The following is a 144,179-nucleotide window of genomic DNA, read 5'->3' on the forward strand; positions in this document are numbered from 1 at the left end:
CCTCAACTCACTTACCCAAAGATAGACAGGGTGGCAGTGGTGTCACATGCTCGTCTCGGTGTCCGTCCCCGCTACCGCGATTACGTCCGCCTCGACTCGCATGACCCTAAGATAGACAGGGTGGCAGTGGTGTCACGTGCTCGTCTCGGCCTTCGTCGTCGCTACAGCGACGACATCCGCCTCGACTCGCGTAACCCTAAGATAGACAGGTTGGCAGTGGTGTCACGTGCTCGTCTCGGCGTCCGTCGTCGCTACCGCGACGACGTCCACCTCTTCTCGTGTTACCCTAAGATAGACAGGGTAGCAGTAGTGTGACGTGCTCGTCTCGAAGTCCGTCATCGCTACCATGACGACGTCCGCCTGGACTCGCGTAACCATAAGATAGACAGGGTGGCAATGGTGTCACGTGCTTGTCTCGGTGTTCGTCGTCGCTACCGCGACGACGTCCACCTCAACTCGTGTTCCCCTAAGATAGATAGGGTGGCAGTGGTGTCACGTGCTCGTCTCGACGCCCGTCGTCGCTACCGCGATGATGTCCGCCTCGACTCGCGTAACCGTAAGATAGACAGGGTGGCAGTGTTGTCACGTGCTCGTCTCGATGTCCATCGTCGTTGCGCGATGACGTCCACCTCGACTCGTGTAACCCTAAGATATATAGGGTGGCAGTGGTGTCACATGCTTGTCTCGGCATCCGTCGTCGCTACCGGACGACGACCGCCTCGACTCGCGTAACCCTAAGATAGACAGGATGACAGTGGTGTCACTTTCTCGTCTCGGCGTCCGTCGTCACTACCTTGACGATGTCCGCCTAACCCTAAGATAGACAGGGTGGAAGTGGTGTCACGTGCTCGTCTCAGCATCTGTCATCGCTACCGCGACGACGTCCGCCTAGACTCGCGTTACCCTAAGATAGACAGGGTGGAAGTGGTGTCACGTGCTCGTCTCGGCGTCCATCGTCGCTACCGCGACGACGTCCGCCTAGACTCGCGTTACCCTAAGATAGACAGGGTGGCAGTGGTTTCACGTGCTCGTCTCGGCGTCCGTCATCGCTACCGCGATCATGTCCGCCTCGACTCGCGTAACCCTAAGATAGACATGGTAGCTATGGTGTCACGTGCTCGTCTCGGTGTCCGTCGCCGCTCCGTGATACGTCTCCAACGTATCTATAATTTTTGATTGCTCCATGCTGTATTATCTACTGTTTTGGACTATATTGGGCTTTATTTTCCACTTTTATATTATTTTTGGGACTAACCTATTAACCGGAGGCCCAGCCCAGAATTGATGTTTTTGCCTATTTTAGTGTTTCGGAGAAACAGAATATCAAACGGAGTCCAAACGGAATAAAATCTTCGGCTAACGTGATTTTCTCACCGAATGTGATCAAGGAGACTTGGACCCTACTCCAGGGAGTCAAAGAGGAGGTCACAATGGTGGGGGCGCCCCCCCCCCCCTAGGGTGCGCCCCCTGCCTCGTGGGCCCCTCGGTGCTCCACCGACGTACTCCTTCCTCCTATATACCTACGTACCCCCGAACGATCAGAACAGGAACCAAAAACCTAATTCCAACACCGCAACTTTCTGTATCCATGAGATCCCATCTTGGGGCCTGTTCTGGAGCTCCGCCGGAAGAGGGCCGTCATCACGGAGGGCTTCTACATCATCCTAGCCTCTCCGATGAAGTGTGAGTAGTTTACCTCAGACCTTCAGGTCCATAGTTAGTAGCTAGATGGCTTCTTCTCTCTTTTTGGATCTCAATACAAAGTTCTCCCCCTCTCTTGTGGAGATCTATTCGATGTAATCTTCTTTTTGCGGTGTGTTTATTGAGATCGATGAATTGTGGGTTTATGATCAAGTCTATCTATGAATAATATTTGAATCTTCTATGAATTCTTTTATGTATGATTGGTTATCTTTGTAAGTCTCTTCGAATTATCCGTTTGGTTTGGCCAACTAGATTGGTAGTTCTTGCCATGGGAGAAGTGCTTAGCTTTGGGTTCGATCTTGCGGTGTCCTTTCCCAGTGACAGAAGGGGCAGCAAGGCAAGTATTGCATCGTTGCCATCGAGGATAACAAGATGGGGTTTATTTCATATTGCATGAATTTATCTCTCTACATCATGTCATCTTGCTTATGGTGTTACTCTATTTTTAAATTAATACTCTAGATGCATGTCGGATAGCGGTCGATGAGTGGAGTAATAGTAGTAGATGCAAAATCGTTTCGGTCTACTTGTCACGGACGTGATGCCTATATACATGATCATGGCTAGATATTCTCATACCTATGCTCAATTATGTCAATTGCTCAACAGTAATTTGTTCACCCACCGTAGAATACTTATACTCTTGAGAGAAGCCACTAGTGAAACCTATGGCCCCAGGTCTATTCTCATCATATCAATCTCCATTACTTTAATCTTGCTTTGCTTTTTACTTTGCTTTTACATTTTACTTTGCATCTTTATACCAAAAATACCAAAAATATTATATCTATGAGATCTCACTCTCGTAAGTGACCGTGAAGGGATTGACAACCCCTAATCATGTTGGTTGCGATTAGCTATCGTTTTGTGTAGGTACGAGGGACTTGAGCGTGGCCTCCTACTGGATTGATACCTTGGTTCTCAAAAACTGAGGGAAATACTTACGCTACTCTGCTGCATCATCCCTTCCTCTTCGGGGAAAACCAATGCAAGCTCAAGACGTAGCAAGAAGGATTTCTGGCGCCGTTGCCGGGGACTCTGCGCAAAAGGTCAACATACCAAGTACCCATCGCAATCCCTATCTCTCGCATTACATTATTTGCCATTTGCCTCTCGTTTTCCTCTCCCCCACTTCACCCTTGCCGTTTTATTCGCCCTCTCTCTCCCTATCCTCCCTCTCTATTTGCCTCTTTTGCCCGTTTTCCTCTTGTTTGCTCGTGTGCTAGTTTGCTTGCTTATCGTTATGTCTTAAATTGGGGAAGTTATCGCCAATATGGGCGATAACAATATCATGGAAAATTCTGATGCTCCTGCTGAAGAACCCCCTACCTACCATACAAAAAGATTTCGAATCAATAGTGGTAATATTATTGGAAAAGGAGTTATTCAAGATTTCTTTACTTGTGCCGGTGCTTTGCCCTCTATGAGCGGTTCTATTCTCCATAGAACTAGTAGTCTTGCGGACGCTATTGCCATGCTTATCGTTGAACTTGAAGGCAATTTATGCATATGCACCCATCTATACAAAGTGTTTTCCTAGAATTTTCTAATATCGAGCATTCCTCTGTTAAGCGTGCCGCTACTATATTTTTGGCTCATGAATTCAGATTTATAATAAAAGAAGCCAAAGAAATCATGCGCACTATAGGGTGGACGCTGGTCGTCCTCCCATAGAATCTATCCTCTTCGATCAAGAAGAAATTATGCGCTTTCAATCTCCTGACTATGTTGCTTTTAATGAAAACCACAAAAAAGGTGCCAATCAATATTTTAATTGATAGGATCTCTGAACTTAGTGATGATTTGGCTATTCGAAATAATGAGCTAGGATACTCTCTTGAGTCTAGGCTCACAAAATTCTGTCAAAAGAATGCTTATAATGATGAATTGGTTGTACATTACGAAGGGCCGAAAGAGGAACCTATACCTCCTAAAATTGATCTTGGGTTCTTCTGTCCTATTAAATATAGCCCTTTCGATTACTTTTTCTTGCCTCAAATAAAACTTGCTGCTGAACGTAGGGAATATGAAATGAGATTCACCGATCTATCTTATTACTATGGCAATACATAGATCTATCCTCGCTTTTATGCCTAGCTAGGGGCGTTAAACGATAGCGCTTGTTGGGAGGCAGCCCAATTTTATTTTTATTCATTGCTTTTTGCTCCTTCTTAGTAATAAATAAATTATTTAGCCTCTGTTTTGGTTGTGTTTTTTTTAATTAGTGTTTGTGCCAATTAGAATCGTTGGGAAGACTTGGGGAAAGTCTTCTTGAACTTGCTGTAAAAAACAGAAACTTTAGCGCTCACGAGAACTGCTGTCATTTTTATTTGAAGAGTGATATTTAGTTAATTCTTTTTGAAGATGATTAATAGATAAATTACTCACGTCAATCAATTTATTTTAGAATTTTTGGGGTTCCAGATCTTGCGCTAGCTACAGATTACTACAGACTGTTCTGTATTTGACAGATTCTGTTTTTCGTGTGTTGTTTGCTTATTTTGATGAACCTATGTTTAGTAAAATAGTTTATAATCCATAGAGAAGTTGGAATAAATTAGGTTTAACACCAATATAAATAAATAATGAGTTCATTACAGTACCTTGAAGTGGTCTTTCGTTTTCTTTCGCTAACGGAGCTCACGAGTTTTCTATTTTGAGTTTTGTGTTGTGAAGTTTTCAAGTTTTGGGTGAATTCTTGTGATGGATTATGGAATAAGGAGCGGCAAGAGCCTAAGCTTGGGGATGCCCATGGCACCCCCAAGATAATCCAAGGACACCAAAAAGTCAAAACTTGGGGATGCCCCGGAAGGCATCTCCTCTTTCGCACACTTCCATCGGTAATTTACTTGGAGCTATATTTTTATTCACCAACATGATGTGTGTTTTGCTTGGAGCGTCTTGTATTATTTGCGTCTTTGTGTCTTAGTATGACACAATCATCTTTGCTGTACACACCTTTTGAGAGAGCCATACATGAATTAAAATTAATGCTCTGTGTGCTTCACTTATATCTTTTGAGCTAAGTAGTTTTGCTCTATGTGCTTCATTTATATCTTTTGAGCTAAGTAGTTTTGCTCTGTGTGCTTCACTTATATCTTTTGAGCGTTATAATTTTGCTCTATGTGCTTCACTTAGATCTTTTAGAGCACGGTGGTGGATTTGTTTTAAAAAAACTATTGATCTCTCATGCTTCACTTAAATTATTTTGAGAGTCTCTTAATAGCATGGTAATTTGCTTAATAATAATATGCTTGCTATTCAAGATTTGTGAAACTTTCTTTTGAGTGTGTTGAATACTAAGAAAATATTGAAGCATGATAATTGTTTTGAGATATGGAGGTGATAATATTAAAGTCATGCTAGTTGAGTAGTTGTGAATTTAAAGAATACTTGTGTTAAAGTTTGTGATTCCCGTAGCATGCACGTATGGTGAACTGTTACGTAATGAAGTCGGAGCATGATTTATTTACTGATTGTCTTCCTTATGAGTGGCGGTCGGAGATGAGCGATGATCTTTTCCTACCAATCTATCCCCCTAGGAGCATGTGCGTAATACTTTGCTTTGATAACTTCTAGATTTTTGCAACAAGTATATGAGCTCTTTATGACTAATGTTGAGTCCATGGATCATACGCACTCTCACCCTTCCACCTTTGCTAGCCTCTCTAATACCGCGACCCTTTGTCGGTATCATACCCCTACCATATACCTTCCTCAAAACAGCCACCATACCTACCTATTATGGCATTTCCATAGCCATTCCGAGATATATTACCATGCAACTTTGCACCATCTAGTTCATCATGACACATTCATCATTGTCATATTACTTAGCATGATCATGTAGTTGACATAGTATTTGTGGCAAAGCCACCGTTCATAATTTTTTCATACTTGTCACTCTTGATTCATTTCATATCCCGGTACACCGCTAGAGGCATCCATATAGAGTCATACTTTGCTTTAGAATCGAGTTGTAATCATTGAATTGTAAATAAATAAAAGTGTGATGATCATCATTTAATAGAGCATTGTCCCAATAAAAAAAGAGAAGAAAGGCCAAAGAAAAAAGAAGGCCCAAAAAAAGAGAAAATAAATAAAAGGGGGCAATGCTACTATCTTTTTTTCCACACTTGTGCTTCAAAGTAGCACCATGATATAGCGAGTCTCATATATTGTGCTTCAAAGTAGCACCATGTTCTTCATATAGAGAGTCTCATATGTTGTCACTTTCATATACTAGTGGGAATTTTACATTATAGAACTTGGCTTGTATATTCCAATGATGGGCTTCCTCAAATTGCCCTAGGTCTTCATGAGCAAGCAAGTTGGATGCACACCCACTTAGTTTCTTTTTGAGCTTTCATACATTTATAGCTCTAGTGCATCCGTTGCATGGCAATCCCTACTCACTCGCATTGATATCTATTGATGGGCATCTCCATAGCCCGTTGATACGCCTAGTTGATGTGAGACTATCTTCTCCTTTTTGTCTTCTCCACAACCACCATTCTATTCCACCTATAGTGCTATATCCATGGCTCACGCTTATGTATTGCGTGAAGAGTGAAAAAGTTTTGAAAAAGTAAGAGTATGAAACAATTGCTTGGCTTGTCATCGGGGTTGTGCATGATTTAAATACTTTGTGTGGTGAAGATGGAGCATAGCCAGACTATATGATTTTGTAGGGATAACTTTCTTTGGCCATGTTATTTTGAGAAGACATAATTGCTTTATAAGTATGCTTGAAGTATTATTATTTTTATGTCAATATAAACTTTTGTCTTGAATCTTTCTAATCTGAATATTCATATCACAATTAAGAAGATTTGCATTGAAATTATGCCAAGTAGCACTCCGCATCAAAAATTCTCTTTTTATCATTTACCTACTCGAGGACGAACAGGAATTAAGCTTGGGATGCCTGATACGTCTCGAACGTATATATATTTTTTGATTGCTCCATGCTATATTATCTATTATTTTGGACTATATTGGGTTTATTTTCCACTTTTATATTGTTTTTGAGACTAACCTATTAGCCGGAGGCCCAGCCCAGAATTGCTATTTTTTGCCTATTTCAGTGTTTCGGAGAAACAGAATATCAAACGGAGTCCAAACGGAATAAAATCTTCAGGAACGTGATTTTCTCACCGAACATGATCCAGGAGACTTGGACCCTACTCCAGGGAGTCAAAGAGGAGGTCACGAGGGTGGCGGGCGCCCCCCAGGGTGCGCCCCCTGCCTCGTGGGCCCCTCGGTGCTCCACCGATGTACTCCTTCCTCCTATATATACCTACGTACCCCCAAACGATCAGAACAGGAGCCAAAAACCTAATTCCACCGCCGCAACTTTCTATATCCACGAGATCCCATCTTAGGGCCTGTTCCAGAGCTCCGCCGGAAGAGGGCCGTCATCACGGAGGGTTCTACATCATCCTAGCCTCTCTGATGAAGTGTGAGTAGTTTACCTCAGACCTTCGGGTCCATAGTTAGTAGCCAGATGGCTTCTTCTCTCTTTTTGGATCTCAATACAAAGTTCTCCCCCTCTCTTGTGGAGATCTAGTCGATGTAATATTCCTTTTGCGGTGTGTTTGTTGAGACCGATGAATTGTGGGTTTATGATCAAGTCTATCTATGAATAATATTTGAATCTTCTCTGAATTCTTTTATGTATGATTGGTTATCTTTGCAAGTCTCTTCGGATTATCCGTTTGGTTTGGCCAACTAGATTGGTAGTTCTTGCCATGGGAGAAGTGCTTAGCTTTGGGTTCGATCTTGCGGTGTCCTTTCCCAGTAACAGAAGGGGCAACAAGGCACGTATTGCATCATTGCCATCGAGGATAACAAGATGGAGTTTATTTCATATTGCATGAATTTATCTCTCTACATCATGTCATCTTGCTTAAGGTGTTACTCTGTTTTTAACTTAATACTCTAGATGCATGCTGGATAGCGGTCGATGAGTGGAGTAATAGTAGTAGATGCAGAATCGTTTCGGTCTACTTGTCACGGACGTGATGCCTATATACATGATCATGCCTAGATATTCTCATAACTATGCTCAATTATGTCAATTGCTCAACGGTAATTTGTTCACCCACCGTAGAATACTTACGCTCTTGAGAGAAGCCACTAGTGAAACCTATGGCCCCCTGGTCTATTCTCATCATATCAATCTCCATTACTTTAATCTTGCTTTGCTTTTTTACTTTGCTTTTACTTTTTACTTTGCATCTTTAAACCAAAAATACCAAAAATATTATATCTATCAGATCTCACTCTCATAAGTGACCGTGAAGGGATTGACAACCCCTAATTGCGTTGGTTGCGAATAGCTATCGTTTTGTGCAGGTACGAGGGACTTGAGCGTGGCCTCCTACTGGATTGATACCTTGGTTCTCAAAAACTGAGGGAAATACTTACGCAACCTCAAGACGTAGCACTCCGCGATGACGTCCACCTCGACTCGTGTAACCCTAAGATAGACAAGATGGCAGTGGTGTCACGTGCTCGTCCCAGCGTCCGTCGTCGCTACCACGACGACGTCCGCCTCGACTCGTGTTACCCTAAGATAGACAGGGTGGCAGTGGTGTCACGTGCTTGTCTCGGCGTCCTTCGTCGCTACCGCGACGACGTCCACCTCGACTCACTTACCCTAAGATAGACAGGGTGGCAGTGGTGTCATGTGCTTGTCTCGGCGTCCGTCGTCGCTACCACGACGACGACCGCCTCGACTCGCGTATCCCTAAGATAGACAGGACGGCAGTGGTGTCACTTGCTTGTCTCGGCATCCGTCGTCACTACCTCGACGATGTCCGCCTAACCCTAAGATAGACAGGGTGGAAGTGGTGTCACGTGCTCGTCTCGTCGTCTGTCGTCGCTACCGCGACGACGTCCGCCTACACTCGCGTTATCCTAAGATAGACAGGGTGGCAGTAGTGTCATGTGCTCGTCTCGGCGTCCGTCGTCGCTACCGCGATGATGTCCGCCCCGACTCGCGTAACCCAAAGATAGACAGGGTGGCAGTGGTGTCACGTGCTCGTCTCGGCATCCGTCGTCGCTCCACGACGACGTCCGCCTCGACTCGCGTAACCCTATGATAGACAAGATGGCAGTGGTGTCACGTGCTCGTCTCGGCGTCCGTCGTCGCTACCGCGACGACGTCCGCCTTGACTCACGTTACCCTAAGATAGACAGGGTGGCAGTGGTGTCATGTGCTCGTCCGGGCGTCCGTCGTCGCTACCGCGATGACGTCTGCCTTGACTCGCGTTACCCTAAGATAGACAGGGTGGCAATGGTGTCACGTGCTCGTCTCGGCGTCCGTCGTCGCTACCGTGATGATGTCCGCCTCGACTCGCGTTACCCTAAGATAGACAGGGTGGCAATGGTGTCACGTGCTCGTTTCGGCGTCCGTCGTCGTTACCGCAACGACGTCCACCTCGACTCATCTGACCCTAAGATAGACATGATGGCAGTGGTGTCACATGCTTGTCTCGGCGTCTGTCGTCGCTACCGCGACGATGTCCTCCTCGACTCACTTACCCTTAGATAGACAGGGTGGCAGTGGTGTCACGTACTTGTCTCGGCGTCCGTCGTTGCTACCGCGACGACCACCGCCTCGACTCGCGTAACCCTAAGATAGACAGAATGGCAGTGGTGTCACTTGCTCGTCTCGGCGTCCGTCATCACTACCGCGACGATGTCCTCCTAACCCTAAGATAGACAGGGTGGAAGTGATGTCACGTGCTCGTCTCGTCTTCTGTCATCGCTACCGCGACGACTTCCGCCTAGACTGGCGTTATCCTAAGATAGACAGGGTGGCAGTAGTGTCACGTGCTCGTCTCGGCGTCCATCGTCGCTACTGCGACGATGTCCGCCTCGACTCGCGTAACCCTAAGATAGACAAGGTGGCAGTGGTGTCACGTGCTCGTCTCGGCGTCCGTCGTCGCTCCATGACGACGTCCCCCTCGACTCACGTAACCCTATGATAGACAAGATGGCAGTGGTGTCACGTGCTCGTCTCGGCGTCTGTCGTCGCTACCGTGACGACGTCCGCCTCGACTCACGGTACCCTAAGATAGACAGGGTGGCAGTGGTGTCACGTGCTCGTATCGGCGTCCGTCGTCGCTACCACGATGACGTCCGCCTCGACTCGCGTTACGCTAAGATAGACAGGGTGGCAATGGTGTCACATGCTCGTCTCGGCGTCCGTCGTCGCTACCACGACGGCGTCCGCCTCGACTCACGTGACCCTAAGATAGACATGATGGCAGTGGTGTCACATGCTTGTCTCGGCGTCTGTCGTCGCTACCATGACGACGTCCGCCTCGACTCACTTACCCTAAGATAGACAGGGTGGCAGTGGAGTCACGTGCTTGTCTCAGCGTCCGTCGTCGCTACCGCGACGACGTCCACCTAGACTCGCGTTACCCTAAGATAGACAAGGTGGAGTAGTGTCACGTACTCGTCTCGGTGTCCGTCGTCGCTACCGCGACGATGTCCGGCTCGACTCGCATTACCCTAAGATAGACAGGGTGGCAATGGTGTCACGTGCTCGTCTCGGCGTCCAACGTCGCTCCACGATGACGTCCGCCTCGTCTCGCGTATCCCTATGATAGACCAGATGGCAGTGGAGTCACGTGCTCATCTCGGCGTCCGTCGTCGCTACCGCAACGACGTCCGCCTTGACTCACGTTACCCTAAGATAGACAGGGTGGCAGTGGTGTCACGTGCTCGTCTCGGCGTTCATCGTCACTACCGCGACGACGTCCGCCTAACCTAAGATAGACAGGGTGGAAGTGGTTTCACGTGCTCGTCTCGGCGTCCGTCGTCGCTACCGCGACAACGTACACCTAGACTCACGTTACCCTAAGATAGACAGGGTGGCACTAGTGTCACGTGCTCGTCTCGGTGTCCGTCATCGCTACCGTGACGATGTCCGCCTCAACTCGCGTAACCCTAAGATAGACAGGGTGGCAGGGGTGTCACGTGCTCGTCTCGGCGTCCGTCGTCGCTCCACGACGATGTCTGCCTCGACTCGCGTAACTATACGATAGACAGGATGGCAGTGGTGTCACGTGCTCGTCTCGGTGTCCGTCGTCGCTACCACGACGATGTCCGCCTCGACTCACGTTATCCTAAGATAGACAGGGTGGCAGTGGTGTCACGTGCTCATCTCGGTGTCCGTCGTTGCTACCGCGACGATGTCCGCCTCGACTCACGTTACCCTAAGATAGACAGGGTGGCGGTGGTGTCACGTGCTCGTCTCGGCGTCTGTCTCGCATTACCCTAAGATAGACAGGGTGGCAGTGGTGTCACGTGCTCATCTCGACGTCCGTCGTCGTTACCGCGACGACGTCCGCCTCGACTCACGTTACCCTAAGATAGAGAGGGTGGCAATGGTGTCATGTGCTCGTCTCGGCGCCCGTCGCCGCTACCGCGATGATGTCCGCCTCGGCTCACGTAACCGTAAGATAGACGGGGTGGCAGTGTTGTCACGTGCTCGTATCGGTGTCCGTCGTTGTCGGCGTTCTGGAAACGGGGGTCCCCAGACTTGCCTGCCTGCGGCCCGCGGCGTGGCTGAACCAGCATGCCGTACAGCCCATCTTCACCAACAAAGCATCCAAGACCGTCGCGAGGGGCCAAGCCTCGCGAGGCGGACGACGCAAGACCTCCTCTGGAGTGGCCTAGCTAGGCAGGCTCACGAGGAGCGGAGATATCAAGGCGAGGCGAACCTCATGAGGCTCTCGTGACGTGAGCCATGACGATCGACACCAGGCGGGCGCCAGTTCGTGCAGCGTCCTTGTTTCCCCTTTGGTGCAAAGGAGGCAAGTGCAGCCGCGGAGTACCGAGGCATCAGGCAAAGGTTGTCATTTCGGTGCAACAAGACCAAGACTATGGACTGCAAGACGAAGGTCATCGTGGAGCCCAAGACGGCGTCACCACCAGAGCTTTGTGCAGGCGAAGACCGCTTTTGTCAGGATAGCTTGTACTAGTTGTCCCTCTTCAAATTAGCCCGCCATTATTGGCCCCCTTCCCGCTTGATATTTGGGAAGAGGACCAGGGTCTCTAGAAATAGGACTAGCCACCACCATAGTAGTGAGACGAGAGGGAGGATGGGATCTTATCTTAAGAGACACACCACAAGTTTATACGCACAAGAACACCTCAACCTCAGGAGGCTGTTCTTCCCTTGTATTGTTCATCATCAGCCCAAGAGGCAATCCACCACCACCACACTGGAGTAGGGTATTACACCACAACAGTGGCCCGAACCAGTATAAACCCCGTGTTTTTCTGTGTAGTGAGTTCGTCGAGTTCGTCCGCAAAATCTAGCGAGCTAGATCGTGGATCGGTAGGAGGGAAAGACTTCACGCGCACCCCAATGTTCGAACCTTAAGGGTTTGCCGGAGCCCCACATCCGACATTTGGTGCGCCAGGTAGGGGTGCGCCGTAGCTTCCTTTCAGTCGCTCCGTCGCTCCGTCGTCTCCATGGCGGACGCTCGCCGTGCTCGAGCTGAGCGTCAGGCTGCCCTCGCCGCCCGCGTCGCTCAAACGGCTCCTGTCGGCGGGCCACCTCGTCGTTCTCCGTCCCCCGCCGCCAACGCTGCCACCGGCCTGGTGGGGAACGAGCAGCACCCGTCCTCGCAGCATCCTTCGGTGCGGCAGGACGGCCACACCGCTACTCCGTCACTCACCCCCGCTGGTTCTTCGTCCCATGCGCACCGCGCTCCCATGGAGGCACGGGCCGCGCTCATCGCGGCGAATGAGCTCCTGCGTTACCGCCCCGTCGACGACCTCTACGAGGAGTGGCTCGACCGCGTCGTCGAGCTCGTCTATGCCGCACGGGGCTCTCCGGTGCCGTCCCACTCTGTCTCCCCCTCAACCAGCCGCGGGCGACGCGGCTCATGGCATGCCTCCACCGCCTAGACCCCAAGACGGTGCCTTGGCACCAAGGCGCGCGCCTCCATGGCGTGATCCACCGCGCCCGGCGCCCGCGCATGAAGAAAGGAGCTGCCAAGAAATTCTGCGGCCGCGAGAAGCTGCACCGGCACTCCCCGCGCCACCTCGTCAAGATCGCGTGCCGCCTGCAGAGGCGCAGTGCGGACCTCGCCAAGACCAAGCTCCGCCTCCGAAGCGGGCCCCGGCGACCACGGCGGGCTGCCGTGCCTTCACCCCCGAACTGCTTAGCGTCGCCTGGCTAGGCAAGTTCAAGCCAGATCTACCTCCTTGATACGACGGCACCACCGACCCTGAAAAGTTCCTCCAGCTCTATGAGTTGAGCATCGAAGCAGCCAACGGCGACGAAAAAGTCATGGCGAACTAGTTTCCCATGGCTCTCAAGGATGGGGCTCGCTCCTGGCTCCTGAACCTGCAGCACGGCTCGATCTCCTCCTGGGACGAGATGCGCGACCGCTTCGTCGCCAACTTCCAGGGCACTCGCGACCACCCACCGGCCGTGGGTGATCTACGCCGCATCAAGCAACAGCCAGGAGAAACCCTTCAGAAGTACATCCAGCGCTTCAACAACACCCGCCTCAAGATCCCCAAGGTCACGGACGAAGCCATCATCTCCGCGTTCTCAGACGGCGTCCGTGACGTCAAGATGAAGGAAGAGTTGGCTATCCACGAGGAGCTTAGCACATCTCAGGAGCTGTTCAACCTGGCGACCAAGTGCGCAAGAGCTGAGGAGGGGCGCCCCTCTCCCCTTGAGCTGCCAGCTGCAGGAGTGGAGGAGAAGAAGGCCAAGGCCAATGACATGAAGCGCAAAGAGGCAGTGGTGCTCGCAGCGGAGCCCGACACCAAGCGAGGCAGAGATCAGCCCGAGTCATCCAAGAACGGCCGTCCGTTCTACGCCTTCCACAACCTGAACACCCACAACACCAGTGACTGTCAAGAGCTCAGGGCCATACGGGAAGGACACTTCGGTCGACGCCCCGAGCGCAACGACAGGGGATGCGGCCGTGAAGGAGGACGCGGAGGCGGACGCTGGGACGACCGTGGCCCGCGCCAGGAGTGGCGCGACCGGCCTCGTGAAGACCGCCGGCAGGACCAACCTCGCGAGGGCGCCTGGAGGGACCCGCCTCGTGAGGATCGCCCCCAGGGCAACGCCGGTCTTCCCCCGTTGCCGCCGCCAAGAAGGAACGACAACCACCACCAGGACGGGGGAGCTGGGGGCTTCCAGGTGCCGCATGCGATCGCTTGCATCTTGGGCAGTGCTCAGGCCACAGCCTCTCAGTGCATCTTCAAACAGTTCGCTCACGAGGTGAACGCGGCGCTCCCCAAGCTCGAGGCCACGCGCCCGCTCAGGTGGTCCCAATGCGCCATCACCTTCAACTCGGTCGACCAGCTCAAGTGCACAGCCACCGCTGGCACACTCCCTATGGTATGCTCCCCAGTCATCAGCAATGTGCAATTCACCAAGACTCTCATCGACGGCGGCGCAGGGCTCAACGTCATGTCCGTTGACACGTTCGACAACCTCCAAGTGCCCTATGACCAGCTCCAGCCGACCAAGCCTTTCTTAGGAGTGACTGACGATTCCACCACACCGATAGGGCAAGTCCGCCTGCCTGTCACCTTCGGGGAGCGTAAGAACTACCGCACCGAGCTCATCGACTTCGACGTCACGCACATCCGCCTGCCATACAATGCCATCCTCGGGTATCCAGCCCTGGCCAAGTTCATGGCAGTCACTCACCATGGCTACAACATCCTCAAGAGCGGGGGAATTATCACGGTCCCATGTGAAGAAAGGGATGTGGTGTGCTCCCTTGAGCGCGCCTTCCAAGCCACAGCAATCGACAACCCTAACAGCAAAAGTGAAGGTCCTCCGGAGACCACCCCCAAGAAGAAGCAGCCGCGCCACACAGGACCCCAAAAAGATGGCGTCGCGTCAGGAACCTTGTCAGGATCAGCGCCTGCTCCAGGGGGGCCTCCCTCCACCGCATTGGAAAGCGCGCCCGGCGCCCTCCTCGGGCAGGGCTCGGGGGCTCTCTTCTGGAGAGCCTCAGACCTTGCCAACCTCACGAGGGAGGCGCTTGGGCACCACTTGGAAGCATGCGTCACGGCACACTTTTCTCAGGAGAGCACAGGGCAAGGAGTGCCCACCACCCAGGAGTTCATCACTAATGCCACCCAAGAGCTACAAGATGCAAGAGCCATGCGCGGCGACAGCCGCTCACAGAGTGTGGCTCACCATCCAGGCGAGGGTGCTGAGCTGTGCGCCTGCGTCGACATCCCAGGGCTCAATAGGGCCACATCTCAGGAACGCTTCTGGCCATCACGTGCGGGCCGCTGTGAGGGTCCACCACACAGCTACGTTCGCATGCCCTTCGGCTTGCCGAGCGTGGCGTCGGCCCAACGTGCGGCAAGTCCTGGCGGCTCAGGAGGCCAGGTTCCACGCCGTTCTGGAGGAGACGGCGACGGTCTTCAGGGAACCTCCTGAGCTCCCAGAGCCTCCCGAGGCTCAGGGTCCCGGTGGCTCATGAGGAGTCATTCCTTCAACGCGTGGCTTCAACTGCACCAACTCTACTTCGTCTACAGGACCAGGTGACATCTTTCAAGTTCATTTAAGCTGGGAGCGCCCCTCGGGCTGCACCATTCCCATGCCACGTGGGTCCGTCCCTGTGGCATGTATCCCTTCTGCTTATGTCTCTAGCTTACCTTGTTGGGGGCGCCCCTCGGGCTGCATCATCCCCACGCCGCTCGGGCCAGACCTAGTGGCATGTATCTTCCTGCATTTATCCCAGTCGATCTGCTCTTCATGCTTAACCTGCCAAATGCTATCACCTGCTCGATCATCGCCTCCGTCGGGGCCTCTACACAGGCACGGCGCTGGTGCATGGGTCCGTCCCTGCCACGACCGACAAATCTGAGTGGTCGAGCTCTGGCTCGCGGCACGCGCCATGCACGTCACCTCACCAGGCCCTCAGTGCCTTCACTTCATCCGGACCAACCAGCAGTAGGCAGACGGCAGTAACGGCAACCATGTTTCTTCTTATGCCCGTCCACAGGAACCCCGCGGGAAGGATAGCAGGCGGCACCGCGAGTCTCCTTTCCTCTTGTGTGATTTGCTTGCGCGCTAAAAGGGGGGCTCCTGAGCATCGCGACTCAGGAGCTTTTACTGGCTCTCCAGCCCTCACCCCCTGGCCTTGACCACGGCATCACGACCTGGCATACCAGTGGTGGCTGAGCTCGCTCGAGGGACGGGACCTGAGGACGTAGAGCATTAAGAAGAGCTTGGGAGAAGGAAAACTCGTACGGACCGGCCTAGCTATGTCGCGTAAGTTGGTGCTTAGCCCTAGCGCAGCACCAGGAATCACCGCGAAGTCAGCAAGATAAGTCTCGCCCTCGGATCGGCTAAATATTTGGGCCTAGTAGCCGCTCACACCATGCCGCAACCCCGTCACGACCAAGTCACCTTCCTTTCTTTCCTTACCATGGCCACTTGCGCTCTAAGGGGACCTCCTGAGCATCGCGCCTCAAGGGCTCTTACCAGACCTCGGGCCGCGCACCTCCTGGCCTTGACCACGCCAACACGACCTGGCATACCAGCGACGACTGTAGCCGCCTTGGGACCGGGACCCGTCAGCGTAGAGCAACAAGCTATCGCGAGGAAAGAAAAGGGGGATCGAGCCTTAACAGGACACACGTTCATCAAATCTTCATAACAAGGAAAATAAGTACAAAGGCATTGCAGATCCTTACATGCCCCCACGGGGTAATTCATGATTCTTCGCAGGAAACAAAAGCTCATGCTACGGGGGATCCTATCTACATCCTCCCGTGGCGAACGCCATCATCAACAATGGGCCACGGGAGGCCGGTGCCAACCCCATCCAGATCAGCGGCGGCCGGACGCCGCAACCCTGCTCCGAGCGCGGCGAGAACTCGGGGGCACGTAGTTGTCATCGCTCGTCTCCGGAGTCTCGTAGAGCTCAGGAGAACTGCTAGATTCCCAAGGTCTGCTGCTGCTGGAGTGGTCGCGAGCGGAGCGCGCATCAGCCTCGTGCTCCTCTCTGGAGCAGCACTCCAGGCGGCGGCCCTCGGCGTCGAAGACCTTGAAGGAGAGCGTGGAGGCGCCGTCATGCTCGAAGTGGATCACGAGGGCGCCCCTCGCACGACAAACCCGTGCGACCTCACCCCAGCTGCGAGTCATAAAGATCTTGCCGGTGGGGACCGCTTCGATCTTCGCTCCGATTGCCGGAGCGCCGCAATTGGCATGCTGCAGCTAGAGCTCGAGAGGCCCCCTCGGCGGCATCACGTCGGAGAAGAACCATGGGAAGCGGATCCAGGAGCTCGGAGGCATTGGCGCCCACAGCACCAACTCGCGCGAGGAGTCCGCGGCGTGGACGGCACGCGTCGCCGTAGTGCGGCGACCCCGGATGCGCCGTGGGTGGCGCTGCTCATCACTTCGTCCTCCCGACCCCACAGCTTGGGCGTACAGGGGTAGCGGGTACCCCGGTGGAGACCGCTCGCACAAAGGCCTTGCCACCACCTGCATCGCCGCTTCATCGCGGCGGTGGATCGACCTCTTCTTCGGCGGGAGTGGCTCCGGGACATCCCGGGGGGCTGTCCCCTTCTCTTCGGCGGAGAACCTTCTGATGGGCGCCATTGGAGCAAGTAGTAGAGCAAGGAGGAAGAAGCAAGAAAGCGAGGAAGAGATGGGCAGCGGGGGCTCCGCACCTTCCCCATTTATAACAAGAGAAGGCCAGTAGGCGTCTCCCACGATCGCAGGTAATGATGGTTTCCCTTGAATGTCGCAGGGACTTGACAGGTCAAGCAGTTGCCGAGTCAACGTGGGGAAGCGGAGACGCCCACGACCAATCAACCACCACACGCCAACCGAGGTCATAGGCTTTTGGGGCCCGTGGTGCTTCGAGCTTGACCCTTGGCTTCGCAGTGAAGCCAAGCCCGCGCGCACCTTGGGCCCGGGGGCTACTGTTGGCGTTCTGGGAACGGGGGTCCCCAGACTTACCTGCCTGCGGCCCGCGGCGTGGCTGAACCAGCAGGTCATACGACCCATCTTCACCAACAAAGCACCCAAGACCCTCGTGAGGAGCCAAGCCTCGTGAGGCGGACGACGCAAGACCTCCTCTGGAGTGGCCTAGCTAGGCAGGTTCATGAGGAGCGGAGATATCAAGGCGAGGCGAACCTCACGAGGCTCTCGTGACGTGAGCCATGACGATCGACACCTGGCGGGCACCAGGCGAGCGCCAGCGCGCGCAGTGTCCTTGTTTCCCCTTTGGTGCAAAGGAGGCAAGCGCAGCCGCGGAGTACCGAGGCATCAGGCAAAGGATGTCATTTCGGTGCAACAAGACCAAGACCATGGACTGCAAGACGGAGGTCATCGTGGAGCCCAAGACGGCGTCACCATCAAAGCTTTGTGCAGGCGAAGACCGCTTTTGTCAGGATAGCTTGTACTAGCTGTCCCCCTTCAAATTAGCCCGCCATTGTTGGCCCCCTTCCCGCTTGATATTTGGGAAGAGGACCAGGGCCTCTATAAATAAGACTAGCCACCACCATAGTAGAGGGAACGAGACGAGAGGGAGGATGGGATCTTAGCTTAAGAGACACACCACAAGTTCATACACACAAGAACACCTCAACCTCAAGAGGCTGTTCTTCCCTTGTATTGTTCATCATCAGCCTAAGAGGCAATCCACCACCACCACACTGGAGTAGGGTATTACACAACAACGGTGGCCCGAACCAGTATAAACCCCATGTCTTTCTGTGTAGTGAGTTCGTCGAGTTCGTCCGCAAGATCTAGCGTGCTAGAGCATAGATAGATAGGAGGGAAAGACTTTGCGCGCACCCCAGTGTTCGAACCTTAAGGGTTTGCCGGAGCCCCACATCCGACAGTCGTCGCTCCGCGATGACATCCGCCTCGACTCACGTTACCCTAAGATAGACAGGGTGGCAGTGGTGTCACGTGCTTGTCTCGGCGTCCTTCGTCGCTACCGCGACGACGACCGCCTCGACTCGCGTAACCCTAAGATAGACAGGATGGCAGTGGTGTCACTTGCTCGTCTCGGCGTCCGCCTAACCCTAAGATAGACAGGGTGGAAGTGGTGTCACGTGCTAGTCTCGGCGTCCGTCGTCGCTATCGCGACGATGTCCGCCTCAACTCGCATAACCATAAGATAGACAGGGTGGCAATGGTGTCACATGCTTGTCTCGGCGTCCGTCGTCGCTACCGCGACGACGTCCGCCTCGACTCGCGTTACCCTAAGATAGACATGGTGGATGTGGTGTCACGTGCTCGTCTCGGCGTCCATCGTCGCAACCGCGACGACGTCCGCCTCGACTCGCGTAACCCTAAGATAGATAGGGTGGCCGTGGTGTCACGTGCTCGTCTCGGCATCCGTCGTCGCTACGGCGACGACATCCGCCTCGACTCGCGTAACCATAAGATAGACAGGGTGGCACTGGTGTCATGTGCTTGTCTCGTCGTCCGTCGTCGCTACCGCGACGACGTCCGCCTCGACTCGCGTTACCCTAAGATAGACAGGGTGGCAGTGGTGTCACGTGCTCGTCTCGGCGCCCGTCGTCGCTACCGCGATGATGTCCGCCTCGACTCTCATAACCGTAAGATAGACAGGGTGGCAGTGTTATCATGTGCTCGTCTCGGTGTCCGTCGTCGCTCTGCGACGATGTCCGCCTCGACTCGCGTTACCCGAAGATAGACAGGGTGGCATATGTGTCATGTGCTCGTCTCGGCGTCCACTGTCGCTACCGCGACGACGACCGCCTCGACTCGCGTAACCCTAAGATAGACAGGATGGCAGTGGTGTCACTTGCTCGTCTCGGCGTCCGTCGTCACTACCGCGACAACGTCCTCCTAACCCAAAGATAGACAAGGTGGAACTAGAGTCACGTGCTCGTCTCGGCGTCCGTCGTCGCTTCCGCGACGACTTCCGCCTCAACTCGTGTTACCCTAAGATAGACAGGGTGGCATTGGTGTCACTTGCTTGTCTCGGCGTCCGTCGTCGCTACCGCGACGACGTCTGCCTCGACTCATGTTACCCTAAGATAGACAGGGTGTCAGTGGTGTCACGTGCTCATCTCGGTGGCCGTCGTCGCTACCGCAACGATGTCCGCCTCGACTTGCGTTACCCTAAGATAGACAGGGTGGAAGTGGTGTCACGTGCTCGTCTCGGCGTCCGTCATCGCTACCTCGACGACGTCCACCTAGACTCGCGTTACCCTAAGATAGACAGGGTGGCAGTGGTGTCACGTGCTCGTCTCGGCGTCAGTTGTCGCTACCGCGACGAAGTCCGCCTCGACTCGCGTAACCCTAAGATAGATAGGGTGGCAGTGGTGTCACATGCTCGTTTCGGCGTCCGGCGTTGCTACCGCGACGATGTCCGCCTCGACTCGTGTTACCTAAAATAGACAGGTTGGCAGTGGTGTCACATGCTCGTCTCGGCGTCCGTCGTCGCTACCGCGACGACGTCTGCCTCGACTCGCCTAACCCTAAGATAGACAGGATGGCAGTGGTGTCACGTGCTTGACTCGGCGTCTGTCGTCGCTACCGCGACGATGTCTGCCTCGACTCGCATTACCCTAAGATAGACAGGGTGGCAGTGGTGTCACGTGCTCGTCCCGGCATCCGCCATCGCTACCGCGACGACATGATGGCAGTGGTTTCACGTGCTCGTCTCGGCGTCCTCGACTAGCGTGACCCTAAGATAGACAGGGTGGCAGTGATGTCATGTGCTCGTCTCGGCGTCCGTCGTTGCTACCGCGACGACGTTCGCCTCGACTCGCGTGACCCTAAGATAGACATGGTATCAGTGGTGTCACGTGCTCGTCTCGGCGTCCGTCGTCGCTACCGCGACGACGTGCGCCTCGACTCACGTGACGCTAAGATAGACATGATGGCAGTGGTGTCACGTGCTTGTATCGGCGTCCGTCGTCGCTACCGCGACAACGTCTGCCTCGACTCGCGTTGCCCTAAGATAGACAGGGTGGCAGTGGTGTCACGTTCTCGTCTCGGCCTCCGTCGTCGCTACCGCGACGACGTCCACCTCGACTCGCGTAACTCTAAAATAGACAGGGTGGCATATGTGTCATGTGCTCGTCTCGGCGTCCGCCGTCGCTACCGCGACGATGTCCGCCTCGACTCGCGTTACCCTAAGATAGACAGGGTGGCAGTGGTGTCACGTGCTTGTCTCGGCGTCCGTCGTCGCTATCGCGACGATGTCCGCCTCAACTCGCGTAACCATAAGATAGACAGGGTGGCAATGGTGTCACGTGCTTGTCTCGGCGTCCGTCGTCGCTACCGCGACGACGTCCGCCTCGACTCGCGTTACCCTAAGATAGACATGGTGGATGTGGTGTCACGTGCTCGTCTCGGCGTCAATCGTCGCTACCGCGACGACTGCGACGACGTCCGCCTCGACTCGCGTAACCCTAAGATAGATAGGGTGGCCGTGGTGTCACGTGCTCGTCTCGGCGTCCGTCGTCGCTACGGCGACGACATCCGCCTCGACTCGCGTGACCCTAAGATAGATAGGATGGCAATGATGTCACGTGCTTGTCTCGGCGTCCGTCGTTGCTACTGCGACGACGTCCGCCTCGACTCGCGTTATCCTAAGATAGACAAGGTGGCAGTGGTGTCACGTGATCGTCTCGGCGTCCGTCGTCGTTACCGCGACAACGTCCGCCTCAGCTCGCGTTATCCTAAGATAGACAGGGTGACAGTGGTGTTACGTGCTCCTCTCGGCGTCCGTCATCGCTACCGGGACGACGTCTGCCTCGACTTGCGTTACCGTAAGGAAGCCTCTTTGAAATTCTTGATTACAAGCTGAGCTTCGTCAGCAATCAGGCCAATTTGGTTGTTTGGGCAGAGGACTTCGAACATTTTCTTCCTAAAGTTTGAGACAACCGTGTACCAAAAGCCATATGAGCTTAAAGGTGAAAAAAGCCCTGTTCATTGATCCAAAAATAAAAACGCTATTACCACAATAATGTTATGGTGACTTTTGACTGAAAATAGAAAAGAAATGGGATTTGCATGGAGACTATAGAATTATATGGCTCGTATGTTGGACTACAAGAATACGATGTCAATTCGGTCAAGCTGGAACCCTATCATTCTGTCCGTCAGGTGAACAGATAACGCCATTGGAGTTTCAAATGCCTTTTGGAATAGTCTCTGAAAAAATTTGAACCGATCAAAGATTCATAAAAAAAGGCAGAGAAGGGTGGGGGCACGCAAAACAAATTACAGAGCGTTGGATGAAAAAAAAGGTATTCTCTGCACATATTTATGTTTGTACTTACAGCAATGTCGCATTCGACATAGTATGCTGACCAGTAACTTTGCAGGAGAAGATTCAGCCTCTCCTTTTCGGTTTGCTCGACCATTACTGCTTTTCCCAACATATTAATCACGTATCGATTGACCCGCCATACACTTGCATGCTCAGGCCAAGAACCCCTATGTTCAACCCATGTCGAACCCATTTGTAGTATTCTTGGGCTGCCACAAAATGAAAAGGTAGAAAATGCAGACTAAAAAGGAAGCTTGAAGGAAACAAAATAGAGGAATGAAAAAGCACAACAAAATTGCTTGTTATACATAGTGTACATCCCCATTGAGGAGTAAAAAAAAGGAGGTTGTTACTGAGATACCTCTTTTCTGATATGTCAACCTGAATATCATCCCTGCTGTTCTGTTGTTTTGTAGTCTAAGAATCAGTTTCTCCTCCTACACAAAAGCACAAAAAAATTCGGAGTAGCGAGAAAATGAGTTGTTCGTTTTTGCTAAAAGGGGGTAAAACTGATGTAAACTAATGGCAGCTGGTAATTTCTTTGAACAATGTTCAAAAGGAGTACCAGGAAAAAATAGTGGCGGCTGCTAAAAGGGGGTAAACTGGTGTAAAATAACTCAGCTCCCGAAGACCTATCCAGAGCTGAGTTCTGTCTTGTGGGTCTGTTTCAACTCTGACCTGCAAAATGGAAAGGAGTAGCAAGCACCAGATTAGAAACCTACAATTTATAACTAAAACAAAATCATAATTATGACAAAAATTGAAGATGACCACATGTACTAAAATGGGACCGCACATACAAGCATGCATATTTCATATTAAAAGAAGTATGGTGGGCAACAGAGATCATTCAGCACCCAATGTCTCATCAAGGATTATCTAAGAATTCTCCTAGCTTAATGCTCAATGTATATACAGATTGTGCTCTATCTTTGTTGCTTGAACAATATTCAGAGCTCAATTTCTTTGAACAAATGTTCAGAATTCATACAATAATTTGCTACAGAAACAAAACGATTTTCAGAGAATTAGCTCATTCTCTGAACAATGGCAGCTGATTTCCTTGCATAGTGTTCATAGAATAACTTGCTACAAAAAACAAAACAATGTTCACAGAATTAGTAATCTCTCTGTAGAAGAAATATAAGAGAGTTTAGATCACTACTTTAGTGATCTAGACGCTTCCATATTCCCTTACGGAGGGAGTACATTCTTCAACAAATGGTAGCTGCTGATTTCTTTGTATAGTGGTCAGAATTTCGTCCAAAAAAGATTCCACTACAGAATAAAAATGAACTGCTAGTCTTAGTTCATTGACTGAAAAAATGTCATTGTTTCAGAGATGCATAAAGGGATTTCCTTTTTCCCATCTCCATAGCTGGTTCCGATACTTGTATGGATTTTCGCAGAGATGCGCTCCCGAACACTGCTACTTGGTGCTCCGCCATCAACGAAAGACGAGACTGAGGCGGATGAGTAGCTGTCAAAAATCCTATTTTTCTGAAACAGTAAACAATCTTCTTTTCTGAGCACAGAGCCAGCAAGGTGGCCTGCTTTTCTTCAGTTTGAGATCCATATTCCTCCTATTTTCTTGTCCAGCATCCTCACTGGATTAGTCTTCCCAAGAAAATTAAATCATCTTCTTCCTCCTCATGTTGAAAACAGAGCAAGCTGTGTGTGACGGGAACTACCTATCCATCCTAGCTTCATGAGAGCAGATCTGCCAAAAATTGACATCCATGTGCTGCTCCCTGTCAAATCTAGGTGTTCGTGAGCTCGGAGACGGTGGCCGTCGTCAGCTATGGACTCGTCGGAAAGGAAGAGGAGAGGGGGGGAGCGGGCGGTACCGGGACATCCTCGGAGGCGACGCGGACGGCGTTGGGATGCTTGTTGATGCGGGTGGGGTCGCACGGCCGGAGTTCGAGCCCAGGCAGGAGGACGTACGGCCACCGGACAGCCGCCGCCTCGCCGAATTGGCCGCAGCCGCCCCTGGACTTCGGTTAGACATAATCTTGATATGCATAAGTTTGTTAGCCGGTCCATGCACGATTGTTGGTTCCTAAAATATAAAAAGTGGCCGCGCACCAAATAGACGATCCGGGCGGCCGGCTCGCGACCGCACGATCGCTTGCGATCGGCCTCGGGGGAGCGCCAGGTGTCGCCTGGTCGGTTCGTCCAACCGCGCGGTCGTGGGCGGTTTGTCCTTATCCGAACGAGCGTGGACCCACATGTAAGCGGGCGTGGCGTAGATCGTGGGCGGCCGTTTTCGAAACGCGAGCCGTTCTCGCTCTTTCTCCCCCTTTCTCTCCTGTTCCTCCCCCATTCTCCACTCCTCTCCTCCGCCCTCGCTCTCACTCTGCGGCGAAATCGCGTCGCGGCTCTCCAAATCTCCAGTGGACCGCGCGGGGATTCGTTGCTGGCCCTCGTCGGCGTTGCAGGTACCCAGTGCATCTCTCCTTTCTCTGTCTCGTCGCCGGGGGTCTAGGTTGTCTCGAGGTCGTCGGCGGCGGAAATGGCGGGCTGGGATTCCTAGGGTTTCTGCGGTTTCTGTGGTCAACTTACTCGCACGGTCGTTTTGGTGTAGACGCTTTTCGGGTGGGATGGGTGTGCTTCTGTTTACTAGTCACAGTGTCATTGGATCTGTAATGGTGGGGATTCATGAGGGAATGCGTCTGTTGTTGGTGCAGGTGGTTGTTGGATTTGCGCTCGAGGCAGACGTCCGCGACTGCCCTCTGCTATCCTCCCTCTCTCTCTCCCTCTCTTGTCGCCGGTGGCGAGGTGGTGTCTAGGTCGACGGGTGGCGGATGTGGCGGGCTGCATAGGGGGGGAGCCCTTGCTGTGTTTCCGCTGTGTTTTGCTTCGTTTTTGTGCGGTAGTGGTGGTGGTGGTTTTTGTCCCACGATTCGTCCTTGATTCGATGTTCATGGCCGCTGCAGGAAGTTTATGAACTGGTTGGCTATGCAATTGCGGTTTTGTGAACTTGCTGTCTCTTAGTTGTGTTCGAGTTTTGCAGAAGTTGCCGTGTAGTTGGTAGACACTTGTGTTCCAGTTGCACAAAATTCTATCCAGTTGGCTTCATTCATATAGTAGTTGGCTATCCCTATGTTCTGCAGTTGCACCAATTTTTTGCTAGTTGGGTGTCTACATATTGTTCAGTTGCACAAGTTGCCTGCTCAGTTGGCTACATCACTTTTACTAGTTGGTTGTCCATATGTTCTACACCTGCACTAGTTTGTCCCGCTTAGTTGGTTTGCTGTTTTGCACTAGGTCGACCGTCTATATGTTGTTCATTTGCACAATTAGATGGATGCATCCATATACTAATTGGCTGTATATATATACTGTTTTTGTGTTGCACAAGTTGCTCTGCTTTCGTGGTCAAGTTGGTTGTCCATGTGTTTTACAATGGACACTAGTTGCCCTGCTTAGTTTGCTTGCTATTTTGTGCTAGGCTGTCTGTCTACGCGTCGTTCAGTTGCACAAGTTGCCTGATTAGTTGGGTGCATCCATGTACTAGTTGGTTCTGTACTTCATTTTGCGCATCTTCTAACTCATTTTGCGCATGAGTTGGCTGTTTTCCCCTCTGCTGTATGCAATTAGGGACTCTTGTTTGTGCAATTTTAGCACCAATGCTTGCCAGTTTTCCAATATAATCTACCCAATCCACCAGCGTTGTGGTGGCTGTGGTGGTTTATGTGTTATTCTCGTGCTTTGTGCAACTAGGACCCCTTGATTTGTGCAAATTAGTACCAATGCTTGCCATTTTTCCATTTTTTAATTTTTCTCAATGTGCAAGTCTTTTTGTTGTGGATATGGCTGTTTTCATGTGTCTCCCCTCATGTTCAACTAGGGACGCTTTTTTTAGAATAAGTTATCTCACTGAGCTTGTTGCCTTTACTTAACTTTTTTCTGCCTAGGTATTACTTGTCACAGTTGGCAAGTAATAACTAGGTAGAAAAAAGTTAGTTAGCTTTTTTGATGTCCAGTTTGCACAAGGTTTACTGCCCAGTTGGCTGCATCATTGTAGTAGTTGGTTGTCCACATCTTCTAACTATGTTTTTTTTTGTATTTCCTGCCGCAGGGCAAAAATGGTTATAATAGGAGGAGATGCGGATGGCAATGAAGGAGATGTATTTTTTTCACTTTTTTTCTTTTGTTTTTGAGTTGTTTTCAACTTATGCATGTATGCTAATGTCTTTTTTTTCATGTTTTCTTTTGGTTGCTTAATCAGCGTTCTGGAAGTCAGCCGCTTCGCCAGAACTCGAAGCGTCCTGCTAATCGCCAGCCACGATGTGCGCAGAGTGTTGAGCAGGGAGAGGATGTTGAGGTAAGTGGCATGCTGATGACACAAGTCCATTTTTTTGGTTTTGTTTGGGTCATATAACATTTTTTCTATTTTTTCCCATGCTCATGTTTTTTATTTTTTTTCTTAGGATGCTGATCAGTTCCGTGTTGTAAAGCGGACTAGACGTCCAACACTTGGCAAGGGAGCTGCGTCATCTTCTAGGGTAAGTAAAATCTCAAATATAAGTGTTTTTCTCGCCTTTTTTAGATAGTGATTAAATTATGCAGCAGTTCGGACCACTATTTTTGTTTTTAGTCTGTCAATAACAACCTTTTGTAGTTGACATCTCTAGTCATATTGATTTAAATACAGTTGACATTAGTTGGCATTAGTTGGCATCTTGCAGTCCACTAGTTGGCATCTTTTCATAGTTCACATCAGTGGTCATTTTTTTGTGCAGGCAGCAGTTGCTGGAGAAGCTGTCGCATCTTCTGCAGCAGATGCTGAGGTATGTGGGTTTTTTGTGTGTGTTTGTGAGCTATTTGAATAGTTCTTTCCAAACCTTTTTTTGTTTTGTTTTTTGAGTTCTTTTCAACTTATGCATGTATGCTAATGTCTATTTTTCATGTTTTCTTTTGGTTGCTTAATCAGCGTTCTGGAAGTCAGCCGCTTCGCCGGAACTCGAAGCGTCCTGCTAATCGCCAGCCACGACCTGCGCAGAGTGTTGAGCAGGGAGAGGATGTTGAGGTAAGTGGCATGCTGATGACACAAGTCCATTTTTTTGTAGTTGACATCTCTAGTCATATTGATTTAAATAGAGTTGACATTAGTTGGCATTAGTTGGCATCTTGTAGTTCACTAGTTGGCATCTTTTCATAGTTGACATCAGTGGTCATTTTTTTGTGCAGGCAGCAGTTGCTGGAGAAGCTGTCGCATCTCCCGCAGCAGATGCTGAGGTATGTGGGTTTTTTGTGTGTGTTTATGAGCTATTTAATAGTTCTTTGCAAACCTTTTTTTAGTTACTGTTTTTCTTGTGTTGCAGTATCATTTCTTATTGTTGCACATCCACTAGAACTTTTTGTAGCTGCCAGGTCTCGTTCTTTTTTTTTTATTTACTGTTTTTATTGTTGCATATTCAGTTGCGCACTGGCAGTCTTGCAGTTGTCCTCATGAGCTTTATTAGTTGCACAAATACATCATATTAGTTGGCATGATCCATTTTATGAATATATAGCTCATTCTAATACTGATCCAAATGATGATTGCTAGTTTTTTTTCATTCTTGTTTTTTCTCTTGTGTTTAATGTTTGTGTAATGCTTTCATTTTCTAATCAACAGGGCAGTGGTGAAGGAGTTGAGGTGGCTCCAGGGGAAGATGTGGAGCGACCATCACAAGCAGGCAGGATAAGGGCATCACCAGCGCGCTTTGCAAATTTCAACGCCTCTCTAACCCCACTACAGAAATCAGAGCTAGTTTCGAGGTCAGTCGGGGGGCTATTGAACTTATCAGACACACTTCCAGCGGACCTCACTAAGTTCCTGGTGCAGTCCTACCAGCCACAAACCTCTGAAATGGTTTTCCCAGGAAGGGGAAGGATCCGTGTCGATGCTGATAGTGTTCAGAGAGTATTTCATCTCCCAAACAAGGGTCCAAAAGTCAGATATTTAGTTGACAAGGATGCCACTAGGAGATTCAGACAGGCTTTCAACATAACTGGAAATTCTCATCCCCAGATCACTACATGGCTCAAGATGATTCATGATATGGCTGGAAGAACGGATGACACATTCTTTATGGCCTGGCTTGCGGTTGCCTTCAGCACTTTTCTAGCACCAACCACGGCCTTGAAGCTCAGCCCAAAGTGTTATGGACTTGTGCTAGATCATCAAATGCTAAAGAATACAAACATCTGCCTCTTTGTAGCAGAACACATTAACGAAGCTTTCCGGAACATGGACCAGGAGAAGCAAACTGTCTGCTGCTGCTTGTATCACTTGATGGTTAGTGAAAACGACCACTTTTTTCCATCTGTTCCTCTTCTTTCTGTGCAGTTATAGTTTGCTGAAATTCTCATAACAATAACTGAACTTGGCCTTTTCTTTTGTTTGGGTCTGGTGCAGATACTATACCTTGATGCGCTCGTACATGACATCCCAGTAAGCAACTGCGCGATACGATCGAATGCATGGTATAGTACTCTAATTGCCAAGGTGATCAAGAAGGATACTATCTCTCCTAGTGTGTTCGGCAAATTACAAGTGAGTTCTTTTTTGTTTTTTTCCAACAGTGTCTTCCTTCTATGTTCTTTTGATGTCTGGTCACTCTTTTTGGAAATTGCACAGAAAACTGTCATCAGCTGGCACAACAATGCATGTAGTTGCATAGATTGTAGCTTTCAGTTTGGCAATCTGCACACATGTTCATTTTAAATTGGCACACCATCTTTTTTAAGTTGCACAGTTTTACTAATCTTGTTGCACAGATGTGTTGCATCAGTTGGTAGAAACTTTTTTTAGGTGCCATGTGTGTTGCACAGTTTTTGTGTCTTTGTTCAGTTGCATATATGTATAGTTGAATTTTTCTACCCCAGTATCTTGTTGTAGTTGCGCAGGTTGTAATGTGTGGTTTCATTCAACACACAAATCTATTTTTGATAACCTTGTTATTTTCTGTTTCTCTTTTTTTTCACATCAGCTTAAAGAGGAGTATAGAGGCATGGAGCAGACACCACTATCTGGTGGAATTTTGCAAGCTGAAGCATTCGTGGCATCCAAGTTACCAATAACATACAATCCGCAGGTTAGTGTTTTGCATACAGAAACTTGTATCACTTACCAATATTTTTCTATTGGCTGGGATGTATGTTCAGATGGACATGTATAACTTTTGTAGTTGCGAGAATACAGAATTTAGTTGGCTGTGATGTATGTTCAGTTGCACATATAAGCTTTTGTAGTTGCACATGTTCTTCTGGACAGTCAAAGTGTTCATTTACAACCATTGTCATCAACTTTTGGCAGAATGCATGTTTTTTAGTTTGTGCCACAGTGCATGTGTAGTTGGCTAGAATCATGTTTTTAGTTGGCCAGAAAGTGTGTATTAGTTGTTTTTGCTTATCACATCATGGTCAGTTACAGACATTTTTACTTTTTATTATTTTTTCTAACTGAATCAGTACTGAATCTTTTTTGTGTTGATGCAAAAAAGGCAAAGATTGCGAAAGTGGTCAATGAGCTGTGCAAGGCTGTAACTGAACAGGTTGGCACCTTCATTGAAGCAGTTGCCAAGATCGATGACGAGGAACCAGATATTGATCCTTACGTATAGCAGCCATCAATGCAAACTAGGGCGTCACGCCGTGCTCCAAAAAGAAAGAGACTGCGGTCAATTATACAAGAAGAAGAAGAGGTTGTTGAGGATGAGTCAGAAGAAGATGAGGAAATGGAAGCAGCGATAGATGCTGATGACGATGAGGACACAGATGCGGATGAATCAGAGGAGGAGGACAAGGATGAGGATGACAATGAAGAAGATGCAGAGGAGGAGGAGGATGAGGAGGAAGAGGAGGAGGAGGAGGAGGAGGAGGGGGAGGAGGGGGAAAAACAAGAAGAGGACAAAGGAGAGGAGGAGGACAAGGAAGAAGATAGTGATGCAGAGGAGGAGGAGGAGGAGGAGGAGGAGGAGGGGGAGGAGGGGGAAAAACAAGAAGAGGACAAAGGAGAGGAGGAGGACAAGGAAGAAGATAGTGATGCAGAGGAGGAGGAAGAAGAAGGTGAGGCCAAAGAGGGGGATGGGGACAAAGGGGCAGCAGTTGATGGCAGTGAGAGGGGAGAAGACAAAGGCGCATCAGCTGATGGCAGTGAGAGGGAAGAAGACGATGATGAAGAAGACGAGGATGGTTATGGTGATGATAAAGGGGGATCCAATGGAGGCAGTGACAGCAGCAATGACGATGATGATGACAACACCCCTGGTTCTGGTGGTACAGGTGGCAACACATCCAGGAGGACTAGCACTTATGCCACCCCTGCGAGCAGCAGCAATTCATTGAGTAGCAGGAGCACACTACAGATGTTGATTGACAAAACTTGCTGGAAAGACAAGAATTTGCCGAAGTCAAAGAAAAATGACGAAGCAGAGTCTCAGGGCAGCATTGATATGTTCAAGCTCTGCAACTTGAACCCATCTTTTCCAACCACCTTTCCCGTGCCAGATTTCAGCGACAAAGATATGTGTGAGAAGATCAACTTTGCCATTGACAAGAGCCTGTTCTTATCAAGTGATGCTGAAAAGAATCAAATTGATATAGAGGAAGCAGGAAAGGGTCTTGACTGGGTTCATTCAAAGGAAAAATACAAGGAATATTTAAAGCAGCTCCCAGACCTAAGCTCCAGCAAGAGCAAGGCAGCATCCACGGCAAACCCTCACGTGGTCCAGAAGCGCAAAGCAGTTTCAATGAAGAAGAATCTGCAGTTGCCTCAAACCAAGGAGAAGATGGTGAGTGCAGATGCTGAAGTAAATATGGTCAAGGAAGCTGTGCTTCAAACTGATATGCCAACTGTAGTGAGCAGAGAGCCAACCAATGTCAGAGAAGTTCAACAGATCAAGGAGAAGACTCCCCTTTCAACAATCCCACCAAAACCACCTAAGCAGAAGATTGTCAAGTTTGCTAGGGGCGCAAAGGGGGAACAGGCCACAAAAGATTTGGGGTTCAGAGACGAGAGAGAGCTGCGAGCCGCAGCCATTGATGCAGGGGTACCAAGTTCTGCTAGGTTGCTGCCAACTCAGACTGGAAAGATGCCAACTACAGATACAAGTGTGCCAACTGATGTGTCAGTTAGTAGCATGGTCACAGTCAAAACCACCACAGCTGGTCAGGAAGGCACCACTGCAACTGCAAGTCCCAAGGTGCCTACTCATAGAGATGCTTCAATGCCAAACACAAAAGGAGGTAATCCAACTATCAAAGTGCCGTCCCCAAGAGCTGACTTTCAGCAACCATTAACACAAGAGGAGGTGTTCGACATTATAAGTAGGTGCAAGCCTCCAAGGCCGTGAACTACAACACTATTGCGAACCAAGTCAGTAAATGATGCACCCGTGTTTGTGCCGCAAGGAGATGCCCTGGTCCTTGAACCCTTACGAAGATCAAACTCTTATCATGGTGACGGGTTCTGTGATGCACCATCTTTTGACCTCGGCATAGATGGTGATGCTCCAGCACCTGCTCTAGCAGCAGAAACAGCGGAAGCCGGTGTGATCTGCATCGATGAGTGTGAGTTGGACCCAGCAGCTGTGAATGAAGGATGTGATGCTGCTGATGCTGGCAAGGCAATAGCTCAAGAACTAGATGTTGGTTCACTAGAGAATTGCCACACCTCGATATGCGCAGAACCAGAACTTGGCACGAGCAGTTCTTCGGGACCACCTCTTGCACGAAGACAGAGGAGGGTAAGAAGGCCCGCAGCATCTCAAAGGTCCCCATTCATCGACTACAACAAGAAGAAGACTTTCAGCACCAATGAGGTAGTGAACAAGCTTTACGCTGCCCTCTTGTATTGGGTCAGGCATCACAAAGGAGCAGATGATGGAGCTACCAGGTAAACTAACTCCCCACAGCCTACATACATATCTTTTTCAGTTGCATAGGACCAGCCACTTAGTTGCACAAAAAGCATAGCATGTTGCACAGAACAGGGCTTTTAGTTGCACACTGTTCTGTTTTCATTTTCATGCACATTTTTTTGCTGTTGTGACCCTTCGAGCTAACTTGTCTTTTTATTGCTTTCAAAAAAAATCAGCCCTGAGATAATCAGGTATGGTGCTTTCTACATTTCTTTAAAGGAGTTAGTTGATTCGATGAAGCCGGTTCAAGGGTTGTCAAAAATTGTTATTGAGACTGGAATCTTACACATCATGGATAACTTACCAGAAGGGTCAAAGAAGGTTGTTATGCCACTGAGGTTTTCTGTAAGTTTTTCCAAAACCTTCTTTTTACCCTCATCTTTGTTCTATAGCACTTTTTTCGTTGACCATTTGAGGGAGGCCTTTCACCTACTAAGGAGTTTTGAGCCATGTTTTGTAATCTCTGCAGATAAAATTACAGCAAGGGATCCACAATGTGAATGAGATAAACAAGAAGTTTGATTACAAGAACCGTCTCGACAAGAAAGACTTGGTGAGTGTTGTGCCCACATGATCAATCTTTTTTTAGCTGGCACCCACAGCATGTCCAGTTGCACATGACACATCTATTAGTTGGCAGATACTTGTTGCAACCTGTTTTTAACTTGACCAAGTCTTTTACTATTTTTCTTAGCTACAGCTTGTATTTGTGTCTGAAATCGTTCACGCTTGCAGGTCATGCTGCCAGTGCTCGAGTGCGCAGATGTAACCGATAACGATGGAGGGAGGCATTATTGGGTCTTCAGTGTCAACTTGAGGGACGGACGCTTCGAAGTTCTTGATTCAAGCAGGATGCTGGACAACATTGAGCTGATGAACACCGCCTCTACCATTGCGGGGGAAGTACGCCAGCTATGGAGGAACCATTACCCAAAGTTCAGCATCGAGCACTTCCAGATTATTGACATTGACGTACCGAAGCAGCTCGGCAAGTAAGACAATAAGCATTTCATTCCTTCTCAATCATATACCATCATTTTGTAGTTTTTAAATTTTTCTACATGTGCAATCTTTAGTATTTTTAAGACACAGTACTAGTCTTCAATCTGTTTTATCATTTTTATGAGTTTCTAATGGATTATCTAGCTAGTTGCAGAGTGGCGCATAAGTAGTTGCACACTGGCACGTAAGCAGTTGCACAGTGGCACATAATGAGTTGCAGTAGAACACAAGCAATTGCACAGTAGGACATAAGCAGTTGCACAGAGTGCATTACCTTTATTTGGTTTTAATTTTATGTGACAATTTTTTTGCCCATTTTTGCACTAATGAGTGTGGGTTGTTCGCACTGCTTAATGCCACCGAGTGGAATGGTAGCCAACTGCCCAACTAAGACCCCAAGGAAGTACTCAACATCAGGAAGAAGCTGGCATATGATTGGGTCACCAGCGTGCACAACACCGCCCCATGGAGGAAGTTGCTGAGATACAACAAGGAGTAGGTCAGTACTATTTTTTCTTTTTTTCTGCTCCGTGGAGGAAGTTGCTGGTTTGTACAATTTTATTAAGTAGATTTTGTAGTTGCACACTACTAGTAATTGCGTTTGCAACTCAATATCATCACTTTTGTTGATACATTAGGAGCACTGGATATACAATTGTTCAACAACTAAATATTTAACCAGTTGCCAACAAAGGCACAAATAGCAACTTTTTTACACAGTGCATGAACTAATTCAAGCAGCATAAATTAGATAAAGAGGAATCATAGATGTTGAATGTGTCCACTTGGTCCCAACATTGCTAAAAAGACATCATTATTTTCCTTTTTTGTTCCAAAGTTACAAATGAGGAAACAGAATCATAGGAGCCTCTGCGGACACACACCAGCAGTGTGCTCTGTAGATTGGCACTGGCTGCATTTGTTTTTCTTCTTTGGGTGTAGCTCTAGCACCGATTTGTAACGTCGACTCTTTGCCCTACCCTTTGTAGTAGACCTTGGAGGATCCCTGGGCACAAAATCATCAGAAGCTTGTGCAAGGGATGCAGCCTCCAACGGGGCAGTAGGACCGTCACGATCACCTGTGTAATAATCATATAAAAAGTTTAGTATTTTTGTTATTGTGCAACCAGCACTGATGTTCTGTGCAACCACACAGTACATTTTGTGCAACTAACTGGTTGTTGTGTGCAAGTTAAGTTGAAAAAAACACCTGCAGTAGCACGGCCTATCATGCTACTTGGATTGTAGTCGCCTATGGGCAGAACATGAAAAACAAGTTAGATTTTTAGCTTGATCCTCAAACTAACACAGCGCACGCAACTAGGCAGCATGTTCTGTTCAACTGGGCACTATGATATGTGCAACTAAAGTCACTCACCCTAGTTTTTGTTTTGGAGTCGGTGAAGGTACTAACCTGGGTGATGAGCCCCCTGAGTCCTGCCTGTAGGTCCATTGGGAGTAGCACAAATGGCACTGCTAGTTGGGCCTGGCAGGGGAGGAGGTCTTTGAGGGTTGGCATTACCTATAGGCAGAACAGGACAAACAAGTCAGTTGTGTTTATCTTTTTGATGCTCGAACTAACATAGCGTGCGCAACTAGGTAGCCTGTTCGGTGCAACTGAGCACCATGATGTGTGCAACTGGAGTTACAGACCTAGTTTGATGGGGAGTTGGTGGCAGGTAATTACCTGGACGACAAGCCCCCTGAGTGCTGCCTGTAGGGCCATTGGGAGGAGCACGCGGGGGAGGAGGTGGTGGAGGATGCCGTGTACAGCTAGGAGGGGGAGGAGGTCCTTGAGGGTTGACATCACCTATATCCAGAACTGGAAAAATAAGTTAGCTGTGTTATCTTGATGCTTGAACTAACACAGCATGCGCAACTAGGCAGTATGTTCTGTCCAAGTGGCTACCATGGTGTGTGCAACTGGGCACAATGATGTGTGCAACTGAAGTTACACACCTAGTTAGATCAGGAGTTGGGGCAGGTAATTACCTGGATGATGAGCCCCCTGATTGCTGCCTGGAGGTGGAGGAGGTCCTCGAGGGTTGCCATCATCTGATGGCCCCGTTGCAGCAGTCGGTTTTTTGTTTTTCTTGGACTTGTTCAGGTGGCCGATCTCAGTACGTGCTGCACGCATATGCTTGTATACAATAGCTTGTGCTGGATCAGAACCACTCGCAAACTTTGCTAGTTTCCGAAAATCGTATATCATGTTCCTCTCCCTTATCTGCTTCTTTGATTGAGGAGGCATTTCATCCGGTTGCTCATAACCAGTCCCTGGCGGACTAGGTACAGCAGTAGGTGTCCACCGTCTTAGCAGGTACCTTTCCGGTATGACATCAACGTCAACATGGGTGAACACCTTGAGGATGTGGCAACAGAGGATGCCGTCCTTGTCCATTTTACAGCACTCACACAAATAGGAACCCTCCTCCACCCTTGCCTGCGCCAAGTAGTTTCGAGAACCATATTTCGCAACAAATTCCTGGTTCGGTCTGAGCTCAAACACATCAGCACCAACTTGGAATGCATTATAACGTCCAATCAGCTCAAACTCTTCTCTGAACTTGCGGTAAAGGTCTCTAGTATAGGTTTTGTAAGCTTGCTTCTCTATTGGGAAGTTGGACCACAACTCAATCTCAAGGTGTTCTGTCCTGTAATCATTGCAGCCTTCCTTGGCAAGGATGTGGTTCTGGATTTTTTCATATTGCTTGACGAAGTTCAGCATTGAGTTGTGTGGGTTCACATATCTTTTGAGGACGGCGTTGAACCCCTCACTACGCTGTGTAGACTGGAGGAAGGGGAAGAACCTGTGTTTGAAGTAGCACGGCACCCAAGTTGACCTGTATTCGTACAACTTGTCAAAGTGCGTGTGTGTCATAGCCTCATACTTCATCATTAACCCAGCCCAATTCTGCTCAAACTCGTCTATAGTGAAGCTAAAGTCAACACACTTGTTGAAATCATCAGAGAGTCCTGGATTTCGGCACAGCAGCCAACCAACTTTTTCCTGAGCCTTTTTCATGATGTGCCATCGACAACAGCGGTGCACGGTGGTTGGAAAGATGCTCTGTATTGACTGCCTCATCGCACCATCCTGATCGGTGATGAAGTTGTCAGGAGGTTTGCCATCCATAGCCTCTAGGAATGCTCCAAAGACCCAATCAAAGCTCGATGCCAACTCCTGCCTCACAAACGCGCAACCCAGCATGAAAGATTGGCCATGTCGGTTTATTCCTATGAAGGGCGCGAACGGCATATTGTACAAGTTGGTCATGTAGGTGGTGTCAAACGATATGCAATCGTGGTACGCCTCTGCATAAGCTTTTCGAGCTGAGCCGTCCACCCAAAATATGTTGACAACTCTGTCCTCTTCATCATATTTCACCTTATAGAAGAAGTCTGGATCGGTTTTTTGTATATCCTTGAAGTGCGCAATTGTCTCAATCAGATCACCCTCCTTTGTGTCATCTCTACGGAAACTTGTACAAAGATTTGTTATTGCCTTTGGTCCGAATGGCACCATCATCTCAGATCCATAGAACTCTGCCATTACATGCATCATTCATCCTGCATAATACAAAAACAAACAGTATATCCTTTTTTAGTTGCACAAATGGCACATCCAGCTGCACAGTAATAGGACACGTGTTGGCACAGAACATAATCGCAGGAAATGGACACCTAGCTGCACCTTTTTAAAAACACTTTGCAGTTTTTGCATACAGGACATTGTGTAGTTGCACAGTAAAGACAATCTAGGTGCACAAGAAGCACCAAAAGTGATATACAAAAAGCATGGGAAGTTGGACACCAGTTTCACAGTTAAGCCATTTCGGTTGCACAGTAGTACCATAACAGTTGCACAGTAGTACCATAACAGTTGCACACTGGACTGCCTAGAGGAAACTTAATTCTTCAAGGGATATAGAAAAACACCACACTTGTAGTCAAGTTGCAGTTATACACGATGCGCAGAAACTCCTTTTCATCAGGTGAGATGCCTTGGTGGGATCTCAAGTATTTGGACAATGATAGTTTGTTCACAAGCGGATGATTGTGGTCACGAACAAAGTGCATCACCTCCCATCGCCGATCTATCAGCTTCACCAACATTTTCGCCTTGCATTCAGTCTGCTTTATTGTCTCACGTTTGCGCTTCTTCTTCTTACTAGTACCAGCCTCCTCTTCAGCAAATATTGGAGGTTCTTCTTCCATCTCCTCATCACTGTTAACAGATTTTGGATCTGGAATAGGGTCCAGGACAGGAGGAGCCTCAGCTCCTCCATCATCAGCTTTAGGCTTCTTGAACTTGTTGCAGCAAAACTGTTGTTTTATCAATTCATTGGTGCGGGCTGTTCGTCTAGAGGTGTTCATCTTGATAGAGAAACCCATCTGTAGTGCGTAGCTGTTGTAGTGATCCTTAGCAATTTGAAGGCTGTCAAACCTCATGCCAACATAGGGTTCCATAGGTTGAGAACCAGCCTCATCCTCTCCTTCTTCTACTTGCACAGCTCTGTCAACAGCGCCAACAGTGGAGCCCGTGTGGCCGCTGCGCCTCGTCGTATTGGTCGCTGCTGCCCGTGCGGACGTGGCGCCTCGCCGTCATCACCGCCGACCTCGTGTGCGCTTGCGCGGCCGCGGCGTCTTGCCGTATTCGCCGCTGCCGCGAGGGAGGAGCCGCCGGCCAATAGGGGAAGCGGCAGGGCGAAAGGGAAAAGGGGATAGATAGCGGTCGGGTGGGATTTTCCAAATAAGGAAACAAGCTAGAAAGGGAAAGGGAATAGGGCGCGCTCCGCACGGTCGAAATCGATCGCTCCCGCGATCGATCGCCAAGGAGTCGTTTCGGTTGCAAGCGCTGATTTGCTCCACCCAAGCGTTGTGGTGAACAGGCACCTCCATGCATCAATTCTTCTCAGCGAGCAGATTTTTTTGTTTTTTGAGGCAAACAACAACAAGCAGATCATGTTGCTACCATCTGGAGCATTTGGACGATGCGTAACGACATGTGCTTTCAGGGCGTACAGTGGACAAGCACGCATGCAATCTTGGAAGGTGCTCTGTGCGGGCGACCAATCTGTGCTGCTGAGAAGATGCATCCAACTCCTAGATCGGCGAAGAGGCGAGTTGCTCAGGATTGCATGGGCGTCGGCCTGAGAGCTTGCAAGAGGAAGACCTGGGATGAGACGCCGAAGATTCATCCAGAGTGAAGAAAAAAAGCAGATGTTCTCTGCACTCCTAGACACTGCTCCTTGTTCTTGATTTGGTCGAGGGCCTAGTCCTTCTGTTTTGTTGAGCTGGCAATGTATTCGTCAGTCTCCCTATCGTGGTAGATGTATGGCCGTTTCTGCGCTCCTTCAGAACGCTGAACTTTTTCCTTTTTATTTCGATGTCTCTGTTCCTTCCATTCAGGCAGGTCCCTAATGCTTGTAACGGTTCTGCTGTGACTCGCGCTTTGCTCCGTTTATAATAAAAATGAAGCGGGGGAAACCCCTTTCGATCAAAAAACAACGAGCAGATCACTAGTAGCTCAACATTCACCATTAGCAGGCCCCACCCCTTAGAAAAAAACAATAACATGCCCCATCACCAGTAGCTCACCATTCACCATTGAAACAGGAAGGGGGCCCGTCACTAGTAGCTCACCATTCACCATTGAAACAGGATGGGACGCGTTTAGGTCTTAGGTCGTTTCCTTTTCTTTCCCACCGATGCGTCACCGAGCCACTCCAGGGCAATTTTCAATCCAGCCCCATGCGGCTAACTTTCAATCTAAGATTAGAAATGCTGGAGAGGGTGAGGCGATCCTTGCATGGAGGATGCACGCTGGCCTGCCGCACAGCAAGCATGAGGGGCAGCGACCAGCGAGTAGGGGAAAATGTTAGGTTACTCTCACCTTCTCTCATTCTTCTTCTCGTTAATTTAGTCCTGGGCTTATATTTCAAAATTAGATTAATATGTGTGAACCGCCGAACTATAAGAGCAGAAACTAGTCAAACTACAAATACAAATGTAAAGAACTAATTGACATTTGAATTGTTTATCCCCTCGTGTAGTAAAAAGATTTAGTCCATTGACATTGGAATTGATATTCACACTTGTTTTATACTTTTTGGCAACTTTTAATGAAAATTTAATTGTTCAGAACCAAACATCTGCATTCTTCCCTTGATGAAGGTTCAGTTCATTAGCCTAGAGTGTTCCGCGTGATATATTTTTTTATGTCTCCACTAGAGGCAAAATTCCCCCCATGTTAGAATTGTGGCTCCGTCCCTGCTTGTCCTAGAAAACCAATTGCCCACGGCGAGCTCCCAAAATTTGATGTCTAACCATTCCCGATGGCAACTTTAGCTGAGGCATGGTAGAGGTCTATGTCATTGCCATCGATCCAAGTCCTATAGGGGGCTATCCATTTGAGCAATGATCGTCTCAGTCGGAGCGCGTGAGCAAACTTGCCCAGCTGAAGCACCCCCAAACTGTCAATGGTGGTAGGGTGGCACACCGCTTCCTAATTGATTATGTCTGCTATCGAACACTTTATCGGAACATGCCCAAATAAACACTCGTCTAATCTTAATGAATTGCATTACTTCGGCCAGATGTGAAGTGGTTTGATATGGTAGATCACAATAGAGTTGAGAACTGCCTTGACTAAAGTCACTCGACCCACCATGTCAAAGTGATTGTCATGCGCCAAGGGAGTAATTTCCATGCAACCTTATCTTCTACATGTTGAGAATGAATTCCTTTGAGCTGCTTTACCAAGAGGAGAAGTCCAAGATATTTCATTGGAAATTGGTTCTTTGAGTCGGGTGGCTTTGAAGAATCACATCGAGGTTATAGCATGACAACAAATAGGTGCGACGGACATCTTGTGGAAGTTGGTACTTGAAGTGGTGACCTTGTTGAAATCTTTTAGGATGTTGGCGAGGGCATCAATGTCCTCCTTGATTGGGGCGTCGATGCCCTGAAGGTTGCCCGTGGGGATGTTCAAAGATTCCTACTTACATTTGGCGCCCTGAGGAATGCCTTTTTTCATAGTTGTGTTGAAGTGCTCATGCATAAAGTTTTCCTTTTCCCCATGCGAGGTCACCCAACTATTAGTATGCTTTAGCGGTTTAGCCTATGAATGAAGTTTTGTGACCGTCTTGCATGAAAAAGGTAATACTAGAGAAAAAACTTGTTTTCCAATTACAAGCTCCAACTGTAAATGGCTTTGAAAGTACTTCATCTCAACATGGTCATCAAACATTGTCAATTATCCAGTGAGGAAAGGAACATCTGCTCTAGGATCAAAAGAAGGGCCATGCCCTAGCGGCACTCATGAGAACTCGGAAAAAGAAATGTACGAGAATTAACAACCTAGGGTGGATGGGTGGGTGGGTGGGGGAGGGGCAGCAGTGCCAACACAAGATCTTTTTTTTGACAAGAGATAGTAGTATTGCCATCAGTATTGTCATGTCTATTTAAAAATCCACATGGAAAAGGTAATACTACTCTATCGTATGGTTGATCTGAATTTTTAGTAGTTCTAGATTTGGTTCCTGGGTCTAGGCGCACCCTATATAGATATTTATTCCCTTTGTCCTGTAATATACGATGTTACTACAATCAGTATAAGAGTATATCGATTGTAAGTAACATATTATATTGTAAGACGGAGGGAGTAGTTTTTTATTTAAAATATAAAAAAGTTCAAAACTTTTCTGTGGAAAACATGGCTTGGATGTTCTACTCACATATGAAGTTTTGTGAATAAATGACTTTGGTGGTCTTCTGGGCAAAAAGACAAATTCACAACTATTGGAAAAACGGGCTCCGGGGACCCAAAGGTTCGAACACTGGGGTGCACTTGTTCTATGCTCTACTCTTCCTTGAGACTACCACGGCAAAGCAACGGCGAGAGCGGGCTGGCCGGCGAGACAACAGCTACCTAGGTTCAGGCCACCTTGCGGTGTAAAACACTAAAACCCTACTCCTGCTTGGTTGTTGGATTGCACTAGTTTGAGGGCTCGAGTACAAGGGTTGGAGATCAGGGATGTCCTCTCTCCTCCGCGGGACCTTGCTCTCCTTTTATTCATGCCTTGGTCCTCTTCCCTCCCCCCCCCAAAAAAAAATATTGGCGGGAAGGGTTGCCACACAACGGCAATTTTGAGAGTGGGCAAGGGCGCTGTCTATCCTGACAAAAGGTGGTCTTTGCCTGCAAAGCCTCCGTCCATGATGCTCCGGTGGGCTCGGTGGTGACTTTCGCCATGCGCGCCCACCGTCTTAACCTTCTTGCACCGATCGGGAAACCTTTGGTGATTGCTTTGGGAATCGACGTGCCTGCATTGCTCCCTTAGCACAAAAGAGGCAATCCTCCTCATCTGCGCCTGCTGGCATGGCCTCTGGTGTCGTCTGTCGCCGCGCGCGTCATCCTTGTGATGTGGCTCAGGACCGCGCGACCGAGCTTGGCGACGCCTGTCTTGAGCACCTCAGGAGGGCGCCTCAGGAAGGCACCTCGCGAGGCGCTTGGTGGAGCCACTTAGTCTGCGGACGACGCCCGCCTCTTAAGGGGGGAAGACCTCGCGGGGCCTAGTCCTGGCGAAAACCCTCGCAGCGACACCTGCTGATGGGCTACCTACTGGGCCTTGGGTATGCACCGCGTCCTAGGCCGAAGGCAGACGGGCTTAGATACCCTCGGTCCCCCGGGCCCGACAGTAGCCCCCGGGCCCGCGGTGTGCATGCCTCAATTCTCCATGGTGGAAAGTAAAACGATGCGGGCCCTAACCTCCCGCGGCCCAGGCGTGACACGTGGCACATGATGGAACGGGGGGATGCGCCCACTTCTCCCACAACGCCTCGGCAATCGTCCGGGCTGACACAAAGCCTACCCACAAGCGGCGCGAGGCCTTCATTGCCTTTCTCGCCTGCGCCTTCCTTGCTTCGCATGATTCCTTCTCCTTCCTCCGGGTCCCTGTCACCTTAGCCCTAGCCGCGTCGCAATGGCCCCTCCTAACGGAAAGAGTGGGGCAGCAAAGGTGACGGTCGGGGAGGCTGCGCCGGAGCCTGCCATGGGCAGGTCCACGGTCATCAATGCTGAGGGGCTTGGTAAGGTCCATCCGATGACCGCCGTCGCCTCCAATGAATGGGGGCCACCCGAATCTAGCCAGCTTCGCGCCCAGTCGCCAAGCTCGACACCACTTCCATCGCTGTCGCCCTCCATTCGCTCTTTGCCGGCCTGCTATCGCCGTTCTCAGATTTCTTCATTGTCGTTCTCTCTTGCTTCCAAGTCCACGCACTGCACCTCGACCCGACCTTTGTCCTCCTTTCAGCCTTCGCCTTCTTGTGAGGCGTTCGTGGGCGTGCCCCCCTCGATGGTGCTACTCTGCCACTTCTTGAGCCTACAGTTGACCGCGGCGAACCAGCGCTCCGGGTGCGTATCGCTCTGCATCACAAAGGATGCAGCTGGCAACGGCATCAACATGGATCTCGCCCACGAAGCGGAGGGCTTCAGGCAGCAGCACGTGTACGTGGACGCGGCCTAGTTTAGCCCCCTGCTGCTGATACCAACATCCCCGGGAGTGTGGAGCTCTGGATGGGAGCACGAAAGGCTCACCGATCCAAGACTAGCGAGGGTGTGGAAGAGGTTGGCCGGCCTGAGGGCGACCGTGGTAATGGTAGTCACGGCAGTGAGGGAGTTCCTCTGCCGACGCATCACCCCCTTCAGTGTCATTCCCGCCTGATGTGGGCCTTCACTGGCCCAGAGGACCCAATGCGGCTGAATACAAGCAGCCTACCTACAGAGGTATTGAGCGGGGTGCTCCACTTGACCGGGGAGAAAGAAGCGGACGACTGCCGGAAGAGCCACTCTTCGAAGACACCATGGTTCTAGGGCTCTCGGCAAGATGCCCGCTTGGCGATGTCATTGGCCTCCTTGTTGACGTCGCGTGGGATGTGCTGCAGCTCCAAGCCAAGGAATCGCTCCTCGAGTTTGCGTACCTCCTGTAGGTAGGCCGCCATGTGCTCGTCCTTAGGCTTGTATTTTTTGTTGAAGAAGTTGACGAGAAGCTGAGTATCACCCTGATAGTGAGGTGCTTAACGCCCTGGGCTGAGGCAGCCTTGAGGCCAGTTATGAGGCCCTCATACTCTGTGATGTTGTTGGCGACCTTTTCACTATGCCCGAAGCAGAGCTGGATAGCGTAATAGAGCTTGTCGTTGGTTGGAGAAGTAAGCACAACCCCACCCCCTGCGCCCTGGCTGGAGAAGGCGTCGTCGAAGTACAAGACCCAGGCACTTGGTGCCACGTCCCCAGGCAGGAGCGATCTGCTTTCGCGAGGCTCTTCCTCGTATGGGTCCGTCCATTCTGCCATGAAGTTAGTGAGGGTCGCACCTTTGATAACCTTGGTGGCACGGAACTCCAGCTGGAAGGCCTGCAACTCGATGTTCCACTCGGCGACTCGGCCCGCCGCGTTGGGGCTGGACAGGATCTACTCCAAGGGGTATGCAAAAATGACCTTGATGGGGCGGCCTTGGAAGTAGTGGCACAACTTCCTAGAGGCGACGAGGAGCGCAGGGAGTAGCTTCTGCTGCATGGGGTAACGCTTGCATGCATCCCTTAGCACTGTGCTGATGAAGTACATGGGGTGCTCGACGAGGTGCGATTTTGTGGTCGCAGCTTACTCCACAGGCGGCTCGCGAGGTCCTGACAGCTCATGAGGCTCGCAAGGCCCAGAGGGCTCGCGGGGCTCGAAGGGCTTCTCCTTGGCGCCGATACGCTTCTCCCGTACCGCCATGAGTGTTGTGTTGGCCATTTGGGGGTGGCCTCTAGATAAAGGAGCAATGGCTCGCGAGGGTGCAACGCGACCATGATGGGCGGGCTCGTGAGGTACTTCTTGAGGTCTTCAAAGGCTGTGCCTACCTCGGGAATCCACTCAGAGGGGTGGGACCTCGTCATGAGCTTGAAGAATGGCAAGGCTCATTCACCGAACTTGGAGATGAAGCTCCCTAGAGAGGCCATACACCCCACCAGCGGCTGCATTTCCTTGAGGGTCCGGGGAGGGCGCATCTTCTCAATGGCTTTGATCTTTTCCAGATTAGCTTTGATTCCCCGGTGGGAGACGAGGAAGCCAAGTAGATTGCCGGAGGGGACTCCGAAGACGCGCTTGTCTAGGTTGAGCTTTAAGTTTACCTTGCACAAGTTGGCCAGTGTTTCCTCCAGGCCCCCCATGAGTGTCCCGGCCTCGCGTGTTTTGAGCACGATGTCGTCGACACATGCCTCGACGTTCCTTCCCAGCTGAGGCCCTAGAGTGATGCGCATGAGCCGCTGGAAGGTGGCGCCAACGCTCCTTAGGCCGAAGGGCATGCAGACATAGAATAATACACCGCAAGGGGAGATGAAGGTTGTCCTTTCCACGTCTTCCGTGTGACGCCCCGAGACCAATGCGCCAGGTGTCTTCCAATTATTCGCCGCCGTTGCCATGTCATTCGCTTGCGTGTTGCATCTTGCCATGTCATCATCCGCATTGCATCTGCATGTTTTCGAAAACTTGCATCCGCCTGGGTCTCCCCGTTCCTTTCTGTCACACCCTAGCTAGTTCAAGCATTAGAGTGTTGCATCATGTTTAAATTCCCAGAAAGCTGAAATGGGGATGACAGAACCCCCAGCACCCCACCTGGAACAACTAGGGTTTACTGAAAAACTTTTTCAATGAACCTGAAATGCCCTTCTAGAAAGCCCACCCTTTTTGTTTTGGGTTAAAACCTTTGACAAAAATGGTGCACATTTTTCTAGGACATCTTAAGGTCATTGGATTAATTCTTATAGTATTTGCATTTGGGCATTTAAATGCTATAAAATATTTTAAATGCTCAAATAATCATAAACTAAAATGTTTGCTGTTGGATATATTCTAAGCAGTAGCCATGATTAATTTTATGATTTTTGGAAATGCCCTGGCATTTTTAATAAAGCCCTGAAGTTACAGAAATAATAGAATAATAAAAAACAGAAAAAGAGAGAGAAAGGAACTTACCTAGCGCAGCCCACCTGGCCCACTGGCCGGACCAACACTTTGCTGGCCCGTGCCAGTCATCGCCTACCTCTGCCAGTAGGCAAAGGAGGGACACGGCGCGTGCGCCTGAGCTCGCCACGCCACCTCCTTGCTCCTCTGCTTCACCTGGCCACCGCCTCGACGCCGCAAACACCTCCTCGATGTCGCCCCGACCTGCCCGACACCTCACACTTCCCCCCTTCTCTCTCCCTCACTCCCTCGACGCCATGGCCGACGCAGCCGCACCCGCGCCGTCGTGAAACCCGCAGCCACCGCCGTCCACTCGTTGCCTCGCCGTGCCAAAAAGTTCTGCCGTCGTCCACTGCTTCGCCTCGACCCATCCCCGAGCGCTCGCTCGCCCCGGAGACGCTACACCGAGCTCGTCCGGATCCGCCATCGCCGGAGATCCCCCTCGCCGCCCCGCTCGCACCAGCTCTTCCCCGAGCTCGCCGTTCGCTCCCCTGCAACCACAGTGAGCCACTGACCCTTCTCCCCCTCTCCGTTCTAGCTCTCGTGCACCGTACGCGCCGCCTTGAGTTCGCCCGCATGCACCGCCGCTTGTGCTCGCCGCCGACGAGTCTCCGGCCATCTAATGGTCCGGCCGTCGTGCCCAGATTCCTCCCCGCACCGCGTAGAGCACGTACGTGCCCCGCATGATCCACCACGACCGTCACAACGACGACCCCGACCTCACCCGAGCCCCGGCGACCACCAAGGTTGACGCCGGTGACGACTCCGGCCACCCCAGGCCCAACCACCTACACCACTCGACCTGGACGAGTGCCCGCGTCACGTAGATGCCCTCCGCCGGCCATTTGGTCGCCGGAGGAAGAAACCCGCACCCCTCCGCCGTCCCTGGCCTTGCCGGTGACGAGCCCCGGGTCAACTCCGGCGAGTTTGACCCGGGTTGACCCCAGTTTGAGTTTCCCCTGACTCACTGACGTGTGGGCCCCAGGCCACTAATTAAACTAGGTTAGTATTAATTTAACACTAACTAAACTTAGTTAGTTAGTTGACACTGACAGACGGGACCCACAGGTCAGGGTTGACCTAGACCGTCTCAGTTGACCGCTGACGTCACACTGACGCCAGGCTGACGCAGTAAATCCTTTTCTGGATTTATTCTTTAATAGGAAATTCCAGAAAATGGCCAAAACTTCTAAAAATCATAGAAAATCAACCATAAATCCAAATGCAAAGATTTATATATGAATTTTGATCAGAAAAATTCAATCTATCCATTGGTAATGGTTTCATGCATGACAAAACAAGATAACCTTGCTGTTTAAGCAAAATAAGATAATGCACTAATAGGGCTATGTTAAATGAACTAACATTTGAATCTTTGATTCAAATGGGTTCATTCCTTTCTGTTTTAGCTTGCATTAGGCCAAGACACATTCATTTTGCCATGTCATAGCATGCAGCATATTGTTGCATATTGTCATGTGTTGATTATGTTCGGTGTGTCTTTCGTGGTAGGTTCTGCCTTCGAGGATAACCCCGAATATCCGTCTGAAGGGCAGTACCCTACTACCACTCCATCAGGCAAGCAACCCATTGATCATTCCGATACAAACCCATGTTCTCGCTTCTGCTCTTGTTTACTGCATTAAGACAACACGATTCAAACTGTTGTGTGTTGCGGTAGTTGAACCCTTATCCTCTGCATGACCTGTCATTGCCACAATAATTAGATGAAACCCACTAGCATGTGTAGGAGTTGATTGAGCCATGTATGTGTTTCCTACCTTGCTATGCCTGCTATGCTTAGAGTTGTGTCAGGTCTGGTTCATCTAGGTGATAGGCTAGAGTGAAATGATTGTGTCGGTAATGTGAGGGATGTGTTGAACATGTTTTGGTAAAGGTATCGATGAGAGGCCATGTAGGAGTACATGGTGGGTTGTTTCATTGAGGACGTCCATAAGAACTGAGATCTGTATGCGTGATTTAAGATTCAGCTACTACCACACATTGGGCCCTGAAATATGACCCCGCTCGACTTACTGACCCCTCTCGTCCTCTGTCCAGGAGTTGCAACTTGTTTCTGGTGTTTGTAGGTTATGTGTTGGCAGCCGTGCGTAGTGCTGACCCTAGGGGTGGGCTATGATGCGGTAGATACACCGTGGCACGGTGTACCGAGTCACCCGTTTGGTGTCTCGGGAACCCTGCACACATCGTTTGGGGCCGTTGAGGACACCCCGACCGGATTTCCTTGCGGATGGAACCTGAATAGGCGATAAACCTGGACTAGAGACTTGTGTGGTTAGTCAGGTCGTGGTCTACACCCACGTCGGTTTTCGCTTGAAGTCTGCCGAGCACATGTCGTGTGCAGACGCTGAGTGGTGGAAACATGTGTGGCGAAGTACACCCCTGCAGGGTATAAAACTATTCGAATAGCCGCGTCCGGGGTAAAGGACTACTTGGTTGCCTATACAGTTCATAGACAAGTTAATGGATACTACTAAAAGACTCAAGATAAGTGTGAGTACCGAGGATGGCCCTCTCGTAGGATGACGAGGGAGGATCCCCGGTGTAGTATTGTGTTGGTGATTAGTGGACTCGTGTGCGAAAACTGTTTTATTAGTGGTGTTCCGTAGGATAGCTTAGCCAAGAGTCAAAGCTGGCTTGCTGCAATAACTCCACCACCTTCTTGAGAATGAGCATGTATAGTAGGTTCTGATGTAAGACTTGCTGAGTACCTTTGTACTCATGTTTGCTTAATTACTGTTTTCAGACGACAACACCGCCCCCTCCGATGGGTTTTATGTAGATCTCGACGTCGATGAGTGACTTGCCACCCAGGTGGTGATCATGGCCATGGAGGGCCCTATGTAGATAGACATGCTTCGAGAAGCCTTCTTGCTTTCTAGTGTTTGTACTCAGACTATTTTCTTCCGCATGTGCTTGTATGCTTGTATGACTTGAGTGTCGGGTCATGTGACCCCTACCTGTATGAACATGTTATGTATGGCTCTCTGGAGCCTTTAAATAAAGTACTTGAGTTGTAGATTTTTGTTGTGATGCCATGTTGTATTTGCACATATCGAGCATATTGTGTGTATGATTGAAATGCTTGGTATGTGTGGGATCCGACAATCTAGTTGTTTATCCTTGGCAGCCTTTCTTATGGGGAAATGTAGTCTAGTGCTCCTCGAGCCATAGTAGTCCGCTACAGCCCGGTTCACCGGAGTCCTGCTAGCCCAGCACTACTACTCAGGACACTTGACTGGCCGGCATGTGTTTCACTTCGTTCCTATGTCTGTCCCTTCGAGGAAATGTCACGCGGTGACTTCCGGAGTCCTGCCTAGCCTGCTACAGCCCGGGTTCCCCGGAGTCCTGTTAGCCCAGTGCTACAGCCCAGATTCACACGCTGATGACCGACATGCTCGATATGATTCACCTTTTTTTATCTCGACCGTCGGATTTCAATCGGAAGATCCAAACTTCCCTCCTTTCCATATATATAGTCCACCCCTAGTCTAATTTGAGACAAAACCGTAAAATTTAGCAAGATGTCCCATCCTCCCATTCCTCCGCCGCCACCAACTCACCATCTACCTCGGGATCCCTCCCGATCCCGAATCCACCATTCAACAGCCCCCTCCATCCACCAGCGCCTCCTCTGCTCGATCCCGAGGGGATCACGAGCAGCTCACCACCGGCTACCAGCAGCAGCAGCACCAGGATCCCATCGCCCTCACATGCGCCCCTTCTTCTCCATCCCTGCCTTCTACTCCCTCCTCTGCTCTAATCCCTCTCTCTCTCTCCTTCTCCTGCTTCCGCAGGTACCAAAGGACCTCTACCCCGATGCCATGGACAGGAGTCGCCGCTACCAAGTTCCACCTCGTGCGGGCTTGCCAAGTCCCAAGCTGCCCCGGATCTGGAGGGGATCACCGCCGCCGCGCCTTTTCCCGACCCCCACGACCTCCTCCGGCCCCGTTCCGGTCGAAGGCCGCCGTCGTCGCTCTGGTTCGGCGTGACCAGTTCATCTACCTCATGTCTCGTCCTCGTTGCACGGAGGAGGAACGCCCGCGCCCAGTCCGTCTTCAAGCCAAGCCTCTTCACTGAACAGTAGGGAACCAGGAGCACCAACATCCGGCCACCTCGAGTCCCCGACGCCAGCGAGCCATCACCTCCTGCCGACGCCTCTGCCACCCAGGAACCTCATGGCCGCCCGACCCCCCTGCTACTTCGCGTTGCGTCGGGACCTCGCTTCCACCACCAGATCTGGTGACTTCCGCCTCGACCCCGTGACGGCCATGCCACCTCAAGTCGAGGCCGCTGCTTCCCCTTCCGCCGGATCCGCCGCCTACAGGCCTCGTCTCGGTCGGACCCGCTGCTGCCGCTCCCCTGCTTTCCTTGCTTGAACTGCTGCCATGCTCATCTCGTTTCAGCGACGCTCGCCCGTGCCCGTTGACCGCGCCGTCAAGCCAGCCTAGCGATTGGGCCTCCTCCATGCGCGTGGGCCTTAGCCACATCCATCCCCGCCTCTCCCGACCAACTCCTCTGCCTGACCGGGCCAGGCCCACAGTTAGCAGATCCCCTTCAACCCCTTTCTTGTGCACTATGGCCCAGCAGATTCGGCCCATGTCCTTTTTTCCCTCTCTGTGATTTTTAGCTATTATCCCAGGTACGTCCATTTTGCAGACAAGTCCCCCTAGTTCATGCATTTAATAACTCACAAATGGTGCATCGGTTTAAAATGATTTGCATATGAAAAATGACTAGAATTTCATCTAGTTCCATAATATGCCACTTTCATCCATGTTTGAAATGTTCAAAATGATGTTTGCTTTATTTTACTTAAATAACATGCTAAAATGATTTAATTCATAACTAAATAGTCGTAGCTCCATTATTAATAAACTTTATATGTAAATGGGGTAGAAAAGTGCATAGTTTAACATGGTGCACTCATCGAGCACGTTCAACAACTCTAAAATTATGGTTAGGGCAGAATAGTTCCAAACCTAAAATATGCACATGAGGAGTTTCCGAACTTGTTGTTTGTTGGTTCCGGCCTCATTTAAACTTGCCTAGATAGATAGTTTTCTTATGCTTCACCTATTGCCATGCTAACCAACATTTAATATTGTTGAGTACATAAACGGGAGAGAACTAAATAAGTGTTGTGGTGTTTTGTCTATATGCAACTCGTTGCATATTGAGCTCCACTTAACTTGTAGAGTTGTTTGTGCACTTTGCCATGCCATGCATATTTAAACCGGACATGCATCATACTTGGTTGTGCATCATGCCATGTTTATGTGATGGTTGTTTACTATGTTGCTTGCTTCTTTCCGGGTAGCTTCTCTCGTTAGCTTCGGTTCCGTTCCGGAGTTGTGAGGATCCGTTCGACTACTTCCATTTGTCTTCTTCATGGATTCGTTCTTCTTCCTTGTGGGATCTCAGGCAAGATGACCATACCCTCGAAATCACTTCTATCTTTGCTTGTTAGTTGTTTGCTCTATTGCTATGCCGCGATACCTACCACTTGCTATATCATGCCTCCCATATTGCCATGCCAAACCCCTAACCCTCCTTTCCTACCAAACCGTTGTTTGGCTATGTTACCGCTTTGCTCAGCCCCTCTTATAGCGTTGCTAGTTGCAGGTGAAGTTGAAGTTTGTTCCATGTTGGAACATGGATTTTGTTGGGATATCACAATATCTCTTATTTTAATTAATGCATCTATATACTTGGTAAAGGGTGGATGGCTCGGCCTTATGTCTGGTGTTTTGTTCCACTCTTGCTGCCCTAGTTTCTGTCATACCGGTGTTATGTTCCTTGATTTTGCGTTCCTTACACGGTTGGGTGTTATGGGGACCCTTTGATAGTTCGCTTTGAATAAAACTCCTCCAGCAAGGCCCAACTTTGGTTTTACCATTTGCCTCACCACCACCTAATTTTCCCTTGGGAGTCGTGCTCCCGAGGGTCATCTTTATTTTAACCCCCCCGGGCCAGTGCTTCTCTAAGTGTTGGTCCAAACTGGGCGATGTCCGGCGCGCCCTGGGCAACTAGGGTCTATGCCAACCCGACGTCTTGCCCATCCGATGTGCCCTGAGAACGAGATATGTGCAGCTCCTATCGGGATTTGTCGGCACATTCGGCCGGTCTTGCTGGTCTTGTTTTACCACTGTCGAAATGTCTTGTAACCAGGATTTCGAGTCTGATCGGGTCTTCCTGGGAGAAGGAATATCCTTCGTTGACCGTGAGAGCTTGTGATGGGCTAAGTTGGGACACCCCTGCAGGGTTTGAACTTTTGAAAGCCGTGCCCGCGGTTATGGGCAGATGGGAATTTGTTAATATCCGGCTGTAGAGAACTTGGCACTTAACTTAATTAAAATGAATCAACCACATGTGTAGCCGTGATGGTCTCTTCTCAGCAGAGTCCGGGAAGTGAACATGTGTCGGAGTAAGTGACCACGGGTAGCCTAGTCGGCTCCCCCTGGCCTTTCTAAAAAAATTACGAGCCGATCCGGCTCTCAAGAATCCAAGACATGGGGCCGCCTTCCCCTGGACGGCTGTCTCCCAGGCCGGCTATTGGAAGGCGGCCCGATTTCAGCCCTCATGAAGAAAGCCGCGGGAGGGCCGGCTCCGAGGAGCCGGCTGCGAGAAGGCCGCCTCCAAGGAGCCGGCTCCCATAAAGAGGTCAAGACCGTACCCTCGAAGTCTGCATCCACATAACGACGATGTGACGGGGCGTGGCTACAGTGAAGCCTGCCACCCCCGAATCTCGGAGCGCGCCTGGTACAGTGCGCCGTACGGGTGGCCATGACCCGTCCGGCGCAGCACTGTTGCCACGTTGACCCTGATGTCATCCACGACAGGCTACCAGTACGGCCCACGGGCGGTGGGCCCCTTCGGGCAGAGAGACACCCGAAGGCGGCCTGGCCTCCCCCAGTCGGCCCAAGACGGAGCTGGCTCTCTCCAGCCGGCTTGCCACCCCCTCGAAGGAGACGCCCCATTAAGGAGACAAGACGCGGTGAGGCTACAGTGGTCACCCGTCGGACGGCAGCACTGTAAGCACGCTTACCTCGGCGAAGCTCTCGTCACCAAGATTGAGCAACAGTAACCAGCCACCGACAAGACCCTGGACAGTGGGGCCTGCCTGTTGACCAAGGAGCCGGTAGCCGGTGGGACCCACCAGCCGCGGGCCCCGGCAGCCGGCGCCGAAGCCGGAGAGCGAAGACACAGACGGCTGGGCCCCACGCCCAGCCGGATTACCATTGTACCCCCGGGGGTTAGGCCTATATAAACCCCCCGGGACACCCATGCCAAGGATGGGTCCCTGCTAGTTTTAGACACCACGTAGGGAGGAGAAGAGAGCAAGCAGAGCCCTTCTTCCTCCTCTTGCCAAACAGCTCAAGGAGCATCGTGTAGCTACCTGTTCATCTAGTGATCATGCGGAGACCCCGCAGAGCAGCAGTAGGGGTGTTATCTCCACGGAGAGCCCCGAAGCTGGGTAAGATTCGCCGGCGTGCATGTCTTCGCCTCATCCTGTTTCCAGGCACCGGCGATGTTTTACTGGCTCCCACAATGATAAGCCACCCGTTGGCATATGTCGCACCTACCACCCGACATTTGGCGCCCACCGTGGGGCCAGCTGCACGGTCGTCCGGAGACCTGTTCTGGACGGGAACCCTCTTCCTCCCCCGCGAGCGTAGCCAGCCCGGCACGCCCGATGGCGCTTGCCACGACGCGCTACAAGGCGTCACCAACGCCTGCACAGCGAGCAGCCTCGCTGATCTCCTCGACAAGACCCTCATCTCCGACGAGCTCGCCTCCGACGCGGGCACCGACCACCTCGTCAACCTCCTCGGCCGACTCCATGTCTCCGGCGAGCCTGCTGTGGACTTGGAGTCGGTTGGCTCCACCGATCTGATGCCTGTCGACTCCGACACGGCCTAACTCGACACCTTCCCCACCAACGTCACGATCTACAACGACCTGCTTCCCCGAGCCGATGGCTGCGACGCTGTCACCACAGAGGTGATGGTCATCGGCCACGACGGCGCTGCTGACGAGAGCGCCCACGACGCCCCGCACGCGGCGGTCCACGACTTGTCCATCCCCCTCCCGGCCGACGCCGACGCTGAAGCACTGGAGGCTCGCCACCTCGCCCTCCTCGTAGAGGGCCGGAACTTGGTTTCCATGAGACGCCTCGCTGAGGCCCACCGACGCGAGGCCGACCGCACCGCCTTTGGCACGCCACCCCCAGGCGGGCCCAGCCGGGTCGGCGTTGTCAGACAGCGCGGCGCTGTCGTTGCCGACACGTTAGGAGTTGACCGCCCAGTCTACGCCACTCCACTCGAGAACCTGCGCGCCGCCCAGGCGGCCGTAGACGAGCTAGACGGACTGGGGGCCGAAGAACTCCCCCACATGACCCGACGCATCCAGCAGCTGATCGATGCAGCCGCGCAGCAGCACGAAGACGACGCCCACGCGGAAAGCCCTCCCCTGCACCGAGATCATGGCGCGACGTCCCGAACGCCGACTGCGGGTAGAGACCACGCGCGGCGCGAGAAAGAGCCAGCTACCAGCCGAAGCCAAACCCGGATCTCCATCGAGCGAGACGCAGAAGGCCACCCTCGGGCCGTGGAGTGGCGGGGAAACCCGCCTCCGCCTCGGCCCCGTGGAGAGAGATATCCCACCCCTCCGCCTGTGGTGCATTCGACTCTCAGCGGCCGACTAGGTCGCCGTGAAGGAGTCGGCGAAAACGACACCCGCCATCGGATCGACCGCCTGGCGTGATCCCTGGCGCTGGAAGAAGAAGACGATGTCGGTCCGCCTTGCTTCGGCCCCCGCATCCGCGACGAGCCCTTCCCCAAAGGGTTCTCGCTCCCAAGAGACACGCCCAAGTACAACGGCTCCGTGAAGCCGGAAGATTGGTTGATCGACTACTCCATGGCGGTTAGCATAGCCAACGGCAACCGGCGCATTGCCGTGAAGTACGTGCCCCTCATGCTGCAAGGCACGGCGCAGACTTGGCTCAACAGCCTCAAACCACACAGCATCAACAACTAGCTAGATTTCACAGAAGCTTTCGTCCGCAACTTCACCAGCACCTACAAGCGGGCTCACAAGCCCAGACAGCTCTCCTTGTGCGTACAAGGCCCCGCCGAGTCAACTCGCGACTACCTCACGCGTTGGGCCGAGCTCTGCAACTCTTGCGAAGGGGTGCACGAGGTGCAAGCCATAGAATACTTCACAGCCGGGTGCCGAGAAGGCACCCTCCTCAAGCACAAGCTTCTCTGCGACGAGCCGACTACCCTTGACGAGCATCTGGACATAGCGGACAAGTACGCCACTGCCGACTCCTCAATGAAGACCGAGCTCCGGGTACACGCGTCCAGAAAAGTACTCAACCCGGCGCCCAAGACGCCGGCTGGGGATTCCGGCCGACGCCCACACTCGAACGACCACAAGCGCAAGGGCCCCGCGCCGCCTCCCGCCAGTCGGCAGGTGGCCACAGTCGAAGACGAGCAGCCCGAAGCGCGGCCCGCACCCAAGAAGCAGAGGGGCGGCAAGCCGGCTTGGCAGCCGGCCTTCTCCTACGAGCAGACTCTCGACGCCCCGTGCAAGTTCCACAGCGGCGCGAAGCCGTCCAACCACACGACCCGGAAGTGCCACTGGCTCACCCGAATCTCTAAAGGCGAAGGGCTCGCGCCGCCTCCGCCTGCCGGTCCGCCGCCTCCGGCTCCGCAGCCGCTGGCCGCTCGGCCCACAGTCGGAGACGTGCACGATGAGTTCCCCGACGAGCATGCCGCCTATATCATCTTTACAAGCCAGCCCGAAGACCGGCGCAGCAAACGCCGAGAGAACCAGGAAGTCAGCATGGTTGCTGCCAACCCCGCCGAGCACATGCACTGGTCAGAAAAACCTATCAGCTGGAGCCGGGCTGACCACCCAGAGGTGATGCCATCTCCCGGCTCTTATGCGTTGGTTCTGGATGCCACCCTTGCAACGGACAGACGCGCCGCCCACTTCTCCCGTGTGTTGATAGACGGCGGGAGCAGCATCAACATCTTGTACCGCGAAACCCTGGAGAAGCTGAACGTCAAGACAAAGCAACTCATGCCTACTCGGACAGTGTTCCATGGCATCGTACCCGGCCTGTCCTGCGCCCCCATTGGCGAGATCAAGATTGATGTACTCTTTGGGGACAAGGAGCATTTCCGCCGGGAAGCGATCTGGTTTGAAGTGGTGGACCTGGAGAGCCCTTACCATGCATTGCTTGGCCGACCTGCCTTGGCCAAATTCATGGCAGTTCCCCACTATGCATACCTCAAGATGAAGATACCAAGCACCAAAGGCGTCATCACCGTAGCCGGCGATTGCAAGAAGTCCTCTGAGTGCGCAGCAGCCAGCAGCTGGCTGGCCGAGTCCCTTGTGATTGCCGAAGAAAAGAAGATGTTGGACCGAGTCATGGCCATAGCCGGCAAGCAGTCGGCCCTGTCCCCTGATCCCAAGGAGCATGATGCTCAAGGATCTTTCCAGCCGGCCAAGGAGAAGAAGAAGATACCTCTTGACCCCGAGCACCCAGAGAGGTATGCCGTCATCGGGGCAAACCTAAATAGCAAATAGGAAGGCGAGCTCGCCGATTTCCTCTGTGAGAATCGGGACATCTTTGCATGGTACCCCAAGGACATGCCGGGCGTTCCGAAGGAATTCGCCGAGCACAAACTACACGTCCGAGAAGACGCAAAGCCAGTCAAACAACCCGTCCACCGACTGTCGGAGGAGAATCGCAGGATTGTGGGAGAGGAGATAGCCCGTCATCTGGCAGCCGGCTTCATTATGGAAGTTTTCTTTCCAGAGTGGTTCGCCAACCTGGTCCTCGTGCTAAAGAAAAACAACAAGTGGCGCATGTGTATAGACTACATGAGCCTCAACAAGGCCTGCCCCAAAGATCCCTTTGCCCTACCAAGGATTGACCAAGTGATAGACTCCACGGCCGGATGCGAGCTATTGAGTTTCTTGGATGCTTACTCAGGGTATCACCAGATGAAGTTAAATCCGGCAGACCGCCTGAAGACCGCCTTCATCACGCCATTTGGAGCCTTTTGCTACCTGACTATGACATTCGGCTTGAGAAATGCTGGTGCCACTTTTGAGCGTTGCATGCAGAAGTGCCTCCTCAAGCAACTCGGCAGAAATGCCCACGTCTACGTAGACGACATTGTGGTGAAGACGGAGAAGCGCGGCACCTTGCTGGAAGACCTCAAGGAAACATTTGAGAACCTACGCCGGTTCCAAATCAAGCTTAACCCCGAGAAATGCGTGTTCGGAGTACCAGCCGGCCAGCTCCTAGGCTTCCTGGTCTCCGAACGCGGCATCGAATACAACCCAGTAAAGATCAAGGCCATTGAGAGAATGGCGATTCCCACCAAGCTTCGAGACATCCAGAAGTTCACCGGGTGCTTGGCCTCCCTAAACCGCTTCATCAGCCGGCTCGGAGAGAAAGCTCTCCCCCTCTACCGCCTCATGAAGAAGACCACTCACTTCGAGTAGAATGACCAAGCTGACCAAGCTTTCCATGAGCTGAAGAAGATGCTGGCCACACCGCCAGTCCTGGCGGCGCCGACTGAGAAAGAGCCCATGCTCCTCTACATTGCCGCAACCAGCCGGGTGGTCAGCACCGTCATCGTAGTCCAACGCCCAGAAGAAGGCCGAGCCCAGCCGGTCCAGAGGCCGGTGTACTATTTGAGCGAGGTGTTGTCTACCTCGAAGCAGAACTACCCGCACTACCAGAAGATGTGCTACGGCGTGTACTTCGCCGCCAAGAAGCTGAAGCCCTACTTCCAAGAGCATCCCATCACGGTTGTATGCACCGCCCCGCTGGCCGAGATCATAGGCAGCCGGGATGCATCCGGCCGGGTGGCGAAATGGGCCATCGAGCTGGCCCCCTACACGATCTTCTACCAGCCTCGCATCGCCATCAAATCCCAAGCATTGGCCGACTTCCTCATCGACTGGGCCGAGACCCAGTACCTGCCGTCGGCTCCCGACTCCACTCATTGGCGCATGCACTTCGATGGGTCCAAGATGCGCACCGGCTTGGGAGCCGGCATCGTCCTCACCTCTCTCAAAGGCGACAAGCTCAGATACACGCTGCAAATCCACTTTGCCGCCTCCAACAACGTGGCCGAGTATGAGGCACTCATACACGGGCTCCGGCTTGCCAAAGAACTCGGCATTCGCTGGATCCTATGTTATGGCGACTCGGACTTGGTGGTCCAGCAATCATCTGGCGACTGGGATGCCAAGGACGCAAATATGGCAAGCTACCGCTTCCTCGTTCAGCAGATCAGTGGGTATTTTGAAGGATGCGAGTTCCTCCACGTACCGCGAGCCAACAACGAGCCAGCTGATGCTCTGGCTGGAATAGGCTCCACCCGGCAAGCAATACCAACCGGCGTCTCTCTACAATGCCTCCTCAAGCCGTCTATCAAGCCGTCTCCAGAGTCCGATTCCATCTTCGTGCCGCCTGACCCCGACGCGGTCGGGTCCGGCTCGAAGAACCAAGTAGGTGGCCTGGGGACTTCGATAGTCGGCCAGGGGGTATCAGCAGGCGGCTCGGGGACTTTCGTAGTTACGCCCGACCCGGGGACTGCCTCACCCAGCTCGGGGACTGCGGTAGTCGGCCCGAAGACTACACCAACACAACAGGCGGCGGCCGACTCCGGCATTTCACCGCCCAGCCCGCCCACCCTGGTCGTAGTAGCCGTTTTGGCAATAGAAGAAGTCGCATCTCCGTCATGGGCTCAATCCATCCTCAACTTCCTAATAAACCAAGATCTGCCGGCTGACGAAGTAGAGGCAAGACAAGTCCAAAGCCGAGCCGGAGCATACACAATCATCAACAGAGAGCTCGTCAAGCGCAGTGTCACTGGAGTCCTCCAGCGATGCGTCGAGCAAGAGAAGGGCATTGCAATCCTCAGAGACATCCACCAAGGAGAATGCGGCCACCATGCGGCCTCAAGATCACTCGTCGCCAAAGCCTTCCGCCATGGTTTCTTTTGGCCGACTGCTTTGGATGACGCCAAGGAGTTAGTTAAACATTGCAAAGGGTGCCAACTCTTCAGCTCCAAGCAACACATGCCGGCTTCAGCACTCAAGACCATTCCCCTCACTTGGCCCTTCGCCATTTGGGGACTGGACATGGTGGGCCCATTCAAGACGGCGCGCGGCGGCATGACACATCTGCTTGTTGCCGTGGACAAATTCACCAAATGGATTGAAGCAAAGCCGATCAAGAAGCTGAATGGGCCAACTGCCGTCACATTTATCGTAGATATAACAACTCGGTACGGCGTGCCACACAGCATCATCACCGACAATGGCACAAATTTCGCCAAGGGAGCCTTGGCACGTTTCTACGCGACGCAAGGCATCCGGTTGGATCTAGCATCCGTCGCCCACCCGCAGTCAAATGGCCAGGTCGAGCGAGCCAACGGCCTCATCCTTTCCGGCATCAAGCCCCGACTGATCGTACCACTGGAGCGTTCAGCCGGCTGTTGGCTCGATGAGCTGCCGGCTGTCCTCTGGAGTCTGCATACTACACCAAACAAGTCAACCAGCTTCACCCCTTTCTTCCTCGTGTATGGTGCCGAGGCGGTCATCCCAACTGACATCGAGTTCGACTCGCCTCGAGTAACCATGTACACGGAAGCGGATGCCAAGGAAGCAGGAGAAGACGGCGTCGACCTGCTGGAAGAAAGCCGGCTGTTAGCCCTCAGCCGGTCCGCCATCTATCAGCAGGGCCTGCGCCGCTACCACAGCCGGAAGGTCAAGCCAAGATCCTTCCAAGAGGGCGATCTTGTGCTCCGGCTGATCCAGCGAACAGCCGGTCAGCACAAGCTCTCGGCCCCTTGCGAGGGCCCCTTCGTCATTAAGAGAGCCTTAGGCAACGACTCCTACTACTTGATCGACGCGCAGAAGCTGAAGGCACGAAAGAGAGACGACTCCGGCAAGGAGTCGGAACGACCATGGAACGCCAACCTCCTCCGAAGGTTTTACAGCTGAAATGCAGTATGTATCACGCTAACTTTTGTACTAAGTACGAGACAATAGGGCCCCCGAGGAGAGCTCAGGGACGGCCATCTTTTGTCTATAAATGAAAAGTATCATGCTTATGGCCTTGTCATTGCATTCACTTCTTTCTGTCCGGCACCGGGTTCGACTAGTCGGCCCGGGGACTGGCCGCCTGGAGTTATATTAGAAGTCCTACCCGTAGTCAGACAAGTAGTGTGCCGGCTCCCAAGCCTTCTCTTGCCAAAAGTCGCAGTTCGAAGAACCGGCTGTCCGGCTGGCAAGAGTTAAGGGCAGGAACGGGTGCCCACACGAAAAATGGCTAGGGACTAACGGACTAATATAACAAAAGCCGGTTTTTCTCCCACCGCCGACCGGCTACCAGAGTAGCCGGCCGGCCGGCTTCCATTCACCTCGCTCCAATCTAAGAAAGCTCGAGTACTTGCCTTCCCAGAAGGGGAAGGCGGCAAAGGAAACAGCCTAAGGATAAAAAGCATACGTGAATGGAAACCAAACATGCACACAACAATATTTACAAAAAATACATTCAAAAGGCCAGCATTCAACATAGTTTGGATACACCCCCAGTGGGTGGAACTGCGGAAGCTTAATAAAAATTGTTCAGAAGGCAACAAGCAGGAAAAAACAAGGACGGCAGGTTAAGCCGGCGGAGCGACTGACGAGCCGGGCAGGTCGGTGGAGACGGCAGTGCCGGCTGGAGGAGTGGCCGGCTGGCGAACCTCGGCATGATCATCGCCTCCCGCAGAAAGCGCGCTTGCGCGCGCCTCGTCACTGGAGGCACGGTCAGGCTGAGGCTGGCTAGCTGTTCCACCGGCCGACTTGACGTCTTCGCTTTCCTCTCCTTCGTCGTCTTCGCCTTCGTCGCTGGAGGCGATCTCTTCTGCCGAGTCTTCACCCGCCGCCGGGTCCAGCCCGAACCACTCCTCCGGCTGGGCAACGCCGTCATCATTAATCTCGGGAGCAAAGACGCTGATGTCAGTACACTCGGCGATTGTCGATGCGCGCTGAGCGATAGCCGGCCGCACCTCCGCTAGCTCTTCGTCGGCCTCCAGCCGCTAGGTGCGCAGCTGGTCCAGGTTCAGCCCCGGATACCAAGCTCGGACGAACTCCAGCGCCCGCCCAGCTCCAAGCCGGGCCGCCGACGCCTTCCAGGCCTCGAAGCGGCCAACCGCAACCTCCAGCCAGTCGGCAGTCCGACTCGGGGTGCGGGGAATCATATCGCTTGGCCAGAGGGCGGCCAACACCTGCGCTCCGGCGCGCTGGAGGCGGCAGAGCATACGATGAGCCGGCTGCAGCCGCGCTTGGACCGCCAAGAGTTGCTCTTCAAGCGACCGACTCGCATCCGGCGCGACTTCAGCCCCCGCCTGCCGGCGCGCTTCGCGATGGGCCTCGATGGTTTGGGCAGCGAAGATGGAGTAGCCAGGAAAGTAGTCTGCAGAGAGAATAAAAAGCAGCTCAAGTCAGAACACAAGTCAGGCGGCAAGGGGCAGGCAAGGAGCGAGGAAGGCGGCTTACCGTCGATCAAATCCTCAATACGGCCGAAGCCTTCATTCAGCGCTTGCCTGGTCTCAGCCCAGCCCGCCGCTTTAGTCTCGAACTCGGCCTTCAGGGCGGCTTCGTTATCCTGCGCCTTCTTCAGAGCCGCCTTGTGGCTCTCCTCCTGGTCAGCCAGCTTCTTGTCCAGGCGGTCACGCTCCAGGACCAAGGCGTCGTACTCGGTTTCCTTGGCACGAAGGGCGGCCTGCGCCTCGTTGAGCTGCCCCCTTAAGTCGGCATTGGCTTCTTCGAGCATGAAAGACAAAATAAAAAACCAGTAAGGTGAAGTCGTCAGGAAAGATCCGACCCGACTGCTCAGTAGTCGGCCCGAATCTCGGGGACTACACCCAGTGGGTGCGCTGACGCGCCCCCACAGGAGATGAACGAAACCAAGTACGTACTTCGGCTGCTGATCAGGTCTTCGGTTCTCCGACCCAGCTCCTGAGCCTGGGAGTTGAAGGCGGTAGCGCGGAGGTTATGATACTCCTGGAAGATTAGACAGGAGGCGAGAATAAGGTAGTCGTCAAGGAAGATCCGACCCGAATGCTCAGCAGTCGGCCCGATTCTCGGGGACTACACCCAGTGGGTGCGTTGACGCGCCCCCACGGAAGAAATCAAGAGAACAAAGCAACCAAAGATAGAAGACTCACCCGGATGACGGCCCGCGCCGCAAGGAACTCCTGGGTGTATTGCTGCAGTGAGGCGGCTTGGGCCTGAAGCCGGTTCCGAACCTCTTGGGCCGCCACATTCAGCTCGCGCGTCCCGCTGCTGGGAGTCCACTCGGACTTGCCGGTGCTGGCCGCCTCCAAGGCCTCCGCCGTCTGGCCGGCACCCGTAGCTCGGTGCGGCTCCGGCGTAGCGGTGCCTCCCCCTGCGCGCTGGCAGATTGCTGGCTGCACCTCGAGGCCGTCTCCTGCTTCCGGCTTACCCCCAGCCGTCTGCTCTGGCGCCGCAGCCGACTGGCCGCCTTGGCCCGCTCCGGTTGGCGCTGCCGGCGGCGCCCTCTCCACGAAGATCACGAAGTCCTCCCTCCGCTCCATCACCGGCGGTTCTTGGTCGACCTCCTCCAGCGGAGGCACAGGAATGTTGGGGGCCACGGGGCGGAGGGGAATGGCTAGCAGCGGAGGCTGGTTGTGCGAAGCCTCTGCCTCCGTCTCCGCAGCTGCCGCCTCCGCCCGGGCCTTGGCTGCTGCATCGGCCTGCTCCTTCGTCGCCTGGGCGGCCCTTCGCTCCGCCGCCTCCCGCTCCTCCCGCGCCTCTCGTGCGTTCCGCTCCGTGGCCTCCTGAGGTCGGCGCGGGGATCCACGCGGCGGGAGCCTGAAGACCCTCCAGTCGGCCCGACTACGGAGCCGCCCGGACCCCGCTCAAGGGAAAGCGGCGCCCTGTCCGGCGAGCAAAGAAAGGTTTAGAAGAGTTTTCAATCGAAAAGAAGAACAACAAAAAAATATGTATCCAAGCATTCGACGACTTACGCTGAGATCGCCTGCGGCTGCTTCACCGCCTTGCGGAAGCGGGCCGCCTTCGCGGCCGCCTCATCTCGCTTGGTCGCCACTGTGGAAGCCTTGGACTTCTTCGGCCAGCTGCCGAAGAGGATCGTCATGGCCCGGTGCTTCTGGGCGCCGCCGCCAGCAGCCGGCGCGGCGGACGAGCTCGCGCCTTGATGATCAGGCGCCGGCTGGCGGCGCGGGGCGACTTCGACCTCGGCATCATCCGGCCAGTCCTCGAAGCCGGCCGTGAGCCCCGCGCCTCCGACCGCATCGCTTTCCCCCACGATGGCGTCTTCCATGGCGGCCGCTCCCAAGTCCGGGTCGTCGGCGTCGTCCACCGCGCGGCCAGGGACGAGCTGGCGCTCTACCCCTGCGGCCCCGGTCATCGGCGGAAGGAGAGGGTTCTTCTAGGGTCAAACCGACTGATCAGAGGCCGGCTATCATGAGGCCGGCTACCAAAATAAAACTTACGACGGGCGGAGGGTTGGCGTGAGAGTATGGCCCCTTGCCGTACCGCCAATCCTCGGCGAGCTTGCAGTTGGAGATATAGTTCACCATGTAGGAGACCTCCGCATGAGGCATCTCCCTGGTGCTCAGCCGGCTTGGGTCGAAGCAGCCGCTCATCTGACAAAACATGTGAGGCTGGCTTTGGAGGGGAAGAACCCGGCGCTCCACGAAGGCGGCCACCAAGTCGGCTCTGGTCAGGCCCTCCGACTGGATCATCACCCGAAGCTGGGAGACGGCTGCGTTCCCGGCCTGAGACAACGACCTGGCCCGGTAGCTCCACGAAGGTCGCCTCCCAGCCGGCGGTCCGGCTTCATAAGCTGGAAGGTTGACGTAGTCGCCTTGCTGCGCGACATTCTTCACGTAAAAGTATGAATTCTGCCAGAGCTTCACCGACTGGATCAGCGGGATGGGCGGGAACAGGTTGTTCTCGCCCGACCGCCTCATGGCAATATAGGCTCCGTAGGGGGCAGGCACGCCCGCGACGACGGTGCCGAGTTTGCTCTGGAAGAATTCCGCCAAGAGCTCGAGTGTGGGGAGGACCCCAAGGAAGCCTTCGCACAGCGTGACGAAGGCCGACAGCAGCATCACCGCGTTGGGCGTGAGGTGATGCGGCTGGAGGTTGTAGAATTCGTGGAAGGCTCGGAGGAACCCGCTCGCCGGAAGGCCGAAGCCGCGCAGGCAGTGCGAGCGGAAGATCACCCGCTCGTCCTCCTCCGGTGCCGGCGAAATCTCCTTCTCCGGCGCTAGACGAACCCGAACGAAGTTCTCGCCGGGCAGGCGTCGCGTCTGGCGGAGGAACTCGACGTGGTCCTCATGGACGTTGGAGCCATCCCACGAGCTTGACAGCGCCATGGGGCAGCGCGGCGAGAAGCAAGACGATGCGGCGGCGGAACGAAGCGACGGCGGAGCGGCGCGGCAAAGAGCTGCTGCGGGGAAGAGAAGAAGGAGGGCGAGAAGGGGCGGAGTGAGGGAGAGCGCGTGAGCCTCTGCCGCTCCGCCTCCTCCTCCTACTTATAGACCGCATGGCGGAGCCGAGGAGGCGCGGCGTGGGGGAATGTGGGGATCAACTGCGCCCACTCCCCCACGTCCCGTGATTATTGTGCCTTGATGGCAGAATAAAACCGCCGCGGGAAGGCGAGCGATCCATGTGGGCCGCGGAAGATCCGCGCTCGGACCGAGGCCTGCGAGTGGCGGGCCCGGGCCTGCGGCGGTGTCCCGTCGCGCGCGTGCGTTGGCAGGATTTCCTCGCCACGTGGCCCGCGTTCCCGCCTATGAGAAACGGAGCTTTTCCGAAGACGGCGCGCACAAGCAAAGCCGGCTCCTCAGGATAGGAAGCTGACCAAGCTTCTCGTCCCTTTATCAGCCACGAAGCTCGCCCAGCTTCGGGGACTACTATCGGAGTAAGTGACCACAGGTAGCCTAGTCGGCTCCCCCTGGCCTTTCTGAAAAAATTACGAGCCGATCCGGCTCTCAAGAATCCAAGACATGGGGCCGCCTTCCCCTGGCCGGCTGTCTCCCAGGCCGACTATTGGAAGGCGGCCCGATTTCAGCCCTCATGAAGAAAGTCGCGGGAGGGCCGGCTCCGAGGAGCCGGCTGCGAGAAGTCCGACTCCAAGGAGCCGGCTCCCATAAAGCGGTCAAGACCGTACCCTCAAAGTCTGCATCCACATAACGGCGATGTGACGGGGCGTGGCTACAGTGAAGCCTGCCACCCCCGAATCCCGGAGCGCGCCTGGCACAGTGCGTCGTATGGGTGGCCATGACCCGTCCGGCGCAGCACTGTTGCCACGTTGACCCTGATGTCATCCACGACGGGCTGCCAGTACGGCCCACGGGCGGTGGGCCCCTTCGGGCAGAGAGACACCCGAAGGCGGCCTGGCCTCCCCCAGTCGGCCCAAGACAGAGCCGACTCTCTCCAGCCGGCTTGCCACCCCCTCGAAGGAGACGCCCCATTAAGGAGACAAGACGCGGTGAGGCTATAGTGGTCACCCGCCGGACGGCAGCACTGTAGCCACGCTTACCTCGGCGAAGCCCTCGTCACCAAGATTGAGCAACAGTAACCAGCCACCGACAAGGCCCTGGACAGTGGGGCCTGCCTGTTGACCAAGGAGCCGGTAGCCGGCGGGACCCACCAGCCGGCAGGCCCCGGCAGCCGGCGCAGAAGTCGGAGAGCGAAGACACAGACGGCTGGGCCCCATGCCCAGCTGGATAACCATTGTACCCCTGGGGGGTAGGCCTATATAAACCCCCCGGGACACCCATGCCAAGGATGGGTCCCTGCTAGTTTTAGACACCACGTAGGGAGGAGAAGAGAGCAAGCAGAGCCCTTCTTCCTCCTCTCGCCAAACAGCTCAAGGAGCATCGTGTAGCTACCTGTTCATCTAGTGATCATGCGGAGAGCCCGCAGAGCAGTAGTAGGGGTGTTATCTCCACGGAGAGCCCCGAAGCTGGGTAAGATTCGCCGGCGTGCATGTCTTTGCCTCATCCCGTTTCCAGGCACCGGCAATGTTTTACTGGCTCCCACAATGATAAGCCACCCGTTGGCATATGTCGCACCTACCACCCGACAACATGGTTCTTGTGTTATGCTTGAACGTAAGTAGATTCAGGATCACTTCTTGATCACTTCTAGTTCATGACCGTTGCGTTGCTTCTCTTCTCTCTCTTATTTGCATAAGTTAGCCACCATATATATATGCTTAGTGCTTGCTACAGCTCCACATCACTAGCCTTTCCTACCCATAAGCTTAAATAGTCTTGATCTCGCGGGTGTGAGATTGCTGAGTCCTCGTGACTCATAGATACTTCCAAACAGTTGCAGGTGCCGATGATACCAGTGCAGATGATGCTACCCAACTCAAGTGGGAGCTCGATGAAGATCTTGTTTGTTGTGTTGTTTCGTTTCCTGTTGTTCAGTAGTGCTGCCCAGTTGGGACGATCGGGGATCTAGCATTTGGGGTTGTCTTCTTTTATTTTTTTGGTTCCGTAATCAGACCTTGATTGTAATATGGATGTTGTATGTTTAACTTTTATTTGTGTGAAGTGGCAATTGTAAGCCAACTCTTTATCCCTTTCTTATTCAGTACATGGGATGTGTGAAGATTACCCCTCTTGCGACAAGCCTACCATGCGGCTATGCCTCTAAGTCGTGCCCCGACACGTGGGAGATATAGCCGCATCATGGGTGTTACAAGTTGGTAATCAGAGCCATCCTCGACTTAGGAGCCCCCTGCTTGATCGAATCGCTGACGTTGTTGAGTCTAGAACAAAATGTTTTGAGTCTTAGGATTATATATATCGGACAGTAGGATTCTTTTTACTCCTCAGTCCCTTCGTCGCTCTGGTGAGGCCTCTTGACGTAGAAGTTTTGACTCTTCTCTTCTCAAATTTCACGAATTTTTTTTAGGATCACGTGGGTATCTTGGAATCGTTCCGATAGTCTTGTGACGAGAACATTGTTCTTGGTGCCTCCTGACATTTAGGGGTTGTGGCAGTGTCCCGGGAAGTTGAGCTCCGAGGTGTTGTCGTCACAATTTTATCGTTGCAGTTCTGGAATAGCTGAGTTCGCCGACATCAAAAATCTCTTTTATGCAGTTATTGGTGAGATAACCTCGACGCCACCCAGTACTGGGGCGGGAGTTCGGGAGTATTGCCATAACTCATATAACGGATGCTTTTCGAAGGTTGAGGTACATGATTTTCGAAGGTTTCTTGGCTATGTGTTGAAGGATGGATACAGCTGGATGTAGGAATTGTTAGTTTGGGTGAGATATTATGCTTCCCCTGTATCCCCAACACCTGATTGCATAACCAGAAAGTTTCGGGAGTTTATAAGTGGGAATTCAAGTAGCTCCTAAAATATCTTTCCAACGGACACATGATACGATATGGGATCTATCATATGTTTGTTTCCGGCTTATTTTGCAAGCCAATCCTTTGTTTTGTTTTGAGTTGTGGTATTCGAGTTGCTTCAATGTCAAGTGTTGATTCCATACCTTTCCTAAGCGGTGTTCTCATATTTCTATGTGAATACTAATCCTTCTTGATCATCGAGTTTGTCATTTCAATTTCTTCTCAACCGGTGTGCTCCTCTTCATGTGGATCCGATCATTTTCAACATGTGCAAGTTCAACTCTAAGTATTCTCATCGGTGTTTGTTTCATCCATCCCAAATTGTCTTTGTTTTTCCCACCCTCCCACCCTTTTTCTTCGAGGACTCAGATATCTTAATCAAGTATCCATTTGATTCATGTGAACTTTCTTCTTTCCTTTCCTTCATGTTCTTAACCGGTGATTTCTCGTGGAGATGCTCAGAAGCTTCAAGTTCATCATTCTTAATTCTTTTTCTTCTCCGGTGGATTCATTTCAAGCTTTGCCAATCATATCCTTTCCTCGTTTCAAATGTTTTCTAATGCCGGTGCACCTCTTAATCATTCACTTCTCGCTATTCATTTGTTTCAGAGTGCTGAAGATATCTCGAAGATTCATGTTTCCACTCTGCATTCGTTCAAGCTTCAAGCCATTAATTCAACTGGCGCATTCTCTTGTTTAAATCATTCAACGGTGTATCCTTTGAGTGGGCCCTAACCCACAGGTCTTTTCCCAGGATCTTACCTGGGTCTTCTATTTTCTCAGAGCTATTCTCAAATCTTCTAAAGTTTGACGTAAGAATGAATTATCATCAGTCATATGTCTTTCTCTAAGATCTTTCAAATTCTTTTCATTGTTGATTCAACCTTCATATTCTTCATTATTCCGGAGTGTCTCAACAATTCATGGTGGTGTTTCTCGTCATCATTCTCGGATTTTGAAGACCGAAGAAGAGTTTTTCCTCCAAATCTTATCCTTTCTCTCAGAGATGCGTACTTCAAGCTTGCTGCCATCCTCTCAAAATTGTTTTCGATTGTGACAATTCTTTTCACCCATCCAGAGCATTTCAGGAGTATTTTCAGTTTGTTTCTCCGAAGGCCATCATTTCAGGTCTATTCATTCCAGCTTTCAGCTCTCGTTCTCCAAATCTTACCGGTGCATCATTCAAATTTCTCTAATAAGCTCGGGATCTCTTCGTTCACTTGTATCTAAATACCCTCAAGTATCTTCATTCGTTCTCTAATTCTTCCCGGTGTTTCTTTATTTTTTCTTTGCTCTTTTTCAATTCTTACAGTGGTTTGTTCAAGTTTCTTCTTCCCTCGTTGTCATATCAATTCATTCGTTGTTTCCAAATCCTACTGGTGGTTCGTTGAAGGCCTCTTCAAGTTGGCGCTATATCTATCTTAATCCTTTCTACGAGAATAAGTAGTATGCAAAAAATCCGTTGCTTGTCATCAATTTAAATTGGTGAAGGATAAGCATAATGTAATTCTTATTCTTGTTTCATTGAGTAAATTCAATTCCTTATTCCGGAGGCTCATCAAGTTCTCGGTTTTCAATTGTTTCATATTTTCTTTCCCGGAGTTCCAAGCTCTCGCAATTATATCACCACGGAGATCCATCTAAATCATTACAAGGCTTCACCTTGTGTTTTCAACTTCTCTTTATTTTTATCATCATTTTGTTACCGGAGTTCTTCATGGAGGCTCTACATGGTGGTTCGTCAAGGATTCCTTTCATTCTTCAATTGTCCTCAAGATTTCTCTCGAAGTTAAGATCCGCCAAGCTATACTCTCAAATAAACATGGTGTTCAACACAAGTCTTGTTTTGAGGAGTTCAAGCATTCTTCTTCTTGCATTCCGAAGTGCAATTCTTTCTACCTTATATTTTGAGGTGGTGTTATGTCATTCTTGACAATTTCTTTCGTGTCTCATGATTCAACAGTTGTCAATAATGAGGTAGTTAAACCCATCTATTGCTTCGAGCATGAGCTCTTCTCAATCCATCAATCTCTTCATTCGAGTTATCTTGGTATAGATTTCACCTAAAGCCTTCCATTGGGAATGTTTCTATTGTGGTTCTTATCAATGTTCCAAGTTATCTTTTTATCATCTTGGTGGAAGAAAATTTTCATCTCTTTGGTGCTCTCAATCAAATCAATTGTTTAAGTTAGTGGCAGAATTTCACCTCAAGTTTTGAGATGTTTTCCATAAGCCCACATCAAGCTTATTCTTTTCGTTGTTGATTCTTCCAACAACTCTGTTCAATCCATCTTTGTAAGGATGCTCTTTCTAATTCAATTATGGGAGAAGTTGTCATTTTCTTCTCCGTTCATTTTCTTTCATTGATCTATATTCTATTCTTTCATCGGAGGCTTTTTCACATTGCTCTCTTCGAACCATCATTTTGTCATATCATGATCATATTATTTTCCTTTCTGGTCCTTTTAACCGGAGTGTCGTGCCCTCTTTTCAAGTTCTTCCCATTCTGTCAAGTCTTGCATCTCTTCTCAACCGGAGTGCTGTCTGAAATCTTTCTTACCCTTGTGCCATTCTTTTAATCGTTCCGGAGGCAGTGTGTTGTTGATTTCATCAAGTATCTTCTCATCTTGTAAAGCTCATCTTCAATTCCTTCCATTTACAGTCGGAGTGCAGTCCAATTTATATCATTCTTATTCCTTCTCTATCTTGTTTAACCGGAGTGTTGTGTCTATCATTCCACTTCTAACCGGACTCTCATCCAAGTGCTTTCATTTTGCCAAGCTCATATTTTTTACCTTCCTTTTCCAACCAGAGTGTTGTCGTAATTGATCCTTATTGTTCCTTGTGCATCTCGTTTCTACCGGAGTGATTGCATGTATTTCTTGTCCATTGCAACCCTTTTCTTATGTCTTTCAACCTACAAGGCTCTAGTAAGGTTCCTTGTTCCTCTTGTCTAACGGAGTGTTTACAACTTTGTCTTCTTCGTTGCATTCTTTCTTTCAATTTGTTCAACCTCGCAAGGTTCTTTGGTTTCACTCGTTTGTCAAAGAAGCAACTTAGTTTTACCTCTCCTCTTCCTCTTCTGTTTTCCCTCCGGTGCCATCCTAGATCTCAGGACGAGATCCTCTTGTAGTGGTGGAGTGTTGTAACGCCCCGAGACCGATGCGCCAGGTGTCTTCCAGTTATTCGCTGTCGTTGCCATGTCATTCACTTGCGTGTTTCATCTTGCCATGTCATCATCCGCATTGCATCTGCATGTTTTCGAAAACTTGCATCCGCCCGGGTCTCCCCATTCCTTTCATTGTCCGTTCTGAGCCCAGACACACTTGCACGCGCCCGTGACACATCCGAAATATTATTTTATAAGGAAATGTTCTCGGAATGGGATGAAAGTTGGCATGCGGTGTTGTTATGTTGTTAGTAGGTCGCGCGCCAAGTTTCATCGCATTCGGAATCCGTTTGAGGCCACAACGAATTACTATAGCGGCAGTATAGCCGGTCTAACGTCGGACGTTTTCGGTCTCCGAAAACTGTTCCGGGTTTTCCCTCTCTTTCCTCTCTAGTCCGTCTACACAGTCCGCTACCTACCGCGAGGCCCAACCTAACCTCTATCAGTTATGCCCGCGGCCCTCCTCGCGTGCGCGTCCGAAAGCGGTCCCGGATCCGACCCGGGCAGTCAGCACCGATGGGTCCGGATCATCCCCAAACATCTATAAAACATCTCCGTTTTCTTTGTTGGACTCTCCTAACCTTTTTTTATCTCGACCGTCGGATTTCGATCGGAAGATCCAAACTTCCCTCCTTTCCATATATATAGTCCACCCCTAGTCTAATTTGAGACAAAACCCTAAAATTTAGCAAGATGTCCCATCCTCCCATTCCTCCGCCGCCACCAACTCACCATCTACCTCGGGATCCCTCCCAATCCCAAATCCACCATTCAACAGCCCCCTCCATCCACCAGCGCCTCCTCTGCTCGATCCCGAGGGGATCACGAGCAGCTCGCCACCGGCTACCAGCAGCAGCACCACCAAGACCCCATCACCCTCACCTGCACCCCTTCTTCTCCTTCACTGCCTTCTACTCCCTCCTCTGCTCTAATCCCCCTCTCTCTCTCCTTCTCCTACTTCCGCAGGTAACAAAGGAACTCTGCCCTGACGCCATGGACAGGAGCCGGCACTCCAAAGTTCCACCTCGTGCGGGCTTGCCAAGTCCCAAGCCGCCCCGGATCTGGAGGGGATCACCACCGCCGCGCCTTTTCCCGACCCCCACAACCTCCTCCGGCCCCGTTCCTGTCGAAGGCCTCCGTCGTCGCTCTGGTTCAGCGTGACTAGTTCGTCTACCTCGTGTCTCGTCCTCGTTGCACGGAGGAGGAACGCCCGCGCCCAGTCCGTCTTCGAGCCAAGCCGCCGTGCTGGAGCCTCTTCACTGTCCAGCAAGGAACCAGGAGCACCAACATCCAGCCGCCTCGAGTCCCCGACGCCGACGAGCCATCACCTCCTGCTGACGCCTCTACCACCCAGGAACCTCATGGCCGCCTGACCCCCTGCTACTTCGTGCTGCGTCGGGACCTCGCTTCCACCACCAGATCTGGCGACTTCCGCCTCAACCCCGTGACGGCCATGCCACCTCAAGTCGAGGCCGCTGCTTCCCCTTCCGCCGGATCCGCCGTCTACAGGCCTCGTCTCGGCCGGACCCGCTGCTGCCGCTCCCCTGCTTTCCTTGCTTGAACTGCTGCCCTTCTCGTCTCCTTTCAGCGATGCTTGCCTGTGCCCATTGACCGTGTCGTCAAGCCAGCCGAGCGATTGGGCCTCCTCCACGCGCGTGGGCCTTAGCCACATCCAACCCCGCCTCTCCCAACCAACTCCTCTGCCTGACCGGGCCAGGCCCAAAGTTAGCAGATCCCCTTCAACCCCTCTCTTATGCACTTTGGCCCAGCAGATTCGACCCATGTCCTTTTTTCGCTCTCTGTGATTTTTAGCTATTATCCCAGGTACGTCCTTTTTGCAGAAAAGTCCCCCTAGTTCATGCATTTAATAACTCACAAATGGTGCATCGGTTTAAAATGATTTATATATGAGAAATGACTAGAATTTCATCTAGTTTCATAATATGCCACTTTCATCCATGTTTGAAATGTTCAAAATGATGTTTGCTTTATTTTTCTTAAATAACATGCTAGAATGATTTAATTCATAACTAAATAACCGTAGCTCCATTATTAATAAACTTTATATGTAAATGGGGTAGAAAAGTGCATAGTATAACATGGTGCACTCATCTAGCATGCTCAACAACTCTAAAATTATGGTTAGGGTAGAATAGTTCCAAACCTAAAATATGCACATGAGGAGTTTCCGGACTTGTTGTTTGTTGGTTCCGGCCTCATTTAAACTTGCCTAGATAGATAGTTTTCTTATGCTTCACCCATTGCCATGCTCTTTAATATTGTTGAGTACATAAATGGGAGAGAACTAAATAAGTGTTGTGGTGTTTCGTCTATATGCAACTCATTGCATATTGAGCTCCACTTAACTTGTAGAGTTGTTTGTGCACTTTGCCATGCCATGCATATTTAAAACGGACATGCATCATACTTGGTTGTGCATCATGCCATGTTTATGTGATGGTTGTTTACTATGTTGCTTGCTTCTTTCCGGGTAGCTTCTCTCGTTAGCTTCGGTTCCGTTCTGGAGTTGTGAGGATCCGTTCGACTACTTCCGTTTGTCTTCTTCATGGATTCGTTCTTCTTCCTTGTGGGATCTCAGGCAAGATGACCATACCCTCGAAATCACTTCTATCTTTGCTTGTTAGTTGTTTGCTCTATTGCTATGCCGCGATACCTACCACTTGCTATATCATGCCTCCCATATTGCCATGCCAAACCCCTAACCCTCCTTTCCTAGCAAACCGTTGTTTGGCTATGTTACCGCTTTGCTCAGCCCCTCTTATAGCGTTGCTAGTTGCTGGTGAAGTTGAAGTTTGTTCCATGTTGGAACAAGGATTTTGTTGGGATATCACAATATCTCTTATTTTAATTAATGCATCTATATACTTGGTAAAGGTTGGAAGGCTCGGCCTTATGCCTGGTGTTTTGTTCCACTCTTGCCGCCCTAGTTTCCGTTATACCGGTGTTATATTCCTTGATTTTGCGTTCCTTACGTGGTTGGGTGTTATGGGGATCCCTTGACAGTTCACTTTGAATAAAACTCCTCCTGCCAGGCCCAACTTTGGTTTTACCATTTGCATCACCACCACCTACTTTTCCCTTGGGAGTCACGCTCCCGAGGGTCATCTTCATTTTACCCCCCCCCCCCCCCCCGGGCCAGTGCTTCTCTAAGTGTTGGTCCAAACTAGGCGATGTCCGGCGCCCCCTGGGCAACCAGGGTCTATGCCAACCCGACATCTTGCCCATCCGGTGTGCCCTGAGAATGAGATATGTATCATATAAACAGTGTGTGCGTGCGTGGTATCCCTTGTTTGTACTTCCTGAAAGGTTACTGAGAGCAGGCCAATCATTGATGGTCACAAACAACAATGCATGTAGGTCAAATTCCTCCTCATTGTGCTCATCCCACGCATGTACACCCTTTTCATTCCACAACTGTAAGAGTTCTTCAACTAATGGCCTTAGGTACACATCAATGTCGTTGCCGGGTTGCTTAGGGCCTTGGATGAGCACTGGCATCATAATGAACTTCCGCTTCATGCACAATCAAGGAGGAAGGTTATACATACATAGAGTCACAAGCCATGTGCTTGATACGTCTCCAACGTATCTATAATTTTTTATTGTTCCATGCTATTATATTATCTGTTTTGGATGTTTAATGGGCTTTAATATGCACTTTTATATTATTTTTGGGACTAACCTATTAATCGGAGGCCTAGTGCCAGTTTTTGTTTTTTTGCCTATTTCAGTGTTTCGCAGAAAAGGAATATCAAATGGAATCCAAACAGAACGAAACCTTTGCGAGGATCTTTCTTGGAACAAACATCATCCAGGAGACTTGGAGGGAAGTCAGAGACGTAACGAGGCGGTCACGAGGTAGGAGGGCGTACCCCCCACCCTCATGGGCCCCTCGTAGCTCCACCGACGTACTTCTTTCGCCTATATATACTCTTATACCCTAAAAACATCCAGGGGAGCCACAAAACCACTTTTCCACCGCCGCAACCTTCTGTAGCCATGAGATCCCATCTAGGGGCCTTTTTCGGCGATCTGCCGGAGGGGGAATCAATCACAGAGGGCTTCTACATCAACACCATAGCCTCTCCAATGATGTGTGAGTAGTCGTCCACAGACCTTCGGGTCCATAGTTATTAGCTAGATGGCTTCTTCTCTCTCTTTGGTTCTCAATACAAAGTTCTCCTCGATGTTCTTGGAGATCTATTTGATGTAATATTCTTTTGCGGTGTGTTTGCCGATATCCGATGAATTGTGGATTTATGATCAAGTTTATCTATGAAGAATATTTGGTTCTTCTCTAAATTCTTATATGCATAATTTGATATCTTTGCAAGTCTCTTCGAATTATCGGTTTAGTTTGGCCTACTAGATTGATCTTTCTTGCAATGGGAGAAGTGCTTAGCTTTTGGGTTCAATCTTGCGGTGTCCTTTCCCAGTGACAGTGTTAGGGGAAGCAAGGCACGTATGGTATTGTTGCCATCGAGGATAAAAAGATGGGGTTTATATCATATTTCTTGAGTTTATCCTTCTACATCATGTCATCTTGCCTAAAGCATTACTCTGTTCTTATGAACTTAATACTCTGGATGCATGTTGGATAGTGGTCGATGTGTGGAGTAATAGTAGTAGATGCAGAATCGTTTCGGTCTACTTAACACTGACGTGATGCCTATGTTCATGATCATGCCTAGATATTCTCATAACTATGCGCTTTTCTATCAATCGCTCTGCAGTAATTTGTTCACCCACCGTAATACATGCTATCATGAGAGAGGCCACTAGTGAAACCTATGGCCCCCGGGTCTATTTTATATCATATAAGTTTCCGATCTACAAATCTAGTTTACTATTTATTTTATTTTGCAATCTTTACTTTTCAATCTATACAACAAAAATACCAAAAATGTTTATCTTATTATCATTATCAGATCTCACTTTTGCAAGTGGCCATGAAGGGATTGACAACCCCTTTATCGCGTTGGTTGCAAGGTTCTTGATTGTTGTGCAGGTACTAGGTGACTTGTGTGTTATCTCCTACTGGATTGATACCTTGGTTATCAAAAAACTGAGGGAAATGCTTATGCTACTTTGCTACATCACCCTTTCCTCTTCAAGGGAAAACCAACACATTCTCAAGAGGTAGCAAGAAGGATTTCTGGCGCCGTTGCCGGGGAGATCTACGCTCAAGTCAAGACATACCAAGTACCCATCACAAACTCTTCTCCCCCGCATTACATTATTTGCCATTTGCCTCTCGTTTTCCTCTCCCCCACTTCACCTTTGCCGTTTTATTCGCCCCTTTTTTCCGTTCGCCTCCTTTTGCTTGCCTCTTGTGTGTCCATGTGTTAGATAGTTTGTTTTGTCTTCATGGTGAACCCTCCATCTCTTCCTTTGTCTCCCGATTTTGAAGTTCTTCACTTCAAACAAAGACAAGGAGAAAACTTAAAAGATACTTGGTATAGGATGGTAGAGTCCTGTCGTAATTGCACTATAGGGGAGTAGCCAAGAGACAGAAAAAGGTAGAGACCAACCACCGAAACAAGGGAGTAAGGGCTAGGGGTATATGGTCCAAGAAAGGTCTGATGTATTGGTCAGCTATACCTAATTTTTCAAGATTTTCCTTCGCAATTTTTATGTTGGGCTAACCATGTCCCATAGACAACTCTTGGATTTTGCCGCTAAAGGGAGTTTTATTGATGTTGATCGCAATATTGCGTATGAGATTATAGAGGGAATAGTAGGAGTACTACCCCCACAAAAGGAACTCCATCATACTCAAGAAGGAACCCAATTTTTTGACAAAATATGCGAAGTAACTAAAATTTTACAAAAATCTCTTGAACCTCTTAAAAATGTTAGTGGGAACCTTCACTGCATGAATATGTTGATCACTCTTTGCAATAAGCGGTTGGATGCTCTAGATCTCAAGATCTCCGAGTATGAAGGGAAACGTAAGGAACCTCCCGGGTCCGAGCATAACCCTATTAAAAAGATAAATACCAAAGATGACAATACTTAGATCTATTCTTTCTTTTATGCCTAGCTAGGGGCGTTAAACGATAGCGCTTGTTGGGAGGCAACCCAATTTTATTTTGTTCTTTGCTTTTTGTTCCTGTTTAGTAATAAATAAATCATCTATCCTCTGTTATGATTGTGTTTTTTATTTTTTAATTAGTGTTTGTGCCAAGTAAAGCCTTTAGGATCTTCTTGGGTGATTGTTGTTTGATCTTGCTGATAAAAACAGAAAGTATGCGCTCACGAGAATAATTTTCCTTTTTTACCAGGGAGCGATAAAATACCAATTCCAACTGTAGTAGATCAATATACAAATTATTTAGGTCTTCCTAATGTTTCAGAATTTTTGGAGTTACATAAGTATTCAAACCTCCAGATTGCTACAGACTATTCTGTTTTTGAAAGATTCTGTTTTTCACGTGTTGTTTGCTTATTTTGATGAATCTATGGCTAGTATCGTGGGTATGAACCATAGAGAAGTTGGAATACATTAGGTTTAACACAAATATAAATAAAGAATGAGTTCATTACAGTACCTTAAAGTGGTGGTTTGTTTTCTTATACTAACGGAGCTCATGAGATTTTCTGTTGAGTTTTGTGTTGTGAAGTTTTCAAGTTTTTGGGTAAAGATTTGATGGATTTTGGAACAAGGAGTGGCAAGAGCCTAAGCTTGGGGATTCCCAAGGCATCCCAAGGTAAAATTCAAGGACAACCAAAAGCCTAAGCTTGGGGATGCCCCGGAAGGCATCCCCTCTTTCGTCTTCCTCTATCGGTAACTTTACTTGAGGCTATATTTTTATTCACCACATGATATGTGTTTTGCTTGGAGTGTCTTCTATGATTTGAGTCTTTGCTTTTTAGTTTACCACAATCATCATTGCTGTACACACCTTTTGGGAGAGACACACATGAATCATAATTTATTAGAATACTCTATGTGCTTCACTTATATCTTTTGAGCTAGATAATTTTGCTCTAGTGCTTCACTTATATCTTTTTAGAGCACGATGGTGGTTTCATTTTATAGAAATTATTGATCTCTCATGATTCACTTATATTATTTTGAGAGTCTTTTAGAACAGCATGGTAATTTGCTTTGGTTATGAAATTAGTCCTCATATGATAGGCATCCAAGATGGGTATAATAAAAACTTTCATATAGAGTGCATTGAATACTATGAGAAGTTTGATACTTGATGATTGTTTTGAGATATGAAGATGGTGATATTAGAGTCATGCTAGTTGAGTAATTGTGAATTTGAGAAATACTTATGTTGAGGTTTGCAAGTCCCGTAGCATGCATGTATGGTAACTGTTGTGTAACAAATTTGAAGCATGATGTGTTTCTTTGATTGTCCTCCTTATGAGTGGCGGTCGGGGACGAGCGATAGTCTTTTCCTACCAATCTATCCCCCTAGGAGCATGCGTGTAGTGCTTGGTTTTTGATGACTTGTAGATTTTTGCAATAAGTATGTGAGTTCTTTATGACTAATGTTGAGTCCATGGATTATACGCACTCTCACCCTTTCATCATTGCTAGCCTCTTCGGTACCATGCATTGCCCTTTCTCACCTCGAGAGTTGGTGCAAACTTCGCCGGTGCATCCAAACCCCGTGATATGATACGCTCCATCACACATAAGCCTCCTTATATATTCCTCAAAACAGCCACCATACCTACCTATTATGGCATTTCCATTGCCATTCCGAGATATATTGCCATGCAACTTTCCACCGTTCCATTTATTATGACACGATTCATCATTGTCATATTGCTTTGCATGATCATGTAGTAGACATCGTATTTGTGGCAAAGCCATCGCTCATAATTTTTTATACATGTCACTCTTGAATCATTGCACATCCCGGTACACCGCCGGAGGCTTCATATAGAGTCATATTTTGTTCTAGTATCGAGTTGTAATTTTTGAGTTGTAAATAAATAGAAGTATGATGTTCATCATTATTAGAGCATTGTCCCATGTGAGGAAATCAAAAAATAAAGGCCAAATAAAAAAGAGAAGGTCCAAAAAAATGACAGAAAAAAAGAGAAGGGGCAATGTTAGTATCCTTTTTCCACACTTGTGCTTCAAAGTAGCACCATGATCTTCATGATAGAGAGTCTCTTATTTTGTCACTTTCATATACAAGTGGGAATTTTAATTATAGAGCTTGGCTTGTATATTCCAACAATGGGCTTCCTCAAAATGCCCTAGGTCTTCGTGAGCAAGCAAGTTGGAAGCACACCCACTTAGTTTCTTTTGTTGAGCTTTCATACATTTATAGCTCTAGTGCATCCGATGCATGGCAATCCCTGCTCCTCGCATGCACATCAATTGATGGGCATCTCCATAACCCGTTGATTAGCCGCGTCGATGTGAGACTTTCTCCTTTTTTGTCTTATCCACACAACCTCCATCATCATATTCTATTCCACCTATAGTGCTATGTCCATGGCTCGCGCTCATGTATTGCGTGAAAGTTGAAAAAAGTTTGAGAATACTAAAGTATGAAACAATTGATTGGCTTGTCATCAGGGTTGTGCATGATGGGAGCATTTTGTGTGACGAAAATGACGCATGGCCAAACTATATGATTTCGTAGGGATGAGCTTTCTTTGGCTATGTAATTTTGAGAAGACATAATTGCTTGGTTAGTATGCTTGAAGTATTATTATTTTTATGTCAATATTAAACTTTTGTCTTGAACCTTTCGGATCTGAATATTCATGCCATAATAAAGAAAATTACATTAAAAATTATGTTAGGAAGCATTCCGCATCAAAAATTCTGTTTTTATCATTTACCTACTCGAAGACGAGCAGGAATTAAGCTTGGGGATGTTGATACGTCTCCAACATATCTATAATTTTTGATTGTTCCATGCTATTATATTATCTGTTTTGGATGTTTAATGGGCTTTAATATGCACTTTTATGTTATTTTTGGGACTATCCTATTAACCGGAGGCCTAGTGCCAGTTTCTGTTTTTTTGCCTATTTCAGTGTTTCGCAAAAAAGGAATATCAAACGGAATCCAAACGGAACAAAACCTTCGCGAGGATCTTTCTTGGAACAAACGTCATCCAGGAGACTTGCAGTGGAAGTCAGAGACGCAACAAGGAGGCCACAAGGTAGGGGGGCGCGCCCACCACACTAGGGCGTGCCCCCACCCTCGTGGGCCCCTCGTAGATCCATCGACGTACTTATTTCGCCTATTGATACGTCTCCAACGTATCTATAATTTATGAAGTATTCATGCTATTATATTATCAACCTTGGATGTTTTATATGCATTTATATGCTATTTTATATGATTTTTTGGACTAACCTATTAACCTAGAGCCCAGCGCCAGTTTCTGTTTTTTCCTTGTTTTTGAGTTCTACAAAAAAGGAATATCAAAAGGAGTCCAATTGATGTGCCAATTTTTTTACGATTTTTGATGGCCCAAAAGAAGACCCCGGAGTAAAAGAGTTGGGCCAGGAGAGTCCCGGGGCGTCCGCGAGGGTGGGGGCGCGCCCACCCCCCCCACCCCCCCAGGCATGTGGGCCTGCCTCGTGGACGCCTTGGGCACCTCCTTGACGTGAGACCGACGCCAAAAATTCCTATAAATACAGAAACCTCGGAAAATTAACCTAGATCGGGAGTTCCGCCGCCAGAAGCCTCCGTAGCCACCAAAAACCAATCTAGGCCCTCTCCGGCACCCTGCCGGAGGGGGCCATCATCACCGGAGGACATGGAGGAGGATCTCGGAGGGGCCATCGTCACCATGAAGGCCAAGGACCAGAGGGGGAACTGATGTCTACTACACAACCTTCTTCTTGTAGATGTTGTTGGGCCTCCAAATGCAGAGGTTTGTAGGACAGCAGCAAATTTCCCTCAAGTGGATGATGTAAGGTTTATCAATCCGTAGGAGGTGTAGGATGAAGATGGTCTCTCTCAAGCAACCCTGCAACCAAATAACAAAGAGTCTCTTGTGTCCACAACACACCCAATATAATGGTAAATTGTATAGGTGCACTAGTTCGGCGAAGAGATGGTGATACAAGTGGTATATGGATGGTAGATAATAGTTTTTGTAATCCGAAAATATAAAAACAGCAAGGTAACTAATGGTAAAAGTGAGTGTAAACGGTATTGCAATGCGTTGAAACAAGGCATAGGGTTCATACTTTCGCTAGTGCAAGTTCCCTCAACAATAATAACATAATTGGATCATATAACTATCCCTCAACATGGAACAAAGAGTCACTCCAAAGTCACTAATAGCGGAGAACGAACGAAGAGATTATGGTAGGGTACGAAACCACCTCAAAGTTATTCTTTCCAATCAATCCATTCGGCTATTCCTATAAGTGTCACAAACAGCCCTAGAGTTCGTACTAGAATAACACCTTAAGACACAAATCAACCAAAACCCTAATGTCACCTAGATACTCCAATGTCACCTCAAGTATTCGTGGGCATGATTATATGATATGCATCACACAATCTCAGATTCATCTATTCAACCAACACATAGAACCTCAAAGAGTGCCCCAAATTTCCTACCGGAGAATCACAACGAAAACGTGTGCCAACCCCTATGCATAGGTTCATGGGCAGAACCCGCAAATTGATCACCAAAACATACATCAAGTGAATCACGTGGTATCCCATTGTCACCACAGATACGCACGGCAAGACATACATCAAGTGTTCTCAAATCTTTAAAGACTCAATCCGATAAGATAAATTCAAAGGGGAAACTTAATCCATTACAAGAGAGTAGAGGGGGGAGAAAACATCATAAGATCCAACTATAATAGCAAAGCTCGTGATACATCAAGATCGTACCACCTCAAGAACATGAGAGAGAGGGAGAGATCAAACACATAGCTACTGGTACATACCCTCAGCCCCGAGGGAGAACTACTCCCTCCTCGTCATGGAGAGCACCGGGATGATGAATATGGCCACCGGAGAGGGATTGCCCCCTCTGATAGGGTGCCGGAAAGGGTCTAGATTGGCTTTCGGTGGCTATGGAGGCTTCTGGCGGCGGAACTCCCGATCTATTGTGCTCCCTAATGTTTTTAGGGTATATGGAGATATATAGGCGGAAGAAGGATGTCAGGGGGGCACGAGGGGCCCACGAGGGTGGAGGGCGTGCCCCCTACCTCGTGGCCTCCTCGAAGCTTCCCTTCCATGCACTTCAAGTCTTTTGGGCTTCTTTCCTTCCAAAAATGAGTTCCGTGAAGTTTCAGGTCAATTGGACTCCGTTTGATTTTCCTTTTCTTCGAAACCCTAAAACAAGGTAAAAAACAGAAAACTGGCACTGTTCTCTGGGTTAATAGGTTAGTCCCAAAAATGATATAAAAGTGTATAATAAAGCCCATAAACATCCAAAACAGAAGATAATATAGCATGGAGCAATCAAAAATTATAGATACGTTGGAGACGTATCAGCATCCCCAAGCTTAATTCCTGCTCGTCCTCGAGTAGGTAAATGATAAAAACAGATTTTTTTATGCGGAGTGCTACTTGGCATAATTTCAATGTAATTCTTCTTAATTGTGGCATGAATATTCAGATCCGAAAGATTCAAGACAAAAGTTCATATTGACATAAAAATAATAATACTTCAAGCATACTAACTAAGCAATTATGTCTTCTCAAAATAACATGGCCAAAGAAAGTTCATCCCTGCAAAATCATATGATTTAGTCATGTTTCATTTTCGTCACACAAGAATGCTCTCATCATGCACAACCCCGATGACAAGCCAAGCAATTGTTTCATACTTTAGTAATCTCAAACCTATAAAATTTCACGCAATATATGAGCGCGAGCCATGGACATAGCACTATAGGTGGAATAGAATATAATGAGGGGGGTATGTCGAGAAGACAAAAAAGGAGAAAGTCTCACATCAACGAGGCTAATCAATGAGCTATGGAGATGCCCACCGATTGATGTTAATGCAAGGAGTAGGGATTGCCATGCAGCGGATGCACTAGAGCTATAAATGTATGAAAACTCAACAAAAGAAACTAAGTGGGTGTGCATCCAACTTGCTTGCTCACGAAGACCTAGGGCACTTGAGGAGGCTGATTGTTGGAATATACAAGCCAAGTTCTATAATGAAAAATTCCCACTAGTATATGAAAATGACAAAACAAGAGACTCTCTATCATGAAGATTATGGTGCTACTTTGAAGCACAAGTGTGGCAAAGGATAGTAGCATTGTCCCTTCTCTCTTTTTCTCTCAATTTTTTGGGCCTTCTCTTTTTTATGGCCTTTTTCTCCTTTTTTCTTTTTTATTTTTTTTGGGCCTTCTCCTTTTTTATGGCCTTTCTCTCCTTTTTTTAATTCCTCACTTGGGACAATGCTCTAGAAAATGATGATCATCACATTTCTATTTATTTACAACTCAATGATTACAACTCGATACTAGAACAAAGATGACTCTATATGAATGCCTCCGGCGGTGTACCGGGATGTGCTATGACTCATGAGTGACATGTATGAAAGAATTGTGAACGGTGGCTTTGCCACAAATACTATGTCAACTACATGATCATGCTAAGCAATATGACAATGATGAATGTGTCATGATAAACGGAATGGTGGAAAGTTGCATGGCAATATATCTCGGAATGGCTATGGAAATGCCATAATAGGTAGGTTATGGTGGCTGTTTTGAGGAAGATATAAGGAGGTTTATGTGTGAAAGAGCGTATCATATCACGGGGTTTGGATGCATCGGCGAAGTTTGCACCAACTCTCAATGTGAGAAGGGGCAATGCACTGTACCGAAGAGGCTAGCAAGGATGGAAGGGTGAGAGTGCGTATAATCCATGGACTCAACATTAGCCATAAAGAAATCACATACTTATTGCAAAAATCTACAAGTCATCAAAAACCTCGGCACTACGCGCATGCTCCTAGGGGGATAGATTGGTAGGAAAATACCATCGCTCGTCCCCGACCGCCACTCATAAGGAAGACAATCAAATAACACCTCATGTTTCAAATTTGTTACATAACGTGTACCATACGTGCATGCTACGGGATTTTCAAAATTCAACACAAGTATTTCTCAATTTCACAACTACTCAACTAGCACGACTTTGATATCATTACCTCCATATATCAAAACAATCATCAAGCATCAAACTTCTCTTAGTATTCAAAACACTCATAAGAAAATTTTACTAATCTTGAATACCTAGCATATTAGGATTTTAAGCAAATTACCATGCTATTAAGACTCTCAAAATAATCTAAGTGAAGCATGAGAGATCAGTAGTTTCTATAAAACAAATCCACCACCGTGCTCTAAAAGATATAAGTGAAGCACTAGAGCAAATGACAAACTACTCTGAAAGATATAAGTGAAGACTAATGAGTAGTCGAATAATTATGCAACTATGTGAAGACTATCTAACATTTAAGGATTTAAGATCTTGATACTTTATTAAAACAGCAAGCAAAGCAAAATAAAATGACATTATAAGAATGACAAACATCATGTGAAGAAGCAAAAACTTAGGATCAACCGAAACTAACCGATAGTTGTTGAAGAAGAAAGGTGGGATGCCAACCGGGGCATACACAATCTTAGACGCTTGAGACTTCTTGAAATATTATCTTGGGGTGCCTTGGGGATCCCCAAGCTTGAGCTTTTGTGTCTCCTTAATTCCTCTCATATCATGGTCTCCCTAAACCTCAAAAGCTTCATCCACACAAAACTCAACAAGGACTCGTGAGATAAGTTAGTATAAACCATTGCAAAAACCTTATCATACTCTACTAGAGCAAATCACTAAAATTATTATTCAACATTGCATACTAAATGCCTATTCATATTTAATAGTCCTATCCTCAAATAGAATCATTAAAGAAGCAAACATATGCAAACAATGCAAACATGACAGCAATCTGCCTAAACAGGATAGTCTGTAAAGAGTGCGGCAAGATCCATACTTCCCTAACTCAAAATATTATGAAAGAAAATTCCCACTGTAGTAAATTTATAAGAGATTAATATGGAAAAGGTCTCAACATTTTATCACATTCTGACTTTTCTAGGGAATTATTGCAACAGCGGTAGACTTTCTGTTTTCAAACAGCAACATGAAGACTTGTAAAATAGGCACAGTAAAGGCTATCAATGCCACTTTTATTGAAATAAAAGACGCAAAACATTGTTCTAAATAACATCAAGTAAATCCTGACAAAATAAATTGATGCTCCAAGCAAAACACATATCATGTGGTGAATAAAAATATAGCTCCAAGTAAAGTTACCGATGAACGAAGACGAAAGAGGGGATGCCTTCCGGGGCATCCCCAAGCTTAGGCTCTTGGTTGTCCTTGAATATTCCCTTGGGTTGACTTAGGAATCCCCAATCTTAGGCTCTTGACACTCCTTATTCCATAGTCCATTGAATCCTTACCCAAAACTTGAAAACTTCACAACACAAAACTTAACAGAAAACTCGTAAGCTCCGTTAGTATAAGAAAATAAATCACCACTTCAAGGTACTGTAATGAACTCATTCTTTATTTATATTGGTGTAATATCTACTGTATTCCAACTTATCTATGGTTCATACCCTCCGATACTACTCATAGATTCATCAAAATAAGCAAACAACATATAGAAAAACAGAATCTGTCAAAAACAGAACAGTCTGTAGTAATCTGGATCAAACGTATACTTATGGAACCCCAAAAATTCTAAAATAAATTGATGGACCTGAGGAATTTATCTATTAATCATCTTAAAAAGGAATTAACTAAATATCACTCTCCAATAAAAAATGGCAGCAATTCTCGTGAGCGCTAAAGTTTCTGTTTTTTACAGCATGATCAACAAGACTTTCCCCAAGTCTCCCCAACGGTTCTACTTGGCACAAACACTAATTAAAACATAAAACCACATCTAAACATAGGCTAGATGAATTATTTATTACTAAACAGGAGCAAAAATCAAGGAACAAAAATGAAGTTGGGTTGCCTCCCAGCAAGCGCTATCGTTTAACGCCCCTAGCTAGGCATGATGATTTCAATGATGCTCACATAAAGGATAAGAATTGAAACATAAAGAGAGCATCATGAAAAATATTGCTAATATATTTAAGTCTAACCCACTTCCTATGCATAGGGATTTTGTGAGGAAACAACTTGTGAGAACAAGAATCAACTTGCATAGGAAGGTAAAACAAGCATAACTTCAAAACTTTAAGCACATAGAGAGGAAACTTGATATTATTGCAATTCCTACAAGCATATATTACTCCCTCATAATAATTTTCAGTAGAATCATGAATGAATTCAACAATATAACCAGAACCTAAAGCATTCTTTTCATGATCTACAAGCATAGAAAATTTACTACTCTCAACATAAGCAAATTTCTTCTCATCAATAGTAGTGGGAGCAAACTCAACGAAATAACTATCATGGGATTGAAAATTGAAATCAAGATGACAAGTTTCATTGTTATCATTATTGTTTAAAGCATACGTGTCATCACAATAATCATCATAGATAGGAGGCATGCTTTTATCATAATAAATTTGCTCATCAAAACTTGGGGGACAAAATATATCATCTTCATCAAACATAGCTTCCCCAAGCTTGTGGCTTTGCATATCATTAGCATCATGGATATTCAAGGAATTCATACTAACAACATTGCAATCATGCTCATCATTCAAAGATTTAGTGCCAAACATTCTAATGCATTCTTCTTCTAGCACTTGAGCACAATTATCGGAATCCTTATTTTCTTGATAGATGTTAAAAAGATGAAACAAATGAGGTAACCTTAATTCCGTTTTTTTGTAATTTTATTTTATAAACTAAACTAGTGATAAAACAAGAAACTAAAAGACTCGATTGCAAGATCTAAATATATACCTTCAAGCACTCACCTCCCAGGCAATGACGCCAGAAAAGAGCTTGATGTCTACTACACAACCTTCTTCTTGTAGACGCTGTTGGGCCTCCAAGTGTAGAGGTTTGTAGGACAGTAGCAAATTTCCCTCAAGTTGATGACCTAAAGTTTATCAATCCGTAGGAGGCGGAGGATGAAGATGGTCTCTCTCAAGCAACCCTGCAACCAAATAACAAAGAGTCTCTTGTGTCCCCAACACACCCAATACAATGGTAAATTGTATAGGTGCACTAGTTCGGCGAAGAGATGGTGATACAGGTGGTATATGGATGGTAGATAATAGTTTTTGTAATCTGAAAATATAAAAACAGCAAGGTAACTAATGGTAAAAGTGAGCGTAAACGGTATTGCAATGCGTTGAAACAAGGCCTAGGGTTCATACTTTCGCTAGTGCAAGTTCCCTCAACAATAATAACATAATTGGATCATATAACTATCCCTCAACATGCAACAAAGAGTCACTCCAAAGTCACTAATAGCGGAGAACGAACGAAGAGATTATGGTAGGGTACGAAACCACCTCAAAGTTATTCTTTCCAATCAATCCGTTGGGCTATTCCTATAAGTGTCACAAAAAGCCCTAGAGTTCGTACTATAATAACACCTTAAGACACAAATCAACTAAAACCCTAATGTCACCTAGATACTCCAATGTCACCTCAAGTATCCGTGGGCATGATTATACAATATGCATCACACCATCTCAGATTCATCTATTCAACCAACACATAGAACCTCAAAGAGTGCCCCAAAGTTCCTACCAGAGAATCACGACGAAAACGTGTGCCAACCCCTATGGATAGGTTCATGGGTGGAACCCGCAAGTTGATCGCCAAAACATACATCAAGTGAATCACGTGGTATCCCATTGTCACCACAGATACGCACGACCAGACATACATCAAGTGTTCTCAAATCTTTAAAGACTCAATCCGATAAGATAACTTCAAAGGGGAAACTTAATCCATTACAAGAGAGTAGAGGGGGGAGAAAACATCATAAGATCCAACTATAATAGCAAAGCTCGCGATACATCAAGATCGTACCACCTCAAGAACACGAGAGAGAGAGAGATCAAACACATAGCTAATGGTACATACCCTCAGCCCCGAGGGAGAACTACTCCCTCCTCGTCATGGAGAGCACCGGGATGATGAAGATGGCCACCGGAGAGGGATTGCCCCCTCCAGCAGGGTGCCGGAACGGGTCTAGATTGGCTTTCGGTGGCTACGGAGGCTTCTGGCGGCGAACTCCCGATCTATTGTGCTCCCTGATGTTTTTAGGGTATATGGAGATATATAGGCGGAAGAAGTACGTAAGGGGGGCCACAAGGGGCCCACGAGGGTGGAGGGCACGCCCTAGGGGGGTGGGCACGCCCCCTACCTCGTGGCCTCCTCGAAGCTTCCCTTACGTGCACTTCCAGTCTTCTGGGCTTCTTTCCTTCCAAAAATGAGTTCCGTGAAGTTTCAGGTCAATTGGACTTCGTTCGATTTTCCTTTTCTTCGAAACCCTAAAACAAGGTTAAAAAAAAGAAACTGGCACTGGGCTCTGGGTTAATAGGTTAGTCCCAAAAATGATATAAAAGTGTATAATAAAGCCCATAAACATCCAAAACAGTAGATAATATAGCATGGAGCAATCAAAAATTATAGATACGTTTGAGACGTATCAGGAACCTCTCCCCATCCAGGGGGGATGCCATGGAGGAGGAAGCACAAGGGGGAGAACCTCTCCTCCTCTCTCTTGGTGGCACCGGAGTGCCATCGAGAGGGGAATCATCGTCGCGGTGATCGTCTTCATCAACATCACCATCATCATCACCATCCCCATCTCTTTTACGCGGTCCACTCTCCCGCACCCCGCTGTAATCCCTACTTGAACATGGTGCTTTATGTCACATATTATGATCCAATGATGTGTTGCCATCCTATGATGTTTTGAGTAGATATCCTTTGTGTTTGGGTTGATTGATGATCTAGATTGGTATGAGTTGTATGTTTTACTTTGGTGTTGTCCTATGGTGCCCTCCATGTCGCACAAGCATGAGGGATTCCCGCTGTAGGGTGTTGCGATACGTTTATGATTCACTTATAGTGGGTTGTGAGTGACTGAAACACAAACCCGAGTAAGGGGGTTGTTGCGTATGGGATAAAGAGGACTTCATGCTTTAATGCTATGGTTGGGTTTCACCTTAATGATCTTGAGTAGTTGCGGATTTTTGCTAGAGTTCCAATCATAAGTCCATATGATACAAGTAAAGAAAGTATGTTAGCTTATACCTCTCCCTCATATGAAACTGCAATAGTGTACGTAGAGTCGTATCAGTGGCAGATAGGGCTTGAGAGAATATTGATCTTACCTTTAGCTCCTTGTGGGTTCGACACTCCATACTTACCACTTCCACCTTTGGAAATTGCTATGATGAATCCTTGCACCTGGGGATTATCAAGCTCTTTTCCGGCGCCGTTGCCGGGGAGCAATAGCGTAGGGTTGATATTCTCGTGTATGCTTGTTTGCTTTCTTCACTAAGTAGATTTTTTTTCTTTTTTTTCTGTTTAGTTGTGGGTGAAACATAAAAAAAATTAAGAGAATGAAAATACCAAAAAAATTACTTGCCTATCATGCCTAAAAAGTTTTTCAAAAAGAGAAGTGATTGGAAAGTTATGCATTGAAGAAGTGAGGGTCAACCTTGAGCACTTGTGTTCATGCTCACGGAAACAATTTAAAAATTTTCATGGAAGTTTCTATGTAAATAATTATCCCCTTATATATATATCCATTGTATTATAAAAATAATGTGCCGAGCCTTGGTTTTAGGATGATTAGATTGCTTGTTTACTATGTGCAGAACAAAAACAGAAACTTTGGCTGTAGCGCGTGATTTTACATTTTTTTACTGGAAAGTCAAATGGGTCTAAAACTTTTTGCACTTTACTTCTGTAAAAAAAATTCAAATTGTCAAATTTATTTTATAATTTTTGGAGTTACAGAAGTTTACTAAACCTTCAGATTACTACAGATTGTCCTGTTTTAGACAGATTCTGTTTTTCGTGTGTTGTTTGCTTATTTTGATGAATCTATGGGTAGTATCGGGGGGTATGAACCATGGTGAAGTTGGAATACAGTATATATAGTTCTAATATGAAATTGGAATGAGTTTTCAACAGTACCTAAAGGTACTGATTTGCTTTATTATACTAATGGATCTCACAAAGTTTTTGTTAAAGTTTTTTGTGGATGAAGTGTTCGAAGAACGAGGAGTTACCGATGTGAGAAGAATAAAGAGAGGCAAGAGCTCAAGCTTGGGGATGCCCAAGGCACCCCAAGTAAATATTCTAAGGATACTCAAGCATCTAAGCTTGGGGATGCCCCGGTTGGCATCCCATCTTTCTTCTTCAACAATTATCGGTATACCTCGGTTTTTGTTTCATTCACATGATTTGTGTACTTTGTTATTTTGTTCTTCCTTTATGAACCATGCTAGTATGAGATATCCCTTCATTGATTTATAGAATGCTTCATGTGCTTCACTTATATATTTTAAGTATGATCTTATAGAATTGCTCTTTGTGCTTCACTTAAATCTTTTGAGTATGGTTTTATAGAATGCTTCGTGTGCTTCACTTATACATTTTGAGCTTGGACATTGGTTAGTTTATATTAATTGTGGAATGCTCCGTGAACTTCACTTATATCTTTTGGAGTATGAATAATACTATCATCTAAAGCGGGTTTGGAAGAGTGTCAACTCTAGGAACTAGTGATCCCACTATTCCGAATGAGAAGAATTTTGCTTATGTGGAGAGTAGAAAATTTTCTATGCTTGTAGATCATGAAAAGAATGCTTTATGTGATGGTTATGTTGTTGAATTCATTCATGATTCTACTGAAAATTATTATGAGTGAGGAATATATGCTTGTAGGAGTTGCAATAATATCAAGTTTCCTCTCTATGTGCTTAAAGTTTTGAAGTTGTCCTTGTTTTTCCTTCCTATGCTACTTGATTCTTGTTCCCATAAGTTGTGTACTCACAAAATCCCTAGGCATAGGAAGTGGGTTAGGTTTAAATTTGCTAGTCATATTCTTCATGATGCTCTCTTTATGTTTCAATTCTTATCTTTTATGTGAGCATCATTGAAATCATCATGCCTAGCTAAAAGACATTAAAGAAAAGCGCTTGTTGGGAGACAACCCAATATTTACCCTTAATTTTTTTGTGTGTTATCATGATTAAGATACTTTATTAATAATGTATTATAGCTTTTGTTTCAATAACGTGCCAAGTAAGACCTTTGGGAAGACTTGGGTGAAAGTTAATGTGATCTCGCTGTAAAAAACAGAAACTTTGCGCTCACGAGATCTTCTGCCATTTTTTATTGGAGAGTGATATTAGGTTGATTCTTTTTGCATAAGATTAATAGACAAATTCCTCACGTCCACCAATTTATTTCATAATTGTTTGAGTAGCAGAAGTATGGTTAGTGTTTGATCATTACAGACTGTTCTGTTTCTGACAGATTCTGTTTTCATTGCATAGTTTGCTTGTTTTCTAGTTTCTATGACTTATATTTCTCAATATAAATTGTAGAAATTATATGGTACAGTAGGCATTGTGTGAGAACAATTATGAACCTTGTCTTTGACAGTACCAAAGTGAATGGTTTACTCGTTATCATACTAACCTATCTCACGAAGTTCCATTAAGTTTTGTGTGATTGAAGTTTTCAAGCTTTGGGTGAGATATCGATATGAGGAGAATAAGGAGTGGAAAGACCCTAAGCTTGGGGATGCCCGAGGCACCCCAAGGTAATATTCAAGGAAGACTCAAGTGCCTAAGCTTGGGGATGCCCCAGAAGGCATCCCCTCTTTCGTCTTCAAAACTATCGGTATACCTTACTCGGAGCTATATTTTTATTCGTCACATGATATGTGTTTTGCTTGGAGCATATTTTCAATTTTAATTGCTGTTTGAATAAAATCATTGGATCTGAATTATTAAATGAAAAAGAATCCTCCCATGGCTAGTTAATTATTTGACTACTCAGTGTCCTTCACTATTATCTTTTGGAGTAGTTTGTCATTTACTCACGTGCTTCATGTATATCCTATGAGTAAATGGTTGAATAATTGAATATCATAAATCTGAATTTATATATGTTTCATATGCTTATACCATGGGGAGTAATGACTTCACATAGAATAATTATAGGTAGTAAACTTATTGAAAGTTAGCAAACCTAGAATTGGTCACTTGAACAATTCATGAAAGATTATTGAAGGAAGAGAGATTTCACATATAAATATACTATCTTGGACATCTTTTATAATTGTGAGCACTCATTAAAATATGACATGCTAAAAGGTTGATGTCGAACAAGGAAGACAACGTAATGGGTTATGTTTTCTTATATCCAAAATAAAGTATATTGTCTTGGATCATCCAACATGTTGAGCTTGCTTTTCCCCCTCATGCTAGCCAAATTCTTTGCACCAAGTAGAGATACTACTTGTGCTTCGAAACATTCCTTAAACCAGTTTTGCCATGAGAGTCCACTATACCTACCTGTGGATTGAGTAAGATCCTCCAAGTAAGTTGTCATCGGTGCATGCAATAAAAACTGCCCTCTAAATATGTATGATCTATTAATGTGGAGAAACTAAGCTTTATACGATCTTGTGATGTGGAAGAAATAAAAGTGACGGACTGCATAATAAAGGTCCATATCACAAGTGGCAATATAAAGTGACATTCTTTTGCATTAAGATTTTGTGCATCCAACCATAAAAGCGCATGACAACCTCTGCTTCCCTCTGCGAAGGGCCTATCTTTTACTTTTATCTTCTACCTTATGCAAGAGTCATGGTGATCTTCACCTTTCCTTTTTTACATTTTATCCCTTAGCAAGCACATTGTGTTGGAAAGATCCTGATATATATATATATATATATATATATATATATATCCAATTGGATGTAAGTTATCATGAACTATTATTGTTGACATTACCCTTGAGGTAAAAGTTGGGAGGCGAATCTATAAGCCCCTATCTTTCTCTGTGTCCGATTAAAACTTTGAACCCATAAATATCATGTGAGTGTTAGCAATTGTGAAAGACTAAATGATAGTTGAGTATGTGGAGTTTCCTAAATCAAAGCTCTGACATAGACCCTTCCTGAAAATAAGATGAATTGCAATTGTTTGATGACTGAGAATATAGTTTGTTAGTTTCAAGAGAGTTTATGATCTATACTTTAACATGTGAATAGCTTGTTACTTGATCATGAAAAGTTTTATGAAAATGAGCTACTGTTATGATATATAATGACGCTAGAAAAAGTGATTGGAACTATCATTGATGAAACTTATGCACTTGCTAGCATTCACACTTCATAAATTATTTCTTTTATCATTTACCTACTCGAGGACGAGCAGGAATTAAGTTTGGGGATGCTAATACGTCTCCAATGTATCTATCATTTATGAAGTATTCATGCTATTATATTATCAACCTTGGATGTTTTATATGCTATTTTATATGGTTTTTGGGACTAACCTATTTACCTAGAGCCCAGTGCTAGTTTCTGTTTTTTCCTTGTTTTTGAGTTTTACAGAAAAGGAGTATCAAACGGAGTCCAATTGATGTGCCAATTTTTGATGATTTTTTATGGACCAAAAGAAGACCCTGGAGTAAAAGAGTTGGGCCAAGAGAGTCCCGGGGCATCCACGAGGGTGGGGGGCACGCCCAACCCCCCAGGCGTGTGGGCCTGCCTCGTGGACGCCTCGGGCACCTCCTTGACGTGAGACCGATGCTAAAAATTCCTATAAATACAGAAACCTTGGAAAATTAAACTAGATCGGGAGTTCCACCGCCAGAAGCCTCCGTAGCCACCAAAAACCAATCTAGGCCCTCTCCGGCACCCTGCCGAAGGGGGCCATCATCACCGGAGGGCATGGAGGAGGATCCCGGAGGGGCCATCATCACCATGAAGGCAAGGGAACAGAGGGGGAACCTCTCCCCATCCAGGGGGAGGCCATGGAGGAGGAAGCACACGGGGGAGAACCTCTCCTCCTCTCTCTTGGTGGCACCGGAGTGCCATCGAGAGGGGAATTATCGCCGCGGTGATCGTCTTCATCAACATCACCATCATCATCACCATCCTCATTTCTTTTACGCGGTCCACTCTCCCGCACCCCGCTGTAATCCCTACTTGAACATGGTTCTTTATGCCACATATTATGATCCAATGATGTGTTGCCATCCTATGATGTTTTGAGTAGATATCCTTTGTCTTTGGGTTGATTGATGATCTAGATTGGTATGAGTTGTATGTTTTACTTTGGTGCTGTCCTATGGTGCCCTCCGTGTCGCGCAAGCGTGAGGGATTCCCGCTGTAGGGTGTTGCGATACGTTTATGATTCGCTTATAGTGGGTTGCGTGAGTGACTGAAACACAAACCCGAGTAAGGGGGTTGTTGCGTATGGGATAAAGAGGACTTGATGCTTTAATGCTATGGTTGGGTTTTACCTTAATGATCTTTAGTAGTCGCGGATGCTTGCTAGAGTTCCAATCATAAGTGCATATGATCCAAGTAGAGAAGTATGTTAGCTTATGCCTCTCCCTCATATGAAACTGCAATAGTGATTACTGGTCTTGTTAATGATTGCCTAGGACAATTCCGCACACCGATCCACCATTATTCCACACTCTCTATTTATAATATTTAGTAATATATTCTAACTTCATGATAACAGCACCTACTTTTATATTTTAGCTCTCCGATATCATACAAAGTTATCCTCTTCATACCCACAACATAGTTTTATTTCTCGTTGCTAGTTGGAAGCAAACCTTCGGTGTATGTAGAGTCATATCAGTGGCTGATAGGGCTTGAGAGAATATTGATCTTACCTTTAGCTCCTTGTGGGTTCGACACTCCATACTTATCCCTTCCAGCTTTGCAAATTGCTATGATGATTCCTTGCACTTGGGGATTATCACCTATATATACTCGTATACCCTAAAAACATCCAGGAGAGCCACGAAACCACTTTTCCACCGCCGCAACCTTCTGTACCCATGCGATCCCATCTGGGGGCCTTTTCCGGCGATCTTCCGGAGGGGGAATCGATCACGGAGGGCTTCTACATTAACATCGTATCCTCTCCGATGATGTGTGAGTGGTCGAGCACAGACCTTCGGGTCCATAGTTATTGGCTAGATGGCTTCTTCTCTCACTTTGGTTCTCAATACAAAGTTCTCCTCGATGTTCTTGGAGATATATTCGATGTAATATTCTTTTGCGGTGGGTTTGCCTAGATCCGATGAATTGTGGATTTATGATCAAGTTTATCTATGAACAATATTTGGTTCTTCTCTGAATTCTTATATGCATGATTTGATATCTTTGCAAGTCTCTTCGAATTATCGGTTTAGTTTGGCCTACTAGATTGATCTTTCTTGCAATGGGAGAAGTGCTTAGCTTTGGGTTCAATCTTGCGGTGTCCTTTCCCAGTGACAGTAGGGGCATCAAGGCACGTATTGTATTGTTGCCATCGAGGATAAAAATATGGGGTTTATATCATATTGCTTGAGTTTATCCCTCTACATCATGTCATCTTGCCTAAAGCATTACTCTGTTCTTATGAACTTAATACTCTAGATGCATGTTGGATAGCGGTCAATGTGTGGAGTAATAGTAGTAGATGCAGAATCGTTTCGGTCTACTTAACACGGACGTGATGCCTATGTTCATGACCATGCCTAGATATTCTCATAACTATGCGCTTTTCTATCAATTGCTCGGCAGTAATTTGTTCACCCACCGTAATACATGCTATCATGAGAGAAGCCACTAGTGAAACCTATGGCCTTCGGGTCTATTTTATATCATATAAGTTTCTGATCTAAAATTCTAGTTTACTATTTATTTTATTTTGCAATCTTTACTTTTCAATCTATACAACAAAAATACCAAAAATATTTATCTTATTATTATTATCAGATCTCACTTTTGCAAGTGGTCGTGAAGGGATTGACAACCCCTTTATCGCATTGGTTGCAAGGTTCTTGATTGTTTGTGCAGGTATTAGGTGACTTGCATGTTATCTCCTACTGGATTGATACCTTGGTTCTCAAAAAACTAAGGGAAATACTTATGCTACTTTGCTGCATCACCCTTTCCTCTTCAAGGGAAAACCAACACATGCTCAAGAGGTAGCAGTGCTATGATTGCTGCTCTGCTCCCCAAAAGGATTAATGCCATCTGCACTTAGACCAAACCATAAGTTCCTTGCGTCATCTACAAAGTCCTCCCACTTTCTCTCGATTTTTCTCCACTGCGACCCGTCAGCGGGTACTCTCATCTTTCCATCTTTCTTACGGTCTTCTTTGTCCCATCGCATCAACTTGACATGCTCTTTGTTTTGCAACAAACGTTTCAACTGTGGTATTATAGGAGCATACCACATCACCTTGGCAGGAATCTTCTTCCTGGGGTGCTCACCCTCAACATCACCAGGGTCATCGCGGCTGATCTTATAGCGCATTGCACCGCATACCAGTCATGCATTCAAATCGTCATACTCACCGCGGTAGAGGATGCAGTCATTAGGGCATGCATGTATCTTTTGCACCTCTAATCCTACAGGGCACACATCCTTCTTTGCTTTGTACATACTGTCGGGCAATTCGTTGTCCTTTGGAAGCATCTTCTTTAACATTATCTGTAACTTTTCAAATCCCTTGTCAGATACACCATTCTCTGCCTTCCATTGTAGCAATTCCAGTGTGGTGCCTAGCTTTTTCTTGTCAGCTTCGCAATTTGGGTACAACAATTTCTTGTGATCCTCTAACATGCACTGCAATTTCAGCCTCTCCTTTTCACTTGCGCAGTTTCTCTTTGCATCGGCAATGGCCCGACCAAGATCATCAGCGGGCTCATCTGATGCCTCTTCTTCAGCTTCTTCCCGCATTGCCGGTTCAGCTTCTTCCCCCATTGTTGTACCATAGTATTCAGGGAACCCATGTCTAGGATAGCCTTTGTCATCCTCTTCTTCTTTATTCTCTTCCATTAGGACCCCTCTTTCTCCGTGCTTGGTACAACAGTTATAGCCGGACATGAAACCGGACTCAAACAGGTGGATGTGAATGGTTGTTGAGTTAGAGTAATTTCAATCATTCTTACAGTCAGCACATGGACAACACATAAAACCATCCGCTCGCTTGTTTGCCTTAGTCGTAATCAGAAAAGTATGCACGCCATTAATGAACTGGGGAGAGCATCGGTCATCGTACATCCATTGCCGGCTCATCTTCATTACACAACACCGAAAAGACCAAATTAATACAAGTTCATACATAAAGTTCATACACACTTATTCTCATAAAACAACATACAAACTCTCTAGCCAAAGCATTTAAATGCAACAACAAATGCGATCAAGATCGTAACTAAGGTAACAATTGATCCAACAACATAATGATACCAAGCCTCACTATCAATGGAAGATTTTCTAATCTTTCTAATCTTCGAGCGCATTGCATCCATCTTGATTTTGTGATCATCGACGACATCGGCAACATGCAACTCCAATTCCATCTTCTCCTACTCAATTCTTTTCAAAAAAAAAATCAAGTAATTGTTTTCTTTTTCAACTAAATTTGACCTCTCGAGAAGAGGGTCGGTTGGAATTTCCGGTTGACATACCTCCTAGATAAAAATATCTATGTCAACTTGATGGGCATAATTTATCATAAACTTGAAATGCAACAAATACTAATAAAGAGAATATACCACATTCGAATCATAAACCGGACGAGGGCCGACGGGGACGGATGTCAAAACCATGCCACTATGTATAACAAACAACATATCGGTAATAAAATTATACAAGTAACTATCTAAATCACACAAACATGAATTTTCTATAAGAAGGATAAGAACAAGAGGCTCACTAAAGTGGTGCCGGCGACGGGGCGGTGCGGGCAATTGACGGTGGTTAGAATGGGGACGGGAAGGCACTAAGTAAACCACACCTACACATGCAAACTAAGAAGTTAATTTGAGCTCAAATTGCATATAAATCAAATAAACTACCACATATAAATAATCCCAAACTAAAACCCACAAATCACTATACCTATAGAGCATTGCAAGAGCTAATCTAGCAATGAGAGATGAAATGACAAAGTTGCTAACCTTTGTGAACACTTGGATGGATGGGGTCCTTCAAACCTTGACAATTTTTCGCAAAAATGGAGGATGAGCTCGAGCAACAGCGGAAGAACAAAGAGCTCGGGCTCGATGAAGGGTTTATATAGGAGCATCTTTAGTTTCGGCTGGTTATACAAACCAAGACTAAAGGTGCATCTATAGTCCCGGTTTGTGACACGAACCAGGACTAAATGTGCCAGTGGGCCCCTAGCCTGACACAAGCCTGCCACCACACCTTTAGTCCCGGTTTGTGTCAGGAACCGGTGCTAGATGTTCAACACGAACCGGGACTAATGATTCCCGCCCCCCTAGTCGTTGGAACTGGCACTAATGGTCACATTAATACCGGTCCGTTTACAAACCGGGACTAATGTGGCTCACGTAAAGTAGTTTTTCTACTAGCGTGAGTTTGTTTTCATGTCTCAAGTTGTGCAAATCTTTTCTAGTCGTCGGAGTGGTTGCATAATTTCATTTTGTAGGACAAAATTGCGCAAGACATGTACAAAGACATGGAAGCTTCCAGTAATAAGGCATTTGAACTAGAGCATTGTTGGGAACTCTCGAGGAAAGCGAGAAGTGGAAGTTGATTGACAAACAATCCCCGCCGAAGAGAGGTGCTCTCACCAAGATTGATGATGATGAAGATGAAGATGACGATGGCCCAAGAAACAAGAACAAGCTCGATGGAAACAAAAAGGCCAAGGACAAGATCAGGAAGGAAGCGGGGGCCTAAAGCTTGCGGGACAACCTAGATCACATGGTCAAGTCCAATGAACTATTGGTGATCAAGACACTGGAGGCAAAAAATGACTTGCCCGAGAAGAAGGCTCAAGAGAAGCAAGAGAAGTGGCAACTACTCAAGTAGGAGACCATGTGCAAGACCGCCATTGAGGAGAGAAGAGGCATGGCCGACGAGAACAAAGCCATGTCCAAGCTTCTTGCCGAGGAAAACAAGATCATGATGACGAATCGAAATGAGATGAATTAGGTCACCAAAGAATGGCATGGCATTGCAAGGTTGGAGATCTTGGAGAGGAGGAGGATAGCCGCAAGAGGCCATGCGGTGCCAATGTTCGGTGGTGGTTCGGCAAGTGGTGTTGCCAATGGTGGCGGTGAAGATTTCATCTTGTCATGATGGTGATGGAGTGATGATGGCTGTGATGTTTTTTGAGTTGTGGCGCGAAAACTATGTTCAAATATCGCCAAAACTGTGTTTGAATTCTTCGAATTTGTGCTTTATTTGTTAATATCATGGTCAATTGCATGGTGTGGTTTTACGATTTGAGGAGCGAACAATGTTCACTTTTACCACTCGACTTTGCGGGCTCTGTTCGGCCGCAGCCGATTTTGGCCCTTAAAACGCGATTTTCTCGTGTCTTATCCCGGTTATTGAAGGAAATATGCCCTAGAGGCAATAATAAAGTTGTTATTTATATTTCCTTGTATCATGATAAATGTTTATTATTCATGCTAGAATTGTATTAACCGGAAACTTAGTACATGTGTGAATACATAGACAAACAGAGTGTCCCTAGTATGCCTCTACTTGACTAGCTCATTAATCAAAGATGGTTAAGTTTCCTAGTCATGGACATGTGTTGTCATTTGATGAATGGGATCACATCATTAGAGAGTGATGTGATGGACAAGACCCATCCGTTAGCTTAGCATAATGATCGTTCAGTTTTATTGCTACTGCTTTCTTCATAACTTATACATGTTCCTCTGACTATGAGATTATGCAACTCTCGAATACCAGAGGAACACCTTGTGTGCTATCAAACGTCACAACATAACTGGGTGATTATAAAGATGCTCTACATGTGTCTCCGATGGTGTTTGTTGAGTTGGCATAGATTGAGATTAGGATTTGTCACTCCGTGTATCGGAGAAGTATCTCTGGGCCCTCTCGACAATGCACATCACTCTAAGCCTTGCAAGCATTGTGACTAATGAGTTAGTTGTGGGATGATGCATTACAGAATGAGTAAAGAGACTTGCCGGTAACGATATTGAACTAGGTATGAGGATACCGACGATCGAATCTCGGGCAAGTAACATACCGATGACAAAGGGAACAATATGTATCATTATGCGGTTTGACCAATAAAGATCTTCGTAGAATATGTGGGAGCCAATATGAACATCCATGTTCCGCTATTGCTTATTGACCGAAGACGTGTCTCGGTCATGTCTACATAGTTCTCGAACCCATAGGGTCCGCACGCTTAATATTCGGTGACGATTGGTATTATGAGTTTATGTGTTTTGATATACCTAAGTTTGTTCGGAGTCCCGGATGAGATCGGGGACATGACGAGGAGTCTCGAAATGGTCGAGACGTAAAGATCGATATATTGGAAGGCTACATTCGGACATCGGAAAGGTTCCGAGTGATTCGGGTATTTTTCGGAGTACCAAAGAGTTACGGGAATTCGTATTGGGCCTTAATGGGCCATACGGGAAAGGAGAGAAAGGCCTTAAGGGTGGCCGCGCCCCTTCCCCGTGGACTGGTCCGAATTGGACAAGGGAAAGGGGGCGCCCCCTTCCTTCCTTCTCCTTCTCCCTTCCCTTTTTCCTATTCCATGTGGGAGGTGGAATCCTACTAGGACTAGGGAGTCCTAGTAGGCTCGACACTTTGGGCGCGCCCTATGAGGGCCGGCCTCCTCCTCCCTCCATCCTTTATATATGTGGCCAGGGGCACCCCATAGACACACAAGTTGATCATTGATCTCTTAGCCGTGTGCGGTGCCCCCCTCCACCATAATCCACCTCGGTCATATCGTAGCGGTGCTAAGGCGAAGCCCTGTTCCGGTAGCATCATCATCACCGTCATCACGCCGTCGTGCTGACGATTCTCTCCCTCGACATTCTGCTGGATCGTGAGTTCGTGGGACGTCATCGAGCCGAACGTGTGCAGATCACGGAGGTGTCATACTTTCGGTACTAGGATCGGTCGATCGTGAAGACGTATGACTACATCAACCGCGTTGTCATAACGCTTCCGCTTACGGTCTACGAGGGTACGTGGACAACACTCTCCCCTCTCGTTGCTATGCATCACCATGATCTTGCATGTGCGTAGGAATTTTTTTTAAATTACTGTGTTCCCCAACAGTGGCATCCGAGCCAGGTATATGCGTAGATGTTATATGCACGAGTAGAACACAAAGGAGTTGTGGGTGTGGGTATATACATATTGCTTGCCGTCACTAGTTGATTCTTGATTCGGCGGTATTGTTGGATGAAGCGGCCCAGACCGACATTACGCGTACGCTTACACGAGACTGGTTCTACCGACGTGCTTCACACACAGGTGTCTGGTGGGTGTCAGTTTCTCCAACTTTAGTTGAATCGGATTCAATGAAAAGGGTTCTTTATGAAGATGAAAAAGCAATCACTATACCGCGTTGTGGTTTTTGATGCGTAGGTAAGAACGGTTCTTACTCAGCCCGTAGCAGCCACGTAAAACTTGCAACAACAAAGTAGAGGACGTCTAACTTGTTTTTGCAGGGCTTGTTGTGATGTGATATGGTCAATAAGTGATGAGATATAAGTTATTGTATGAGATGATCATGTTTTGTTAAAGTTATCGGCAACTGGCAGGAGCCTTATGGTTGTCTCTTTAACGCATAAGATGCAAGCGCCATATAATTGCTTTACTTTATCGCTATGCGATAGTAATAGTTGCAAAAGCAATAGTTGGTGAGACGACCATGTGACGACACGTTCATAGAGATCAAGATGATGGAGATCATGGTGTCATGCCGGTGACGATAGAGATCATGACGGTGTTTTGGAGATGGAGATCAAAGGCACAAGATGATGATGGCCATATCATGTCACATATTTTGATTGCATGTGATGTTTATCCTTTATGTATCTTCTTTTGCTTAGTTTTGCGGCAGCATTATAAGATGATCTCTCACTAAATTTCAAGGTATAAGTGTTCTCCCTGAGTATGCACCATTGCGATAGTTCATCGTGCCGAGACACCACGTGATGATCGGGTGTGATAAGCTCTATGTTCACATACAACGGGTGCAAGCCAATTTTGCACACGTGGAATACTCGGGTTAAACTTGACGAGCCTAGCATATGCAGATATGGCCTCGAAACACTAGAGACCAAAAGGTCGAGCGTGAATCATATAGTAGATATGATCAACATAGTGATGTCCACCATTGAAAACTACTCCATCTCACGTGATGATCGGACGTGGTTTAGTTGATTTGGATCACGTGATCATTTAGATGACTAGAGGGATGTATATCTAAGTGGGAGTTCTTAAGTAATATGATTAATTGAACTTTAATTTATCATGAACTTAGTATTGATAGTATTTGCATAACTATGTTGTAGATCAATAGCTCGCAATGTAGCTCCCCGTTTATTTTTGATATGTTCCTAGAGAAAAACTATGTTGAAAGATGATAGTAGCAATGATGCGAACTAGGTCCGTGATCTAAGGATCATCCTCATTGCTGCATAGAAGAATTATGTCCTTGATGCACCGCTAGGTGACAGGCCTATTGCAGGAGTAGATGCACACGTTATGAACGTTTGACAAAGCTCGGTATGATGACTACTTAATAGTTTAGTGCACCATGCTTTATGGCTTAGAACCGGGACTTCAAAAATGTTTTGAACGCCACGGAACACATAAGATGTTCTAAGAGTTGAAATTGGTATTTCATACTCATGCCCGTGTCGAGAGGTATGAGACCTTTGACAGTACTTTGCCTACAAGGTGGAGGAGAATAGCTCAACCAGTGAGCATGTGCTCAGATTGTCTAGGTACTACAATTGCTTGAATCAAGTGGGAGTTAATCTTCAGAATAAGATAGTAATTGATAAAGTTCTCTAGTCACTACCACCAAGTTACTAGAACTTAGTGATGAACTATAATATGCAAGGGATGATGAAAGTAATTCCCAAGCTCTTCGCGATGCTGAAATCGGTGAAGGTAGAAATCAAGAAATAGCATCAAGTGTTGATGGTTAACAAGACCACTAGTTTCAAGAAAAGGGCAAAGGGAAAGAAAGAGGAACTTCAAAGAAAAAAGGCAAGCAAGTTGCCACTCCCATGAAGAAGCTCAAAGCTAGACCTGATACGTCTCTGTCGTATCTACTTTTCCAAACACTTTTGCCCCTGTTTTGAACTCTAACTTGCATGATTTGAATGGAACTAACCCGGACTGACGCTGTTTCAGTAGAATTGCCATGGTGTTATTTTGTGCAGAAATAAAAGTTCTCGGAATGACCTGAAAACTAATGGAGAATTATTTTGGAATATATAAAAAATACTGGAAGAAAGATCCATGTCAGGGGGGCTCCACCTGTCCACGAGGGTGGGGGCGCGCCCTACCCCCCTGGGCGCGCCCCCCTGCCTTGTGGGCCCCCTGACGCTCCACCGACCTCAACCGTGACTCCATATATTCACTTTCGGGGAGAAAAAAATAGAGAGAAGGATTCATCGCGTTTTACGATACGGAGCCGCCGCCAAGCCCTAAACTCTCTCGGGAGGGCTGATCTGGAGTCCGTTCGGGGCTCCGAAGAGGGGAATCCGTCGCCATCGTCATCATCAACCTTCCTCCATCACCAATTTCATGATGCTCACCGCCGTGTGTGAGTAATTCCATCGTAGGCTTGCTGGACGGTGATGGGTTGGATGAGATTTATCATGTAATCGAGTTAGTTTTGTTAGGGTTTTATCCCTAGTGTCCACTATGTTCTGAGATTAATGTTGCTATGACTTTGCTATGCTTAATGCTTGTCACTAGGGCCCAAGTGCCATGATTTCATATCTGAACCTATTATGTTTTCATCAATATATGGGAATTCTTGATCCTATCTTGCAAGTCCATAGTCACCTATTATGTGTTATGATCCTGCAACCCCAAAGTGACAATAATCGGTACCACTCCCGGTGATGACCGTAGTTTGAGGAGTTCATGTATTCACTATGTGTTAATGCTTTGTTCCGGTACTCTATTAAAAGGAGGCCTTAATACCCCTTAGTTTCCATGAGGAACCCGCTGCCACGGGAGGGTAGGACAAAAGATGTCATGCAAGTTCTTTTCCATAAGCACGTTTGACTATATTCGGAATACATGCCTACATTACATTGATGAACTGGAGGTAGTTCTGTGTCACCCTAGGCTATGACTGTTACATGATCGATCGCATCCGGCATAATTCTCCATCACCGATCCAATGCTTACGAGCTTTTCATATATTGTTCTTCGCTTATTTACTTTTCCGTTGCTACTATTACACTCACTACAAAACCCAAAAATAGTACTTTTGCTGCCATTACCTTTTGCCACCGTTACCACTACTATCATATTACTTTGCTACTAAATACCTTGCTGCAGATATTAAGTTTCCAGGTGTGGTTGAATTGACAACTCAGCTGCTAATACTTGAGAATATTCTTTGGCTCCCCTTATGTCGAATCAATAAATTTGGGTTGAATACTCTACCCTCAAAAACTGTTGCGATCCCCTATACTTGTGGATTATCAAGAACATTTTCTGGCGCCGTTGCCGGGGAGCATAGCTCTATTCTTTGAGTCACTTGGGATTTATATCTGCTTATCATTATGAAGAACTTGAAAGATCAAAGAACCAAGATTTTTCCCTCAACTACGAGGGGAAGTAAGGAACTGCCATCTAGCTCTTCACTTGATTCACCTTCTCTTTTGAGTAAGCTTGCGACACCTAAACCTGCTTCTGCTATTAATTCTGATATGTCGCATGTTATTGACGATGCCACTTCTGCTATGCATGATACTTATGATGAAACTACTTCTATGCTTGATACTACTGTGCCACTTGGTGAATTTCCTGATGAACAACTTTCTAGGGCTAGAGAGAATGAAATTATTGAAACTGATAATATTGATGAAAGTGATGATGAAGATTCTCCCCCTAGATATGAATTGCCTATTGTTCCTGAGGGTTATGTTATGGATGAAGAAACTGCTAGAGACTTTCTTGCTTGCAATGATAGGAGTGATCTTAACAAACTTTTAGCTAAGCTGAAACAAATAACTTTGAATGCTAGAATGAAATATGATCTTGCTAATGCTACTTCACCTATCTTTGTTACTGATAAGGACTATGATTTCTCTGTTGATCCTGAGTTAATTACTTTGGTTGAATCTGATCCTTTCTATGGCTATGAATCTGAAACTGTTGTGGCACATCTTACTAAATTAAATGATATAGCCACCCTGTTCACTAATGATAAGAAAACTCGCTACTATTATATCCTTAAATTATTTCCGTTCTCATTAAAGGGTGATGCTAAGATATGGTTTAATTCTCTTGATCCTGGTTGTGTGCGTAGTCCCCGGGATATGATTTACTACTTCTTTGCTAAATATTTCCCCACTCATAAGAAACAAGCTGCTTTAAGGGAGATATATAATTTTGTGCAAATTTAAGAAGAGAGTCTCCCACAAGCTTGGGGGAGGCTTCTCCAATTACTTAATGTTTTTCCTGATCATCCTCTCAAGAAAAATGAAATACTTGATATCTTTTATAATGGACTAACCGATGCTTCCAGAGATTACCTGGATAGTTGTGCTGGTTGTGTTTTCAGGGAAAGAACTATTGATCAAGCTAAAATTCTATTGAATAATATGTTGACCAATGAAAATAATTGGACACTTCCTGAACCAACTCCTAAGCCAACTCCGAAGAAAAGGGGTATTCTATTTCTCAGTCCTGAAGATAGGCAAGAGGCAAAGAAATCTATGAAAGAAAAAGGTATTAAAGCTGAAGATGATAAGAATTTGCCTCCTATTGAAGAAATACATGGTCTTAATTCATCACCTATTGAAAAAACACATGGTCTCGATAACCCGACACAGGTAGTAAAGGTAAATTCTCTCTATAGATATGATAAAGCTGAAATCCCTCCTGCTAAGTTTGCTAGCCAATGTTTGGATGAATTTGATAACTTTATGGTTAAACAAGAAGACTTTAATTCTTATGTTGCTAGACAATTGAAACATAATGCTTACATGATTGAACACTTGAGTGATTATATGGCTAATGTTAAAGGTGAACTTAAACTTATTAGTAAACATGCTTCTATGGTTACCACTCAAGTAGAACAAGTACTTAAAGCTCAGAATGATTTGCTCAATGAATTAAATAATAAGAATGATAATGTTGTTAGAGTTATGACTAGAGGTGGTAAAATGATTCAGGAGCCTTTGTATCTTGAGGGCCACCCTAAGAGAATTGAGCAAGATTCTCAGAGAACTAATATTGATGCACCTAGTCCATCTAAGAGGAAGAAAAAGAAAAATGGTAGGACTTTGCATGCTTCTAGTGAACCTGTTGTTGACGCACCTGAGAATCCCAATGATATTTCTATTTCTGATGCTGAAACACAGTCTGGTAATGAACATGAACCTAGTGATAATGTTAATGATGATATTCATGTTGATGCTCAACCTAGTAATGATAATGATGTAGAGATTGAACCTGCTGTTGATCTTGATAACCCACAATCAAGAATCAACGTTATGATAAGAGAGACTTTGTTGCTAGGAAGCACGGTAAAGAAAGAGAACCATGGGTTCAGAAACCCATGCCTTTTCCTCCTAAACCATCTAAGAAAAAGGATGATGAGGATTTTGAGCGCTTTGCCGAAATGATTAGACCTATCTTTTTGCGTATGCGTTTGACTGATATGCTTAAAATGAATCCTTATGCTAAATATATGAAAGAAATAGTTACTAATAAAAGAAAGATACCGGAAGCTGGAATTTCCACCATGCTTGCTAATTATACTTTTAAGGGTGGAATACCTAAGAAACTAGGAGATCCAGGAGTACCAACTATACCATGCTCCATTAAAATAAACTATGTTAAAACTGCTTTATGTGATCTTGGAGCCGGTGTTAGTGTTATGCCTCTCTCTTTATATCGTAGACTTGATTTGAATAAGTTGACACCTACTGAAATATCTTTGAAAATGGCTGATAAATCAACTACTATACCCGTCGGTATTTGTGAGGATGTGCCTGTTGTGGTTGCAAACGTTACTATTTTAACGGACTTTGTTATTCTTGATATTCCCGAGGACGATAGTATGTCTATTATTCTTGGAAGACCCTTTTTGAATATTGCAGGGGCTGTTATTGATTGCACCAAAGGCAATGTCACTTTTCATGTTAATGGTAATGAGCATACGGTACACTTTCCGAGGAAACAACCTCAAGTCCACAGTATCAATTCTATTGGAAAAATTTCAACAATTACTATTGGAGGTTTCGAATTTCCTCTTCCTACTGTCAAGAAGAAATATGATATTCTTATTGTTGGGGACATGCATATCCCCGTTGAGGTAACATAGTGTTATTCGAAATTTCTCCGGTTTCATGTTACTCGAAATGAGTTTGTTAACAAGACCCGATCAACCTTGTTAGTGGATTCCTTTTGATGAGCATGAGATCGATGAAGTTAGAAAACACAACTATCTGTACCCTCTTTTTACTTTCTGTTATTTATATTAAATAAGGCAAAATAGTATATTCTGTCTATTTTCTGAATTATCAATGCAATAAAAAATACCCCGAAAATAAAAGTTCTCCAAATGCCCTGAAAATTAAATATGATTTTTTTCTAGAATATTTGAGAATATTTGGCACTGAGAACACACCAGGGGGAGCAAGCACCTGGCCACGAGGGTCCTGGGCGTGCACCCTGCCTCATGGGCCCACGGTGGCTCCCCTCCACTTATTCTAGCTACCACACACTCCTTCTTCCTCCCAAAAACATCACTAGCCAGCTCAAACCCGAGTCCAAGCTCATCTTGCTGCCATTTTTGATCTCCTTGCTCAAAGCTCCATTCACAAAACTGCTTTCGGGTATTGTTCTTTGGTATGTGACTCCTCCAATGGTCCAATTAGTTTTTGTTCTAGTGCTTTATTAATTGCAAATTTTTGCTCTTAGGTGACCCCGTTCTTGAGCTTGCATGTCAAATTTATATGGTCAAAAGTAGTTTTAATGCATGATATATCCTCTAGGCACTTGTAGGAGTAGTTGCTATCAATTTTGTTGAGTTTGGTTCACTTTTATTATGAAGTTACTAAAAATTTCAGTTATTTTCAAAAAAAGATGAAGATATTTTTGAGGGGCTCATCGAGCCGAAGCTCGAAGGATAAACAAAGTGAAGAGAACAAGAAGACCAAGTATAATCTCCCTCGCACCGCGGAGGCCCGGCCATGTGAATGGCCTTGTGATGATTTCTTGAGAGCAGCTGGGATTTATGATGATTTCTATGAATTGGATGAGAATGCAGGCCTCACCGCCTTCCTCCACGACCAACGCGAACAGTATCTCTTACTCACCAATATCTTTGTGCAAAACTTTCATTTCCATGCTAAGAGCTCACCACCTACGGTGGAATTTTATTTATATGATGAGCATAAGGAGATGTCACTTCGTGATTTTTGTCGGTTTTGTTTGATCCCTATTGAGGGCAGTGTAGAAGAACCACATCCTGATGATGTGGAAGGGTTTATTGATACAATTGCTGTAGGGGAAACGAGGAAAGTTTCCAATGCAAGAATTACTAGCATACATTTTCCTGTTTTACGTTACTTCGCAATATTTGCTAGTAGATGCTTAATTGGTCGCGGAAACTGTGGCAACCTTAGTGCCCCTGATATTGTTAGTTTGTGCCATGCCTTGTTCCGTGATGACACATTTAGTATGTGCTCTATTGTTGCAAAGCGGTTAAATCTTAACCGTACTAAAGGCCCCGTCCTTGGAGGCATCTTCGCCTCGCGCCTCGCTGCACATTTTAACATACCTATTAGGCATTATGAGAAGGAAGAGAAGTTGCTGCCTCCTGTTTTTCTAGACTATAAGAGTATGGTAGCACATGATATTATCGTTAAGAATAAGGAAAAGATGCTTAAGTACAACATGATATTTGATAAAAATCACCCTGAGACTATTACTTTGCCTGCTCCTTCCTTGTTTGACTTATCTGCAGGCAAGTACCTTGTTCCGCCGAAGGCCATTCACGCCTACCGAAACCCCACACCAGCTACAGAGCTAGAGCCGGAACCACAATTTGATCCTCACCGGCAGTCTTTTTATCAGTGGAACCCGGAAGAGATCGCCAATCAGTGGCACCAGGGGGATTCTTCTTAGTACGACCCCAACTATTACTTTGGATATCCGCCGGGCCAACCGTGGCCATAGGCCAACTTAGGCCAAAAGCATAAGCTTGGGGGAGTACGTATTTCTCACCGACATTACATTTACGTTCACACACTGATGCTAGTTGTCGGTGCTCATACTTTTTCATTGTATCATCCATGCTAGTTTATTTCCCTTTTTATGCTTTCTTCTTGTGTGTTTGATAAACCTTAAGAAAAAACAAAAAAATATAGTTGTAGCCTTTAGTTAGTTTACTTTCCATGCCTGTAGTAGTAGTAATTAAAAAGAAAACCCAAAAAGATTTCTCATTCTTCTTTTGCTTGTTGGGAGCTTTCCCGTGTAAATAGTTTTATTTCTGTCTTATTCTTTGGGGGTTGAGAGGAGAAGACCATAATGAAAATGTTAAAGTGGCTCTCATATGCATTATTGTTGATCTAACAAAGAGCCCATATTACCTTGTCTTCTCTCTTGAATTGAATGCTTGCAGGTTCCAGCTGAAGGAAATATGCCCTAGAGGCAATAATAAAGTTATTATTTATTTCCTTATATCATGATAATGTTGGAAATATGCCCTAGAGGAATTAATAAAATGGTTATTATTATATTTCTTTGTTCATGATAATTGTCTATTATTCATGCTATAATTGTGTTATCTGGAAATCGTAATACATGTGTGAATACATAGACCACAACACGTCCCTAGTGAGCCTCTAGTTGACTAGCTCGTTGATCAAAAGATAGTCATGGCTTCCTGACTATGGACATTGGATGTCATTGATAACGGGATCACATCATTAGGAGAATGATGTGATGGACACGACCCAATCCTAAGCATAACTCAAAGATCGTGTAGTTCGTTTTCTATAACTTTTCCGAATGTCAAGTATCATTTCCTTAGACCATGAGATTGTGCAACTCCCGGATACCGTAGGAGTGCTTTGGGTGTGCCAAACGTCACAACGTAACTGGGTGACTATAAAGGTACACTACGGGTATCTCCGAAAGTGTCTATTGGGTTGGCACGAATCGAGACTGGGATTTGTCACTCCGTATGACGGAGAGGTATCTCCGGGCCCACTCGGTAATGCATCATCATAATGAGCTCAATGTAACCAAGTGGTTGATCACGGGATCATGCATTATGGTACGAGTAAAGTGACTTGCCGGTAACAAGATTGAACAAGGTATTGGGATACCGACGATAGAGTCTCGGGCAAGTAACGTACCGATTGACAAAGGGAATTGTATACGGATTGATTGAATCCTCGACATCATGGTTCATCCGATGAGATCATCGAGGAGCATGTGGGAGCCAACATGGGTATCCAGATCCCACTGTTGGTTATTGACCGGAGAGTCATCTCGGTCATGTCTGTCTGTCTCCCGAACCCGTAGGGTCTACACACTTAAGGTTCGGTGACGCTAGGGTTGTTGAGATATTAGTATACGGTAACCTGAAAGTTGTTCGGAATCCCGGATGAGATCCCGGACGTCACGAGGAGTTCCGGAATGGTCTGGAGGTGAAGATTTATATATAGGAAGTCAAGTTTCGACCATCGGGGAGGTTTTTGGGGTAATCGGTATTGTACCGAGACCACCGAAAGGGTCCGGGGGGTCCACCGGGTGGGGACACCTATCCCGGACGGCCCCATGGGCTGAAGTGGGAGGGGAACCAGCCCCTATTGGGCTGGTGCGCCCCCCATGGGCCTCCCCCTGCGCCTAGGGTTGGAAGCCCTAGGGGTGGGGGCGCCCCACTTGGCTTGGGGGGCACTCCACCCCCCTTGGCCGCCGCCCCCCATTGGAGATTCAGTCTCCTAGGGCCGGCTCCCCCACCTAGGGGTCCTATATATAGTGGGGGGAGTGAGGGCAGCCGCACCCTAACCACAGGCGCCTCCCTCTCCCTCCCGTGACACCTCTCCTTCTCACGGTGCTCGGCGAAGCCCTGCTGAGATCGCCGTAGTTTCCACCACCACGCCGTCGTGCTGCTGGATCTCCATCAACCTCTCCTTCCCCCTTGCTGGATCAAGTTGGAGGAGCCTCTTCCCAACCGTACGTGTGTTGAATGCGGAGGTGCCGTCCGTTCGGCACTAGGTCATCGGTGATTTGGATCACGACGAGTATGACTCCATCAACCCCGTTCTCTTGAATGCTTCCGCTCGCGATCTACAAGGGTATGTAGATGCACTCCTCTCTCCCTCATTGCTAGATGACTCCATAGATTGATCTTGGTGATGCGTAGAAAATTTTAAAATTCTACTACGTTCCCCTACAGTGGCATCATGAGCTAGGTCTATGCGTAGTTTCTATGCACGAGTAGAACACAAAGAAGTTGTGGGCGTCGATATTGTCAATTTACTTCTCATTGCTAGTCTTATCTTGATTCGGCGGCATCGTGGGATGAAGCGGCCCGGACCGACTTTACACGTACGCTTACGTGAGACTGGTTCCACCGATTGACATGCACTAGTTGCATAAGGTGGCTGGCGGGTGTCTGTCTCTCCCACTTTAGTCTGATCGGATTCGATGAAAAGGGTCCTTATGAAGGGTAAATAGAAATTGGCATATCACGTTGTGGTTTTGGCATAGGTAAGAAACGTTCTTGCTAGAAACCTATAGCAGCCATGTAAAAACTTGCAACAACAATTAGAGGACGTCTAACTTGTTTTTGCAGCATGTGCCATGTGATGTGATATGGCCAAAAGGATGTGATGAATGATATATGTGATGTATGAGATTGATCATGTTCTTGTAATAGGAATCACGACTTGCATGTCGATGAGTATGACAACCGGCAGGAGCCATAGGAGTTGTCTTAATTTATTTATGACCTGCATGTCAACATAAACGTCATGTAATTACTTTACTTTATTGCTAAAGCGTTAGCCATAGTAGTAGAAGTAATAGATGACGAGACAACTTCAAGAAGACACGATGATGGAGATCATGGTGTCATGACGGTGACAACAATGATCATGGAGCCTCGAAGATGGAGATCAAAAGGAGCAAATGATATTGGCCATATCATGTCACTATTTGATTGCATGTGATGTTTATCATGTTTTACATCTTATTTGCTTAGAACGACGGTAGCTTAAATAAGATGATCCCTCGTACTAATTTCAAGAAAGTGTTCCCCTAACTGTGCACCGTTGCGAAGGTTCGTTGTTTCGAATCACCACATGATGATCGGGTGTAATAGATTCTAACGTTCGAATACAACGGGTGTAAGCCAGATTTACACACGCAATACACTTAGGTTGACTTGACGAGCCTAGCATGTATAGACATGGCCTCGGAACATGGAAGACCGAAAGGTCGAGCATGAGTCGTATAGAAGATACGATCAACATGAAGATGTTCACCGATGTTGACTAGTCCGTCTCACGTGATGATTGGACACGGCCTAGTTGACTCAGATCATGTTTCACTCAGATGACTAGAGGGATGTCTATCTGAGTGGGAGTTCATTGAATAATTTGATTAGATGAACTTAATCTAAAATCTTTACAATATGTCTTGTAGATCAAATGGCCCACGTTGTCCTCAACTTCAACGCGTTCCTAGAGAAAACCAAGCTAAAAGATGATGGCAGCAACTATACGGACTGGGTCCAGAACCTGAGGATCATCCTCATAGCTGCCAAGAAAGATTATGTCCTAGAAGCACCGGTAGGTGATGCACCCATCCTAGAGAACCAAGACGTTATGAACGCTTGGCAGTCACATGCTGATGATTACTCCCTCGTTCAGTGCGGCATGCTTTACAGCTTAGAACCGGGGCTCCAAAAGCGTTTTGAGCAACACGGAGCATATGAGATGTTCGAAGAGCTGAAAATGGTTTTCCAAGCTCATGCCCGGGTCGAGGGATATGAAGTCTCCGACAAGTTCTTCAGTTGTAAGATGGAGGAAAACGGTTCTGTCAGTGAGCACATACTCAAAATGTCTGGGTTGCATAACCGCTTGACTCAGCTGGGAGTTAATCTCCCGGATGACGCGGTCATTGACGGAATCCTTCAGTCGCTTCCACCGAGCTACAAGAGCTTTGTGATGAACTTCAATATGCAGGGGATGGAAAAGACCATTCCTGAGGTATATTCAATGCTGAAATCAGCGGAGGTGGAAATCAAAAAGGAACATCAAGTGTTGATGGTGAATAAAACCACTAAGTTCAAGAAAGGCAAGGGTAAAAAGAACTTCAAGAAGGATGGCAAGGGAGTTGCCGCGCCCGGTAAGCAAGCTGCCGGGAAGAAGTCAAAGAATGGACCCAAGCCTGAGACTGAGTGTTTTTATTGCAAGGGAAGTGGTCACTGGAAGCGGAACTACCCCAAATACTTAGCGGACAAGAAGGCCGACAACACTAAAGATATATGTGATATACATGTAATTGATGTGTACCTTACCAGTACTCGTAGTAGCTCCTGGCTATTTGATACCGGTGCGGTTGCACACATTTGTAACTCAAAGCAGGAGCTGCGGAATAAGCGGAGACTGGCAAAGGACGAGGTGACGATGCGCGTCGGGAATGGTTCCAAGGTCGATGTGATCGCCGTTGGCACGCTGCCTTTACATTTACCTACGGGATTAGTTTTAAACCTCAATAATTGTTATTTAGTGCCAGCTTTGAGCATGAACATTGTATCAGGATCTCGTTTAATTCGAGATGGCTACTCATTTAAATCCAAGAATAATGGTTGTTCTATTTATATGAGAGATATGTTTTATGGTCATGCTCCGCTGGTGAATGGTTTATTCTTAATGAATCTTGAGCGTAATGTTACACATATTCATAGTGTGAATACCAAAAGATGTAAGGTTGATAATGATAGTCCCACATACTTGTGGCACTGCCGCCTTGGTCACATAGGTGTCAAACGCATGAAGAAGCTCCATGCAGATGGACTTTTGGAGTCTCTTGATTATGAAACATTTGACACGTGCGAACCATGCCTCATGGGTAAAATGACCAAGACTCCGTTCTCAGGAACAATGGAGCGAGCAACCAACTTATTGGAAATCATACATACTGATGTGTGCGGTCCAATGAGTGTTGAGGCTCGCGGTGGCTATCGTTATGTTCTCACCCTCACTGATGACTTGAGTAGATATGGGTATGTCTACTTAATGAAACACAAGTCTGGGACCTTTGAAAAGTTCAAGGAATTTAAGAGTGAGGTTGAGAATCAACGTGACAGGAAAATCAAGTTCTTGCGATCAGATCATGGGGGAGAATACTTGAGTCACGAATTTGGCACACACTTAAGGAAATGTGGAATAGTTTCACAACTCACGCCGCCTGGAACACCTCAGCGTAATGGTGTGTCCGAACGTCGTAATCGCACTCTATTGGATATGGTGTGATCTATGATGTCTCTTACCGATTTACCGCTGTCATTTTGGGCCTTTGCTTTAGAGACTACCACATTCACTTTAAATAGGGCTCCGTCGAAATCCGTTGAGATGACACCGTATGAATTATGGTTTGGGAAGAAACCTAAGCTGTCGTTTCTAAAAGTTTGGGGATGCGATGCTTATGTCAAGAAACTTCAACCTGAAAAGCTCGAACCCAAATCGGAAAAGTGCATCTTCATAGGATACCCTAAAGAAACTATTGGGTATACCTTCTACCTCAGATCCGAAGGTAAGATCTTTGTTGCCAAGAATGGATCCTTTCTAGAGAAAGAGTTTCTCTCGAAAAAATAAGTGGGAGGAAAGTAGAACTCGATGAAGTATTACCTCTTGAACCGGTAAGTGGCGCAGCTCAAGGAAATGTTCCTGAGGTGCCTGCACCGACTAGAGAGGAAGTTAATGATGATGATCATGAAACTTCAGATCAAGTTTCTACTGAACTTCGTAGGTCCACAAGGACATGTTCCGCACCAGAGTGGTACGGCAACCCTGTCCTAGAAATCATGTTGTTAGACAATGGTGAACCTCCGAACTATGAAGAAGCGATGGCGGGCCCAGATTCCGACAAATGGCTGGAAGCCATGAAATCCGAGATAGGATCCATGTATGAAAACGAAGTATGGACTTTGACTGACTTGCCCGATGATCGGCGAGCCATAGAAAATAAATGGATCTTTAAGAAGAAGACAGGTGCGGATGGTAATGTAACCATCTATAAAGCTCGGCTTGTCGCTAAGGGTTATCAGCAAGTTCAAGGGGTTGACTACGATGAGACTTTCTCACCCGTAGCGAAGCTGAAGTCCGTCCGAATCATGTTAGCAATTGCTGCATTCTATGATTATGAGATATGGCAAATGGACGTCAAAACAGCATTCCTTAATGGTTTCCTTAAGGAAGAATTGTATATGATGCAGCCGGAAGGTTTTGTCGATCCTAAGAATGCTGACAAGGTGTGCAAGCTCCAATGCTCGATCTATGGGCTGGTGCAAGCATCTTGGAGTTGGAACATTCGTTTTGATGAGATGATCAAAGCATTTGGGTTTACGCAGACTTATGGAGAAGCCTGCATTTACAAGAAAGTGAGTGGGAGCTCTGTAGCATTTCTCATATTGTATGTGGATGACATACTGTTGATGGGAAATGATATAGAATTCTTGGAAAGCATAAAGGCCTACTTGAACAAGTGTTTTTAAATGAACGATCTTGGAGAAGCTTCTTACATATTAGGCATCAAGATCTATAGAGATAGATCGAGACGCCTCATTGGTCTTTCACAGAGTACATACCTTGACAAGATATTGAAGAAGTTCAATATAGATCAGTCAAAGAAGGGGGTTCTTGCCTGTATTGCAAGGTACGAGATTGAGCACGGCTCAATGCCCGACCACGGCAGAAGATAGAGAAAAGATGAGTGTCGTCCCCTATGCCTCGGCCATAGGGTCTATCATGTATGCTATGCTGTGTACCAGACCTGATGTAAACCTTGCCGTAAGTTTGGTAGGAAGGTACCAAAGTAATCCCGGCATGGAACACTGGACAGCCGTCAAGAATATCCTGAAGTACCGGAAGAGGACTAAGGATATGTTTCTCATTTATGGAGGTGACGAAGAGCTCGTCGTAAAGGGTTACGTCGATGCTAGCTTCGACACAGATCTGGATGACTCAAAGTCACAAACCGGATACATGTATATTTTTAATGGTGGGGCAGTAAGCTGGTGCAGTTGCAAGCAAAGCGTTGTGGCGGGATCTACATGTGAAGCAGAGTACATGGAAGCCTCGGAGGCAGCACAAGAAGCAATCTGGGTGAAGGAGTTCATTACCGACCTAGGAGTCATACCCAATGTGTCGGGCCCGATGACTCTCTTTTGTGACAAACTGGAGCTATTCCCTTGCCAAGGAGCCCAGGTTTCACAGGAAGACCAGGCATATCAAGCGTCGCTTCAACTCCATTCGTGAAAGTGTTCAAAATGGAGACATAGATATTTGTAAAGTACATACGGACCTGAATGTGGCAGATCCGTTGACTAAAACTCTCCCTAGAGCAAAACATGATCAACACCAGAACTGCATGGGTGTTCGATTCATCACAATGTAACTAGATTATTGACTCTAGTGCAAGTGGGAGACTGTTGGAAATATGCCCTAGAGGCAATAATAAAATGGTTATTATTATATTTCTTTGTTCATGATAATTGTCTATTGCTCATGCTATAATTGTGTTATCCGGAAATCGTAATACATGTCTGAATACATAGACCACAACACGTCCCTAGTGAGCCTCTAGTTGACTAGCTCGTTGATCAAAAGATAGTCATGGTTTCCTGACTATGGACATTGGATGTCATTGATAACGGGATAACATCATTAGGAGAATGATGTGATGGACAAGACCCAATCCTAAGCATAGCTCAAAGATCATGTAGTTCGTTTGTTATAGCTTTTCCGAATGTCAAGTATCATTTCCTTAGACCATGAGATTGTGCAACTCCCGGATACCGTAAGAGTGCTTTGGGTGTGCCAAATGTCACAATGTAACTGGGTGACTATAAAGGTACACTACGGGTATCTCCGAAAGTGTCTATTGGGTTGGCACGAATCGAGACTGGGATTTGTCACTCCGTATGACGGAGAGGTATCTCTGGGCCCACTCGGTAATGCATCATCATAATGAGCTCAATGTGACCAAGTGGTTGATCACGGGATCATGCATTACGGTACGAGTAAAGTGACTTGCCGGTAACGAGATTGAACAAGGTATTGGGATACCGACGATCGGGTCTCGGGCAAGTAACGTACCGATTGACAAAGGGAATGGTATACGGATTGATTGAATCATCGACATTGTGGTTCATTCGATGAGATCATCGAGGAGCATGTGGGAGCCAACATGGGTATCCAGATCCCGCTATTGGTTATTGACCGGAGAGTCGTCTCGGTTAAGTCTGCATGTCTCCCGAACCCGTAGGGTCTACACACTTAAGGTTCGGTGACGCTAGGGTTGTTGAGATATTAGTATACGGTAACCCGAAAGTTGTTCGGAGTCCCGGATGAGATCCCGGACGTCACGAGGAGTTCCGGAATGGTCCGGAGGTGAAGATTTATATATAGGAAGTCAAGTTTCGGCCATCGGGAAGGTTTTCGGGGTAATCGGTATTGTACCGGGACCACCGGAAGGGTCTCGGGGGTCCACCGGGTGGGGCCACTGGCCCCATGGGCTGAAGTGGGAGGGGAACCAGCCCCTAGTGGGCTGGTGTGCCCCCCATGGGCCTCCCCCTGCGACTAGGGTTGGAAACCCTAGGGGTGGGGACGCCCCACTTGGCTTGGGGGCACTCCCCCCCCTTGGCTGCCCCCCCCATGGAGATTCAATCTCCTAGGGCCGGCGCCCCCCCTAGGGGTCCTATATATAGTGGGGGGAGGGAGGGCAGCCGCACCCTAACCCCTGGCGCCTCCCTCTCCCTCCTGTGACACCTCTCCTTCTCGCAGTGCTCGGCGAAGCCCTGCCGAGATCGCCGTAGTTTCCACCACCACGCCGTCGTGCTGCTGTATCTCCATCAACCTCTCCTTCCCCCTTGCTGGATCAAGTTGGAGGAGACGTCTTCCCAACCGTACGTGTGTTGAACGCGGAGGTGCTGTCCGTTCGGCACTAGGTCATCGGTGATTTGGATCACGACGAGTACGACTCCATCAACCCCATTCTCTTGAACGCTTCCACTCGCGATCTACAAGGGTATGTAGATGCACTCCTCTCTCCCTCGTTGCTAGATGACTCCATAGATTGATCTTGGTGATGCGTAGAAAATTTTAAAATTTTGCTACGTTCCCCTACAGATAAATGTTTATTATTCATGCTAGAATTGTATTAACCGGAAACATAATACATGTGTGAATACATAGACAAACAGTATGTCACTAGTATGCCTCTACTTGACTAGCTCGTTGAATCAAAGATGGTTAAGTTTCCTAGCCATAGACATGAGTTGTCATTTGATTAACGGGATCACATCATTAGAGAGTGATGTGATTGACTTGACCCATTCCGTTAGCATAGCACTTGATCGTTTAGTTTGTTGCTATTGCTTTCTTCATGACTTATACATGTTCCTATGACTATGAGAGTATGCAAATCCCGTTTACGGAAGGAACACTTTATGTGCTACCAAACGTCACAACGTAACTGGGTGATTATAAAGGTGCTCTACAGGTGTCTCCAAAGGTACTTGTTGGGTTGGCATATTTCAAGATTAGGATTTGTCACTCCAATTGTCGGAGAGGTATCTCTGGGCCCACTCGGTAATGCACATCACTATAAGCCTTGCAAGCATTGCAACTAATGAGTTAGTTGCGGGATGATGTGTTACGGAACGAGTAAAGAGACTTGCCGGTAACGAGATTGAACTAGGTATTGAGATACCGACGATCAAATCCCGGGCAAGTAACATACCGATGACAAAGGGAACAACGTATGTTGTTATGCGGTTTGACCGATAAAGATCTTCGTAGAATATGTAGGAGCCAATATGAGCATCCAGGTTCCGCTATTGGTTATTGACCGGAGACGTGTCTTGATCATGTCTACATAGTTCTCGAACACGTAGGGTCCGCACGCTTAAAGTTCGATGATGATTATATTATGAGTTTATATGTTTTGACGTACCGAAGGAGTTCAGAGTCCCGGATGAGATCGGGGACATGACGAGGAGTCTCGAAATGGTCGAGACGTAAAGATTGATATACTGAACGACTATATTCGGACATCGGAAAGGTTCCGAGTGATTCTGATATTTTCAGGAGTACCGGGGAGTTACGGGAATTCGTATTGGGCCTTAATGGGCCATACGGGAAAGGAGAGAAAGGCCTCAAAGGGTGGCCGCACCCCTCCCCATGGGCTGGTCCGAATTGGACTAGGGAGGGGGGGCGCCCCCTTCCTTCCTTCTCCTTTTTCCTTCCCTTTCCTTCCCTCCTACTCCTACTACATGGAAGGGCTCCTAGTTCTACTAGGAAAGGGGGAATCCTACTCCCGGTGGGAGTAGGACTCCCCTAGGGCGCGCCATAGAGAGGACCGGCCCTCCCCCCTCCACTCCTTTATATACGGGGGCAGGGGGCACCCCAAAGACACAACAATTGATCTCTTCATCTCTTAGCCGTGTGCGGTGCCCCCCTCCATCATAATCCACCTCAGTCATATCGTAGCGGTGCTTAGGCGAAGCCCTGCATCGGTAGAACATCATCATTGTCACCACGCCGTCGTGCTGACGAAACTCTCCCTCAACACTTGGCTGGATCGGACTTCGAGGGACGTCATCGAGTTGAACATGTGCAGAACTCGGAGGTGCCGTGCGTTCGGTACTTGATCGGTCGGATCGTGAAGACGTACAACTACATCAACTGCGTTGTGCTAACGCTTCCGCTTTCGGCCTACGAGGGTACGTGGACAACACTCTCCCCTCTCGTTGCTATGCATCACCATGATCTTGCGTGTGCGTAGGAATTTTTTTGAAATTACTATGTTCCCCAACAGTGGTATCAGAGCCAGGTTTTATGCGTTGATATAATATGCATGAGTAGAACGCAAGTGGGTTGTGGGCGATATAAGTCATACTGCGTACCAGCATGTCACACTTTGGTTCGGCGGTATTGTTGGATGAAGCGGCCCGGACCGACATTATGCGTACGCTTACGCGAGACTAGTTTTACCATCGTGCTATGCACACAGATGACTAGCGGGTGTCAGTTTCTCCAACTTTAGTTGAACCGAGTGTGGCTACGCCCGGTCCTTGCGAAGGTTAAAACAACACCAACTTGACAAACTATCGTTGTGGTTTTGATGCGTAGGTAAGAACGGTTCTTGCTAAGCCCGTAGCAGCCACGTAAAACTTGCTACAACAAAGTAGAGGACGTCTAACTTGTTTTTGCAGGGCATGTTGTGATGTGGTATGGTCAAGACGTGATGAGATATAAGTTGTTGTATAAGATGATCATATTTTGTTGAAGTTATCGGCAACTGGCAGAAGCCTTATGGTTGTCTCTTTATTGCATAAGATGCAAGCGCCAAATAATTGCTTTACTTTATCGCTATGCGATAGCAATAGTTGCAAGAGCAATAGTTGGCGAGACGACCATATGACGACACATTGATATAGATCAAGATGATGGAAATCATGGTGTCATGCCGGTGACGATGGAAATCATGACGATGCTTTGGAGATGGAGATCAAAGACACAAGATGATGATGGCCATATCATGTCACACATTTTTGATTGCATGTGATGTTTATCTTTTATGCATCTTATCTTGCTTTGATTGACGGTAGCATTGTAAGATGATCTCTCACTAAATTTCAAGATAAAAAGTGTTCTCCCTGAGTATGCACCGTTGCCAAAGTTCGTCGTGCCCAAACACCACGTGATGATCGGGTGTGATAAGCTCTACGTCCATCTACAACGGGTGCAAGCCAGTTTTGCACACGCAGAATACTCAGGTTAAACTTGACGAGCCTAGCATATGCAGATATGGCCTCGGAACACTGAGACCGAAAGGTCGAGCGTGAATCATATAGTAGATATGATCAAGATAGTGATGTTCACCATTGAAAACTACTCCATTTCACGTGATGATCGGTTATGGTTTAGTTGACTTGGATCACGTGATCACTTAGAAGATTAGAGGGATGTCTTTCTAAGTGGGAGTTCTTAAGTAATATGATTAATTGAACTTAAATTTATCATGAACTTAGTCCTGGTAGTATTAGCATATCTATGTTGTAGATCAATAGCTCGCGTTTAGCTCCCCTGTTTTATTTTTGATATGTTCCTAGAGAAAACTAAGTTGAAAGATGTTAGTAGCAATGATCCGGATTGGATCCGTGATCTGAGGTTTATCCTCATTGCTGCATAGAAGAATTATGTCCTTGATGCACCACTAGGTGACAAACCTATTGCAGGAGCAGATGCAGATGTTATGAACATTTGGCTAGCTCAATATGATAACTACTTGATACACCATGCTTAAACGGCTTAGAATCGGGACTTCAAAAACGTTTTGAACGTCATGGACCATATGAGATGTTCCAGGATTTGAAGTTAATATTTCAAGTAAATACCCGAGTTGAGAGATATGAAGTCTCCAGCAAGTTCTATAGCTAAAAGATGGAGGAGAATAGCTCAAGCAGTGAGCATGTGCTCAGATTGTATGGGTACTACAATCGCTTGAATCAAGTGGGAGTTAATCTTCCAGATAAAATAGTGATTGACAGAATTCTCTAGTCACCATCACCAAGTTAGTAGAACTTCGTGATGAACTATAATATGCAAGGGATAACGGAAACAATTCCCAAGCTCTTCGTGATGCTGAAATCGACGAAGGTAGAAATCAAGAAAAGCATCAAGTGTTGATGGTAAACAAAACCACTAGTTTTAAGTAAAGGGACAAAGGGAAGAAAGGGGAACTTCAAGAAGAACAGCAAGCAAGTTGCCGCTCAAGTGAAAAACCCAAGTCTGGACCTAAGCCTGAAACTGAGTGCTTCTACTGCAAAGGGACTGGTCACTGGAAGCGTAACTACCCCAAGTAATTGGCGGATAAGAAGGATGGCAAAGTGAACATAGGTATATTTGATATACATGTTATTGATGTGTACTTTACTAGTGTTTATAGCAACCCCTCAGTATTTGATACTAGTTCAGTTGCTAAGAATAGTAACTCGAAACGGGAGTTGTAGAATGAATAGAGACTAGTTAAGGGTGAAGTGACGATGTGTATTGGAAATGGTTCCAAGATTGATATGATCATCATCGCACACTCTCTATACTTTCGGGATTAGTGTTAAACCTAAAATAAATGTTATTTAGTGTTTGCGTTGTGCATGAATATGATTGGATCATGTTTATTGCAATACGGTTATTCATGTAAGTTAGAGAATAATTGATGTTCTGTTTACATGAATAAAACCTTCTATGGTCATACACCCAATGAAAATGGTTTTTTGGATCTCGATCATGGTGATACACATTTTCATACTATTGAAGCCAAAAGATGCAAAGTTAATAATGATAGTACAACTTATTTGTGGCACTGCCGTTTAGGTTATATTGGTGTAAAGCGCATGAAGAAAATCCATGTTGATGGGCTTTTGGAATCACTTGATTATGAATCAGTTGATGCTTGCGAACCATGCCTCATGGGCAAGATGACTAAGACTCCGTTCTCCGGAACAATGGAGCGAGCAACAGATTTTTTGGAAATCATACATACCGATGTTTGTGGTCCGTTGAGTATTGAGGCTCGCGGCAGGTATCATTATTTTCTGATCTTCACAGATGATTTGAGCAGATATGAGTATATCTACTTGATGAAACACAAGTCTGAAACATTTGAAAAAGTTCAAAGAATTTCAGAGTGAAGTGGAGAATCATCGTAACAAAAATAAAAGTTTTTACGATATGATCGCAGAAGTAAAATATTTAAGTTACGAGTTTGGCCTTCAGTTAAAACAATGTGAAATAGTTTCACTACTCACGCCACCTGGAACACCACAGTATAATGGTGTGTCCGAACGTCGTAACCGTACTTTATTAGATATGGTGTGATCTATGATGTCTCTTACCAATTTACCACTATCATTTTGGGGTTATGCATTAGAGACAGCTACATTCACGTTAAAAAGGGCACCATCTAAATCTGTTGAGACGACACCGTATGAACTATGGTTTGGCAAGAAACCTAAGCTGTCGTTTCTTAAGGTTTGAGGTTGCAATGCTTATGTGAAAAAGTTTCAACCTGATAAGCTAAAACCCAAATCGGAGAAGTGTGTCTTCATAGGATACCCAAAAGAAAATATTGGGTACACCTTCTATCACAGACCCGGAGGCAAGATATTCAGTGCTGAGAATGGATCCTTTCTAGAGAAGGAGTTTCTCTCGAAAGAAGTGAGTGGGAGGAAAGTAGAACTTAATGAGGTAACTGTACCTGCTCCCTTATTGGAAAGTAGTTCATCACAGATATCTGTTCATGTGGCTACTACACCAATTAGTGAGGAAGCTAATGATGATGATCATGTAACTTCAGATCAAGTTACTAACAAACCTTATAGGTAAACCAAAGTGAGGTCCACACCAGAGTGGTACGATAATCCTGTTCTGGAGGTCATTTTACTTGACCATGACGAACCTACGAACTATGAGGATGCGATGATGAGCCCAGATTCCGCGAAATGGCTTGAGGCCATGAAATCTGATATGAGATCCATGTATAAGAACAAAGTACAGACTTTGATTGACTTGTCCAAAGATCGGCGAGCCATTGAGATTAAATGGATCTTCAAGAGGAAGACGGGCGCTGATAGTAGTGTTACTATCTACAAAGCTAGAATGTTCGCAAAAGGTTTTCGACAAGTTCAAGGTGTTGACTACGATGAGAGTTTCTCACTCGTATCTATGTTTAAAGTCTGTCCGAATCATGTTAGCAATTGCCACATTTTATGAAATATGGCAAATGGATAAACAAAACTACATTCCTTAATGGATTTATTAAAGAAGAGTTGTATATGATGCAACCAAAAGTTTTGTCAATCCTAAAGGTACTAACAAAATATGCAAGCTCTAGCGATCCATCTATGGACTGGTGCAAGCATCTCGGAGTTGGAATATACGCTTTGATAAGTTGATCAAAGCATATAGTTTTATACAGACTTGCGGTGAAGCCTGTATTTACAAGAAAGTGAGTGGGAGCACTACAGCATTTTTGATAAGTATATGTGAATCACATATTGTTGATCAGAGATAATGTAGAATTATTCTCCAAAGCATAAAGGAATGTTTGAAAGGAGTTTTTCAAAGAAAGACCTCGGTGAAGTTGCTTACATATTGAGCATCAAGATCTATAGAGATAGATCAAGACGCTGGATAAGTTTTTCAATGAGTACATACCTTGACAAGATTTTGAAGTAGTTCAAAATGGAACAAACAAAGAAGGAGTTCTTGCATGTGTTACAGGGTGTGAAGTTGAGTAAGACTCAAAACCCAACCACGGCAAAAGATAGAGAGAGAGTGAAAGACATTCCCTATGCCTCGGCCATAGGTTCTATAAAGTATGCCATGCTGTGTACCAGACCTATTGTATACCCTGCCCTGAGTTTGGCAAGGGAGTACAATAGTGATCTAGGAGTAGATCACTGGACATTGGTCAAAATTATCCTTAGTGGAATAAGGATATGTTTCTCGATTATGGAGGTGACAAAAGGTTCGTCATAAAGGGTTACGTCAATGCAAGTTTTGACACTGATCCAGATGACTCAAAGTCTCAATCTGGATACATATTGAAAGTGGGAGCAATTAGCTAGAGTAGCTCCGTGCAGAGCATTGTTGACATAGAAATTTGCAAAATACATATGGATCTGAATGTAGAAGACCCGTTGACTAAATTTCCCTCACAAGCAAAACATGATCACACCTTAGTACTCTTTGGGTATTAATCACATAGCGATGTGAACTAGATTATTGACTCTAGTAAACCCTTTGGGTGTTGTTCACATGACGATGTGAACTATGGGTGTTAATCACATGGTGATGTGAACTATTGATGTTAAATCACATGGCGATGTGAACTAGATTATTGACTCTAGTGCAAGTGGGAGGCTGAAGGAAATATGCCCTAGAGCTAGAGGCAATAATAAAGTTGTTATTTATATTTTCTTATATCATGATAAATGTTTATTATTCACGCTAGAATTGTATTAACCGGAAACTTAGTACATGTGTGAATACATGGACAAACAGAGTGTCCCTAGTATGCCTCTACTTAACTAGCTCGTTAATCAAAGATGGTTAAGTTTCCTAGCCATGGACATGTGTTGTTATTTGATGCACGGGATCACATCATTAGAGAATGATGTGATGGACAAGACCCATCCGTTAGCTTAGCATAATGATCGTTCAGTTTTATTGCTACTGATTTCTTCATAACTTATACATGTTCCTCTGACTATGAGATTATGCAACTCCCGTTTACCGGAGGAACACTTTGTGAGCTACTGAACGTCACAACGTAACTCGGTATTATAAAGGTGCTCTACAGGTGTCTCCAAAGGTACTTGTTGGGTTGGCGTATTTCGAGATTAGGATTTGTCACTCCGATTGTCGGAGAGGTATCTCCGGGCCCACTCGGTAATGCACATCACTATAAGCCTTGTAAGCATTGCAACTAATGAGTTAGTTGCGGGATGATGTGTTACGGAACGAGTAAACAGACTTGCTGGTAACGAGATTGAACCAGGTATTGAGATACCGACGATCGAATCCCGGGCAAGTAACATACCGATGACAAAGTGAACAACGTATGTTGTTATGCGGTTTGACCGATAAAGATCTTTGTAGAATATGTAGGAGCCAATACGAGCATCCAGGTTCCGCTATTGGTTATTGACCGGAGACGTGTCTCGGTCATGTCTACATAGTTCTCGAACACGTAGGGTCCGCATGCTTAAAGTTCGATGACGGTTATATTATGAGTTTATGTGTTTTGATGTAGCGAAGGAGTTCAGAGTCCCGGATGAGATCGGTGACATGACGAGGAGTCTCGAAATGGTCGAGACATAAAGATCGATATATTGGACGACTATATTCGAACATCGGAAAGGTTCCGAGTGATTCGGATATTTTTGGGAGTACCGGGGAGTTACGGGAATTCGTATTGGGCCTTAATGGGCCATACGGGAAAGGAGAGAAAGGCCTCAAAGGGTGGTTGCACCCCTCCCAATGGGCTGGTCCGAATTGGACTAGGGAGGGGGGCGCCCCCTTCCTTCCTTCTCCTTTTCCCTTCCCTTTCCTTCCCTCCTACTCCTACTACTTGGAAGGGCTCCTAGTTCTACTAGGAAAGGGGAAATCCTACTCCCGGTGGGAGGAGGACTCCCCTAGGGTGCGCCATAGAGAGGGCCGGCCCTCCCCCTCCTCCACTCCTTTATATACGGGGGAATGGGCACCCCAAAGACACAACAATTAATCTCTTGATATCTTATCCGTGTGCGGTGCCCCCCTCCACCATAATCCACCTCAGTCATATCGTAGCGGTGCTTAGGCGAAGCCCTGCGTTGGTAGAACATCATCATCGTCACCACGCCGTCGTGCTAATGAAACTCTCCCTCAACACTCGACTGGATCGGAGTTCGAGGGACATCATCGAGTTGAACATGTGCAGAACTCGGAGGTGCCGCGCGTTCGGTACTTGATCGGTTGGATCGTGAAGACGTACAACTACATCAACCGCGATGTGCTAACGCTTCCGCTTTCGGTCTACGAGGGTACGTGGATAACACTCTCCCCTCTCGTTGCTATGCATCACCATGATCTTGCGTGTGCGTAGGATTTTTTTTGAAATTACTACGTTCCCCAACACCAGCTTAGTCCGATGCATGTGCACTATTATTATTATCCACACTATTCGGTCGTGCAAGTGATAGGCAATAATGATGATATATGATGAACTTATTGAGATGAGAAAAGCTGGTATGAACTCGACCTCTCTTGTTTTTGTAAATGTGATTAGTTCATCGTTTCTGATTCGGCCTATTATGAATAAACATGTTTGCAATGACAATTAGAGATTATAGTTGCTTATGCCATGCTTAATTAGCTAGAAGCTTATAATGGTTTACCTTGTGTGCCAACATGCTATTAAAATGGTTGTGATGTGGTATGATAGGGTGGTATCCTCTTTTGAACGATTCGAGTGGCTTGACTTGGCACATGTTCACGCATGTAGTTGAAACAAAATCAACATAGCCTCTACGATATTCATGTTCATGGTGCATTATATCCTACTCATGCTTGCATTCGGTGTTGATTAATTTTAATGCATGTTCATGACTATTGTCGCTCTCTAGCTGGTCGCTTCCTAGTCTTTTTCTAGCCTTCACTTGTACTAAGCGGGAATACTGCTTGTGCATCCAACTCCATAAACCTCAAAGTTGTTCCATATGAGTCCACCATACCTACCTATATACGGTATCTACCTGCCGTTCCAAGTAAATTTGTATGTGCCAAACTCTAATCCTTCAAATAAACATTCTGTTTTGTATGCTCGAATAGCTCATGTATCAACTAGGGATGTCTGTATCTTCCATGCTAGGCGGGTTATTCTCAAGAGGAGTGGACTCCGCTCCTCACTCACAAGAAAATGGCTGGTCATCGGGATGCCCAGTCCCATGCTTTATGCAAATCAAATCAAAATAACTGCAAACAAAACTCCCCCGGGACTCTTGTTAGTTGGAGGCACTCGTTATTTCGAGCAAGCCAAGGATTGATGCTTGTTGGTGGAGGGGGATTATAAACTTTACCATTCTATTTGGGAACCACCTATAATGTGTGTAGCATGGAAGATATCGAGATCTCTCGGTTGTTATGTTCACAAAGAAAGTATACTGCTCAAAATATTATTCATATCTATTTCAAAACTGAGCTCTGGCACCTCTACAAGTCCCTGCTTCCCTCTGCGAAGGGCCTATCCATTTACTTTTATGTTGAGTCATCATCCTCTTATTAAAAAGCACCAGTTGGAGAGCACCGTTGTCATTTGCATTCATTACTGTAAGTTTACATTGAGTATGACTTGACTGGATCTCTTTTACCATGAATTACAATGTCTATTCAGTCCTTGATCTTTAAAGGTGCTCTGCATTTATGTTTTGCGGTCTCAGAAAGGGCTAGCGAGATACCATCTTGTTATATCATATCATGATTATTTTGAGAAAGTGTTGTCATCCGAGATTTATTATTATTGCTCGCTAGTTGATTATGTCATCGATATGAGTAAACATGAGACCAAAGTGTTACTTTGATATGGTTAGTTCATAATCTTTGCTGAAAACATGAATGCTGGCTTTACATATTTACAACAACAAGAGCAAACAGAGTTTGTGAAAGTTTTTCTTTATCACTTTCAGTTTATCAACTGAATTGCTTGAGGACAAGCAAAGTTTTAAGCTTGGGGGAGTTGATACATCTCCGTCGTATCTACTTTTCCAAACACTTTTGCCCTTGTTTTGAACTCTAACTTGCATGATTTGAATGGAACTAACCCGGACTGACGCTGTTTTCAGCAGAATTTCCATGGTGTTATTTTTGTGCAGAAATAAAAGTTCTCGGAATGACCTGAAAATCAACGGAGAATTATTTTGGAATATATAAAAAATACTGGAAGAAAGATCCACGTCAGGGGGCCTCCACCTGTCCACGAGGGTGGGCGCGCGCCCTACCCCCCTGGGCGCGCCCCCTGCCTCATGGGCCCCCTGACGCTCCACCGACCTCAACATTGACTCCATATATTCACTTTCGGGGAGAAAAAACCAGAGAGAAGGATTCATCGCATTTTACGATACGGAGCCGCCGCCAAGCCCTAAACTCTCTCGGGAGGGCTGATCTGGAGTCCGTTCGGGGCTCCGGAGAGGGGAATCCGTCGCCATCATCATCATCAACCTTCCTCCATCACCAATTTTATGATGCTCACCGCCATGTGTGAGTAATTCCATCGTAGGCTTGCTGGACGGTGATGGGTTGGATGAGATTTATCATGTAATCGAGTTAGTTTTGTTAGGGTTTTATCCCTAGTGTCCACTATGTTCTGAGATTGATGTTGCTATGACTTTGCTATGCTTAATGCTTGTCACTAGGGCCCGAGTGCCATGATTTCATATCTGAACCTATTATGGTTTCATCAATATATGAGAGTTCTTGATCCTATCTTGCAAGTCCATAGTCACCTATTATGTGTTATGATCCGGCAACCCTGAAGTGACAATAATCGGGACCACTCCCGGTGATGACCGTAGTTTGAGGAGTTCACGTATTCACTATGTGTTAATGCTTTGTTCCGGTACTCTATTAAAAGGAGGCTTTAATATCCCTTAGTTTGCATTAGGACCCCGCTGCCACGGGAGGGTAGGATAAAAGATGTCATGCAAGTTCTTTTCCATAAGCACCTATGACTATATTCGGAATACATGCCTACATTACATTGATGAACTGGAGCTAGTTCTGTATCACCCTAGGCTATGACTGTTACATGATCAATCGCATCCGGCATAATTCTCCATCACCGATCCAATGTGATAGGTGGGAACCCGATGAACGAGTTCATGCCCGAGGGTGGCCCGATCTTCATGTCGTAGGATCGAATCGGGAGGGATAACTAGCTGCAAGCAGCCGGGATAGCTAGCTTTATACCTGCCAAGGTTGGATGCAACCAATACGTTGGGGATGGCTGACCGAAGCTATCAGAACTCCAACCCGCTGTCCGAACAATCGCAGAACCACAAACCGGGACTAATCCACACAAAACGGCCGGAACCGTAGAGCATGAACTAGGGGGAACCAGAGGCTCATTCTCGCGAATCCGAATGAACTCACAAGAGCAAAGGTAGCAAGATCTCTCGGATCTTTCTAGCAGTCTTGCTGCATAAGCTTGTAGCTGAATGGTTTGACAAAAGGTTTCCTAGAGGATGGGGGAGATGGGGTTTTATAGCAAGGACAACCCCCCTTGGCTAGGTGTGAAAGTGGTTTCAAAAGTAAACAGGTTTGCATGACTTTCTTGGGGGAATAAGCAGTCAACTTTGGGAGTTGTTGGAGAGCTCCTCGGAAATTCGCGAAGCCTTGATAGCATGAACACCTTCCACGAGAATGACTACAACTTTTGACTCACAACTCCAAATGATGTGAGGTTTTTTGCATTGGAAAGATAATGTGATGGAGTTTCTGGTGATGTACCCCTATGGCCCCGTCTCTCCACCATATGGGTGTGGCACAAAGAAACATCAGAGGTAAAATATGACAGCATCAGCTTCACTTGAAACTTGTTTTCTCCAAACTTTTTCCTCCAAAGCGGTTGCTCCAAAAGCTCATAGGTTGTTGGATTTCTTCCATGTGATACCTAAGTTCAACCAATAACAATGAAGATGAAAGTGCAGCCATTTGGTCAAGATTGTGGTATGAACTTAAGTTAGCATTCACCTGGCCATATGTTTGCTTGATTCGGCTTAGTAATTATTTCCAACTAAATTGTGCACTTTTCTGAAATGTCATGTATGATGTATGTCGCGGTTCTAACTCTGACAGTGATGTAGGGGGGTGAGTATGGAGAGGCTAGATCCTAGCTATTGGGAAGTTGTTACACGCGAGGTTTACGAGTTCAGGCCCTTCTCGGAGGAAGTAATAGCCCTACGTCTCGGAGCCCGGAGGCGGTCGACTGGATTATGCGTGTATAGATTACAGGGGTGCGAACCCTGCTTACTGAGGAGGGGGGTGGCTTATATAGAGTTCGCCGGCTCCCTCCTGCCCCCAGTAATGCAGGGTTTAAGGTACATTTAAGGTCGGGCGTTACTGGTAACGCCCCTAATAAAGAGCTATAATGACCATAAAGACTACTTAACAGCTGACCGTTTGCCTGCGGAGTGACTATAGATCTCCCGGCGGTCAAGTGGTTGGCTTCATGGTCGAGTGTCTTGAACCTGTCGAGTGGGATGCCTTCAAGTCGATTGAAAGGTGATTTCTCCCAAGGGTGTCCTAGAGTAGGACTCTTCGGTCAGGTCCGTGTCCCTACCCTAGGTACATGTCTTCATCATTAGCCCCCGAATGGATCGAGGTTAGAGTGGGGAAAGAGTTGGAGATCTTTCCGACTGGTTCTTCGGGCTATGTGAGCGCCTCGTTTCGGGACAATCATCACGGATGACGTTGTCAACCCTTTTCAGTCGCCTTGATCCATTCCAGGCCTTCCGTCGAGTGAATTTCTTTGTTTGTGCCATACCGAGTGCCGGCGCGATCGGGGTCTTCTGTTTTTTAGCAAGTTGTTCTGCGGCCCGCGGATGTCGCGGGATTTGGATTTTGGGAAGCGCGCGGGACGGGAGCAGCCGCAGTAATCGGAAGCGATAAAGCGGAAGTTCCTCGATCTCCGCGTCGCCTTTTTCGCCATGTACTGCGCGCGCGTCTGTTGCGGGATTTGACTGGATGGCCTGGGCCTACCGGTCAGCCACTCAGGAGCGGCCCCTTATAAGTTGCCGGCTCGGGGTTTCCAAGCCGTGCGCCCTTTTCTCCTTCCTTCTTCCTCTCTCCCTTTGCCAGTCTCTCTGCTACCTCCGCTCTCGCCCGAACGCCGCGAGCCCGTGCGAGATCTCTCCGGCGACGATGGTGAAGGGCAAGACCACCGCTTTGGAGCGCGCGAAGAAGGCGGCGGCGGCGGGGAAAGCGAAGAGATCTGCTCGGGGCGGATCCTCCTCCAGGACCGCTCTGCCCAAAGGTTGGATCCAGGGCGACTGGATGCCCTCGGTGCTCCGGCAAGAGGATCTTGACGACATGGTCGAGGGGGGAGCCATTCCCCATGAAGCTGCGCGTCTTCCGGAGGGAGAGATCGAACCTCAACCCCGTGACGGTGAGTGCGTGCTCCTAGCCACCCACATCGACCAAGGGTTTTCTCTGCCGCCCCATCCTTTCTTCCGGAGTTTCTTGAATTTCTTCGGAGCGCAGCTCCATCACTTTACCCCCAACTCCACAGTCTATCTTGCCGCGTTCATTTCCATGTGCGAGGCCTTCCTGGGTTGCCGTCCGCATTGGGGGCTTTTCAAGCATATTTTCACTTGCCGCTCTCAGTCGGTTAAAAAGGCCAAGTCGAGTGATGAAAAGACGCAAGTGATCCAGCTGTGCGGGGGCCTGGCAATCCAGACGAGGGGGAAGAGCTGTTTTCCCTCTATCACCTTCCCGGAGTCGGTTCGCGGCTGGCAGTCGACCTGGTTCTACTGCCAGGACCAGGCGACCCCCGGACAGTCGACTGGTCTTCCTCCTTTCTCCCTCGACCGAGCCGAGAAGCCTGTCTCTCTGAAAGTCACGCCGGAGGAAAGGGCCCAGGTCAAGGTGTTGGCGGGTCGAGTGGTTGAGCTTGTCCGTGAGGGGGTGACTGGGATGGACCTGTTAGAGGTCTTTCTCCAGAGGCGCATTCAACCGCTCCAGGCGCGAGACCACCCGATGTGGCTGTATTCTGGCCTTGACGACACCACTCGGATCCACCCGGAGGAGATCACCGATGAGATGCTGGAGGGGTGGCTGTCAAGTATCATGGGGAACAAAGACAACCCTCGAGGAGCCAGAAGGGTAATTCCACTCGACAACTCATATGAAGTGGACCAGGTATGTCTTTGTGTCGGATATTTGGTCTTCTGTATTGGTCTTCTTTGGATAAGTCGATTGACTTTCGTCCTGTCTGTTGTCTTCCAGGCGACCACTGAGATGTAATCGACGCCCAACGGGGCACAAGGGTCGACTGAGGAAGGTGAGGGGAGCGGAGGCGAGAGCGGGGACGACCAGGTCGAGTGGGAGTCCGACGGTGAGGGAGAGGAGGGCGACGACATCTTCTCCAGTGAGGAGGACGAGGAGGCTGAACCCTCCCGCCCAGAGGGACGGTCCAAGCTCGCCCACGATCCAGCGCAGGAACGTGGCAAGGCGGCCGCTCCTGTTGGGTAGTCGTCGAAACGCCCTCGGACTTCTTCTCCTCCGCCGACCGGGAAGGCTCCCAAGCACCCATGAACGGCGCCATCTAAACCGCCCAAGGCCTTGCCCAAAATGAAGATAGCTGTTCCCACCATTTCGGGGTAACAACAACACTTGCTTTCCTTTGTCGACTGTGGACGGATCCTTGGTCGATTCACTGGGCCAACTGACTTACTTTCGAGATTTGCAGTGGTGCAACTTCTGAGGTCTCCGCCAGGAACAACGACCAAGAGATGGAGGACGCTGTCACCTCTAACCCTGGTACGATCACTGCCGTCCTGCTTACGAGTCGACTGAAGCATTGGTCGATTGAATGTTTTCCTTGCAGCTCCTCCTCATGTTATCGACCTCCCGGACGACGACGACAACACACCACTGAGGGTGAAGAGGAAGAAGAAGGTGTTGGCTGGCAAGGCTCCGCAATCCACTCCCGCGCCTGAGGCTGCAGTTCGGGATGATGGCGAACCCACTCGGGCTTCCGTGACTTTCGTTGTTCCTTTGACGAGTGCGCAGCCTTCAGCGTCGACTGCAGATCCGTCTTCGCTTTTTGTTGCGTACCCCGTCCCTGAGGACCAAGCGGCTGCTGCGAAGGAGGCTGTACGCCAGGCTGGAGTCATGATGGAGCAGGTAAAAGTGGCTCGGGAGGCTTGCCAGGCGGCTTACGACGCAAGCTCGGCTCTTCAGAGCAATGTCCAGGTCAGTCGACTTCAACACTTGATCTGTTTTGGTATGTTCTTTGAAGAATCTCTTTTCGAAGATCTTTAAGTTTGTACACCCACTGGGTGTTTTTTTTATGGACGAGTGGGGGCACGCTAAATGCACCCACTGGGTGTAGTCCCCGAGACTACGGTCGACTGCTGGCGGTCGGCTGTAGTCTTTAAATTGAGTCGTAGTTGAGTTTCTTCGCTCTGTCTGATCGGGCCATGTCGAATGGAAGTCGACTGCGGGCAGTCGACGTCTTTCTCTCTTTTTTTTACTGGGTGTAGGCTTATTGTCTCTCAGCTGCTTCGGAAGCAACTTGTCTTTGACTCGACTTCAGGGGTCGGTCGGGTGGGATACGAACCGGTGGGGCCACGCTAAGTGCACCCACTGGGTGTAGTCCCCGAGACTATGGTGGACTGCGGGCAGTCGACCGTAGTCTTAGTATTTATTGTCTTTGTTGCTCTTCTTCTTTTTTTTACTGAGATTGCAACTCCTCCCCTTCGACTTCAGAAATCTTGTGATCTTGGAACCCGCTTGGCTGACTTGGAGAAGCAGCAAATTCAAATGAACCTTGATCTGGAGCTGGCCAGGACAGAACTGCAGACGGTCAGAGACGGCGCCGCAGGTAAGACGTCTTTGTCGACTGGTTAGTTTTTAGGCTTGAGTATCTTTTCGCTTTCTCCGACTCAATCATCATTTTTTGCAGAAAAACTGAAAGAAGCTCTGGCGAAGAAGGATCAGGACTTGGCCGCTGCCCGTAAGGAGGCTGATGACAAGACCGCTTTGGCCGCACAGAAGCTAGCTTCGGTCGACCACTTAGAACAAGAGAATTCCAAGCTCAAGACCGCTCTGAATGAAGCCAACAGGGAGTGTTCACGTTGGAAGAAGGAGAACCTCACCCTGAGCGAGAAGATGGAAGGCCTCGCTCGCGGGAGAAACGACCTGGAGAGCTACTTGGGGAGCCTCGCCAAGAAGTTGTACCTTAAGCTTGAAGGTGCGCATTCAGTTCCGACTGGTTTTTGAGTCGACTCATTCTGTGAAAACTGTCTTATCCTTGAATCTTGTATGCAGAAATTTGCCAGAATTTTGAAGAGGAGACCAGTCAAGTGGAGCCGAGCTTGGACCCTGTTAACTCTCTTGTGAAGAACGAGGCCGCAATGAACGTGCTCCGTCTGGAGTCTCGTGTTGACGGCGTCGTGGATTACTTGGCTCGATTGAAGGTTGCCATGACGCGGATCGACCCGACACTTTGGCCGGAATCTACGCTCTAGAATGATCTCGAGTCTCTGATGACTCGACTCAATGGAATCTCTGACCGAGTGCAGGAGTGGAAGAAGTCTTCAGCTCGGTGCGGCGCTGACGTGGCTCTGTCCCTGGTCCGCGTCCATTGTAAGGAGGTGCGGGAGGAGAAGCTGGCCGCCATCCAAGTCGCCAACACGAGGAAGCACAACTTCCAGGACTTCATGGAGACATTTATTGCTGCTGCTACCCGCATCGCAGATGGGATCGACTTGGATGAGTTCGTGGCCCCTGCCAGTCCTCCTCCTCCTGAGGAATGAAAAAACTTGCCTCGGAATGCCGAGTGTATTTTGTAAACCGTTAAACTCTGCCTTAAATTTGCCTCGGAATGCCGAGTGGAAGTGTAACAGTTAAACTCTGCCGAGCCGGGGGCTCGAGTACTTTGACCTGAGGTTTCTAGGACCTTTTAGGCTTTATCCGTAATTGATTTGTCGTTGAATCTCTTTGTGGACGACCCGTCGAGTGGGATTTGATCTTCACTCGAAATAACTTTTGTGTCTGTGGTGCAGCTCCGAAGGAGAAGGTGGCAGTCGACCTGCCTCTCGTCGTCCTTGGGACATGAGAAGTGTTTCATACTTAGGCAAGCGCTGGGCTGCAGCTAAGCCTCCGAGTGGGAGGTTTCCTCTCCACTCGGTAGGATTTTTCAAACTTAGGCGAGTGCTGACCGCAGCTAAGTCTCTTCGTAGGAGAACTTAGGCGAGTGCTGGACTGCAGCTAAGCCCCCGAGTGGGAGGTTTGCTCTCCACTCGGTAGGATTTTCGAACTTAGGCGAGTGCTGACCGCAGCTAAGTCTCTTCGTAGGAGAACTTAGGCGAGTGCTGGACTGCAGCTAAGCCCCCGAGTGGGAGGTTTGCTCTCCACTCGGTAGGATTTTCGAACTTAGGCGAGTGCTGACCGCAGCTAAGTCTCTTCGTAGGAGAACTTAGGCGAGTGCTTGACTGCAGCTAAGCCTCCGAGTGGGAGGTTTGCTCTTCACTCGGTAGGATTTTTCAAACTTAGGCGAGTGCTGACCGCAGCTAAGTCTCTTCGTAGGAGAACTTAGGCGAGTGCTGGACTGCAGCTAAGCCCCCGAGTGGGAGGTTTGCTCTCCACTCGGTACGATTTTTCAAACTTAGGCGAGTGCTGACCGTAGCTAAGTCTCTTCGTAAGAGAACTTAGGCGAGTGCTGGACTGCAGCTAAGCCCCCGAGTGGGAGGTTTGCTCTCCACTCAGTAGGATTTTTCAAACTTAGGCGAGTGCTGACCGCAGCTAAGTCTCTTCGTAAGAGAACTTAGGCGAGTGCTGGACTGCAGCTAAGCCCCCGAGTGGGAGGTTTGCTCTCCACTCGGTAGGATTTTTCAAACTTAGGCGAGTGCTGACCGCAGCTAAGTGTCTTCGTAGGAGAACTTAGGCGAGTGCTGGACTGCAGCTAAGCCCTCGAGTGGGAGGTTTGCTCCCCACTCGGTAGGATTTTTCAAACTTAGGACAGTGCTGACCGCAGCTAAATCTCTTCGTAAGAGAACTTAGGCGAGTGCTGGACTGCAGCTAAGCCCCCGAGTGGGAGGTTTGCTCTCCACTCGGTAGGATTTTTCAAACTTAGGCGAGTGCTGACCGCAGCTAAGTCTCTTCGTAAGAGGACTTAGGCGAGTGCTGGACTGCAGCTAAGCCCCCGAGTGGGAGGTTTGCTTTCCACTTGGTAGGATTTTTTTTTAAACTTAGGCGAAACGGGTTCGCGGCTAAGTCACCCACTGGGGGTTCTCGCATGTAAACAGAAGTGACAGCAATCGTTGGAACACTCTTGACTTTGATAAAAATGAACTGCGGAAGTTTCTCTTATTACATCTTTATGGGAAGGAACTTAAGTATAAAAGGGGCGGAGTAGTTCCGCATTCCAAGCTCGCGGCTCGTCAATCTGGCGATCAACATTGTAGAGGTGATACGCTCCGTTGTGGAGGACTCTGGTGATGATGAAGGGGCCTTCCCAAGTAGGAGCAAGCTTGTGTGGTTTCTGTTGATCCACTCGGAGGACCAAATCTCCTTCTTGGAAGGCTCGACTCTTCACATGTCGGGCATGGAATCGACGCAAGTCTTGCTGATAAATGGTCGATCTGATCATGGCCATCTCTCTTTCTTCTTCCAGGAGGTCTACTGCATCTTGCCGAGCCTGTTCTGCTTCATCTTCGGTGTAAAGCTCGACTCGGGGAGCGTTGTGAAGGAGATCACTTGGCAGAACGGCTTCGGCTCCATAAACAAGAAAGAACGGGGTTCTTCCAGTCGACCGATTAGGGGTGGTCCTTAATCCCCATAGAACTGACGGAAGCTCGTCGACCCAGGCACCTGCTGCGTGCTTGAGATCACGCATTAGCCGAGGCTTTAGTCCTTTGAGGATCAGACCATTTGCTCTTTCAGCTTGTCCATTCGACTGGGGATGGGCGACTGACGCATAGTCGACACGAGTGCCTTGAGAGGCGCAAAAGGCTCTGAACTGGTCTGAATCGAAGTTTGACCCATTGTCAGTGATGATGCTGTGAGGGACTCCATATCTGAATGTTAGTCCTCTGACGAAACTAATAGCAGTGCCAGCATCGAGGTTCTTGATGGGTTTAGCTTCAATCCACTTGGTAAACTTGTCGACTGCCACAAGCACATGGGTGAAACCGCTCTTGCCTGTTCTCAGAGGACCGACCATGTCCAGTCCCCAGACAGCGAAGGGCCAGACGAGTGGAATGGTCTTCAGGGCTGATGCGGGCTTGTGGGACATGTTGGAGTAGAACTGACACCCCTCACACTTGTCAACTATCTCCTTTGCCATCTCATTTGCTCTTGGCCAGTAAAATCCCGCCCGGTACGCTTTGGCCACAATGGTTCGGGAGGACGCATGGTGACCGCAGGTCCCCGAATGGATCTCATCAAGGATCATCTGACCTTCTTCCGGAGTTATGCACTTCTGACCGATTCCAGTCGCGCTTTCTCTGTACAACTGCCCCTTTATGACTGTGAAGGCCTTGGATCGGCGGACGATCTGTCGAGCCTCTTCCTCGTCCTCTGGGAGCTCTTTCCTTAGGACATACGCGATGTACGGTATTGTCCAGTCGGGAGTTATTGCCAAGACTTCCATGATTAGGTCGACCATAGCAGGAACTTCGACTTCAGTCGGATCTGTGGCACTTTTTGGTTGTGGGGCTTCTTCTGTGAAAGGATCTTCCTGGACTGACGGCGAGCGGATGTGCTCCAAAAACACATTGCTGGGAATGGCTTCTCGCTTAGAGCCTATCTTTGCCAGGTCATCAGCTGCTTGGTTTTTCAGTCGGGGGATGTGATGAAGCTCTAACCCCTCGAATTTCTTTTCTAGCTTTCTCACTGCATTGCAATAACCAGTCATAGCTGGACTTCTGACGTCCCACTCCTTCATCACCTGATTAACCACCAAATCTGAGTCGCCATAGACCATGAGGCGATGGACGCCGAGTGAAATGGCCATGCGCAACCCATACAAAAGTGCTTCATACTCTGCTTCATTGTTGGAGGAATCAAAGTGAATCTGGAGAACATATCTGAGCTTATCTCCTCGGGGGGAGACTAGAACTACCCCAGCGCCGGAACCATTCAGCATCTTAGATCCGTCGAAGAACATGGTCCAGTGCTCCGAGTGAACTTGAGTCGGAAGCTGCTGTTCAATCCACTCGGCGATGAAATCTGCGATTGCTTGGGACTTAATAGCCTTCTTTGCTTCAAACCTGATATCTAAGGGAAGGAGTTCAATCGCCCACTTGGCCACTCGACCAGTTGCATCTCTGTTATGCAGTATCTCTGACAGTGGGGCGTCGCTGACGACTGTAATGGAGTGGTCAGAGAAGTAATGTGCAACCTTCTTCGTGGTCATGTAAATCCCATATACAAGCTTCTGGTAGTGAGGGTATCTTTGTTTTGAAGGGGTCAAAACTTCAGACAGATAATAGACTGGGCGCTGAACTCTGAAGGCCTTTCCTTCTTCTTCCCGCTCGACCGTGAGTACTGTACTGACAACTTGTCCCGTGGCTGCAATGTACAGCAGCAGAGGCTCTTTGCTGATTGGGGCAGTAAGCACCGGCTGGGTGGAGAGCAGAGCTTTGAGTTCTGCAAACGCTGCATCAGCTTCTGGAGTCCACTCGAACTTGTCAGACTTCTTCATCAGTCGGTAGAGAGGCAACGCCTTTTCACCGAGGCGAGAAATGAATCGACTTAAAGCGGCCAAGCAGCCTGTAAGCTTTTGGACATCATGCACGCGTACAGGACGCTTCATCCGGAGTATGGTGCCAATTTTCTCAGGATTGGCGTCGATCCCTCGTTCGGAAACGAGAAAACCGAGTAACTTTCCGCCTGGAACTCCGAATGTGCATTTTGATGGATTGAGCTTGATATCATACCTCCTGAGGTTGGCAAAGGTTTCGGCAAGGTCAGCTCGCAGGTCGGAACCTTTGCGTGACTTGACCACAATATCATCCATGTATGCCTCCACATTCCGACTGATTTGAGTGAGTAAACACTTCTGAATCATTCTCATGAACGTGGCTCCGGCGTTCTTGAGGCCGAACGGCATAGTGACATAACAGAAGCATCCGAATGGGGTGATGAAAGCTGTTTTGATTTCGTCGGGTCCATACAGACGGATCTGATGGTACCCGGAATAAGCATCTAGAAAAGACAATCTCTCGCACCCCGCAGTCGAGTCGACTATTTGGTCGATGCGAGGGAGAGGAAAATGATCTTTCGGGCAGGCCCGATTGATATGTTTGAAATCAATGCACATGCGAAGTGACTTGTCCTTCTTGGGGACCATGACGACATTGGCGAGCCACTCGGAGTGGTAAATTTCTCGGAAGAACTCTGCTGCTAAGAGCCGAGCCACCTCCTCGTCAATGGCTTGCTTCTTCTGGACGGCGGACCGTCGAAGATGTTCCTTCACAGGCTTGAATTTTGGGTTGACCCGTAGACGGTGCTCAGCCAGCCCCCTGGGAACTCCAGGCATGTCGGAGGGTTTCCATGCGAAGATGTCCCAGTTCTCACGGAGGAGCTGGATGAGCGCTTCTTCCTATTTGGAGTCAAGCGTCGTTGAGATGTGAGTCGGGGCAACATCGGGGTCGGTCGGGTGAATGTCGACTGTTTTTGTTTCACCGGACGACTGAAAAGCTGATTCTGAAGCAGGCTTCTTGGCTCGTAGCAACTCGCTTGGGTCGGCATTCTTTTGGTACTCTTGCAGCTCGACCACTGCCATCTGAGCATCTGCAATCTTTGAGCCCTTCTGAAAGCACTCTTCCGCCTTCTTCCGATTGCCTGTGACAGTGATCACACCTTTGGGGCCAGGCATCTTCAGTTTGAGGTACACGTAACATGGCCGGGCCATGAAGCGTGTGTAAGCTGGCCTGCCCAAAATGGCGTGATAAGCACTTTGGAAGTCCACGACCTCGAATGTCAACTTTTCCTTGCGGTAATTCTTTGAATCACCGAAAACCATATCAAGAGCGATCTTGCCGAGTGATTGGGCTTTCTTCCCAGGAATGACTCCATGGAAACTCATGTTACTGGTGCTGAGTCTGGACATCGGAATGCCCATTCCTTTCAATGTTTCAGCATACAGTATGTTCAGGCCACTGCCTCCATCCATCAGGACTTTAGTCAGTCGAGTGCCTTCAACAATTGGGTCAACCACCAAAGCTTGCCTCCCAGGGGTGGCAATGTGCGTCGGGTGATCAGACTGGTCGAATGTGATGGCAGTCTGAGACCACTTCAGGTAACTGGGTGTTGCCGGGGCAACCATGTTCACCTCTCGGTTAATGACTTTCAGTCGACTTTTGCTTTCGACATCGGCAAAAATCATCAGGGTGGAATTGACTTGGGGGTATCCATCGTCACTGTCTTCCTTGTCCTCGACTCTGTCCGACTCTTTTTCCTTATCCTTGGACTGTTTTCCTTGGAACTGCTGGATCAGGAGCCGGCACTGTCGAGTGGTATGCTTTGGGTAAATAAAATTACCCTCTTCATCCTTCTTGGTGTGGATGTGACATGGCAGATCCAAAACATCATTTCCGTCTTGATCCTTGACTTTTTTGGGCTTCCAGGTGCCCTTGGGTTTTCCCTTGAAGTTTCCCTGGGCTACGGCCAGGGCCTCTCCAGGAGCGGCTGGCTCGGCCTTCCGCTTCTGCTTCCGACTGGAATTGCCTCCAGTTTCCTGGGCGATTGCTTTCTACTTGCCACTCCGGAGTCGATCTTCGTCTTCTCCGTTAGCATACTTGGTGGCAATCTCCGTCATCCGATTCAGAGACATCTCTCCAGTTCGACCGAACTTTAGATTCAACTCTCTGTATTTAACACCTTCCTTGAAGGCACAAACTGCTTGATGGTCTGGCACGTTCTCAACCGAGTGATGCAGCGTGATCCACCTCTGGATGTATTCCCTCAGAGTTTCATTCGGCTTCTGCACGCAAGACCGCAGCTCGGTTAGGCCTGCAGGTCGCTTGCATGTTCCTTCAAAGGTTGTGATAAACACTCGGGAGAGGTCCTCCAAAGTGTAAATGCTGCCGGGTGCCAACTGATTTAGCCATGCTCTGGCCGAGCCCTCTAACATGAGAGGCAAATGCTTCATGGCCACCTCGTCATTGCCACCGCCAATCTGTACAGCCACTCGGTAATCTTCGAGCCAGGTGTCAGGCTTAGATTCACCGGTGAACTTGCCGATTCCAGTCGCCAACCTGAAATTGGGAGGTATCACTGCGGCTCTGATGGCTCGACTGAAACACTCTGGCCCTGAAGCACGTACTCTGCTGCTAGCAGGCGCATCTCTGTTGTGGCCTTCTCGATGAGCTCTGTTCCTGTCAACCAAACCTTGAACGAGGATGGATCTCGCATCAAAGCCTGGGTCTCTGGGGTCGACTGGAATCCTCTGCCCAACACTATGAGGGCGTCTGTCATCTTGCCGTCGAGGCGCATACGACCCACTCCTCGGGGGAGGGGTTGGCACTCGACGTCGATCATCACGGTCGAATCGGTGATCATACTGCTCATTCCTCCTGTACTGATCATGCTGGCCACCACGTCCCTCATGCCTCGGGGGCGATCTCGGGCTGTGAGCTGACTCGACTGTATCTGTTGCGACAGACCGACTGTGGATCCTATTCCGCGACTGAGAGACTGCGGAATTCTGGTCTCCCGCCGCCCGGAGCAATGCTCTGATCTGTAATAAGCCCCTGCCAGCCTCCGACTGGGAGGGCTGAATCGATTCTGCTATACGGGCCACGGCGGCCAGATTCTGAACTGGGGTTCGATATACCTGCGTCGGCGGGAAGAGCTGGCGTCGACTAGACTCGGGAGCCCGCTGACGCGCTTGCTCGTCTAGTGCTCGCTAGAGATTCTCCAGTCGAGTGCGCTCGGCCAAGTTGGCCAAACGCGCGTCCTCCAAGGCCCGGACCTCGGGGGTCTCTCCGACGATAGGAGTGCGGAGCGCGTCCATGTTCCAGCGACGAAGCTCCTCTCGCTGCAATGACGTGAGAGGTTCGGGGAGATACTCGTCGTGGGGATGCGACGGATCGCCCCCACCCGCGCCTCCATCAGTGCGAGGGAAACCAGGGGGACTGTGTGTTCCATCGACCGCCAGAACCTCAGCCGCTGGATCGCTGCTGTCGCACTCGGATGCGGTCTCCACGGAGCCAGTCAACAGGTCAAACAGGCCGTAGAGGGATTCGACGGGCTCGATGGCCGCGACTTGCGGGGCTGCCGATTGGCGGGCCACGGCGTGCCTCACCCACCGCTGAAGTCTTGACCGACCGGAGCGCTTACGCTGGTGGGAGACAGGGCGGGGAGACGATACGGGGGCCGACCCATATTGGGTCGACGGTTGCCGCAGGAGGACGCCACGAACGCATGCGCGGAAATGTGTCGCACCGCGGGCGGGGAGCGCGTCGATGTCGAGCGGTGCCTCCTGAAGCCAGGCGGAGTCGTCGACGATGAAGGTGAGCACGCCGAGACGGATCTCGCGGTCCTCTGCCAAAACTCCGCAAGAAAACATGATCAAAGGGATCGAGAAAAATCACAACTTCTCCAACTAAGCGCTAAGATTCCTGCCCTACGGTGGGCGCCAACTGTCGTGGTTCTAACTCTGACAGTGATGTAGGGGGGTGAGTATGGAGAGGCTAGATCCTAGCTATTGGGAAGTTGTTACACGCGAGGTTTACGAGTTCAGGCCCTTCTCGAAGGAAGTAATAGCCCTACGTCTCGGAGCCCGAAGGCGGTCGACTGGATTATGCGTGTATAGATTACAGGGGTGCGAACCCTGCTTACTGAGGAGGGGGGTGGCTTATATAGAGTTCGCCGGCTCCCTCCTGCCCCCAGTAATGCAGGGTTTAAGGTACATTTAAGGTCGGGCGTTACTGGTAACTCCCCTAATAAAGATCTATAATGACCATAAAGACTACTTAACAGCTGACCGTTTGCCTGCGGAGTGACTATAGATCTCCCGGCGGTCGAGTGGTTGGCTTCATGGTCGAGTGATAGCTTCTTGGTCGAGTGTCTTGAACCTGTCGAGTGGGATGCCTTCAAGTCGATTGAAAGGTGATTTCTCCCAAGGGTGTCCTAGAGTAGGACTCTTCGGTCAGGTCCGTGTCCCTACCCTAGGTACATGTCTTCATCAATGTACCCATGTGCTCATCATCCTCCCTCCCTTGATGAAGATTCGTCCTCGACTCTCTTTGATCTACAAAAGATAAGTAGAAGGGAAGTAGATAATATCCATGCAAAGAAATAATGCAATCCTCATTTGTAGATTTCACCTTTGAATTGTGTTGCATTTGATCATGTACTTGTTTGTCACAACTTGGAGTTTGTTCAGGGATGATCGGTGTTGTTTCAATGATTGAGATATCCTTATCATCCCTCCTCTTTTGAAAAGGAGTCGTCCTCGAGTCTACCTGGTCTTCACACAAAAGAAAGTAGGGCAAGACCAAATCATAATGCAAATGTTCCATGATATGAAGAATTTTAGTTTTCAGCTTTGCTATCATATGGACGGTGCCAACATGATGTTTTGTTCGACTTAGGAGTTCCTTCTAGCAAATATTTTCATGGGGAACAAATTTATAACCAACTATGAGCCTCTCTATATCATCCTCCCTCTCTTGGAGAAAATTCGTCCTCGACTTCGTTCGCTCTACAAAATTATGGCATGAGGACATTACAAAATAACTAGGAAAAGAAAATGATGAATAATCACGTGCAACATTCAGTTTTATTGGATCTTTAATAGCTTCTTCAAGATTAGCAAAATCACATTGCTAGATGGATGATGTACCAAACAATTTTTCTCTAATCTTATCACGACATTGCTTCAAAAACTCATAAGTGCATACCTCTGGCTTCCTCAAAATGGAAGATCCTTTTTGTTTTACCTCATTGAGTACTTGAATGCCTTTCTGAAAATCAATCTTCACACATGCACCTTCTATAGTGGTGTTCCAAGTGCACCACAATTGTTTCTGGATCTCGTCCTCCCATCGTTTCAAGAGAGCTAATAAGTATGAATTTTGCATCTGCACATATTGTAAAGAAAGATAATTTTGTGAAAGGTTAGTAATTGAATACTCCTCTCTCTTTTCATTTGGTGTATCACTCATTTCTTTCATATTATGGGGAAACACCTCAAGCTCATGTTTGGTGGACTCACACAACTCACTAATCTTCTCTCTTGGATGATGTGGTATATTATGTTGTGGTTCACTCATCTCTCTAATGTGGTGTGGAATGATCTCAATCTCACATTTTGTGGACTCACTCACCTCACTTACCTTATCACTCTCAATATATGGAATTGTGGAAAGTGGACACTCTTCCTCACATTTGGTGGAGTCACTCAAATCATTTTTCTTTTCACTCTCAAGTGGTGGGATTTTTGAAAGTGGACACTCTTCCTCACTTTTGGTGGAGTCACTCAACTCATTTTTCTTTTCACTCTCAAGTGGTGGGATTTTTGAAAGTGGACACTCTTCCTCACTTCTGGTGGAGTCACTCAGCTTGCTTTTCTTATAACTCACAAGTTGTGGGATTTTGGATTGTGGACTCTCTTCCTCACATGGATTTTGTGGCACATGTTTCTTGGATGTTGAGAGAATAGTGGTGGTCAAGATGCCAACATTAGGAGTGAGCTTCTTAGGTGAACATGGGCTATGAATCACCGGAGCCGCTCCGTCAACCACGGTCATGCTTTGCGGTCGGTCGTCGTTGTGTTGACGGGTGCCACAACTTCTCCCTCGAGCATTACATCCTTGTTGCACTTCAGGTGTAGCAGCAACACCATGCCTGGGAACATGTCCTCGTTGCTGC

General features: G+C 47.7%; 2 protein-coding genes, 1 long non-coding RNA gene and 1 pseudogene across 3 annotated transcripts; all 4 read right to left on the minus strand.

The window, feature by feature from the left end:
- Positions 1 to 21,880: 21,880 nt before the first annotated feature.
- On the minus strand, positions 21,881 to 24,056 carry LOC125517510 (uncharacterized). Its single transcript, XR_007287660.2, has 4 exons — positions 23,840 to 24,056; positions 22,558 to 22,670; positions 22,354 to 22,429; positions 21,881 to 22,201 (listed from the first exon to the last, which is right to left on the minus strand). It is a non-coding gene; the product is annotated as an uncharacterized LOC125517510 (long non-coding RNA).
- Positions 24,057 to 33,763: 9,707 nt separating this feature from the next.
- On the minus strand, positions 33,764 to 36,226 carry LOC125516669 (protein FAR1-RELATED SEQUENCE 5-like). The gene is made up of 5 exons (XM_087531220.1): positions 34,898 to 36,226; positions 34,593 to 34,727; positions 34,320 to 34,427; positions 34,116 to 34,157; positions 33,764 to 33,984 (listed from the first exon to the last, which is right to left on the minus strand). The coding sequence occupies exons 1-5, from the start codon at positions 36,180 to 36,182 to the stop codon at positions 33,764 to 33,766; spliced, it is 1,791 nt and encodes a 596-aa protein (XP_087387346.1). The 5' UTR covers positions 36,183 to 36,226.
- A 6,549-nt stretch (positions 36,227 to 42,775) lies between these two features.
- On the minus strand, positions 42,776 to 43,698 carry LOC147964682 (uncharacterized). Its single transcript, XM_087530106.1, has 3 exons — positions 43,568 to 43,698; positions 42,967 to 43,363; positions 42,776 to 42,922 (listed from the first exon to the last, which is right to left on the minus strand). The coding sequence occupies exons 1-3, from the start codon at positions 43,696 to 43,698 to the stop codon at positions 42,776 to 42,778; spliced, it is 675 nt and encodes a 224-aa protein (XP_087386232.1).
- A 164-nt stretch (positions 43,699 to 43,862) lies between these two features.
- Positions 43,863 to 95,595, minus strand: LOC147964683 (uncharacterized; annotated as a pseudogene).
- Positions 95,596 to 144,179: the final 48,584 nt, after the last annotated feature.

Source organism: Triticum urartu, chromosome 6A (assembly GCF_056163025.1).
Source record: "Triticum urartu cultivar PI428250 chromosome 6A, HENAU_Tu73, whole genome shotgun sequence".
In the NCBI taxonomy this organism is placed as follows: Eukaryota; Viridiplantae; Streptophyta; class Magnoliopsida; order Poales; family Poaceae; genus Triticum; species Triticum urartu.

Bases quoted from the DNA above. Each gene is read 5' to 3' on its own strand.
- LOC125516669 (XM_087531220.1), bottom strand. From the start codon at position 36,182: ATGACCAACTTGTACAATATGCCGTTCGCGCCCTTCATAGGAATAAAC. The intron at 34,428-34,592 runs GTAATTACCTGC...TTCTGCCTATAG, and splicing joins TCAGGGGGCTTGTCGTCCAG to GTAATGCCAACCCTCAAAGA. The intron at 34,158-34,319 runs GTTAGTACCTTC...TTCTGCCCATAG, and splicing joins TCAGGGGGCTCATCACCCAG to GCGACTACAATCCAAGTAGC.
- LOC147964682 (XM_087530106.1), bottom strand. From the start codon at position 43,698: ATGGCCAACACAACACTCATGGCGGTACGGGAGAAGCGTATCGGCGCC. The intron at 43,364-43,567 runs GTAAGCTGCGAC...GATCCTGTCCAG, and splicing joins CCTCGCGAGCCGCCTGTGGA to CCCCAACGCGGCGGGCCGAG. The intron at 42,923-42,966 runs GTGATACTCAGC...AAAAAATACAAG, and splicing joins TTAAGCACCTCACTATCAGG to CCTAAGGACGAGCACATGGC.